General features: G+C 44.8%; 2 protein-coding genes across 2 annotated transcripts; one reads left to right on the forward strand and one right to left on the reverse strand.

Moving 5' to 3' along the window:
• The first annotated feature begins 3,842 nt into the window (after nucleotides 1–3,842).
• Nucleotides 3,843–24,530, forward strand: MPHOSPH6 (M-phase phosphoprotein 6). The gene is made up of 5 exons (XM_080829390.1): nucleotides 3,843–3,942; nucleotides 9,243–9,355; nucleotides 19,032–19,122; nucleotides 23,308–23,402; nucleotides 23,820–24,530. The coding sequence occupies exons 1-5, from the start codon at nucleotides 3,892–3,894 to the stop codon at nucleotides 23,953–23,955; spliced, it is 486 nt and encodes a 161-aa protein (XP_080685516.1). The 5' UTR covers nucleotides 3,843–3,891; the 3' UTR covers nucleotides 23,956–24,530.
• A 24,487-nt stretch (nucleotides 24,531–49,017) lies between these two features.
• HSD17B2 (hydroxysteroid 17-beta dehydrogenase 2) lies at nucleotides 49,018–121,688 on the reverse strand. The gene is made up of 5 exons (XM_080828431.1): nucleotides 121,137–121,688; nucleotides 78,422–78,634; nucleotides 71,624–71,809; nucleotides 51,891–52,028; nucleotides 49,018–49,456 (listed from the first exon to the last, which is right to left on the reverse strand). The coding sequence occupies exons 1-5, from the start codon at nucleotides 121,405–121,407 to the stop codon at nucleotides 49,113–49,115; spliced, it is 1,152 nt and encodes a 383-aa protein (XP_080684557.1). The 5' UTR covers nucleotides 121,408–121,688; the 3' UTR covers nucleotides 49,018–49,112.
• Between the last annotated feature and the right edge of the window lie 208 nt (nucleotides 121,689–121,896).

Below are 121,896 nucleotides of genomic sequence, written 5' to 3' on the forward strand. Positions count from 1 at the left end.
CTCACTGCCAAGCAGATGCGGGGCTCAATCCCAGGATCCAGGGATCGTGACCTGAGCCGAAGGCAGAGGCTTTAACCCACTGAGCCACCCAGGTGCCCCTGTACCATGTATTTTACACATATAGCTCACCTCACCTTGGAGTCTAAATTTTCAAAGGTTAAAGTGAAATGCAGTCCTTCCAAAACTAAAATGTGTATAATGAGAAAATATTTTATACTGCTCGTTCTTAAATTTTTTTTTAAAGATTTTATTTATTTATTTGTCAGAGGGAGAGAGGGAGAGTGAGCGAGCAAGCACAGGCAGAGGCAGAGAGAGAAGCAGGCTCCCTGCCAAGCAAGGAGCCCGATGTGGGACTCGATCCCAGGACGCTGGGTCATGACCTGAGCCGAAGGCAGCCGCCCAACCAACTGAGCCACCCAGGCGTCCCTGCTCGTTTTTAAATTTAACTAAAATTAAATATTCAGTCACAATAGCCACATTTCGAGTGCTCAGCATCTATATGTAACTAGGATTACTGTATTGGGCTGCACAGCATTAGACAAGATCTGCTACAAGAGTGAAGGGACTCAGGGGACCTTTTCTTGATATAACTGGAAGAACTGAAAAGTTTTTCACACTTCCAACAAATTCCATTATGAACAGATTCAGAATCGTGTGGAGACCTACAGAAGTATCTCTTCCCCCAAGACTTTGTAAATGAAGTCTTGACTTTGTAAATAAAACAGGTCAACACATTGAGCGTGAGACTTATTCTCTGTATTCTATAATTTAGTAGCATAGAGCATTCAAGTTTTCTTTCTAGTCAGGTGGTTTAATCCAAAGTTAAAATTACATTATTACTCTTAAGTCACTTCTCATTTATTACATTTTGATGGGTGGGAAGAGTCTTTGGTGACTAGTTTTAATTACAAGTAATTTCATCGTCAAATAAAAATGTAGAAGTTTGAGGGTCATGTTGAAGAAATTTGACCTTTATCTCTCGGACAGTAAGTTAATATAAATTTTGGAGTTGGAGAGTGACATGAGGAAGCCAATGTTTCAAAAAATGAATCCGAATCCAGTCTGAGAGTAGACTGGTAATGAGAGAACCATGTGGCGCTCCTAGCATCCTTAGCTGATGTACGTATGCTCTTATTTCTGCCAGGAACTGTTTTCCTCTTAAGTTGCTCATCCTTGTGCTCATCCTTCAAGATCTAGTTCATAGTCAGGCACTGTTTCCTGGACGCAGAGAGCAAACTGGATCACTTCTTCACATCTGCTCCCACAGAATGTCTTTCAAAATTCTAAATAGAAGTCAAATTCAGAGATAAAAAATAGAATGGTAGTTACAGAGGAGGAGGAAATGCGGAATTACTGTTTAGTAGGTAAAAAATTTCAGTTTTGTAGGTTGAAATGTTAGAAGGTGGAGCAGAGACAATGAAGTATCCCCCACCTTGAGAAGGCACTTTGAGACTGGAAAATGAAGCAGGTCACTCCACACAGTTTACAAAGAGTTTTATTCAGGGTAACTTACTGACAACGGGGATTGGGCAAAGAACAATTCACAGCAGCTGCACAGTTATTCTCTGAAAAATCCAGACCTTAATGTACAGATTTTATAAAGGTAAGAGACATGCAAAAGGACACTGTACTGAGATCAAAGGGCTCGCACACACCTGACAGCTAAACTCTAGTTTAATCTTATGGCAACACCTGTGTCAAGAAGGGGAAACGACATTATCTCTAACAAAGTCATGGGAGGACAAAACAAGCCTCTCCTCATCCGAGCTTTTGTTGGCATTTCCAAGGTATGTATATTCATCTCCAGGGGTCCTGGAACATATAACCCCAAGAGAGGCCACTAAGGAAACATGGACAAGATGGAGTCAGAATTGTCAGAACTCCTACAAATGCGTCCCGTGTATGCACGGGAGTGATGGTAGCACAAAACTAAGACTGATTGGAAGGCTATTTCCCAGGCTAAATCGTCCCCTTTCAGATCTCAACTACAATGTCATACTTTTAAGAGTCCTTCCATTTTCCAGGCCAGAAAGGTTTAGGTGCCTTTGCTATATCCTCTCATGAACCCCATACTTTTCTTACAGGATTCTTATTACTATAATTGCTATCTATCCCTAATTACGTGGTATGCTGGCTCACTCAGGCTACCATAACGAGACAGTACAGACTGGGTGGCTTAAACAAAACTTTATTTTCACTGTTCTGGAGGCAGTAAGTTCAAGCTCAGGGTGTCAGCAGAACTGATTTCTTCTGAGGCCATTCTCGTTGTGTGCAGATGGCCACCTTCTATGTCCTCGCAGTGTTCCCTCTGGATGCATGCAACCCCGGGGTCTCTTTGTGTGTCCAATTTCTTCTTCTTATAGAGACACCAGCAGACTGGAAGAGGACCTACACTAAGGGCCTTGTTTCAACTTAATCCCTTCTTTAAGGGCCCTACCTGCAAATACAGTCACATTCCACAACAAAACTCTGATGAATTTTGGAGGGACACGATTCAACCCAAACATGATTACCTCTATTGTCCCCACTTGGAAAATGATGACACCTCTTGTCTTGTTCTCATTCCAGGGCCTTTCCGTTGCTACCCCTTCTTCTCAGAACACGTCTCCAACTCTTCGTGGAAGAGGTTTTTCTCAACTTTTAAGCCTTAGTGAGCGCTACTGTGGGGACAAGAGCCAGCCTGGACCACCTTACCCAAAGTAACCCTACAAGTCACTCTATCACATCATCACTTTTCTTCTTCCATGGCACTTGCCAGTAAGGTCAGCTGCAGGAAAGGGAGGTAGCGCGTCTTTAGGCTGGGCTGTAGCCCACTGCCTCACACTCAGCTATGAATGAGCTTCGCCAACCACTTACCGTATCTCAGTGACTGTATGGACTCCACTGGGAAAACCTGCCAGGCCAGGGCCATGGTCTGGTTTGGTTTTGTGTGTGTGTGTTTTTCCACCAAGTTATCTGACTCTGGGCTCTCACACTTACCAGCTGTGCAAACGCAGGTTAAGTGCCTTAACCTCCCTCCCAAGGCCTCAGGGTCCCTAAGGACACGATGACAACACCACGGTGTCCCGAGCTGTAAGGAGGCGTAGGTAAAACCACGCAGGCGAGGCAGCCAGCGCCAAGAACACGCGTGGGGCGTCCGGCCCGGGGCTTTCCTGCGAACCGTGGGGACCTCGTCTTCGGGTGGGCCGCGCAGCACCGAGGCTCCTGCCCTCCTGGTCCTTTGGGACGCGTGGCCGCCCGTTCTCCGCCGGAGAGTCCGTCCCGGGCTGTTCCACCGAGCGCTCACGCACAGACGCGAGGGTGACTCCAGCAGGGTCTTCCGTGGCATTTCCGGAGCCCGGACTGCCCGGGTCCGCACCCGCCGCCCTCCCTCCGACCCCCAGGCCAGCGGAGCAGCCTTCCCCAGCGTCAGTGTCCTCCGCGTGAGAGGAACGGTTACGCGGGCCGTGGTGCGGGGCCCGGGAAGCCCGCCGTCCGCGACGGAAACGCGTGACAGACGCAGTCCAGCCGGGACGGTGGGGCGAGCGTCTCAGAGGTCTCAGCGGCTCGACCCGGCCGGCGACGCGCGACGACACTCGCCACCGGCCGCTCCCGGGGGCCAGAACTTGGGCCTCCTCCCACTGAGGCGACTTTAGACGTTTCCCTCCCCACGTCAAGTCGCTCTCACCCCTGCGTGGGCGGCCGTGTCCTTACCCCGAGCTCCTCCGTGAGGCGAGCGCTCCGGCGACGTGCGGAGATCCAGGGACGCGCGAAAGCACCAGAGACGGGGCGGGGTTAGGGGGACACGGGGCGGGGCGACGTGAGTTGCGTGTGACGACGCCATGACGCACGCAGCCGTGCGCGTGCGCAGCGGGGGCTGGTAGTGGTGCGTGGCTCGGAGCGGGAGCCAATATGGCGGCCGAGCGCAAGACGAAATTGTCCAAGAACCTGCTGCGCATGAAGGTGCGGGGACACCAGAGAGGCGGGCCGGGCAGCAAGGGTATCTGGGTTTCAGGACCTGGCCGGGGCCTTGGCGGCAGACGCGCGGGGGCACCAGGGAAGCCACGGAGGGCCTCCAGCTCGGACATTCATTCATTCACTTAGCGCTTGCTCTGCCTCGGGCACTGGGAACTGGGTTATAAATCCGGCAGATTCCCTCATAAACCCTGCGGTGGGATAGGCAAGAGAGCCACGTAAGCAAGCAGGATGCCGTAGCACCGAGTGCGGTGGTGCTCGGAGCGCCGTAGCCCCGGGAACTTACTTGGCTCCTGCGGGAAGTGGCCCAGAAGTAGAGATTGAAGGATGGGTGGGAGGGTGGGCGCAGCCGAGTCTGAGACCAAAACTCAGGAAACCCTTGAGTTTCTTGGATTTTGGAAATCTTAGGATTTCCAAGAACTAAAGATAATTCACTGTGTCTGGAAGGCAGGTAGCAAAAAAGTGGAAAAGTAGCCAGTGGCCACAACATGCGAGGGATTTTAAACCAGATTAAGGATTTTTTTTTTCTTTATCTTGTGAACACGGGGAAGTGATTGATCACGGGTAACAGCGTCTTAGCTGTCCTTCTTAATTTTCGAAGTTAACTTTAACTCCCCCGGAGAATCCATTGGTGAAAGAAAGACCTGACAAGGGACGAAATTGCAGTCAGAAAGACCAAACTAGAAGTTCTGATGATCTGATCGCAAGGTCGGTGGGAATAGAATTAGAACAGTTACGGTGAATGTCATCGACTTTAAGCAAAATTGATATTTAGATTCGAAATTGAATCAATTTAACAAATAATTTCAAAGTGGGGAAACAAAAAAAAAAAGAAGACAAGGGTAGATTAAAAAAAAGTATACAGGAGTTAAAACAGTGGAAACAACCAGGCCTTTAAAACTTGAATAATAATAATAATAATAGCAAACATTTACAGTTTCTGCTGTGTGCCAGACAGCTGTTCTAAGTGCTTTGCATATATCAGCACTGATATCCGCCTGATGACTGTGAGGTAGATAAGTTATTACTCCACTCTTGAAGCTGAAGCACTGAAACAGGCAAGAAGGTAACTTGCCCAAAGTTGCACAATCTAACCAGTAGTGTAGACAGAACCAAACTCAGGCAGTCTGACTCCAAAGCCCCGCCCCTTAACTGCTGTTGTGTACTGCTTGTCACTAAAACACTATAGCACAGTGTTAGAGATCATGTTTAGAGAGGAATTTCCAGAAAAAAAGGAAGCAAGGCATAATGTTTGGAAAGACTGGAGAGCAAATGTTGCGTGTGCCAGATTGGGAGTTGAGCTAGGGTGTAACTAGGGATGAACAGGGTGAGTGAGGGAGGGTAAGTCATTTAACTTGAAGTTTCTAAAGTACTTCTTTCATACATATTAGCAAAATTTGAATTTTTACCAAACAGAGTCTTCTTTTGACTCACGGTTTGTAATCAGAGAAGTAGAGTGGATTGGCGAAGCAGGCACATCAGATGAAGATGTGCTGACTGATTACCTAGGACTCAGACCAAAGATCTGACTCAAGAGTTAAGAAAGAAGAAGTTACCTTAAAAAAAGTATCAGCCCCTACCCCAGTGGGGGGAAGACTCAACAGGACTTTGAAAGCAAAGAAGAGGGGTGAAAAATTACACAGTTTTTCTAGTTGGGTTAGCAGCTTCAGTCATGGATGAGAAAGAACTTATTGGTGGGATAGCAGGAGTTAACATATATACAGACAGAGGGAAGTGTCCTGTGAGCATGAATGGAGCGGCTGCATTAGGTTGCCGTATCCCGCGTAGCTGTTCAGCCAGAGCTCAGTATGGAGCAAGAGTGAAAGAGCTGAGGATTTAATACTGATACATTTGTTTTCACGAGTACCCGAAATCCTCTGACATGGTCACCTGTTGCGGTCTGGACGGTGATCCTGCTGGGAAGCAGAAAGTGAAGGATGTAGGTGGCATTTCTGCCGGTGTGATGAAATGATTGCAGAGAGGGCGTATTTGTGCTTATAGCTCTTTGGGGCTCTTAAGACAGGAGTTGGTAAACTTTCTCTGTAAGGGGGACAGATAACAAATACTTCAGGCTGGTGGGCCAAACAGTCACCGTTGCACCTACTCAACTCTGTCATTGTACCTCAGAACCAAATGAGCATATCTTTGTTCCAATAAAACTTTATTGACCATAATTGATGTCCAGCCTAAGGACTGTAATTTGTGAAACCTGCTGTAGGCCCTCACTTGTGAGTAAAGCCAAATCCCTGAGCTTTAAGAGAGAGTTCTTAAACGCTATAGAGTCAGGAGAATTGGATTGCTACCTAAGTTTGGAGTCGCTTGATTCATATTCACAGGGTGTTCTAGCCTTTCTGTGTGTAAAGAATACACACGCATGTGCGCACACATATACACATATATGGCTATTTTGTATGCCGTAGGTAATATCTACTTGACTAAAAATAGGAGATAAAAAGGCATGTGGGTAGGATTGGTGAGTTGTGTCTCCAAGACTATAAGTTACGAAATGAGGCATCTGGGTTTAAAGAGAACCATCCAAGAATGAGAGTCTGGGAGAATAAGACCTTAGGTCTGGATTTACATTCAGAGAACCTGTATTTTTTTTTATTTATTTTTTTAAGATTTTTTATTTATTTGTTATTTGACAGAGAGAAAGAGAGAGAATGCACAAGCAGGGGGAGCAGCAGAGCGAGAGGGAGAAGCAGGCTCTCCCCTAAGCAGGGAGCCTGACGCTGGCTGACCTGAGCTGAAGGCAGATGCTTAACCAACTGAGCCACCCAGGTGCCCTCAGAGAACCTTTATTGAACTTTCGTATACTGCCTGCAGCCTGACTGCTAGTAATAAAAGATGGACAAGAGACGTGACCTGCTATTTCAGAATCTCTGTCTTTTGGGAGACACAGAAGCAGCATACTGAATAATAAGCCAGTGCTTATAAGACTCTTAGATGCAGGGAAAGATGTTCTTTTATGGAAACGGGTCTGTGAAGAGCTTGACCAAGCAACAGTCAGGGAAGACCCAAAGGACATGTGCTCTGGGCCTTTACAAGTGGATATTTTGCCACATAGAAAACGGAAACATGTTGAGTAGCAGAGGCAGAAGGATTGGGAAGTACAGGATGTGCATTCCAGAAACTGCCAGTTCTTTCCTGGGTGAGGATAGAGACACAGGTAAAAGGGTGAAGACTACAAAAGACTTTAGGTAGAGTGCAAACATTTTCTTTACATTTATTTAAAATAATGATGGATTTATAGGAAGTTGCAAAAATGTACAGGACGATCCTATGTACCCTTTACTCCCTCTCTTTTATCACTAGAGTAGGGTGCAAAGCCAGGAAATCCACAGAGCCACCATTTTATGTCACCATTTTACTCGTGTGTGTGTGTGTGTGTGTGTGTGTGTGCGCGCGTGTGTGTGATCTTTCCATACAGCTTATCATGTACAAATTTACGTAACTACCACCACATTCAAGATATGAAACTGTTCCATCACCATGGGGTTCCCTCAGCCTCTCCATTTGTAGCCACACCAAGTCTTTTCTGCTGTCCTTAACCTCTGGGAAATCTGTTCTCCATTCCTATAATTTTGTTATTTTAAAGATGTTCTTAAATGGAATTGTACAATATGTAACCTTTTGAGACTGGCTTTTTTTTTCACTCAGCATAATTCACTTGAGCTCCATCTAAGTTGTTGAGTATCAATAGCTCTTTCCTTTATTTATTTATTTATTTTTAAAATTTATTTACTTTTTTTGCTGACTAGTATTCCATGCTCTGGAACTATCATAGGACTTAACCTGCTGAAGAGTATTTTGGTTGTTTTCCATGTTTGGCTATTAACAAATAGAGCTGCTGTGAATATTCCTGTATGAGTTTCTGAGTGAACATAAGTTTTCATTTCTCGGAGATAGATGCCCAAGAGGATGATTGCTGGGTTGTATGGTAACTGCATATTTAGTTGGATAAAAAACTGTCAAGCTGTTTTCTACAGAGGTTGTGCCATTTTATATTCCCACCAGCAATATATGAGTGATCCCATCTCACCAGTTCCTCATCAGAGCTGGATATTATCACTGTATTTTGTTTGCAGTTTTTTTCAAGTTTCGTCATTCCGTTTCATCCTCGTTGGTAAAGCCCTTGTGCCGAAAAATGCTTGTGTTTTTGGAAGGGTTGGAATGGAGGGAGAAGTAGTGTAGAGCTTGGACAAGGGAAAGAAAGAGGGATAAATGGAAACTAGTGGAATTCTAGACTTAACTTCCGTAGGCTCCTAGATGTTTTCTGAATTTATTTTTTCCCTTATTAATACTTTATCATTTTGCTGTGTTCACTGGTCCCCTGAGGAAATACTGTTTCTGGAGGGAAGAGGCTAGCAGCTGGACTGCTCATTTTCTACTGGCCGATTTCGAATTGAGCTTCTGCACATTTTAGAATAAAGAGCAGCCTTGGAGGTGGTCTGCCTTTCAGGGGACAAATATTCACGAAGAGCAGGCTTATGGATACAGCTTTGCTTTGGTCTGTGTTTACAGACCCCTTACTACATATCATTCATCATGCCGAAACTGAGGAAGCGGGTCACCTAGACAAAGCCCCTGCCCTCAAGGTCTTCAGAAGAGACAGACGCTCAAAACATTAAGGTGCAGTGAGGCTGCTTAAAGATGTCGTAGGAAGGATCTAGGAGAAAAATGCCAATTTGGCTTGCAGGTGTCAGAGATGGAGGAGCTTTTCCCATGTATCAGAAGAGCTAGGAGCTGTCCAGGTAGAGGAGCATGAGAAAAGGCATTCCAGACCAAGACCAGCAGGTGCAGAGACCAGCAGGCTCCGGCGGGTCATCCAGGGATTCGGAAAGTATTGAGTCTCTGCCCCCTCTTTCTGCTCCTCTCACTTTCCAGCTCTACCTGCCTGGCCTGTCTGTGTCTTTTGTCTTAGCCCTTCCCCATAGTTTACTGTGTAAAACTGAAATATTGATGCGCTACCAACTGAATGCAGTTTTTTACTGTTTGTTTTTATTAAAATAGACGAACTAAAGTACGGGAAAGATCTTTCCGAAGTCTTCTGAAGGCAGGCCACATTACTTCTTTGTGTGCTCTAGGGGGCTTCCCTGCTAGTCTGGTGTGACATTGTCGAAGGCAGAGCTAAGCTGCCTTGGTCCTGGGGGCTCCACCCTCCCCCCTGAGATGGTATTCCTGGAGAAATGAGGGAAAGCATGTGGAGGAATAAAGTTATTTGAGTTTTTCTCAACTCTACGTTGAGTAAACTAGCTGCTGACACTGATTCGGTTTTGTTTTGACAGTTCATGCAAAGGGGCCTAGACTCGGAGACCAAGAAACAACTAGAAGAGGAAGAAAAGAAAATCATTAGCGAAGAGCATTGGTATTTGGATTTGCCAGAGCTTAAAGAAAAAGAGTAAGTTAATTGGAAATTATATTAATGATGCTTTGGGTCTTCAGAGGGAAATCCCTGTAAATGGGATTCATTCCAGTGGCACAAATCTTGTAAAATGGTATCTGTTCAGTTTCTTGAATTAGCTTTGCAAATAGTTCTCTAAAATTATTAATCTGTATAAGTTCTACTTGGATTGACACATTTTTACTGGCCATCATTTACAACACTCTTCTTTTTTTTCTATTGAATAAAGGAATCTAGCCGCTCGTCTCTGGTAATAACTGGGGAGCGTTTTATGAGAATCTGGGTGTGCTCCCTGTCACATTAAGTTGGAGGATTAAGTTGGAAGGTGTGTACTTTAGGCCTCTCCAGTTTTGTTTGAATAATAGAGTTCTTTGTTAGGCTCAGGTTCTTAAAACCAAGTTAAGAGTTTGGGGTGTGTTTCTTCTCTTTTTCTTTGTTTCTTTCTTTCTTTTTTTTTTTAATTTTTACTCCTTTTAATACCAATCCTCTTAGCTGATGAGTCTATAGCATGTGCCAAGAACTGAGTTCAGCAGTTTAAATCTCTTAATTATTTAATCCTCAGAGCAGACTTAGGAACTGGCTACTGTCATTCCAACCATTTTATACCTGAGGAATCTGAAGCTTGAGAGAGTAGCTTGCCCAGAGTCAGCCACCTGGTCATGCCTAATGCTGGGATACCATACTAGACCATTCCTCTTCCACCTTTAAGCGTGGTTGGCACTCCAGAATAATTTTGCATAAAGAAGTGGTAGATTCATATCATCCATTGATTTTTATCTAAATTCTTCTTAAAGCTATCCTTTCTCTTTGGTACTTTTCTCGCCTTAGTGAGCTCTGTGGTATTTAAACTTTGTGGTATTATTTAAACTTTGTCACATGATGGAAGATACTATTTATTCAGGCACATTCATGTTTTTTCTTTCTGTACCTAATTTTTTTTGTTGTTTTTAACATGTTGTATTCCCTTGTTCATTCGGCTGACCTTCTCTGGGTCTTTTCTGGAAGGAAAGTACTTTGTTTTCTCTGCTTGCTTTTCTCTGCTGCTTCCCAGAGGAAGCAAGATGGCCATGAGGAAGGGGAAGACAATGCCAGAGACGGTGTGGATTTGGGGGGCAGGTGGTGTAGGAAGGGACCATTACTGGTAAGGACCTATAATTTTATTTTATCCCTTGATTGAACTTGCACATAGTATTCCAGACTTTTTTTTTTTTTCTTTTTTTACTTATTGAGAGGCAGGATGGTTTCTATCCTGTTTTCAGTATTTTTCCCCGAACATAACATATTCCCAGAAAAATGACCTTTAGATTCCTTTCCTAGGAGGCAGCTGTCTCCAGCCTTTTGGGCTGCTATACAAAATACCACAGACTTGGTAGCTTATAAAGAACAGAGGGACATCTGGGTGGCTCAGTTGGTTAAGCCTCTACCTTTGGTTCAGGTTATGGTCCCAGGGTCCTGCGATCGAATCCCCCATCAGGCTCCTTTCTCCGCGGGGAGACTGCTTCTCTCTCTGCCTGCCACTCCCCCTCCTTGTGTGTGCGCTCTCTTTCTCTCTCTCTGACAAATAAAAATGAATAATAGCTGTTTTTAAAAAAAAAGAACAGAGATTTATTTCTCACAATTCTGGAGGTTGGAAATCCAAAATCAGGGGACTGCGGTGGTTGTGCTTTGGTGATGGCTGTCTCCCTGGTTCATAGCCGGCACCTTCTCACTGTGTCCTCACCCAGTGAAAGGGGCTAGGGGTTTCTTTTCTTTTCTTTTTCTTTTTTATTTAAATAAATAAGTGTATTTATTATTTGAGAGAGAGAGCAGGGTGGGGGGGGATGTTAGGGGCAGAGGGGGAGAGTCTGAGCAGAGTCCATGCTAAGCATGGAGCTGACTCAGGGCTCGATCTCCGTGATGCCAAGATCACAGCCTGAGGCAAAACCAGGAGTCAAAGGCTTAACCGGCCGTGGCACCCAGATGCCCGAGGTCTAGGGGATTCTGTGGCGGCTCCTTTGCAAGGTGCTACGCCCATTTAGGAGGGCCCCACCCTCATGACTTCAGCCACTTCCCAAAGGCCTCATCTCCTGATACGATCATCTCGGGGGGTTAATACTTCAACGTACATATCTTGTAGGGGATACAAGCAGTCAGCCCCTAGCAGTGAATAATAAACCTTTGCCACCATTCAGTGCCTGTTCGTGTATAGATGTGTATATTAGGTAAGTTGTTGGCAGGAGAAGATGACCCTGCCAGATTGGGTGATTTGAGAGTATGACAGAGTAGGGCGCAGGGAAGCCGCCCGGGATGGTGCGTACCCCGTAGCTTGTGTATTTTCCACTCCAGGCCCAGACGATCGAGGGAAGGGAGGGGTGACTGAATCAGAAGACGTCTTACAAGAGCTGCTACCTTCATAAGAGGGCACAGCCAGCCTGAGGTAATCCCACAGGAAGGAAACCTGGTTCCAGACTGCAAAGGACCCCTTCCATGTATAACATTCAAATCAGCCCCACGTTGTGCCCCCTACTCAGTGGGGAGCCTTCTTCCTCTCTGTCTGCTGCTCCCCCTGCTTGTGTTTCCTCTCTTCCTCCCTCCCTCTCTCTCTCTCTCTTGTTCTGTTTCAAATAAATAAAATCTTAAAAAAAAAAAAAAAAGGAAAGATAACTGTTTCTCAAGACCAAAAAATGTTAACGTGAAGAATGGCTTTATCTTACATTTCTGTGCATCTTTTAATGTCTGGCATTAACAGAAGTTGGGTTCATTCCTGGGTAGAGTCTCTCAAATCCTGCACTCAGCCTGCTGTAGTCTCTTGTTGAGGCATGTAAAGAAAATCCACCCTGGGGCGCCTGGGTGGCTCAGCGGGTTAAAGCCTCTGCCTTCGGCTCAGGTCATGATCTCAGGGTCCTGAGATCGAGCCCCGCATCGGGCTCTCTGCTCAGCGGGGAGCCTGCTTCTCCCTCTCCCTCTGCCTACCTCTCTGCCTGCTTGTGATCTCTCTCTGTCAAATAAATAAATAAAATATTTTTTTAAAAATCCACCCTTATATAGGGAATGTAATTGAAAGGGGACGAGTATTATAATAACCTTTTCAGGTAATTTTTTTTACACTACTCCAAAACCCAGTAACTAGTAGTTTCTTTAACTGCAGTGTGGAATCTTACAGTGTCAGTACATTTTTCATAATCATCAGTCTACCTTGCATTTGGAATAAATTTTTTATCCATGCATCATTTCATAACATCATGCATTTCTCATTTGGAAAATATTAGTTCAGTGAGTTGTATAGATTTTCTAAATGTTAACTCATTTCCTTATAGGATATCAAAACCATATTCATTAATACAACCGGGGGTTTCATCAGAAAAATCTCCTCTAAGTATTGAGAGGCTCTCAAGTCCAAGATGACATGCACAAGCTATTCAGAATTCTCATTTTTGCTCGAAAGCTTGAATTTTGTAACTGGCAACAAGCACTGTCAGTTGTTCCTTTGAAGTGACAAGTTCATTTGATTCATTTTCAGAAAAACGTCTGCCAAGTACCCAAGTCTGAATAACCATAGTTATAGCGTTCCATGAAAAAAGTGGCTAGTTCAGCTCAGAACTCAATCACACAAGTGCATTTCCTCAAGGTGGTCATCGTGCCTCACTGTGCAGAAGCACTTACCATTTTGCATGCGGAATATTTTTGAGAAGTGTAATCAGGGGCCAAGATTAATGAAAATTAGTAGTTTTTTTCCTGCTTCATCAAAAGCATTCTTACTGGCTTCTTTCCCTTTTTTTAGACTTTGAAAACCAGCAGTGACTACTAGCATAGTATGGTGTCCCTACTTTCATTCATGCCGAGATAACTCTTACTGACGATTGCTTTTGCACCCACCCTGTAACTGTCAGCACATTGAAGAAGTCATCACCTTAGTGGCACCATGAAAATACCTTTGACTTCCTACCAGTGTTCCCTTTTGCCACTCCTTCCCGGTCATGGAGGCCTCCTCACTCTTTCTCAGATGGGCCCCTTCCACTCCCTTCTGAGGGTGTTTAACTGGTCCCACACCTCTTCTTCCCCAGGCCTCATGTTGTGTTCCTCGTTGCCTCTGATCTGGGCTGATCAGATGTCATCTACCCAAGAAGCCTGTCCAGACCACTTTTCATACAGCAACCAAAGACAAATTCTTTAGACATAAAGAATTTGAATGAATTGAATAGATCCTGTTTTCATTTTGTAGCGGAACTAACTCAGAGTTCACTCCCTGCCGAGTTACAGATAAGGACTACACCCGTAGAGTGGTCACACAAAGGAAACTTTTTGCAGCAAATAAAGAGATCGTGGAGAATAACTTTCAAGGACATGATTCTCCCAAGTGAGGGTGAGTGGGTTTCTTTTATTTAGGGTTAGAATGAATATTCAGAAAGGGGGGCTTTGTCATCACGTGTAAAGGCAGACATGAGGTCGTCTGAGCATACTTAAAAAACATGCCTACGAAGGAAAAAAAAAAAAAACGCCTGCGTAAATGTATCCTGTGATGTTAATGAAGCTTGTGCTCCTCTGAGGGTGGAGGCTAACTTTACTCCGAATCCACTGTAACGGTCCCTCCAGGGGAAGGGGCTGCTGGGAGTGCTCTGAGAGCTAGTATGAAGTGGATGGGGCGGGGTCGTGGGCTCTTGATGCAAGGTATTGCTTGCTTTTTCTTTTTCTTCTTTCTTTTTCTTTTTTTTTTTTTTTTTAAGATTTTGCTTATTTAGGGACACCTGGGTGGCTCAGTGGGTTAAAGCCTCTGCCTTCGGCTCGGGTCATGATCCCAGGGTCCTGGAATCGAGCCCCACATGGGGCTCTCTGCTCAGGGGGAGCCTGCTTCCTCTCTCTGCCTGCCTCTCTGCCTACTTGTGATCTGTATCTGTCAAATGAATAAATAAAATCTTTAAAAAAATATTTTGCTTATTTATTTGACAGAGAGAGGGAACACAAGCAGGGGGAGTAGGAGTGGGAGAAGCAGGCTCCCCGCTGAACAGGGAGCCCCATGTGGGACGGATCCCACCACCCCAGGACCATGACCCGAGTTGAAGGCAGATGCCTAAGGACTGAGCTACCCAGGTGCCCCTTGCCTACTTTTGAAATCGCACAGGGGGAATCTTAGCAGGGATTAATGGTCTCTGATTTGGTTAGGCTATTTCCTGGCCTGGCAGAGTGTTAGCTTTTGCTTTCTCTTTGTTCCTTTAAAATCTTTAGCTACTGAAGTTTTTGCATTTCTTTGTGATTCTGACCTCCTAGGAAGTTGTGCTGGAAGTGTGCTTGAGCAAGTAAAGGCAGAGAGAGTTCCCTGAAAATAGCTGGGGGCCTAAAATGACTTCTCTGGTGTCAGGCTATGTGTTGTCCTTCTTTTTTGGGGGGGGACCCCTAACTCTTTCCCCTTATGGTTTCTCTTCGGTAAAAGTGGAATTGCTGGGTCAGAAGGTTGGCCCAGAGCTAACTCTATGAGAAACGTTCCGACTTGCTTCCACAGTGATTGCACAGTCTTATTACAGACCCACTAAGGAAGTAGAGTAATTCTCATCTTCCATGTCCTTCCCGCGTTTGGTGTTACCTTTTAAATTTTATCTATTCTGTCATTCTAGTGGTATCTCATTATGATTTTTTTAAAAAGACTTTATTTCTTATTTGAGAGAGAGAGAGAGAGAGCGAGCCAGAGAGGGAACACAAGCAGAGGCAGTGGGAGAGGGAGAAACAGGCTTCCTGCAGAGCAGGGAGCCTGATGTGGGACTTGATCCCAGGACCCTGGGATCATGACCTGAGCCGAAGGCAGACGCTTAAGGACTGAGCCACCCAGGCGCCCCTCCTTATGACTTTTAATTTGCATTTTCCTGGTGACTAATAATGTTAAAGAACTCTTATGTGCTTATTGGCATTTCCGTATCTCCCTTTGTGAAGTCCCTATTCAAATCTGTTGCCTGTTTTTTAAAAAAGAGATGCTTCCTTTTTCTTCTAGCGTCTTATATTGCATAATTATCCATCCCTCTATACATCTGTCAATCCATTTTATTTTTAGTTTATTTCAGAGTAAGTTGCAGATATGCTTATCATTAATTAGAATTCAGTGTTTGTAGGGTTTTGTTTTGTTTCTTGCGATAAAACTTACATGCTTCTATACAGATAAGAGTTCTTTATATTCTGAACACAGGTCCTTTAACAGATATATGTATTATGAATATGTTCTCCGAGTTTGTGGCCTGCCTATTTCTTTCTTTCTTTTTTTTTTTTTAATATTTTATTTGTCAGAGAGGGAGGGAGAGAGAGAGAGTGCACAAGCAGGGGGAGAAGCAGGCTCCCCACTGAGCAAGGAGCCCAATGCTGTGATCCCAGGATGCTGGCATCATGACCTGAGCCAAAGGCAGACGCTTCTTTTATTTATTTATTTTTTTTTTTAAGATTTTATTTATTAGAGGGTACCTGCCTGGCTTAGTCAGTTAAGGTCTGCCTTCAGCTCAGGTCATGATCCCAGTGTCCTGTGATCTAACCCTGTGTTGAGCCCAGCTCAGCAGGGAGCCAGCTTCTCTCTCTTTTCCCCACTCAGACTCTCTCTTGCTATCTCTTTTGCTATCTCTGTTTCTCTCTCTCAAAAGAAATAAATAGTTCTTTTTTTTTTTTTTTTTTAAATTCACCAGTGGGGAGCCTGGGTGGCTCAGTCGTTAAGTGGCTGCTTTCGGCTTGGGTCATGATCCCGGGATCCTGGGATGGAGCCCTACATTGGGCTCCCTGCTCAGTGGGAAGCCTGCTTCTCCCTCTCCCACTGCCCCGCTTGTGTTCCTTCTCTCGCTGTGTCTCCTCTGTGTCAAATAAATAAATAAAGTCTTTAAATAAATAAATATATAGATATATAGACAGATAGATATAGGTATATATTTTTAAAAATTCACCAGTGAAGCTATCTGGATCTAGAGTTTTCTCTGTAGAAAGATTCTTAATAATGAATTCAGTTTCTTTAATAGATAAAAGGACTGTTCTGATTTTTCTCTTCAGATATTGTTTTTTCTGTTGTTAACATTTCTATTTGGTGAGTTTTCATAGTTTCCATATTTTAATTCAGGTTCTCTATTTGTGTCTTCATTACATTCCTGTGTTTCTTTAAATCCTTGAACGTATTTGTAATAACTGTTTTTGTGTTTAGGGCTCCTGGCTGGCTCAGTTAAGCATCCAACTCTTGATTTCAACTCAGGTCATGATCTTAGGCTTGGGAAATCAAGCCCCACTGGGCTTGGAGCCTGCTTAAGTTTCTCTATTTTTCCCTCTCCCCCTCTCTGCCTCTGTCCCACCCCACCCCATCTAAAAAAATAATAATAAGAGTTTTAAAGTCCTTTTCTATTAATGCCATCATCTTTTCTATTGATTTGTTTTTCCTCTGTGTATGGATTACATTTTCCTGCTACCTTACATGACCAGCAACTTTTTACTGTGTGTTTCACATTATGTATTACATCGTTCAGTGCCGGGATTTTGTTGTCTTCCTTAATGAAGTGTTGAATTTTCCCTTAGGCAGGTCATTAACATGCCAGTCAGCTTGGTCACTATTTTGTGTAGGTTTGACAGCCTGGACTTCTGTGAGATCCCCCCTCCTCCTGAGGTGTGAGCTTTCTGCTCCGCGTCACACGGTTCAGCATGGTTGCTCCATTCTGGATAGACACAACCCGGACATTCCCCTCCTTTGTGCAAGGTCTTGTATTTGTTCAACATACAGTTTTAGAGTAAATTTTCTTTCTCAGGTATGGTATGCTGGAAAATGGTCCCCCAATAATATCCAGGTCCTTGTCGCTGGAACCTGTGTTAGTTTATATGGCAAACTATATATAGTTTATATATAGTTTATATCGACTTTGCTGGTGTAATTAAGTTAAAGATCTTTAGATGGGGAGATTATTCTGGATTGTCTGGGTGGACCCTAAATACCATCACATAGATCTTTCTAAAAGGGAGATAGAAGAGAAGGCAGTGTGACCATGGAGGCAGTGGTTGTGGTAATGCAGTCACAAGTCCAGGACTCCTAGCTGTCTGCGAAAGCAAGGAGTGAATTCTCTCCTTCAGCCTCTGGAGGGAGCGCGGCCCTGCCAACACCTTGATTTTGGTCCAGTGACACTGACTATAGACTTCCAGAATTGAGAGTATAATTTTTTTTTACTTTACCCACCAATTTTGTGGTAATTTCTTACAGCAGCCCTAGGAAGCTAATGCACCAGGTAATTGTTCTCTGGAAATTGTTTTCCCCTAACACTGTTGCACTTGCCCTGCACGCGGACAACCTAGTGCTCGGCCAGACATTCAAGGGGACCGTGTATGCAGGCCCCAGAATGTCTTTAGGTATCTCCCTCTCTCTGGTATCGTGACCCATGTACTTCTGCCCCCTGGACAGCCCCGAACTTCAGTGTGTGTGTCTCTTCAGCTCAGTGAGACTGGGCGCGGTTTGGGCCCCCACTCCCTGCTCCACGGTCTCAAAGTCGCTTCCAGGCAGAAGGCGGGTGTTCATTGCCTTCAGTCAGAAAGCTTACTTTGGTTCTTTTCTTTCAGGCACCACAGCTCTGTGCTTTGACGTGTTCATTGTTTCCTGCTGAGTCCTACTTTATCGTTGGCGTAGGTAGGAGGCCAGTTGGGTTCCAGCTGCTTTCTTACGGCCACGAGTGAAATAAATGCGTCCTTCTTTTTCGCTGTACAATACAAATCTTTCATGTATCATTCGGCACCGCTCTAGAATGGGGCCTCTCTGAGAGCAGAGACTCTTACTCGTGGCTGTCCCTCCAGCTTCTAGAACAATGCCTGGCACACAGTTTGGTTGAAAAAGTGTTGACTGAGTGAGTGAGTGAGTGAGTGAATCTTGACACAAGAAGTAGTGCCTGCTTTCTGCCACGAAGCCCTAAAGACCAGCGGTTTACTTCCCTCGTGTGCTCTATGGCCGCTAGTTCTACGGTCTCAGGCTATAGTCACATATGCTCACCCACGACTGGGATAATAAACGGGTGACTCAGAGGAGACTTCCTTTTAGAGACCGAAATGTCACAGCTGCATTCCCTTTCGGGGGCACCACGGGCCTCCCAGTGCCGTCTGCTGTCCAGAGCTTAGCCCCCCTCAGTGCAATGTCATTTTTACTAGGGTAGATTTTTTTTTCACGGTTTTGGTTTTGAGTCAGCGACCTAGCTACCCTAATTTCTGCCTGTTTTCCATTCCTGCTCATCCAGGCTGCTTGGTGATTCTGTGAGATACTGGTGTCCTTTCAGTAAACTCCCACTCGTCCCCAGCTAAGAGCTCCAGCTAATACACTCTCTTAAAGCTGCCTGGGACTCCAGTTTCAGAGTATTTAATAAGGGGGGGAGGGGCTGGGACATGTAATCATCAAGGAAATTGCTTCAGATTAGAAAAATCCAGATTTATTGTAAATAGCCTAGGTCTCTGCCTTGTGTACACATTTATGCAGATTAAATGTGTTATTTGGACGAAGCTGTGCCTGTAGGCTCCTGCTCTCGTCATCTAATGCCTTTGCTGGCCAAGATAATCCATTTTTATTTTGACCCCTATGTTCAAAGTCTTACCTTACTTTTACTCAGTTCCACTAAAGACCGTAAGTAAGATCGATTTTTCATTTGAAATGTTGACTTTTATTCGTGGTGCCTTGCTATAAGTAGACACGCTATTAATACAGGTTTATTTTCCCACTTAGGTGTTTCATAATAGAAGAGCAGAGTTTCTTGTTATGTGAAGATCTTCTCTATGGAAGAATGTCGTTCAGAGGATTTAATCCTGAGGTTGAGGTATTAAATATAATTGCTTCAAATTTTAAAATTTTCCAATTGAATTCTTTCTGCTAATAATTAGGTTTCAGTTTTTTCCCACCAGGTACCATTTCTTCTCATTATATACAAAATAACAAGTCTTGAAATACCGGTGGAGCTATTTAAAGAAATTGCAGCCCTTTGCAGCCTGGTTTTGTGGGAGAGTTAGGAGGTGATTTCATGGAGCAGCACACACTCCCAGACAGCGCCCTGCGAGTGCTAGAGTTTTAGCTCCGCTCTTTCACAGAGACGTCCGGCTTTTGTGCATGTGATGCTATTATGAAAAATTATTTTGTGGCACCTGTAAATGTATCTTTCCTAATGGAAAAATATTACTTAAAAATGGAGCAATTTGACTTTTTAATGGGCAGGTTTTAATCCAGGCTTGTAAATAGATTTTTACATCAAGCTCTTGGAAAGTTTGTTTGAAAAGTAAATATTCACCTTCTAAGCTATTGATTTGAATTCTCCCGGTTCAGGTTTGTAGAGAAGCACAGACCTTCGTTTAATATTTATTAGAATTCTGGTGTGTGTACTGGAAGCTATCCTATCAGGTACTCCACCAGTGAAATGGAGCCTTCTGATATAAAGCTTAGTTTGATAACTGACACTTGAAGCCAGGGTTTCTGAGCCCTGGCACCACTGACTTCTGGAGCCAGATAATTCTTTGAGGCTGGGGCTGCCCCGTGCATTTTTAGATGTTCAGCAGCATCCCTGGCCTCTGCCCACTGCATACCAGTAGCGTGCACATGCACACACACACACCCGTTGTGACAACTAGAAACGTATCCAGACATTGCCATAGGTCCCTTGGTGAGCAAAACTACCCCAGGCTGAAAACCACTTCTCTGAGGATGCCTGTAGAGAATCACAGTTTGTTTTTTGGTTTTTTTTTTATAATTTTTTAAATTTTTTATTAACATATAATGTATTATTAGTCCCAGGGGTACAGGTCTGTGAATTGTCAGGATTACACACTTCACAGCACTCACCAGAGCACATACCCTCCCCAGTGTCCATAACCCCACCACCCTCTCCCTACGCCCCTCCCCCCAGCAATTCTCAGTTTGTTTTGTGAGATTGAGTCTCTTATGGTTTGTCTCCCTCCCGATCCCATCGTATTTCATTTATTCTTTTCCTACCCCCAAACCCCCCATGTTGCATCTCCACTTCCTCATACTAGGGAGATCATATGATAGTTGTCTTTCTCCGACTGACTCACTTCGCTAAGCATAAGTTCCATCCACGTCATCGGAAATGGCAAGATTTCATTTCTTTTGATGGCTGCATAGTATTCCATTGTGTATATATACCACATCTTCTTTATCCATTCATCTGTTGATGGACATCTGGGTTCTTTCCATACTTTGGCTATTGTGGACATTGCTGCTATAAACATTTGGGTGCACGTGCCCCTTCCAATCACTACATTTGTATCTTTACAGTAAATACCCAGTAGTGCAATTGCTGGGTTATAGGGTAGCTCTGTTTTCAACTTTTTTTTTTTTTTCAAAGATTTTACTTATTTATTTGAGAGAGAGAGCATGAGAAGGGGGAGAGTCAGAGGGAGAAGCAGACTCCCCGCTGAGCAGGAAGCGCGATGTGGGACTTGATCCCGGGACTCCAGAATCATGACCTGAGCTGAAGGCAGTCTCCTAAACTGAGCCACCTAGGCGTCCCTATTTTCAACTTTTTGAGGAACCTCCACGCTGTTTTCCAGAGTGGTTGCACCAGCTTGCATTCCCACCAACAGTGTAGGGGGGTTCCCCTTTCTCTCCATCCTCACCAACATCTGTCATTTCCTGACTTGTCAATTTTAGCCATTCTGACTGGTGTGAGGTGGTATCTCATTGTGGTTTTGATTTGTATTTCCCTGATGCCGAGTGATGTGGAGCACTTTTTCATGTATCTGTTGGCCATCTGGATGTCTTCTTTGCAGAAATGTCTGTTCATGTCCTCTGCCCATCTCTTGATTGGATTATTTGTTCTTTGGGTGTTGAGTTTGCTAAGCTCTTTATAGATTTTGGATACTAGCCCTTTATCTGATATGTCATTTGCAAATATCTTCTCCCAGAGAATCACAGTTTTAACCAATTAATTGCCAGAGTTTATTTAAAGATTATAGGTTTTCTCCCCCCCCTTTTGTGAGGGTATATGATAATTAAGGTGTTCTATTTACACAAGTCAGCACTAAAAGTGTTTGTTTATAATGGGTATTTTCCTTGGCTTAGCCTGCTTAAAGCTTTGGATTAGGAAGAGAAAGAAGGCAGTGGGCTGAAGGGAGAGTCAGGGGGAAGCAAAGATGATGAGTGTGTGATGCCCAGAGACTAGGGTTGGGGTAGGCAAGCCCTCCAGGGTATGTCTCCTATCGGGGGAAAAGGATTCTGATGTGGGAGGCTATTAAGATGGCTTCCGTGACTTCTCCTCTGTAACGCTGAATACTGAATACATTCTCTCTGGGGAAAGGTTTTGAACTGTTTGACTTGCAGATCTGAGCTGTCACAAAACATGAGAAGGGTTAGGTATATATACACCTGGTTTTGAAAAGATACCAACTTGAGGGGCACCTGGGTGGCTCAGTGGATTAAGCCTCTGCCTTCGGCTCAGGTCATGATCTCAGGGTCCTGGGATGGAGCCCCTCATCAGGCGCTCTGCTCAGCGGGGAGCCTACTCCCCCCACCCCCCGGCCTGCCTCTCTGCCTACTTGTGATCTCTTTCTCTGTGTCAAATAAATAAATAAAAATCTTTAAAAGAAATAAAAAAATAATAAAAATTTTAAAAAGAAAGAAAAGATACCAGGTTGAGAGCACTTACTTCATTATAAGGAGGATGTACTTAGAACACATTTTTATAAAAGTCTTCCTTTTTTAAAGATTTACTTATTTGAGAGAGAGAGAGGAGGGGGCAGAGGGAGAGGGAGAGAAAGAATCTGGAGCAGCTCCCCACTGAGCACAGAGCCCAACACGGGGCTCTGTCCCAGCACCCTGAGACCATGACCTGAGCCAAAATCAAGAGTCAGATACTTCACTGCCTGAGCCACCCAGGAGCCCCAAGAACATGTTTTTAATATTGTATGTATCTCTAGTGACCTCCAGCGTGGAGTTTATTTGCTCAGTAAAGACTTAGTCTGTTCCTGAGGTTCACCAGCCTCCGGAGCTCTGGAAATGCAGCAGGAAACCGAATTCTGTGCCCTCACAAAGCTCGTATTCCCAGAATTGTTTTCTCTTCAGCCCTTTAAATGTTGGAAAAGCTCATGGAAACTGGTTTCTCCGCTGCTTTCCCTACCTCATCCTGCCTTTGCTAAAAAAGAAGGCATTGTACATTAAAAAAAAGATATTTGTCAGGGGGTAACGATCAAGAAAAGGTTAATAATGTGAAAAAAAGAAATGGAGGTGAGACTGCGGCACGTGGACATCATGTAGAATGCTTTATCCGCCCTCGTGTTCTGGAATGAGGTCGGTCCTCCCCATCATGTCAGAGCCAACCTCCCAGTCCTTCTGTCCAGTAATTTGCCACGGCCCCATGGCTACCACCAGAAACTGCAGTTAGTATCATCTTGAGTGTAGTTTTCTTCCATTTGGCTCAAAGGTGGGAAGTTTGGAGGACATTTGAAAGTTTGCTTTTTTCTTTCCCCACTCACTAAAAAGTGTGTTAGGAGTGTGCCTGCTTTAGTTGTAAGTAACCAGTGAGATGTACGATCTCAAATACAATTTAAATTCATTAATAGGAGGTCCAATCTTGTGGGGCTTTGTCTTATTATTTTTTCCATTCACAGCTGACATCAGTTAGCACATTGTGGAGGAAAGTATTACAGAGAACCCTTTGATGGGCGCCTGGGTGGCTCAGTGGGTTAAGCCTCTGCCTTCGGTTCATGTCATGATCTCAGGGTCCTGGGATCGAGTCCCGCATCGGGCTCTCTGCTCGGCGGGGAACCTGCTTCCTTCTCTCTCTCTCTCTGCCTGCCTCTCTGCCTACTTGTGATCTCTGTCTGTCAAATAAATAAATAAAATCTTTTTTAAAAAAAATGAAAAAAAAAAGAACCCCTTCATAAATTTTGGTTACTCCTGTACATTGTGACTTCTGTTTCTCTACCTTCAAATACATCCAATACCGGTTTCTTTCATAAGCCTGTTCCAGCCCTGAAAGCGTTGTTATATTTTTCAGAAATTAATGCTCCAGATGAACGCTAAGAACAAGGTGGAAGAAGTTGAAGATGAAGCAGTGGAGCTCGATGTGTCAGATGAAGAAATGGCCAGAAGGTAATGGTCACCTCAGAACCGCATTATAATCTGGGCCCAGCGTCCACTGGCTCTCCCATGGGCACTTCCACAGTCTTCCGTGGAGAGCCCCACTGGGAAGCCGGCTTTCTGCTTTCTGCACACTTGGCTGGGGTGGAGGGGTTCATACCTTTCAGAGGCGGGCAGTTGAGGGCTCCTGTCCGGTGCTGCTTCTAAAGATTTTAAGATATCTCACTTTATTTAGGAGAGTGCAAAAACAAAACAGTGAGGAATTTAATCATTCAGAGAAAAGTTCTGAAGTGTTCAGTCCGTTACTTTTAATCATCATTTTGCTTTTTCTTATTCGATGTTGTTTGGTTTGATATTCTCGACAAGACTTGACTCCTCCCTTGTTTTTTGTTTGTTTAATTAAACTTGTGCCGTTTACCATCTTAACAGATATGAGACCTTGGTGGGGACAATTGGAAAAAAATTTGCCAAAAAAAGAGACCGTGCCAGTTATGAAGAAGATGAAAATGGACACATAAAACCAACAGTTAAAGTAAAGAAGATGTTTCTAAAGCCCCAGGATTAAAGTAGATGCTTTGAGACAGAGCTCAGAGAAGCTTCGTGAGAGTTATCATGTTTTGGAACTCATTCTGATGGCTTCTGTATAATTATTAATATTATAATGTTTATTTGTAAAGAAGCAGACAATTTTGGAAAGATGCCATTTTTGAAACACATGTGGTGGATGTTATACATCCTTTGCTTAATGGTGTTCCTCAAGACGGGATTTTAGCCTCGATCTTCCAATGTACAGAGGTATGTGGTTGCTTCCTAAAGATCTTTTTGACCACAGATTTTTTTTTTAATAGAGCTTTCTAGTCACTGACCTTGAATTGACATACATAAATTAAACCAGTGTTTAAGTTACCCTTATGTTTATATTTTACTTTAAATTATTAATCATACCAAACCAATTTATCCATATATTTTGGAATCAAATGTCATGAGGACTTATCATATGTAAATTCATCAAGAGCAAACGTACCACTCCAGCCCGAAGTACTGGCATACTGCCAGGTCATTGTTAGTTTATGGAATTGTGGGGTTTTGTTTAAGGCTTTTATTAATAAAAATTGTTCTGTAATAAATAAGTTTTCGTGTACTTTTTCTCTTTTCTTATGCTTTCAAATAATAGTTTTAGTCTAATTCGGTATTGGAACTTTTATCCAAATGCTAACTTTAAAAAGCCAGTCATTAATTGAGAATATGGTAATGTGTTAAATTGAACCATAAGATATTGGGTTTTGTGGGTTAAAAACAATCATCAGTTTCTTAGTTTAATCACTGTGAAAGTCATTAACCCATATAAATGTACCCTGTTTAGTTCTGTTTGGACAAAGAAATCATTTGCACAGAGAACTCACCACTTTCCAAACCAGCAGCTTGCTTGTATAACCTAGAGTTTCTTTCTATATTTTGCTGCTTTTCCTTGGAGCCCTGTGTTTTTACCAGCCCCAGGAAAGAAAATGCACTGGGTTTTAGGATACTCATTCTGAAGTAGGAGTGCCCAGATTTGCTGGTACAAAGTCACACTGTTTTCCCTAAGGCATATTTAATCTGAATATTTCCTGCTAGTGTCTCTTCCATCAGCATTGTATGGATGAGGAAAAACCTCTGCCTGCCCATGAGTAGCAGGGGTAGCCCTGTATTGTTGCAAAAGTGCGGCAGGATTGAACAAGACCGTTTAGATAATAGAAAGGGTAATCTGCAAATACTGGCAGACTGCGATGTACGATGACTTCTCTCCCACTCACAGCAGGCTCTCACACCCACATCCCCCTCTGACCTCTACCCTAATCATTGTTCCCGATGATTGGTCACTTCTTTGCGTGTAACGTCTGTGTCAAGTGGATTCTGTCCTCAAACCTGACACCTCTCTGCTCCTGCCTCTCATTCTTTTAACTTCATGAGGATGGCCACAAGTAAAAATGGAGAACAACATGGGAACAGGTCTGCAGTTTAGCCCACAGACCTGCATTCCACGGTATCCGGATCCTAGATTCAGTGGTATCAGAAGACCGGAACTCCATCAAGAGCAGGAAACACAAACCCATACCTGGCCATGGGAGACCCTATCTGGCACTTAATGTAGAAGAGAGCAGACAATGGTTGGACCAAGATGTTACCTGGAGGAAAACAAAGCAACGTGGAAGCAGATCTGGTAAATATTCTCCAAATGAATCACCACTGTGACAGCCCTGCAGAGGGGATCTGCCCTTCAGTGTGAGCCAAGGGCCAGCAGCAGTTCTGACACTTGTTTGTTTAGTGAACACAGAGTTCTTATACTTGGCCAGGCACTGTGTTATGGGCAGGGGTTATAGAGTATCATCTCTGCTTTACACGTGAGGAAACCGAGCTACAGAGAACTTCGGTAAGTTACCCAATGCCACACAGCTTTTAAGTGCTAGACCCAGGGTTCAAATCCAGATCTGACAAAGCCCATGCTGTCTCTACTGATGTCGCCCTGTAGAGGAAAGCAGAAGAATAGAATTGGGAAATAGGCAGAACATAGCCTGGCCCCAAAATAAGACCATCCTTTTTTTAAACAATCTTTCAGAATCCTACAGTACTACCTATACATAGTATTGTTGTACATTTTAAATTATTTCCTTTTTTATAATCGTTTTATAGATGGTATGAATTAAATTCACATTAACCATCAGTGTTCAACACTAAAGATTAATTTTTTTAAATAGGGTATTCTCAATATTAGCCATCCAATATTAAGAAAGAATGTACATATGAATCTATGGTAGCAAGAAAAAATTGAAAAAGCAACTATTGAATGAGTGCTCACTTGAGATACAACCATATATAATCACATACTCATTTAGATCCTTCTATAAAATATTATGTAATTTGAAAGCAGGAACCATGCCTCACTCTGTCTGGTTCCAACCCCACATTCCTCATGCAGAGATTTATTAAAAATAGGTGTTTTCATAGATAATGAATTGAATAAAAATGGTCTCTTATTTACCCAACCTCACATAAACATTTTTAGTGACTCTTCTGAGAATCCGCCTAACATATTGGACTCCTCAAAGATTTTGCAAGATGATTCTATCTGCAGGCATACATTCACAAACTCAAAAATCTTCAAGCCTCAAGAGCAATGAAGTAGAATACACTATTTTCTGCAGATAGATCTTGAATATAAAACCCTTAGTTTGTGATTAACTACTTGCTCCCTTCTTTAATCCAGGTACCAAATTCTACTCACTTCTGTCAAACGTTAAGATACAAAGCATCCAAGGCCAGTTCTTCCCAGAAATGAACTCCAGGAGTCGTCCCATCTGATAAGATCTGGCTGGGGAACTTGGCAGGCAGCACCTTAAAAGGGACAAAGGCTGCTTCTGGCTGCCTCTGGTAAAATACAAGACAGAGATAAAGGACAGAAGGAGCCATTTCGTTATGTAGCACAGTTTAGAGAAATGTTGAGAGCCAGGCTGGTCTTCCCTACCAACCAAAGGGTTCTCAAAATTAGGAACTGTTAAGAGATCAAATCTGGAGTGTTCCCAATAAAATTGAGCCTTGGGTTAAATTTTGAAGTAAGCCCTCAAAGTCCAGATACAGCTGTAAAACCATTTTCTGGTTTTGAGATGTCTAGAGATATCAGGACGGTGTGTCTCCTAGACCTTCTTTGTTACAAGAGAGATTCCAAGAATCTTAAGTTCAATTAAGAAATCACTAAGTTTGGGGGTAGTTTGTCTTGTAGCAGTGTATAACAAATAGCAGTTTTAAAACATTCGCCCCTCTTAGGTGCACCAGCGCAGCATCTCAGCGTTTATGTGCACTTCTCCGGCGGCTAGAGAGTTCGAGAAGCTTTTCTTGAATACCTGTGATTCGCCTCACTGTCCCACCCGGCCCCTGCCCTTGTAAATTGGATGACCAAATTTGAAAGGAGGAAAAAAGTTTCTCCCAGTTAGCCAGGAGAAATCCATCAAATGGGATAAGTTACAATGTAGATGTTGCTGGAGAGAAATGTCAAGGGAAGAAAATCATGCCAGAATGTTAGGTTGCTGGCTGGCCCATCCCTACTCAGGACTGTGGTAATATCAGAGCTGCCTTCAGAAGAATTTCTTAACAGGTTATGGCCTGGATCCCCTGGATTCTGGAAAGTCGACATCTGGGTTTCTAGAAATGACAGTGCAAATGGTCAAGTGTACAATGCTGAGGTTGCTCCTATTTTCTCTACCAAAAGTGGCAGAAGCACCTGAAGGCTTCCAGCAGGAATCGAGCTGGTCCCACTGGGTGAGGAGCCTCAGTGGAAAAAGAATGTTGGAACATGTATCCCCATGTTGAGGCAGAAACGGGGGGGTGAGAGCAGAGGGCTTCAAAACACCCTCCAGCACTCATGAATTGTTGGCAATTTTCAAATGAGAAATTAAGTATTTCCAAACTTTATACCTGAGAGCAGAAGAGCAAAACTAAGAAATGCCTGAAGTGTCCTGAGCTTGCATCTCACAAATGAAGAGATCACAGAAAACAAGGTCATTAAGTAGACATCAGTGATTTCAAAGGCGGGAAGAAGTACTAATTAGGAAGCTACGAATAGCTTTCTCATGAATATGAATCATGCAAACCAAAAGCTTATTGGCTTTAAATACTTAAGAGTGTTAGAATTAGGGGTGCCTGGCTGACTCAGCCAGCAGAGCATGTAACTCCTGATTTCGGGGTTGTGAGTTCGAGCGCCGTGTCAAGTTTGGTGATTACCTAAAAATAAGTAAATAGATAAGTAGATAAATAAATAAGAATTAGTATTGTCTTATTCCAGAAACTCCAACTCATGTTAAACCAACTCTGAGTATAAAAATTCTAATATAAACTCACTCTTCATTTCCTCAATGAAGGATAAATGTTCTTTCGTTCTTAAGAAAGGAAGGGAGGAGGGGCGCCTGGGTGGCTCAGTGGGTTAAGCCTCTGCATTCGGCTCAGGTCATGATCCCAGGGTTCTGGGATCAAGCCCCGAGTTAGGCTCTCTGCTCAGTGGGGAGCCTGCTTCCCCCTCTCTCTCTGCCTGCCTCTCTGCCTACTTGTGATCTCTGTCAAATAAATAAATAAAATCTTTAAAAAAAAAAAAAAAAGAAGAAGAAGGAAGGAAGGGAGGAGGAAAACTGGAAAGCCCTTTCTTTGCTGAACTTCCCCGAGAAGGGACCTAGGAAGAGATGAGCTTCAAGGTGAAGAATCTGAAAGTAACTCCTTTCCAAGTTGGGAGCACCGCATCTTCCCTGATCTTTTGTTTCAACACTCCATCAACCGCTAAGACAAATCCTTTTCAGTGAGCTCAGAGGCCCAGGAGCTCCCCCGTCTTCAGTCACCTGTAGTCAGTCGCAGTGCAGAAGCAGATGACCCTCCTTGTGGGGAGCCCAGTGCCACACCACAGGTGCCACTCTTCACTACATCTCATCGTGTAGGCGTGTCGTCTCGCACCATCACAAGGAGGGTAAGTATAGCCCAAGGCCAGAAGGCAAAGGAAAGAGTCACTACCAGCAGGAGTGACTCTCATGGACTAGCCCACAAGATTCTAAGGTTGCTGCTGAAGACTGGGGAAAGACAGGAGTATGAATGGTACTCCAGGAACTCACGGGACTCCCCCTGGTGCCTCCACATCTAGGGAGAACGATAAACGGACTGGACACACCATTACCTCTCAAGGCCATGGTAACCAAAGGTTGGCAGTCTTCAGAGCTGAAGCTCTGAGTCACCTCACTGGACAAGCAAGCTAGACCACCCGCAGCGGACGAGCGAGAGGGGCCTCTAGAACCAGTGGTGGAAGACGGAAATAATGCAGCAGGGACTGTAATTTGTCTCACTAATCCTCCGACGGTGAGTTTTTCTTTTTCACGCTGGGCACTCACGTGGAGCACAAGCAGGTCCGGTTGGTGTACGGCGCGCACTGGAGAAGATCCTCTTGGCGCCTGGCCCGTCTCCTTTACATCCCCACTTCCCCGTGCTCCAGCCAACGGGATCCACTTTGTGGAGCTTCTCCAGAGTTGTGGGAAAATGCTCTTCCAGCTTCTGCCTGGACACAGCACGCCGCACGCGCCAGAGACTGCTGCTTCTGGAAGAAGCCTCCACCAGTCACTGGTCGGACTTGGTATCAAAACACCCCGCCACCGCTCAGGAGCGAGCACCTGGAGGTATGTGTTCAGCATCGTTTTGGAGATTTTTCCCAGTGGTTGAGCCCCAGTCGCCCTCAGTGCAGACCTGTTTGATCGGACAGCTCAATGGCCGTTCTGCTTTCTCTTCGCTCCCCGCAAGGGTTTCCTGTACCTCCAAAATAAACTGCTTATCCTTGAATCCTCATCCAAGGGTCTGCTTCTGGGGAGCTCAAATGAAGACAGCGGCTCTGAACCAGGCATGTAAACAAGGCTGGCAGGCAGACGGGCGACCGGTAGATGGCTGTAGATACGTCTATATATTGTGACTGGCTGATATTTCTTTAAGTTTCTTTAATTTTTTTTTTTACAATTTTATTTACTTATTTGGGAGAAAGTGAGAGAGAGCACAAGAGCAGGGTGAGGGGCAGAGGGAGAAGCAGACTCCCCACTGAGCAAGGGAGCCCGATGCAGGGCTTGATCCCAAGACCCTGGGATCACGGCCTGAGCCAAAGGCAGATGCTTAATGGACTGAGCCACCCAGGCGCCCTTCCTTAAGTTTCTTTTGATCTGTATGCTCCCTACTCCATGGACCCCCCCTCTTTTCCTTGCAATACATTTGTGGAATATTTACTTGACAAATTTTAATTTAACAAAACTTGGTCAAATCTAATGCAAATTACCTTTTTTTTGCTTCCTGTGAGTCATGCAATTTATAACCCAGGGAAAAGCCAGTGCTTTGACATGATTCCTTCTTTTTTTGCAGACTAATGCTGGGAACTCTATTTATATTGTGGAAGGCATTCTCAAAATGTAAATGCTTGGAGGCTGTGGAAGCAGACATATGTATATGAAATTAAAATCAAGGGCTCGGAGAAGCTGGGTAAGTAAAGTGAAGGAGAAAGCCAGCAGCAAAGGCCAAATTAATATTTAATTCTGGGAATTGATCATGTTTGAATTGAAAATGTTTCTATGGCTTCCCATTACACTGAAAATAAACACCCGTCCTGCATAATTTGGACCTGCCTTTGGATCTCCCCTCATGAGTTCCTCTCCTTACACCACTAGTAGGTTTACGCATATGCTGTTTTCTCTGCCTGGGTGGTGCCTGTTCCCAAATGTAAACCAGCTACTCCCCAAGTTTAAAAACACAGATCAAACCTAGAAACAAGAGGTGAAATACTCCAGAGGCCAGCAGGGGAACTTAGCCTCAGTAATAAGCAGAAATCAAAACTGTAGGGGTGTCTGGGTGGCTCAGTGTGTTAAAGCCTCTGCCTTCGGCTCAGGTCATGATCCCAGGGTCCTGGAATCGAGTCCCACATCAGGCTCTCTGCTCAGCAGGGTGCCTGCTTCCCTTCCTCTCTCTCTGCCTGCCTCTTTGCCTACTTGTGATCTCTGTCAATTAAATAAATAAAATCTTTAAAAAAAAAAATCAAAACTGTGTGGCCCAAGTGCAAAATGGTATAGCCACCTTGGAAAACAGTTTGGCACCTTCTTACAAAATTAAACTTACTCTGTATTGTATTAGTATCATATGGTGACAGATGGTAGCTACGCTTGTGGTGGGCACAGCATAACATAGAGAGATGTTGAATCAATAAGTTATACACCTGAAACTGATGTAATACTTTGTCAGTATATTACAAAAAATTTTTTAATATTTTATTTATTTATTTGAGAGAGAGACCGAGATAGTGACAGAGATAGCCAGAGAGAGTGCTAGCAAGGAGGAGCTTGAGAAGTAGGCTCCCAGCCGAGCAAGGAGCATGATGTGGAGTTCATTCCCAGGAGCCTGGGATCATGACCTGAGCCGAAGGCAGAAGCTCAACCAACTGAGCCCCCTCAGGTGCCCTGAAAAAATTTTTTAAAGAAAAAAAAATTTTTAAAAAAAAAGAAAAAAATTTTTTTTTAAATTTAAAAAATTTTTTTAAAGATTAAACATACCCTTGCCATATGATCCAGCAATCCCACTCCTTGGTATTTTCAGGGAGGTTAAATTATCTTAAGATCCTCATCTCATTCAAGAAAAGACTAGAAATACAAATTTATGTGAACATTATTTTTCAAATAGAGTGTTAAGTATACATGATAAAATTTTGAGTAACCACTAAAGGAATTGAAATAGAATATCACCAACTTACAAAGAAGAGGTAAAAAAGAAAAAAAAATTTATCCAATAAAAGACGTAGAAAAATAAGAAATTATGACTACATGTCAGTGCTACAGGATAGATCAACAGATCAGTGGTATAGAAGAGAATCCAGGAATAGACCCCTATCTGTATGGTCAGTAACTTTTTTACAAAGGCGTCAGAGGAATTCGGCAGGGAAGGTAAAGTCTTTTCAACAAATGGTGTAGGACCAACAGGGTAGCCATGGGGACAAAAGTGAATCGTGATTCCTACCCTCACCAGTGTGGGCTACACAGGTGCATTCATTTCTCAAAATTCACTGAACCGTCTACTTGAGGTGTGTGTATATGTATGTATGTGTGTGTTTATCACACAAAACAATATTCAATTTTAAAAATCTGTTAGAAATGATGATGTCTAATTCCTCCTCAACATTTGTTCTCACCCCAAATGTTCCGTCCTCAGAGGGGTTTTCCACAACCGCTCTAGACCTCCGGCACCTTCAGCATTCTGGATTGTTCTAGATTGTTCTAACTCCAACTTGGAAGTGGTAAAATGGGATGCAGCCACGATTCCTCCTCCCCCTGCTCTATAGCCCTCCCCCACCCCTCATGCTCACTCACTCTTCTACCCATTTTGAGGCTCTTCTCCAGTATGTTCCCACCATTCCCTCCAAGGCCCTTCAGCACCCTGGCACCCATTCTTTCCTTGTCTTCCCATCCCAGTCTCCTCGTCCTCTTTCACCGGAAGAGCCTGCTGGGCTCTATTTTGCAAGATGTTGAGGATGGCAAGGCAAGAAGTAAGAGCAACCACTCCTGGTCATTAGTTTGGCCTTTAGAACCCCAAATTTGCTTGCCCTGCCTTCCGGGTGCCTTATTGGAGTCTGTGCCGTTATTCCTTACCTGATGAATCACCGCTCAGCATCCAGAATCATCTTTGCTACCTCTGGAGCCGAAGGCCTTGCAGGGAGGTAGAGTCAAAGCTGATGGCTACATTTTCTTCTCCAGTAGCAACTGCTCATCCTCTTGAGTCTGGCGCTAACTGGAGCATCCCAGGATGCATTCGAAGGAAGAGATGATGGGAACTATCCTTGGAGACCATAAAGCTGGGCAAGGCTGACACACAGGCTTCTGCAGCTTGTGCATTTCCCAGTATACCCTGCTTACGCAGTAACAGGGCCCTGCTATCCAGCCTTCAGCCCCCTTACTAAGCTATGGATCTTTGGGACTGTGTCTATCTGCCAGACAATGTTAAATTGTTTGCTAACTTGTAAAAGGCTCCATAGAGGCTAGTATCCACCCTGAAACTTAGCCTGGGGAAGACAGGAAGGGACATTGGCTTTGGCTGGTTGCAGGGTCCTGAGGTCCCAGAAGGCGATGGCAAAGTTTTACAGGCTTCTCCGGGTAGATCTGAAAGAAGGCAGCCTAAAGGCATGAGCCGGTATTCAGTGAGGCCTAGTATCTCATGTTTAGCAACAGTATAAAATCAGTCACAGACCCTGTGCCCAAGTTCCATCATCCACTCACCTTTAGCCAAAGATGCTCTCACCCGTCCTTGGTCCTCTGTCTCCAGGATTGTGTCGTGGTGTTTCACAACCAATTCCTGGATGAAACGGATTCTGCAGCTTGTCACCTCAGGCTAGAACACAGGCTGCTCCCTGTGATCCAGGGCTTGTAGACCTGGGTGCTCTGCCCCTACTTTGGGATTGGCTTTAAGATCAGAAAGGATGAATACCCAACCTTTGTAGCAACATGGACGGGACTGGAAGAGATTACGCTGAGTGAAATAAGTCAAGCAGAGAGAGTCAATTATCCTGTGGTTTCACTTATTTGTGGAGCATGACAAATAACACGGAGGACATGGGGAGATGGAGAGGAGAAGGGAGTTGGGGGAAATCGGAGGGGGAGGCAAGCCATGGGAGACTGTGGACTCTGAGAAACAAACCGAGGGTTTTAGAGGGGAGGGGATGGGAGTTTGGGGGAACCAGGTGGTGGGTATTAGGGAGGGCACGGATTGCATGGAGCACTGGGTGTGGTGCAAAAACAATGAATACTGTTACGCTGAAAATTTAAAAAAAAAAAAAAATCCAGCTTTGCAGCATCACGTGTCCCCAGCAGGTCCCAGATGGGTACTGGAGTTATTTCTCAAGAGTCTAGGAGCAGGAGACTTCTGAGTTAGAATGACTTGAGTAGCCTAAGATGTCAGGCAGTTACTCAGGGGAGAGCGGTTGCCTTCTCACACCTGGGGCCCCTGTCAACAGATTGATTTATGGGCTTCTTTTCGGAAGAGCCGGTGGTGGTTGGCTTGGTGGTTGGAGCCCTGGTAGCAAGCGGTTAAAATCTAGAACCCTTTGTAATATATGTCTGGAACGCCCTGGGCACTCATACTTTAATATTACCAATCACACATTCACATCAAGCAACTATTTATTGAGTTGCTGCTTGTTTGTCTTCCCCATCATACTGTCATTTCCCAGGACAGCAGGGTTCCATCTGACTTATTCCCAGATGTGTCCTCATTGCCGAGGACCACGCCTGACACAGGTAGGAGCTCAGGAAAAACTTGCGTGGGAGAAGGAGTTGCTAATGCAGTGGGTGAGAGATGAAAGAGAAAAACTAGGGTTTGATGCTGAATCAGGACACCCTCCTGCTAACAGTATGGGTTGGGAGGACAAAGCAGACTGGGCAGATCAGAGGAGGCAGAGGAGCCTAGAGTCACAGAGCCAAAGCTCTGGGCTCCAGTTGAGGTGTGTGGGATAGATGATGTTTGAAATGCTTTTCCCTTAGAGTTTACTTTGGTATTAGCATAGTTACACTGAGTTACTTCTGATTAGTATGTGCAAGTATTTTTTTTTTTTTAATCTTCTTGCCTTCAGTCTTAGGATGTTTCTCCTATCAATGCTGTCTTATTTTCAATGTCTTTGTGGACACTGACCCTCAGACGTCTGAGGAAAGTCTTGATACAATCCTGTCTATCACACAGTGAGTTCGGGGCAGACAGGGGCTGTCTCCTTTATTTTGGATCCACTCCTGCCTCCGACAGCGGCTCACTCAGTGTTTTTGCTTCAGAGTCTACCAGAGTGGAGCTGCCTCCCATCTGTCAGCAAGGCTGGAATTTCATTGTTGGTTAACAATGAAGTAAAAAGTCACGGGACACCAAGACAGAGAGATGAGCCACATCTTCCCCTTTTCCTGGTCTGCGTACAAATCAGGATGCGAGGTATCAACTCCTCCGCTTCTGGTCTCTGCCTCCTCGTGCTTTTCTTCAATTGTCCATTCATAGCTGTCCTTAGAGAGAAATGTTCTGTCCCCTTTTATTATTTCACTCGGGACAGAAATAAAATAGCCGGGGCGCCTGAGTGGCTCAGTGGGTTAAAGCCACTGCCTTCAGCTCAGGTCATGAATCCAGGGTCCTGGGATCGAGCCCCGCATCGGGCTCTCCGCTCCGCAGGGAGCCTGCTTCCTCCTCTCTCTCTGCCTACCTGTGGTCTCTGTCTGTCAAATAAATAAATAAAATCTTAAAAAAAAAAAAAGAAAGAAAGAAAGAAAATACCCAAATGAACTGAATTACTGTTCTTTTTTTGCCTTATTTGAAACACGGGTGAACCAACTTTTTCCCAATTCTGCATAGAAATACAAATGTCAAGTGTAATTTTCAAGCAGGAAATTTTGACAGTTTAAAGTGCATAATTATTATAAGAAGGCATAATTATAAGAAAGAACATTTCAACGAAGGACACGGATGCACTGCTTACGTCTTCTGTCTTATTACAGATGGACAAGCCTTTACTGGAAGAGCTGCACGGGCCCTGCTACAGCTCCCTTAGGAGACACATTACAAAATAGTATCAGAAGGTCTCATGACCGTGCTGGGGGAGACACTCTCTGACAGCTTCCCGTGGGCTTCAGTGAAACGTGACACACCACAGGTGACAATGGATGATTGTTTCTCCTCCTGGGTCCTAATCTTCCCGTTTCTCTTGGTTACAGCAGGCCCATTTACTAGACGGATGGACCATACGCCCCTGTAAGGTCACTAGTGGCACCCACCATGACTAAAAACAAATTCCCCATCCACTGCCACATTCCTCATGCATTAACATACAACTCTACACTCGATGCAGCCCAAACAACGCATCAACATGTAATAAGGAGCCCTGAAGCCATGGAGCTTTTCTATGAAATCCTGACTTTGGACCTGTCTCGGATGGAAAAAAAAAAAAAAAGTAGCACCCTTTGACGTCAAATTTTCTTTGCCCTTTCACCTTCTTTCAATGAGGGATTTTTTTTTTTTAAGATTTTATTTTTATTTATTTGACAGAGAGAGAGAGAGAGAGAGAGATCACAAGTAGGCAGAGAGGCTGGCAGAGAGAGCAGGGCAAGCAGGCTCCCCACTGAGCAGACAGCCCGACGCGGGCCTTGATCCCAGGACCCTGAGATCATGACCTGAGCCGAAGACAGAGGCTTAACCCACTGAGCCACCCAGGCGCCCTGAGGGATGGTTTTTATTTAGGTCTTTCTTCGTGGCTAAGCCAGAGAGGCTTTGCTGATTCTCTGGTTCTCCACTGGCCCTCTCATTAATGAATTAAGTAAAACCTTGGTAAGTGTTCACTGGGTACTTGTATGAAATTTTTAATATCTTCTGAAAATATTCTTTGCCACGGTGGAAGGAGGAGTGCGGGTGTCACGGAAGTCCCGAGTCCTGCCTTTCTGGCCTGGAGTCGGAGGAGGAGAGGAATTTGAGGTAGGTACCTATACAGGCTTGCATTCTCCAGCTTATCCTGGGCTCTCCATCTGCAGGGAAGCCCACTCTGCAGGTAGAGAGGACCATACGTATTATCAGTATCCTGCTCAGGCTACCTGGTTACCTAGTGATAAGAGATACTTTGTTGGTATCTTTCAACATCAGATTTTAGTGACCCAATGAAACCCTATCAGTGTTATGTCAGGAAGCAGTATATCACCCCAAGCCCAAGCCCACTCTGCAAATCATTATCCCTTCATTCCTTCACACAATGCTCATGTTCTAGCTCCCCACCCATCATTAGTATAGCACCCTATAATTAGCAATATGGAGTAATAGTAACTAATACTCATGGTGGGCCTACTCTTTCCCAGGTAGACTCTAAATACTTAATAGGGTATAAATTATTTAATACTATAGCCACTCTGTGAGAGAGGTACCATTGATAATCACCCTCTCCATGTACACATCAAGGTATGGAAGCACTAGAAAAATCAAGTAACTTCTCCAATATCTTATGGCTCATCAAGGCAGAACTGAGGTTGGAACCCCAGAGGAATTTGTGCTCTTAACCACTGCACGACAGTTCCTTTCACAAATTAGAAGTTGAACAAACTTGGCTTAAATAGCTCAGTCCTTGGGATGAAGAAAAATTCTGGAAATGGAGAGACGTGTTGACTGTACAACATTATGAATATATTGAATACCGCTGAATTATACATTTAAAAATTGTTAAAATGACAAATTTTATATTGTGTACATTTATTTATAAAGATTTTATTTATTTATATTAGAGAGAGAATGCACTCGAGCAGTGGGGAGGTAGAGAGGGAAGGCGAGGGAGAAGGAAGGAACCCCAAGCAGATTCCCTGCTGAGCACAGAGCCTGACACAGGGCTTGATTTTAGGACCCCGAGGTCATGACCCAAGCTGAAACCAAGAGTCAGACACACAACAGACTGAGCCACCCAGGTGCCCCTACATTGTATATATTTTACCACAATTAAAAAAAAAAAAACAACTCAATTCTACTACATAATAGCTTTGGAGCATGACTTTTTTTTTTTAAGATTTTATTTATTTATTTGACAGAGAGAGAGATCACAAGTAGGCAGAGAGGCAGGCAGAGAAAGAGGAGGAAGCAGGCTCCCCGCTGAGCAGAGAGCCTGATGCAGGACTCAATCCCAGGACCCTGAGATCACAACCCGAGCCAAAAGCAAAGGCTTAACCCACTGAGCCACCCAGGCACCCCTGAAGTGTGACTTTAGGCAAGGTCCCCCTTAAGCCTAGTTTCTTATCTAAAAACTGGAGATGGTAACAGTACAGATGTCATAGGGTTATTGTAAGGATTAAATGGTTCCTGGCACATAGCAAGTCATGAATGACTGTTAGCTTAAAAAAGAGAGAAGACAGTAGGGATTCTTATCAGGAAGAGTAAAAGGTGTGACTTCATTGTTTGTCCATGAAAGATGCCCCTGTGCTTTTGTGGGAAGAGCATTGGCCAGTTGGCACTGAATATCCCCATTGGGATCAGAATGTTCCTAAAGTCCTGGCTGTAAACACACAGCGTGATACTGGCCTTCCCGGCATCTGGCCTCTACCTAGAAAGAACCCACCAGTGTGACCTGAGTCTCTGGTAAAAGCATCCCAGGGAAAGGGGAACTAAACAACTACCATTACTCCATTTATGGAGCCCGCATTAGATGCCAGGCACTGGCTAAATCCTTTGCATAATTATTCTATTTAATCATCACAACGACTGCATGAGATTAACATTACCACTGTCCCTACGTTTGGAGTAAAAAGAGAAAAATAACCTAAGAATCAGAGAAGTTCAACAGCTTGCTGAAGGCCATCCGGTTATCGAAGAGCGGACTCCAGCTTTGAACCCAAGCCCACGTGTTCTAGTCAGCTCAGGCTGCTCTAACAAACTCCACAGACTGAGTGACTTCAATGACACACATTTATTTCTCATAGTTCTGGAGTCTGAGATGGACACGACCAAGGTGCTGGCAGATCCGGTGACTGGAGAAAGTCTGCTTGCTGGTTTGGAGATGGCTATCTTCTCGTTGTATCCTCACATGGTAAGAGAGAAAGGCAAGCTCTCTCCTTTCTCTTCCTCTAAAGGGCACTGGATCCCATCCCAAGGGCTCCACCCTGATGATATAATTACCTCCCAGAGCTCTACCTAATACTGTCACGCTGGGAGTTAGTGTTTCAACACCGGAATTTTGAGGGGACACATACTGCCCATAACCCCGTGCAACTCCAAAATGCCCACAGCATTCCGCCTGGCCACTCAGACACCAAGAACGTGACCTATTTGAAGCGACATTAACTAGTATTCCAAACATGGAACAAAAACCAATCATGGTGCGGGAGGAGGAGAGAGTGGTCCTTTGACCTCAAAGCAAAGAGAGACTAGTAGAGCCATCAGCCCTTTGTATGAGCCTCCCTGGAAAAGGGCTTCCTCCAAAATCCTCTTCCTTTCGTCTCTCCCAACCTGCCCCTTACAACACAGCCCAAAGACGTTTCTCAGTAGAAACCAAAAAGAAGCGATGGGAATCCAGGACCTGCCTGGAGCCCCTTCCCACTGCAATTGTGCCAGTGGGAGAGAGCCCTAGACAGAGCAGGAGAGGAGGAGGGGGCTACTGGCATGGTATACAGGGAAAATACACGTCATCCCTATTTGTAAAGGGTGCATTCTTCTTGGTGCCATTCACCCTGAGGACCCATGAAAATGTGGAGCTGTGTATTGGGAGTGAGTCTTCGAAACACTGCGTTAGAGAGGAAGAGGCAGAGGAGGACCTAAATTAGAATGCTTATGGTTACAAGCAACAGAATCCCAGTTCCCTCTTTTAACAAAATTTATTTATTTATTTATTTATTTATTTATTTTGCATCATCAAGGGAAGGTTGAAGGATCAGACTTGAAAAATTGATTAACAGGACCAAATGTCTCCAAAGGGTTAAGCAAAAGGAAACACAACCATCGTTGTGGGAGACTGCCACCGTCACTCTTCATATGCCTCAATTGACATTCCATGTCCTAGGAAGGTCATAACATTCGTTCATTATACCCAAATCCTCGAGGCTGAGATATGGGTAGAGGCAGCCTTTAGATCTTCAGGCTGCTGTAGTTTGAGGAAAAGCATTGCTTTCCACCAAGATCTTACATGTGGGGAATGGCTTCCAAATAGGAAGGCAAGTAGATGCTGGACAGCGTCTTTCCTCCCACAACCCCCGCAGAAAAAAAGTCCAGCATTACAATGGCAATGACATGTATTGGCCTAGACCTCTTACGATTTTTCAAACCAGTTTTGTTATTTACCATGGGTATTCAAGATGAAAGTGTGAATTTTGAGTTTATCAATGAAATCTTTTGGTGCAAATATGTGAGTCTTACCTAGAAATCATACCCAGACCAAAGACGAGTATGTTTCAAGTCAGGACCTACTCTCTATGGAATTATTTTTAAATAGTCAGGAGAGAGAAGACAAGACAATGCCAAAGAGAGAGGTTACATTCTATCTATCAGTGGATCAATGCCTAGTATGAAAATAGGAAATAGGAGGAAGCACAGAAAGTAGATCTAAATAGGTAAAATTTGCGGGTGATTACCAGGTCACCAGAACACCCTGAACATGAATGGAATATCCTGACAGTAAAATAATTTAGGACAAAAGCCTTGAGTTTGCTTATGAATCTTCCAACTGGAATTCTCACTTTAGTCATCTTTACATTTACATCTTTACATTACATTTTGTAATATGGTAAATAAGTTTTATGATAAACCAGGACAGAATGTCCTGGGTGATAACCTAGCCACAATGTACCTTACCCTGTTATCCTAGGCAAATATCATTCCTGTAGTTTGGGACTGCCAGTGATCTGCTGAAATATTTGGTTTGCACCATGAGGCTTGGCAAGGAGTTTGTTTCACTTGACTCCAGAGGGACTGTGCTCACAGACTGTGTGGATAAAACCTCAAAAGAAATTTTAATAGAAAAATTGCTTTTCTATGGGAGAGGGCCACTAAGTGGTAATACCCACTCTAACTCCTGTCTTATTTTCTTTGGTTTCATCCATTTCTTCCTCCCTTAGGACACTGTAGCCATGCTTATTTTCTTTGTCAAGCATTATTTTCCTTGTTCCTCACTGAGCTCTTCCCTAGAGTATGTATTTGTCAGGAATTAATTCTGTTGCATAAGACAGAAAGCCAACCTGAAATAGTTAAAAGGAAGTGTTTGGGCTCATCCAATTTGGAAATCAATCTGAATGGTGGACCTGTAGGTGTAGCTAAATCAGGGAATTCAAACTATGTTATCAGACCCTGGTTTTTCATCCTGATTCTGCTCCATTTTTCTCTATCCTGGCTTCATAGTTGGTGGGCTTTTGGTGGACTCTAGCAGGTTCCCCTTTTTCCCATAGCCTTAGCAATTCTTCCACCATTGGGAGCCATGACTGGCTCTTCTTGGGTCAGGAGCCTATCCTTGAACCAACCTCTGGAGCCAAGGTTATAAGTTGATTGGCCAGCCTGGGTCACATGACTACCCTAAGGTGGGAAGGTGGGATCTCTTGAATGACAAAATCCCCTAAAAAGGAATATTGGTAGCAGGCAGAAGAGTATGCAAATTCAGACTACAAACATATTGAGATCTCTCTACTTTTAGCCTTCAAATTAGTTTCCAATCTTTCGTCCTTCCTTTTGATTTTTATTTCTTTTTTTAAAATTTTTTATTAACATATAATGTATTATTAGCCCCAGGGGTACAGGTCTGTGAATTGTTAGGCTTACACACTTCACAGCACTCACCATAGCACACACCCTCCCCAATGTCCATAACCCAACCACCCTCTCCCTACCCCCCTCCCCCTGGCAACCCTCAGTTTATTTTGTGAGATTAAGAGTCTCTTATGGTTTGTCTCCCTCCTGATCCCACCTTGTTTCATTTTTTTCCTTACCTCCCCCCAAAACCCCCAATGTTGCCTCTCAAATTCCTCATTTCAGGGAGATCATATGAAAATTGTCTTTCTCTGATGGACGTATTTCGCTCAGCATAATAATACCCTCTAGTTCCATCCACGTCGTTGCAAACGGCAAGACTTCATTTCTTTTGATGGCTGCATAGTATTCCATTGTATATATCTACCACATCTTCTTTATCCGTTCATCTGTTGATGGACATCTAGGTTCTTTCCATAGTTTGGTTATTGTGGACATTGTTGCTATAAACATTCGGGTGCATATGCCCCTTCGGATCCCTACATTTGTATCTTTAGGGTAAATACCCAGTAGTGTGATTGCTGGGTCATAGGGTAGCCCTATTTTCAACTTTTTGAGGAACCTCCATGCTGTTTTCCAGAGTGCTTGCATCAGTTTGCATTCCTACCAACAGTATAGGAGGGTTCCCCTTTCTCCACATCCTTGCCAGCATCTGTCATTTCATGACTTGTTAATTTCAACCATTCTGACTGGTGTGAGGTGGTATCTCATTGTGGTTTTGATTTGTATTTCCCTGATGCCGAGTGATGTGGAGCACTTTTTCATGTGTCTGTTGGCCATCTGGATGTCTTCTTTGCAGAAATGTCTGTTCATGTCCTCTGCCCATCTCTTGATTGGATTATTTGTTCCTTGGGTGTGGAGTTTGCTAAGCTCTTTATAGATTTTGGATACTAGCCCTTTATCTGATATGTCGTTTGCAAATATCTTCTCCCATTCTTTCAGTTGTCTTTTGGTTTTGTTGACTGTTTCCTTTGCTGTGCAAAAGCTTTTGATCTTGATGAAATCCCAATAGTTCATTTTTGCCCTTGCTTCCCTTGCCTTTGGTGATGTTCCTAGGAAGAAGTTGCTGCGGCTGAGGTTGAAGAGGTTGCTGCCTGTGTTCTCCTCAAGGATTTTGATGGATTCCTTTCTCACATTGAGGTCTTTCATCCATTTTGAGTCTATTTTTGTGTGTGATGTAAGGAAATGCTCCAGTTTCATTCTTCTGCATGTGGCTGTCCCATTTTCCCAACACTATTTGTTGAAGATACTGTCTTTTTTCCATTGGACATTCTTTCCTGCTTTGTCAAAGATTAGTTGACCATAGAGTTAACGGTCTATTTCTGGGCTCTCCATTCATCCCATTGATCTATGTGTCTGTTTTTGTGCCAGTACCATACTGTCTTAATGATTACAGCTTTGTAATAGAGCTTGAAGTCCGGAATTGTGATGCCTCCAACTTTGGCTTTCTTTTTCAACATCCCTCTGGCTATTTGAGGTCTTTCATGGTTCCATATAAATTTTAGGATTATTTGTTCCATTTCTTTGAAAAAAATTGATGGTATTTTGATAGGGATTACATTAAACGTGTATATTGCTTTAGGTAGCATAGACATTTTCACAATATTTGTTCTTCTAATCCATGAGCATGAAAGATTTTTCCATTTCTTTGTGTCCTCCTCAATTTCCTTCATGAGTACTCTATAGTTTTCTGAATACAGACTCTTTGCTTCTTTGGTTAGGTTTATTCCTAGGTATCTTGTGTTTGGGGATGCAATTGTAAATGGGATTAACTCCTTAATTTCTCATTCTTCTGTCTTGTTGTTGGTGTATAGAAACACAACTGATTTCTGTGCATTGATTTTATATCCTGACACTTTACTGTACAAGTTCTAGCAGATTTGGAGCAGAGCCCTTTGGGTTTTCCACATAAAGGATCATATCATCTGCAAAGAGTAATAGTTTGACTTCTTCTTTGCCGATTCTGATGCCTTTAATTTCTTTTTGTTGTCTGATTGCTGAAGCTAGGACTTCTAGTACGATGTTGAATAGCAGTGGTGATAATGGACATCCCTGCCGTGTTCCTGACCTTAGCAGAAAAGCACTCAGTTTTTCTCCATTGAGAATGATATTCGCTATGGTTTTTCATAGATGACTTTGATGATATTGAGGTATGTACCCTCTATCTCTACACTTTGAAGAGTTTTGATCAAGAAAGGATGCTGTACTTTGTCAAATGCTTTTTCATCTTCTATTGAGAGTATCATATGGCTCTTGTTCTTTCTTTTATTAATGTATTGTATCACATTGATTGATTTGTGGATGTTGAACCAAACTTGCAGCCCTGGAATAAATCCCACTTGGTCATGGTGAATAATCCTTTTAATGTACTGTTGAATCCTGTCGGCTAGTATTTTGGTGAGAATTTTCACGTCTGTGTTCATCAAGGATATTGATCTGCAATTCTCTTTTTTGATGGGGTCTTTGTCTGTTTGGGGATCAAGGTAATGCTGGCCTCATAAAATGAGTTTGGCAGTTTTCCTTCCATTTCTATTTTTTTGGAACGGTTTCAGGAGAATAGGAATTAATTCTTCTTTAAACGTTTGGTAGCATTCTCCTGGGAAGCCCTCTGACCCTGGGCTCTTGTTTGTTGGGAGATTTTTGATGACTGCTTCATTCTCCTTACTGGTTATGGGTGTGTTCAGGTTTTCTATTTCTTCCTCATTCAGCTTTGGTAGTTTATACTCCAGGAATGCATCCATTTCTTCCAGATTGTCAAATTTGCTGGCATATAGTTGCTCATAATATGTTCTTATAACTGTTTGTATTTCTTTGGTGTTGGTTGTGATCTCTCCTCTTTCATTCATGATTTTGTTTATTTGGGTCCTTTCTCTTTTCTTTTTGATATGTCTGGCCAGGGGGTTATCAATCCTATTAATTCTTTCAAAGAACCAGCTCCTGGTTTCATTGATTTGTTCTACTGTTTTTTTTTTTTGTTTGTTTGTTTGTTTGTTTCTATTTCATTGATTTCTGCTCTGATCTTTACTATTTCTCTTCTCCTGTTGGGTTTAGGCTTTGTTTGCTGTTCTTTCTCCAGCTTCTTTAGGTGTAGGGTTAGGTTGTGTACTTGAGACGTTTCTTGTTTCTTGAGAAAGGCTTGTATCACTATATATTTTCCTCTCAGGACTGCCTTTGCTGTGTCCCACAGATTTTGAACAGTTGTGCTTTCATTATCATTTGTTTCCATGAATTTTTTCAATTCCTCTTTAATTTCCTGGTTGACCCATTCATTCTTTAGTAGATGCTCTTTAACCTCCATGTATATGAGTTCTTTCCAACTTTCCACTTGTGATTGAGTTCTAGCTTCAGAGAATTGTGGTCTGACAATATGCGGGAATGATCCCAACCTTTTGGTACTGGTTGAGACCTGATTTGTGATCCAGGATGTGATCTATTCTGGAAAATGTTCTATGTGCACTAGAGAAAAATGTGTATTCTGTTGTTTTGTGATGGAATGTTCTGAATATATCTGTGATGTCCATCTGGTCCAGTGTGTCATTTAAGGCCTTTATTTCCTTGTTGATCTTTTGCTTGGAGGATGGGAATGAAGATGGCGGCCTCCTAGTCTCTGGCCAGAGGAGCCAAGAGCTCAGGGCCCCACTGCTTAGTGCACCCTTGGAGAAAAGTGCTCAATCACTCACATCTCCCTGGACTCCAGCCGTGCTCTGAGCTCACCCGGCCTGTAACCAAGCAATTTCTGTCTCTGGCACACAGCCCTGTTTGGAGTCTCCAAACCCAGCAGATTCCTGCTGCTCTGCTCTTCCCGTGGCCCCGGAGCTGCCACTTGCAGGGTCCCTGTTCAAGGAGCAGTGGCTTGATTGTGCCTCAGATCACAGTTTAAGGTAATCCCGAGCTGAGAGCTCACTCCTCAGCTCCGTCTCTGTAGCTTCTTCCCCGCTCCAATACCTGCGAGCTCTGCTACACTCAGACACCCCCAACCTGTCCCTTTGAGGGCTCCACCCCCACTTAACCTCTGGAGCAATGTCCTTCAGTGGAGCCGACTTTTAAAAGTTCGGATTTTGTGCTCTGTTGCTCCACCACTTGCCAGGAGCCGGCCTCTCCCCCTACGGTCTATCTTCCCATCGCTTTGGATTCACTTCTCTGCACATCCTACCTTTCAGAAAGTGGTCGGTTTTCTGTTCCTAGAATTGCTGTTCTTCTTCTCTTCGATCTCCTGTTGGGTTTGTAGGTGTTCAGAATGGTTTGATGACTATCCAGCTGAACTCCTGCGACCTGATGTCATCTCGGTCTGCTACACTTCTGCCATCTTGGCTCCTCCCTGATTTTTATTTCATGATGTGGAATTCTGAGCTAGGAATTGAACTGAGACTCAGAAACACCCATCCAGTCCTGCCATGGTCATCCCCAAGCCTGAGATCCTGGAAGGAAATATTGGGTTCCAAGACAAATGGGTAGAGCAGGTGTCCTAACTCCTGAGTGGCCCACTTTGTGTGACCTGGACTGAGGAATTTCACTGGGCAAGAGGTGTCACCACTCCACAGAGCTGTATGCATGGAATTATTGTTCTTCAGAATTACACTATCCAGAAGAGCATTCCAAAACATGGTCTTTACCACCAGTATAATAAAACTGATGCAATTTAATGTTCCATTCAAATAATAGAGTAAGGTTGATTTGTAGGCATTTATCAGCCCCTTATGTAATAAGGAAATCCCATTTTCCCTGGATGTTTTCCAGATTCCTCCCTCTTACCCTATGTGTATTGTAAAGATCGCCCACTTTCCTGTTCCAGCATTGAGAAAATATAGAAAAGGAAGAGATAAAGAGGAGTGGGTGAGGTTTTGTATGCAATTTGAGTGTGATGCTGTGGGACCAGGTATTACCAGTACCTTGTATACTGCCCTTGAGCAGAAGAGCAGGACTGGGAGGATGAAATATTTTTACCAAGAGTTCTGTTGTTGAAGCGCCTGTTTGTTCATCATGCTGGTCAAATTGTGGGCATATTGAAGGCTTCCCTCTGCCATTAACTGTTTCTGGTTTCTTATGGTAAACCAGGGACAACAGTACTGAGCAGATATGGTCAGGGCATGGAGGTGCTTTGTATGTAATACTTGTCTTTCTTGTTTTCTGAGAAACTGTAGGTATTGTGCTAAAAATGAAATATGTTTGGGGGCACCTGGCTGGCTCAGTGGGTACAATATGTCACTCTTGATCTTGGGGTTGTGAGTTCAAGCCCCATGTCAGGCAAGGGGCTTACCTTCTAAAAAAAGAAAGAAAAGACGTATGTTTGAATGCTTATTGATCCTTTCAGGTAACAATGTCTGCTGGTTTAAAAGAGGGTCTTCCCAATGAACATGCAGTGGAATGCAAGACTCTACGCCCCTCCTTCTTTTGTCCTCAGAATCTGGGTTCCTGAGGGCTGGTGTATTTGCCCAGCACCAAGGATACAACACTGTCTTTTACTCCCTGGCCTCCTTTGGATTTCTCTTCCTCACTTCAGCCCCAGCCCAAGGCTGTCCACCAAGTGGCCTCTGCTGCCGCAGACCTCCACCTGCCCCCAAGGACACCTTGACACTTCATTCTTAGCTCTTTTCCCTGTTGTCTCAGGAGGTGCAGTGACTTTTCCAGACCTCCCCACTCCCACCCAGACCCAAGGGACTCGAGATAGGAGTGGTGGGAAGAGGTTTTCAGTCTTTCTCTGGCTAAATAGACCAACTTATGGTATAATTCCCTCCCGGGTAACCCCAAGACAGTGTGGAAGCCCTCGTAGGGGGAGCCATTTAGGAGCTTCTCTGATCCAGGACTCTCAGACTCTCTGGGTCTGTATCCAACACTTTCTCCCCATACTTCATGGAGTTTTCATCAGAACAGAAAGTGGCCCCCACACTAGGTTTCTAAGGGCTGGTGTATTTGCCCAGCACTACTCCACCTGATGTCTCCAGCTCCCTCCCAGTGCCTTCAAAGAGCTCCCCCCCCCCCTGCCAGAGCAGGGGTTCTCAAACAGGGGTGTGCATCACCTGGAGGGTTCAGTACAATACAAGCGGCTAGGCCTATGCCCAGAATTTCTGATTCAGGGGATGTGGTCAGTAGAATACAGGTCCCTAGTAATGATCATGGTACATGAATCCCCAGAACCTGTGACTATGTGACCTTGTATGGCAAAAGGTACTTTACAGATGCAATTAAGTTAAAGATCTTGAGATAAAGGAGATTTTTCTGGATTATGTGTAGGTCCAGTGCCGTCACAAGGGTCCTTATAAAAAAAGGAAGCAGAGTCAGAGGAGAGGAGATCACAGAAGCAGAGGTTGAAGTGATGCAGCCACAAGGAAAGGAATACAGGAGGCCTTTGGAAGCAGGAAAAAAAAAAAAAAAACAGATGAATTCTCCCCTAGGGCCCCTAGAAAGAACGCAGTCCCACCACCAACTTGATTTGAGCCCACTTCAGAATTCCGACTTCCAGAACTGTGAAATAATAAATGCATTTTTTTAAACTTCTAAGTTTTTCATAATTTGTTACAGGAGCCATAGGAACCTAAAATACAATTGCGTTGGCTCCTGAGAATCTGCATTTCTAATCAGGTGTTGCTGATGCTGTGGTGTAGGGATCACTTTGAGAACCACTGACTTACAGCAAAACACATAATCCTCAGTCCTCCTCCAAATTCTGGTCACACAAACCTTTTGCTCTCTCAAGATCTGAAGTATGCAGATGAAAGCTTTGACCTTGACAACTCTTATCTCCAAAAAGTATCTATTTTGGAAATCAGTGGTTAAACCCTGAATTTTTTTTTTCTTTTCTTTCTCTTCTGCCACAAAGCAATGATGGAGAACTAGAGAACTACCAGCATTTGGCATGACTAGCCATTAAAACTTTATCATATTAATAATTTCACAGCTATTTATCTCACCACCTTATTATTTATTATTTGGTCAGGGGGGGACCACAGAACATCATCAGTTTATTTTTCTTCTAAAATCTCCAGAAGGTTGGAAAATAGAAAAAGAAAATACACATCCTAGAAAGGAAATGGGACAGAGAGGTTTGCAGTGTCTGGACCTCATCTTCCCTCATGTCAAGCTGCTGTTTTTTTCTAATTCCTTTTATGTGCCCTGTTCATGAGCTCCTCTCCTTTTCCTCCCACAGGTGAACTTGACCCCACCTCTCTTGGTACCTGGCCTCGATCCCTTTGGCTGGCTTCTCCAGGTAATGGTGCTGGCTTTTCCATCCTGGGATGTTCAGATGCAGGTGATAGAGATGGTTACTGTGGACACCAAACCAGCCACTCATATGCCCTGGGTCTGCCAAAAGGCCTGCGGGGCCCTGCTTGAGGTGGGAGACCCCATCCTACCATCTCCAGGGCTCCAGGTAGAGGAAGGGAGAGGAAGTACACAGAACACTGATAACATACAGGAATCACTACCTTGTATACAAGGTATACAAGTTCAGCAGTCTATCAGTTCCCAGTGGGAAAAACCATTTGACTGGGGTCCTAGTTCCTCCTCTTTTTTTCCCTTCCCTACCTCATTTTTCCCATCATCTCTTTCTCTTCCTCTTCTTCTGGCAGGCAGCAGAGTACAACCTGGGTTTCCATTCTAACCGCCTTTTGCTAGCAACAATGAACTAGCTACTTACCGTCTCTGATCTTTAATTCCTTTACCTGTTAAGTAGGGGTGGAGATACCTACCTTGGTTCTCTAAGGAGAACTAGATGAGAGGATATCTGAAATGTATCTGTGCAGAGCAGGGTACTACCCTTCATGGTGGTCATCTCCAGCCACCAGCCTTCTCACCACTAAGTCCTATTCAACCAACAGAATTCACAGGGAATGCAAGGTAGGAAACCACAACTTTAATGGGAAGTTCAAGTTGCCCTTTTGTTCCAAGACTAACACTTCCCACATATTTGCCCATGTGCCTTATTTTTCAGTTAGGCCTTCTTAGCGCCGTGGGCATGCCCCCTCCAAGGTTACACAGTTTTTTGCTAAAATAATCAAATACGCCAGTAGGACTAAAGGAAACCAAGCAGAGCAAGGAATAAGCCATTGCCCCCGGTGCATAAAAGGCAAAGGGGCTCTTAGCAGACACAGCATGTTGGATGTCCAGGAGCACAGGGGACATATCTGCATCGGCCTTCATGTCGATGAGCTTAAGATAGTTGCGTTGCTGAAGGATATAGTCCTGGCCATAGTCCTCCTGCACATCAGAGGTAAGGTGGTCCAGGATGTCCTTCTCATGCTTGCTCCACACTTCACTGGTGCCTGTGATATCTGTGATATGAGAAGAAGGGGGGCTCAGATACTGGGAAGGCCAGATTGGGCATGTCTGACCCCTACCAGGGAAGCAGGCCCTTGTGAATTGGCTTCTGTCGGGAAAGATGGGAGTTCCCAAACACCTTTTTTTTAAAATGTGCTTTAAATGGTATTTAATATATTTTTTTGACATGCATGCAGAAACGTTCACACATGACTGGGTTTCCACAAACTGAATAGCCCAGGCAACCAGCAGCAGAACGAGAAGGCAAACCAACCGTGACTCACAGGCCCCTTCCCAGGAGCCACTGTCCCAGTTAACAGAATAGAGCAGTTTTGCCTGGATTTGGACATTATGTAAATGGAATCATACAGTACACTGTGAGAGTCCTCTGTGTACTGTGTGCTCATTCCCTTCATTACAGTTTCCATTGTGGAAATGTGCCATAAATTATCTGTCCACTAGACTGTGAGGGGTCTTTGGGTTGTTTCCAATTTGGGATTCTTACAAATATTGCTGCCACAAACATTCTATGACATCCATGTTCGTGATTATCATATACAATATAAAATGTAACATATACAATATGATGTATATAAACCATACATGCACGTATAGGTGTACCCATGTATCCATCTATATATAATTTTTAATCTAGAACTGGCACCTACTTCCATGTATAAAATTAAATATACAATGCTGACTACCATCTTAGCTATCTAATAAAGATAATTTTAAACAATATATAATAAGTACACCTTTAAATATACATTTAAATTTTAACATATAAGTTATATGTGATTAAATATTTAAGCATTTAATGTAGAAGCAATGGTTGCTCGTCATGTATAATTTAATTATATCTATATTTACCTTAAAACATAGTAGCAATGCCTATAAATAAATAAAGTAAATAAGGGCATGTATATGTTTTTAAAATTAATCTCCTCTCAGGTAATTTACAGTTTTGTGGGTCCTTCTATATTCCCTCCTTGTTCATACAAACATATACACACGTAGAAAGCTTTGGTTTAATTTTATATTACCAGGAACAAACAGAAACCAAAAAGGATCATATTATACATGTTTTCCAAAGATTTGATTGTTTGCTTGGTAATAAATCACAGACCTGCCTCTGATGGTCAGTGGCTACAGATTTAAACCAGAGCATCAGAAGTTCCCATTGAACAGCTTTTAGGCAAACAATTCTCTATCACAGGATTTTGCAGTCCTTCCTAAGTTTCAGCATTTCGGGGATGCTGCTGTAAATACCCTTGCACAACACATCCTTTTGTACTTCACTGTTGTTAGGTGTGCAACAGCCCCAATGTGATTAGCTAGTCAAAAGGTACCTGCATTTTGGATTTCAACGCCTACTGCCAGGCTACTTTTCAGAAAGTTGGCAGTACCCCAGGCTCCGTCCGGCAAAGTGTGTGATTGCTCTGGGGCTGCTGTGGGATGAGCTTTGGTTTACTAGCTTGGGTGACTCAAGGATATCAGGTCTGCGGGGGAGCTTGGTTGTGAAATGTAAACCAGTGACATCCAATTATACTCCACAGAAATGCAAACAGGTTTCAATTTCTCAGTTCTTTCCATGAAAGCAGAAGACCACATTAAAGAAATGGTTACCCTGACAATTACTCTAAAGACTTCTGGGTCTTGAACATGTTGTGTGAACTGTCATGCCTCCAGCTAACTCTCCCCCCAGTCTCTGCTTTCCCAGGCTGAGGGATTCCTTTCCTCTCCATTTCCTCCCTCTCTAAACACCTCATGGACTTTCTAACCACTTCTGTAGGTACTCTGTGCAGAGTCCCCAAGCTCTCTTTCTTGGTGACAAAGCCACCAGATTTTTGTCAACCTTCATCTGCCACTTTTGACACCCACAAACCCACGCCCTGCTACTTTGGGGCCACACACGACGAAATTCTCAGGGTGACCTGGATCTAAATCTCATCTCTGACTCGTACCACCTCTGTGGCTCTTAACTTCTCTGAGCCTCAGTTTTCTTCCTACCCCGCCTTCCCACTCCTGGCTGGGATGTGTGTGACATTCCTCCAGGAAGATCCCAACTCTCTTAATGTTAATGCCTTACTAGAAGGAAAAACAACCTGAAGTTGATATTGGCAAGACCTCCAGTATCTTGGAGGTCCTCTTTAACATAGGAAAATCCTTATGACACCTCCCTTTTCCTTACCTCCCCCAACTCCCGAGTATACTGTCAGTCACCCCTCACAAACCCCGTGCAGCAGCTCTTTCTGTCCACGGGTCCTGTCCTTGTGCTTTAATAAAAACACTGTTTTTGCCCCAGAGACAGCTTAAGAATTCTTTCTTGGCCATCGGCTCCAGACCCCACCCCACCAAATTTCATCTATATTCCAAAACCACATCCAAAGGACCTTCAGCACCCCTTTCAGGGTGAACACTGAGGGGCTCTTGGGCTTAGACACCTACTGGTTCTGAAGCCTCCAGGCTGGATGACAGAGACTTTAACTCCCCATTTGGAAAGCTCTTGTCTCATGACTGCTGAGAACATGGTCAGAGCCGCCTTGGATGCACTATAGGCTGCCAGCTTTTCCATTGGGACCCCTCCTATGGGAATAATGAGAGAGAAAAAAAAATTAGGTCTGATGTTTTCATTCGTTCATCCACTGAGTGGGTTTTGGGGGGTTTTTTTGGTTGGTTTGTTTGTTTTGTCTTTAGATTGTATTTATTTATTTGACAGAGAGCGTGAGGACACAAGCAGGGGGGATGGCAGGCTGAGGGAGAGGGAGAAGCAGGCTCCCTGCCAAGCCAGGAGCCTGATAAGGGGCTTGATCCCAGGACCCTGGGATCATGATCTGAGCCGAAGGCAGACACTTAACCGACCGAGCCACTTAGGTGCCCCAATCCACTAAGTGTTTAAACAGGACCTACTGCATGCCAGGAACTGGTATCAGTGGTGACTAAGGCAGGCAAAGGGCAGGCAAGGGCCCTCTGCACCCAGGTTAGTGCCTATGTGCCGTGGGTCACAACCATGGTCTGGTGACCCTTGCTTCTGCCTTCCATGGCAGCTCCATCACAGCTGGTCTAATGACAAACCAAGGTCAATCTAAGCTAAATGTGAATCGGGTGAGATAAAGAGGGTCTGCCCCAGCCTCTGATCTTCCGGTTTGGCCAACCACGATTCTAAGCTTCTGGGTGGACATATCTGGAGGAAGGGGCACCGGTCAGCCAATTCCAGCATCCGTAGTTGAACAGATTGGCTCAAATACTTGTCAAAACAAGGAGTAAGGCACACCGTAGGGAACCGTGGGGGCATCTCTGTGTGAGGGAGTAGGAAAGGGCTTATTCTAGGAGGGCTAGCTGGGGCTGGGAGTGGGGGTGCTCTTTATCCGCACCTGGACCACACTTAGCTTAGAAGTCAGGAGAAGCTGAAGGAAACTAATACGATGTTACATGTCAGCTCTATCCCGGAAAAACTTGTTGGGGGGGCATGGGTAGAGCATAGGCATTGAAGAAGAGAGACCTAGAATAATTCAGTTATCACCCTTATTTTTAAATGATTATAAAAATATTGGTTGGGCTTATATAATGTTGTTTGGGGAAATGCTCATCCTTACCTCCCTGTTTTTGTAGGAAGATTATCAATTCACGGTTCTGTCTTTCTCATTGAAAGGGGCAGACTGGCCCATCACAGTGCTCCATTTCCTGGAGCAGCAGATCGGGTTGGGGCTGAACGTGTGACCTCAGTTGAGCCAGAGTCCTGATGATGGTGGAAGGGAGATGATTTTATGGCTTATTCCTGGCTATGTAAGTATGATAATGGTGGAAAACCGGAACTCCCAGGGGTCATTTCTGCTACCACATTGGAGAAGGTAAGCCGAGGAAAGTGGAGGAGAAAGAAAGGCAGAGCAGAAATTGTAAGTAGGGGTTTGCGAAGGGAAACAGGAGTGGAGGTGGGGGGAGAGCTATGATGATCCTATCTTAAGACTTAGTTCCAGTCGGGGCTCCTGGGTGGCTCAGTCCTTAAGCATCTGCCTTCAGCTCAGGTCATGATCCTGGGATCCCGGGATCCTGGGATTGAGCCCCACATGGGGCTCCCTGCTTGGCGGGGAGCCTGCTTCTCCTCTCCCTCTCCCATAGGTTGTGTTCCCTCTCCCGCTGTGTCCCTGTCAAATAAATAAAATCTCTAAAAAAAAGAAAAAGACTTAGTCCCAGTCAGTCGGTGATCTAATAAATTCCTTTTCTGTCTTCTGTTTCAGTTATCTTGAGGTTTGACCCAGTCACTTAAGAGTCCTCGGGCTTCACTGATGAAATTTCAATATACCCTCTGGCATAAAACATTAAATTGGGGGGAGTAGGGGAGAACCCAAAACCAACCAACCAACCAACCATTAAACTCTGTTTCCTGTATTGCCTGTAATAACCAGCTGAGTCTTTTTTAAGTGGCCTCCGCATCCAGCATGGCGCCCAACTCAGCACCTTGAACTCACACCCCTGAGATCAAGAGCTTGACCCTTAATTGACTGAGCCACCCAAGCACCCCAGCTGATTCTCTTTAAAGGTTTAGTTTCACAAAGCGTTAAGAGTTCCAAACCCAACTCTTTCCTTTTCCTGGTGAGAAAGACCCAAGAAGTTGAAGCAGCTTATTCTAATTTTCAGCCTCGTTTGCAGAACCCCGCCGTTCTCACTTCTCCACGATCTCACCGATGAGGGGAGCTTGGCTGGCTGCCATGTCAGTTAGCAGAAGTCCATGGTGAAGAGCTCATTTTGGAGCCAACGCTGCCTGGGTTCAAGTCCCAGAAGAGTGCCTGGCAGAGTCAGCCCCCCTGTAAGAGCCTTCTCACGCTAGGGCTACTTAAGGTTTTCAGATAGCCTTTCTCAGTAGCCCAAACGGCTCCATAGGTTTGGTGTTTCTTAGAGAACTGAGTGCACCTGTTTCAGACTCTCCCAACGGTACTTGATGGATTTCTAGGACCCACCCTAGATCTACTCAATCCGCATTTGCAATTTAAACCAATCCAAGCAATTCTTTGGAATTCTAAGCCTTGAGCTATTACATTAGGACTTGGGTCACATATTTCTGAACGTGTGCTTGCATAGTGACCTACAGCGTTATGGATGATACGACAGGTGGTAAGAATTGGTCATATTCCAAATTATCAATCTAAACAGAAAACATGCTTTGGACCAAACAGTTAAGACACATTTGTCTTTTGTATGATCTCGAACCCTGTGCAACTGCCATTATTAGACCATTTCCGACCTACAGAATGGCCATTCTGTAAGGTTCAACCTCATAGATTCAACCTTGCTGTTAACATTTCCTAGTAATGTCCAAGATTCCTGGGGGCATGAGATGAAGGAAGTGCAGACGTCCACGTCTCGCTGACCACGAGCCTCACAGGGTCTCAGAGCATGCTCCCTTCCTGGCCTTCTGCACTCCCTCATTGCCTGTCCTGTTAGATGTATAATTTCCGCTTTTGCCCCATTCAGGTTAAAATTCTATTGCCAGAAGGCAGCAAGGGACGAGGTTGCCAAGAACTTGGTAAGTTTCTTTCTATTTCTAGGGGAAAACTTGACTTCCAAAATAGAGGGCTTATCTATGGGGACATGGGAGAACTGGTAAGGATCGCACAACCCTGGGTAAATGTTTGGGCTATAGCTTTAATGACCATCCAGAGTACTGATGTAATTCCAAGAAGTTCTGTGTCCTGACTGTGTTAGTAGTTAAAGGAACCACACACATAAGTGATCGCAGATACAACCGACGAAATCTGAGAAGTTTTGTGCACGGCAGCAATGTCTGTCACGTGGTTCTTTAAATTTAAATTCCATTCCAAGAAGGCTAAGTCTTGGAAATTTACATACTCTTCCACTAGCTGACATTAAATAAAACCAGAATGCTCAGAGAGACGAATGTACACTTCGTGCTTATTTTTAAATTTTGTTTTTTAATTCCAGACCCGAGATATATAACTCTGTAGGTACAGTAGAATCACCTTGGGGAGATGAAAACACACACACACACACACACACACACACACACACACACAAACTAATACCCAGGCCCTACCCTAGAGCGATGAAATAAAAAAATTCTGGCAGTGGAACCCAAACATCAGTATTTAAATAAAACTCTGTAGTTGGTTTTAGTGTGAGGACAGTGTTCAGAGTGTTGGGAGTCAGTGGTTCTCAACTTGGGTGAGTATCAGAATCACCTGGGGAGCTAATGAAGCACCCAGAGGTCAGGATCCTTCAAGGAGGAATGAGCCTGGGCTTTTGTGGCGTACCCACATTCCCCCCGGGTAAACCTGATTTACTCCTGTGACCCCAAATTTTGCGACCATCTATTGCAGCTAATTGTTTTAGAGCAATAGTTTTCATACTTAGTAGCTAGTCAGAACTGCCTGGGGAGCTTTAACAAAAAAAAATCTATTCCTCCCCAACATTCCCACATGATTTAATTGGTCTGTGGTTCATCATAGGCACAGGAATGTTTAAAAAGCTCCCCCAGGTGATTCTAATGTGCAGACAGGGCTGTTAAACCCTTCTAGAGAACATTTCTGAAAATTTTCCGTGTATTTCTATCCTCTGGACATGTAAATGCTAATACCAGCTTGAGATCTGAAAAAAACCTCATCATTTTTTTGGCTGTAGAAGGCGCATGTGATCCCAGAGGTTGGATAGAGAGCTGGCAGTGTTTACCCTTGATTTAAATCTCGCAGATGTTGGGGACGTGGGGGAAGATGTGTTTTGGGAACTGGAATGAAAGAAACTTCCTAATGTTATGCTGGAAGAAGGGGAGTTTTTTTGAGCTGTATAGGCCTGGATCAAAATATACTCCTTTCAAATCAGTTGAGTGAAAGCCAGTCTCAAAAGGTTGCATACTGTATGGTTTCATTTATAGAACATTCTTGAGATAACATTTTAGAGACAGGGAACAGAGTCGTGGTTGTCGGGGCTGGGAATGGGGTGAGGGAGTGGCTGTGGTTATAAAGGGTTATCTTGGAGGATCCCTCTGATGGGACCATTCTGTGTCCTGACTGTGTTAGTAGTTACAGGAACCTCACACATAAGTGACCGCAGGTATAACTGGTGAAATCTGAGAAATTCTGCGTGCGGCAGCAATGTCTGTTACGTGGCTCTTTAAATTTAAAGTTAATTTAATTAATATATACTGTATTATAGTTTCAGGGGTAGAATTATTAGTTTCAGAGGTAGAATTTAGTGATGCATCGGTTGTAGACAACAGCCAGTGCTCATTCCATCACGTGGTGGGCATCTTTACTGCCCATTACCCTATTACCCCATCCCCCCAGCCACCTCTCCTCCCGCAACCCTGTTTGTTTCCTAGAGTTAAGAGTCTTACGGTTTGTCTCCTTCTCTGCTTTTGTCTCATTTTTTTTTCCTTTCCTTCCCCTATGTTCATCTGTTTTGTTTCTTAAATTCCACACGAGGGAAATCATATGGTCTTTGTCTTTCTCTGATTGACTTATTTCGTTTAGCATAATACCCTCTAGTTCTATCCATGCTGTTGCAAATGGCAAGATTTCATTCTTTTGGATGACTGAGTAATATTACACACACGCGCGCACACACCCCCCACATGTTCTTTATCCACTCCTCTGTTGATGGAAATCTGGGATCTTTCTCTGCTTGGGCTCTTGTGGACGTTACTGCTACAAACACTGGGATTCAAAGTGTCCCTTTGAATCACCATGTTTGCATCATTTGGATAAATATCTAGTAGTGCAATTGCTGGGTCATAGGATAGTTCAATGTTTAACTTTTTGAGGAAACTATTGTTTTCCAGAGTGGCTGCACCACATTGCATGGTTTTGATACTCTATGATTATGCAAGATGTTATTAGGGGAGGTGGGGTGAAGGGTAAACAGGACTTCCTTGTACATATCCTTGCGACTTCCTGTGAATCTATCATTATTTCCAAATAAAGTTAAAATATATATATATATACTCCCTTTTAAGACAGGCTTAACAAGGGAGAATTGCTTAGCTCCCATGTAGGTCTTTGGCTGAACAAAGGTCCATGAAGTCTCCTAAAATTTTGGTAAAAATTTGGTAAAAATTTTTACCAAAAAAATTTTTTTTTTGGTAAGAAACAAACAAACTGAAAATAGAAGTTTTTCAGATTTGGCATTGGAGGTCAAAAAGGAAGGCCTGGCTTATTTGAAATCTTAAAGGATGAGAAATCCTCCCGGACAAACTAGAGCTTTAGAAACTTCGGCCAGGACTGCAACCACATTTACAGTGACAGTGTACTTCCTTCCTGATGAGGGAGCAGAAGGCAGGCTGAGGACAAAACACGAGCTGACACCCCACAAACCCCACCCCACCCCCACTCCTGGCTGGGATACGTGGGATATTCCTCCAGGAAGTTCCCAACTCTCTTAATGTTAATGCCTTGCTAGAAGGAAAAACAACCTGAAATTGACAATGGCCAGACCCCTAGTATCTTGGAGGTCCTGTTTAGCATATGAAAATCCTTATGACACCTCCCTTTTCCTTACCTCCCCCAACTCCCAAGCATAGAATCAGCCACCCCTCACAACATCTGCCCATGGGTCCTGTCCCCGTGCTTTAATAAAACCACCTTTTTGCACCAAAGACTTGTCTCAGAATTCTTTCTTGGCCATCCACTCAGGACTTCCCCCCACCCAATCTCACCTATATTCCAACACTATATCATTTCTCACTCCATCCCATGCGTACCTCCATCACAGATGCGGCTAATGTAAAAACAGAACTTTGCCCTTAGTACAGTACTTGCTTAGGACATATCAAAATTGAATGTTAGGTTCCCCCACAACAGACTCAAAGTAGCCAATTCTAAATAAATACTTGGGGTGATTTACTTACCCAGTCAAGAATGGGACTTATTTTAACCAACCACGGACAGACCTATGGACTCTTTCTGATGTGGGAAACAAAAGCAGAGGAAATACAGATAAAATTAAACGTCCTTATAAATTGCAGTGAGTTCACAAATGCTTGAGGCAGGAGGAGTATAAGTTTCTTCCAGGAAACGCCTGACTGTCTTAATGTTAAGCCTTGCTAGAGGGAAAAAACAACTTTAACTTGACACTGGCAAGGCCTCCAGTACCTTCTTCAGCATATGAAAATCCTTCTGGAACTTCCCTTTGTCTTTACTTCCCCCAACCCCAAAATATATAATCAGTTGTCCTCACAATCCTGAGATGGTAGGTCTTTCTGCTCTTGGGTCCAGTCCCCCTGTTTTACTAAAAACCACCTTTTTGCCCTGAAGACATCTCAAAAATTCTTTCTTGGCTGTCCATCCAGACCCCAACGCTACTCCAAATTACATCATTTCCACCCTTCCTATCTACAGACTTTCTATGCTTATTTAGGGGAGCCACCCCTCTTCCAGAAGGTTCCACATTCCCCCATCTAGTTTGTTTGTCTTGGGAAATATTCAGTGACTTTGTTCCCTGGCAAGTGAATAAACCCGGGATTCATGGTGTTGATACCGTTGATGTAGTGTAGACCCTCTCTCTCTCCTGAGTGTGCTCAGACATGGACTTTTCCTGACTCTCTGGGCGTGGCGTAAGCAGTAAGTTAGTAACATATACTAAGGTTCTACCAGCCAAATGGCCTTGATGTCCTCTGAGATAACACAGGACCTCAAAAACTCTTCAGCACAGTCTGATCAATACTTACATGGAGACGGTATATGGGTACATAGGAATTATGGGGGTCAAAGGTTTTGCAAGTGAATACCCTAGCAAGACAGCAGGGGCCAGAAATATTGCAACCTTCCACCCTGAGGCTGTGCCATACTGTGATTGAGATTAAGATCTATATTTGGTCTTTCCCCCCATTTCTAGCACAGAGCTCCTAAAACCCTTGGAATTTCCTAACCGTGACCACAGAGAACTTTCAGTCCTTCCCCAAACCCCCGGCTCCTGGGAGGGGAGAGGGACTGGAGATTGAGATCAATCACCAATGGCCAAAAGATTTAATTACTAGTGCCTATGTAATGAAGCCTCCATAAACACCCGAAAGGAAGAGGTTTGGAGAGCTTCCAGGCTGGTGAACATGCGGATTCAGAGAGCATGGATGTTCCCTGGCCTTTCCCTGTGCCTTGTCCTATGTATCTCTTCATCTGGCTGGTGATTTGTAGCCTTTAATATTCTTTGTAATAGACTGGTAATCTAGGAAGGGAGCAGGTTTCCCGAGTTCTATGAGCCGCTCTCACAAATTAATTGAACCCAAGGAGAAGGTCACTGGAACCTTCATTCTACAGCTGGTGGGTCCAGAAGCAGTGGTGACAGACTGGTATCTGAAGTGGGGGTGGGGCAGTGTCTTGTAGGACTGAGCCCTGAACCTGTAGGACCTGATGTTATTTCCAGGTAGGTGGTGTCAGAACTGAGTTGAATTATAGGACTTCACAGTGGCAGTTGGGTATAGGACACATTGATAAGGTGGCAGAAAGAAAAACCATAGGCCCAAAATGGAGTCACTTATGCTAGGCCACATCACCCAATGATGAAGCCTTAATACCTAGCCTAATTACAGTTTGAACCTTCTCCAGAAATTTGGTCTTAACTGGGTCGGTCGGGAGTTTTCTGCTCAACAACAATGAGGTAATCTGTCTCCATTTCCCCCACCACCACCCCAGAAGGAAAATGAAGTCTTTTTTTTTTTTAAAGAAATGTTTTTTGGGTTTTTTTTTTATTTCATTTATTTATTTGACAGAGATCACAAGTAGGCAGAGGCAGGCAGAGGGAGAGGGGGAAGCAGGCTCCCCGCTGAGCAGAGAGCCCGATGCAGGGCTGGATCTCGGGACCCTGAGATCATGACCTGAGCCGAAGGCAGAGGCTTAGCCCACTGAGCCACCCAGGTGCCCCGGAAGATGAAGTCTTGATAAGACCCTCTGCTCTTCCCTCTCAGGGAAAGTGAATTTATCTGAAACAATCCTTTCTTTTGCTAATAATCTCCATGCCCCACCCTCCTTCCTATAAAAACCTTCCGTTTTGTACAGTTCCTCAGAGCTCCCCTTTGCTTGCTGGACGGGGTGCTGCCGGACTCATGAATCAGTTAATAAAGCCAATTAGGTCTTCGAAATTTGCTCAGTTGAATTTTTGTTCTTTAATTAAAGGGGTACCAAAGTCCCAAGCCCACAGCAGCTGTCTCATTCTCTAAGAACTTCCTAAAGCAGAATTTGGATGACCTCATTTTAGGAAAATGTAAATGAGGGCTCCCAGCCGGTTTCTCCCTCCTTCAAGGTCATCTAGAGTCAACTCCCGTAACAAGGTCCATTCCCTTATTGAGCTTTTCCAAGCTGAAAATACATACCAAGCCTATGGCCCCAAGAGAGGCAGGTTTGTTAATCTCCTTTAGGCATGGTAGGCAGAAATTTGAGACTGATAGTATTTGGTTGTTCCTTGTAATCCGATAGTCCCTGGGGATGTGACAAACCATTTGAATATCAAAGTCAAAGTTTGGGACCTTGTTACTCAAAGTTGGAAGCCAGGAGCAGCCCAGAAGCTGTTAGAAGTGCAAATCCTCTGGTCCCACTCCCAGAGCTATTGAATCAGAAATCTGGGAGTGAGCACAAATTTTTTTCTTATTGTGCTAAAATACAGATGACATAAAATCCACCATATAACCTTTTTTTTTTTTAAAGATTTTATTTATTTATTTGACAGACAGAGATCACAAGTAGGCAGAGAAGCCTGAGCCACCCAGGCACCCCCACCATATAACCTTTTTAAGGTATACAATTCAGTGGCACTCAGTATATTCACAATACCATGCGGGACATCTGGGTGGCTCAGTGGGTTAAGCCTCTGCCTTTGGCTCAGGTCATGATCTCAGGGTCCTGGGATCAAGCCCCACATCGGGCTCTCTGCATGGCGGGGAGCCTGCTTCCCCCCCTCTCTCTGCCTGCTGCTCTGCCTACTTGTGATCTCTCTCTGTCCAATAAATAAGTAAAAATCTTGAAAATATATATATATATATATATATATATATATATATATATATTCACAACACCATGCAACCATCACTTGTATCTAGCTCTATTTTCATTGCTGCAAAAGAAAACCCTATAAGCATTAGGGACACAGTTGGTTAAGCATCTGGCTCTTGGTTTCAGCTCAGGTCATGATATCAGGGTCCTGATCTCAGGGTCGTGAGAGCAAGCCTTGGGACAAGGCTGAGTCAAGCCCCCAGTTCAGCCCCACAACAGGCTACGCTCAGCACTGAATCTGCTTAAGTTTCTGCCTCCCTCTCCCTCTGCCCTTCCCTGCCATACTCAACCACTGGCTTGCTCCCTCTCAAATAAATAATCTTGAGAGGCAGGAAGGGAGGGAGAGGAGGGAGAGAGAGTGGGTTGGAGAGGAAGAAAAGAAAGGAAGAAAACCATAGCCACGAAGGAAGGGAGGAAAAGGAGGGGGAAAGCGTGGGTTGGAGCCACTAAGCAGCCCCTTCTTATTCCCTCTCCTCCTGCCCCCGATAAATACTAATTTTCTCTCCATCTCTCTGGACTGGCCTCTTTTGGACACTTCATACAAATAGGATCATCCAATACATGGCTTTTTGTGTCTGGTTTCTGTCACTTACCATAATCTTTTCAAGGTTCATTCATTTCTCTACCACGTATCAGGGCTTCATTCATTTTTATGAATTTGTAATATCCCACTGTATGGATATATGACATTTTGCTTATCATTTCATTAGTTGATGAACATTTGGGTTGTTTCCACCTCCGTTATGAATAAGGAATGCTATAAACATCCGTGTTCAGGTTTTTGTTTGAACACCTGTTTTCTGTTCTCTTGAGTGTATGTAGGTGTCAGATTGCTGGGTCATATGGTAATTCTGTGTTTAAGTTGTTAAGGAACCGCCAAGTGTTTCCATAGAGCCTGGGTCATTTTACGCTCCCACCAGCAACTCATGAGTGTTCCAGTGTCTGCACGCCCTTGCCACAAGTGTTGTTTCCTGGGTTTTGTTCCATTTTGGTTTTTGTAGCCATCCCAGTGGATATGAAATGGTATCTCGCTGTTTTGATTGCCTTCAGTTGTTTTTAAGAAGCCCTCCTGGTGATTCTAATGCATCTGAAATTTGAAAAAGTTGTCCAGGGACCAGTAGTATCGACTCAGAAACTAGTTGTAGAAATGCGAAGTCTTACACCAATTAAGTCTCCTCAGTCGAATTCTGCATTCTAATAAGATCCCCAGGTGATCCCACACACCTTGGTGTTTGAGAAGCACGGGTAAAGGAAACATCCCTAAGTTGTTAACACTCCCTAATCATCATTTCAATTTGCGGGAGTTGGGGTCTGTTTTTAATGCCCTGTTTATCTAGTATATTCTTGTTGGACAGTCTGGAAAAACGAGAGGAACACAGAACTTGGAGTGAAACAGGCAAACCCAGTTTCCACCACTGAATCTATCGCTCATGGGCTGGGCGACCCCAGGCTAGTGTGCTTGATCTAGAAAAGGAACTAATATCTGCATCCCACCCCCATTAGAGTTCAATGACTTTAGCCATGTGCGAGCATCTAAGACAACTCAGCACAGAGAAGTTCACTCAGTCTGGTTCTACCTCCTTGCCTTGCCCTATGCTAGCCCTGGGGATTCCGTGAGAGTTTTAGGGAAGCAAATCTCAGCTTTGGCCTCCTGTCACATCAGTGAGGCACGGAACGACCAGCTAAATGATTTGCCAGATGATTTCCTTAAGGCACGAAGTTCAGGATCGATCCCACAGTCAACTTCCCGGGACTAAGTAGGACCTCACTGAAGGCTGGAACTGTGAATTCTGTGGGATCGCTATAATTTATAGACTTGTAAGAATCTCTTGGGCCACTCACTTGTGGTGTAAAGTAATTTTAATGCATTTTCAATAGCTTGATGGGGGCTGCTGGGCAACTATTTCTGTCTCTAGGTAGAGACGTTTCATTACTAGGGTACTTCCTATACACCAGTAGCTGTATTTCTAAGCACTCAGAAACCAAAATGCATTTATATCTCCTGTAAAGGGGTGCCTGGGTGGCTCAGTTGTTATGCGTCTGCCTGCAGTTCAGGTCATGATCATCCCGGGATCGAGCCCCGCATCGGGCTCCCTGCTGAGCAGAGAGCCTGCTTCTCCCTCTCCCTCTGCCTGCCACTCTGCCTACTTGTGCTCTTTTTCTCTAGCAAATAAATTTTAAAAATCTTTTAAAAATAAATAAATGAAATAAATCTCCAGCCAAGACCAGAGGTTCTCAGCTAAGAGTGATTTTGCACGCGTGTGCGTGCGCGCACGCGCGCGCACACACACACACACCCCTCCCTCAAGGAGACTTGGGGCAACATCTGAAGATTCGTCACCACCGGGGATGGGCCTTCTCGCGTCCACTGGGTGGAGAACACAGTCACTGCTCAACCTCCCGAGTGTATCAGGCATCCCCGCATGGAAAGACTTCGCCGCTCCCCAAATATCAATACTACCGGGGCTGAGAAACTGCGGCCCTAGACTCAAAGGCCACATCAGCCTGTCACGGACAGATGATAAAATGGACTCTTGGAGAAGTGCGGTGACCTGTCTGCAGCCACCCAGCTACTAACAGAACAGGATTCAAACCACCACCGGCTCACAACCCCTGAGGCCAGAGTTGTTTTCTCCTGTTTGTTTTCAGCCCTTCTCATTCAAGCACAGCTTGCAACTGTTTACTCTGCAGCTGAAGAGGAAAACTGGCCAGAAAGGGGTTTTAGACCGCTCAGACAGAGATTTTTCCACTGCCCTTTGTACAATCAATCAGAGCCACCTCCCAATTCCTCCCAGACTTGCTTAAATATCTATCCAGTTGCCTGGCAGGGATTTGGGTTAAAGAGCTATTCCGTTTCTGTGAGACAGATGTTCCGCACACTGACAGGGTTAAGATTCTCCCAGAGCAGGTGTGGACCGAGGGGACCAGTGGGCGTTATCTGCCCAGGGGCGCGTGGGGGCCAGGGAGCCGCAGGATGGAAGGTAACTCAGTGTCGCCGGCAGGAGCGGCGCCAGGATGTGGCAGGCTAGAAAGCCACAGGCACACAAACGGCCAGCGTCTCCCCAGAAAAGCCCCTCAAGCCTGCTGCCTGTCAGGTGTGAGGCTCCTGTCATGTCTGTGTCATTGCACGGGGTGTCACCACAGCCCTAAGAAGCAGTGGTTCTTCCGCCCATCGTCCTTTGAGGACACGTCCCCCCGGGGCTCAGGACCTTGGTCTGCGTCACTCCGCTGCCAGTGGTAAAGACAGTTTCAAAACCTGGCCCGTCTGTCTCCACGCCGCGTGGCTGGCTTCCTCTCCTCTTTGAAATCTGATGCTACCTGCACAGCTGCGTGTTGTCTCTCTCACTCTGCCTGCTCCTTGTTCCTTTCTTCAGGGATGGGAGATGCGGGAAGGAAGGGTGTATTTATAATGTGGTTGACCCTTCTGGGTGTCTCCTAGAAAAGAATTTAAAGGAGATGTGTTTCGTCCCTGCCCCGATCCTAGAACTTGCCATCCGCAGGACCAGATTTAGGGGGAGGCTCTGTGACCTTACCCCCTCCCGGGAATGGGAGTGAGGCTGGAGCGAGCGTCCAGCAGTGGGGCTAGGAGGAGGAGGAAGATGGTGGGGGTGATACCTTTGGGAGAAGACCCGTTGAGGCTCTTGGCCTTGTGGTTGGCACGGTGGTAACACCTGCCCCAGCGGAATCTGCAAAGGAGGCTGAGGCTTAATAAGTAAGAACATGAGGCCAAAGTCCGAATTCCAGGTCTAGCTGCAGGGCCACTCACATAACTCTTCTGTGCCTCGGTTTTCACAGCTGCAAAATGGGGGTACCAATACTATGCAGGGTTTTGGGGATCATCTATCTGGTAATATCCAACAAATGCCTGAAGCCCAAGGAATGTTTCGTAACTATTATTAATATTTATTAGATATCCACTACAGGCCAGAGACTGGGTTCTGAGTATTTTAACATCAGTTCCAATGGTCACGATGGTCCTGTGAGTAGGTTCAGTCTTTATCCTCATTAATGCTCTCTGAGAAGATTAAAAAAAAAATCTAAGTGCAAAGAGCTTCACCTGACACCCAAGGTCCCAGAAAGTGATAGTAATGGCTAACTCTTAGGTAGAATTTTCCGTGCGCTCACAAACACTGGCACGTGAATGTTCGTTGCCACGTTACTCACAATAGCGAAGAAGTAGAAACAACCCCATGCCCGTCCATTGATGAATGCGTAAACAGAACGTGGCCTGTCCACGCGGTGGGAAACTGCCCAGTTCTAGAAAGGAATGGAGTTGTGATATATTCTTACAAGATGGATGGGCCTTAAAAAGATGAAGGAGGGGGCGCCTGGGTGGCTCAGTGGGTTAAGCCTCTGCCTTCGGCTCAGGTCACGATCTCAGGGTCCTGGGATCGAGCCCCGCATCGGGCTTTCTGCTCAGTGGGGAGCCTCTCTCTGCCTACTTGTGATCTCTGTCTGTCCAATAAATAAATAAAATCTTTTTAAAAATAAAATAAAATGAGTTTTGTGGGGCAGTAGCTCTTTCTGCCCATAGTCCTAAATAAAATCACCTTTTTGCACTGAATAAATAAATAAATAAATAAATATATAATGAGTTTGTGGTATAGGATATAACCCTTTCTTCGATCTTTGCAAAAAATCTTTTTCTCATTTAAATTTTAGTTGGCTACCATACTGTGCAATCTGGGTTTCAGGAGTAGAATTCCATGATTCATCACTTCCATACAAAACCCAGAACTCATCACGGTAAGTGCCCTCCTTAATACCCAACACCCATCCAGCCCACTCCCCACGCCCACCTCCCTCCATCAACCCTCAGTTTGTTTTCTATTTTTAAGCGTCTCTTATGGCTTGTTTCTGTCTCCCTTTTTCCACCCTCCGTCCCATATCTTCATCTGTTTTTTAAATTCCACATATGAGTGAAACATATGGTATTTGTCTTCCTCTGACTTACTCATTTCAGTCAGCATAATACGCTCTAGCGCTATCCGTATCATTGCAAATGGCAAGATTTCATATTTTGATGGCTACGTTATAGTCCATTGTCTACATATACCACGTCTTCTTTATCCATTCATCAGTTAATGGACAGTTGGGGTCTTTCCATAGTTTGGCTACTGTTGGTAATTCTGCTATAAACATCGGGGTGCGTACATCCCTTCGAATCTTTATTTTTGTATCCTTTGGGTAAATACTTAGTAATGCCATTGCTGGATTGTAGGGTAGTCCTGTTTTTAACTTTTGAAGGAACTTCCGTACTGTTTCCACAGTGGCTGCACCAGCTTGCATTCCCACCAACAGTGCAGGAGGGGTCCCCTTTCTCCGCATCCTCGCCAACACCTGTTGTTTCTCGTGTTGTTGATTTCAGCCGTTCTGACAGGTGCCCAAAGTCTTTAATAAAATCGATGCCGAAGATCTGAGCCAATCTGACGATGGCTTTGCTTTTGGGGGAGTGCAAGAAAGTGCTAAGTGTGGATTCCACACACTAACAAGGGTGAGGAGAAGAAGCTGTCCATCAGACCCTGGGTTGCATAAGTGTGTTAAGGTTTCAAGAAAGTAAAATGCTTGCGATAGGAAATTAGGTGCGTATGGTAAGTTATTCATCAGATTTCATCAAAGTTTGGTCAAGACCCAGATTAGGATTGTAAAGCATGTACTTATCGCTGCAGCAGAAGTTGGTGTATTGGTGCCAAAGCTGAATCACAGTTTGCCAGTTCTTCAGGCAGGTCTACTGTAATATCGGAATTGAACACGTTGGCAAAATAAAGTTGAAATTTTTTAAAAAACATTAATTTTTAAATTTATCTTAAAATATTTATTTATTTATATTTATTTTATATTATTATATATTATATATGTTATCTGTGATATATGATATATTAATTTCATTTATTTATTTATTTATTTATTAAAAATAACTGTCCCAGCCCTACTAGGAAGGATGTCTGTCTGGGAGTTCAAGCTGCCAAAAGATATCCTCCAGGAGTGCTCGGAAGGCTGGGGGCACAATGAGTTTTGACATGGATAGCCCGTGCTGGGTATTAGAAAGGAAGGTCATCCCTACAGTCTCCCCCTCCACCACCATCTCCCCACCCCCACTACTGTGGGGAAGGCAGGGAAGAGGGGTAGATATACCTCCATCTACCTTTAAAGAAACTGGGATGGGCCGGAATGTATTACTTTCCTACTGATGTTATGGCAAATCACAACAAACTTAGTGGCTTAAACGATAGAAATGTATTATCTTATGGTTCTGAAGGTCAGAGGTTTCACTGGGCTAAAATCAAGGTGTCATTAGGACTGTGTTCTTTCTGGGCCCTCCAAGTGGAAATCAGTTCCTCTGACTTTTTCTGCTTCTGTAAGTTGCCTGCATTCCTTGGGTCTGGGTCTGTTCCCCGGTGTTCCAATCTCTCATTGACTCTGACGCTCTTGCCTCCATTTGTAAGGACTCTTGTATTGGAACCATCTAGATACAGCAGGATAATCTTTCCATTTCTAGCTCCTTAACTCGATCATACCGGCAAGGCCCCCTTTGCCAGGTAAAGTCACATATTCCAGGTTTCAGGAATTAGGACGTGCATGGATCTGAGGAACCACTATACTGTCTAGCAAATTGGTTACCTACCTACTCCCACCAGCCTGAGACACTTTATCTGGGATTATTTGTTATGCGGCAATGGATAACTGGAACGGAATGGCCAATTTCAGCTCAGCGTCTCCTGCTGATGCAAACTTCCATGATCGATTACCCCACTGAAATTCTTGTCATGCGGAGGGTGGTATGGGTACCAGGCTCAAGACAACCTGATGGGTCAGGGCTACCACAAGCTCTTTTAGAGGAAACTTAGTAGTGACTGATTGCCTACCTCTCTTTCTCCATGACTCCTACTTCAAAATGAGAAAAATACCAGGGATGAATTCCCAGACAAGCATGTTTCCCAAAATCGCCATTGTATCAAATTTGCCAAGAGATCTATCAAGTTGGCATTCAATTGGACGCTAATTTCTATGGATCGGTTGCTTATATACTGTCGTTCACACATGCTTTGACCTTCCCTGATCCTGTGTTACACTCCAGCTCCTTATGCCCTTCTCAAAATCCTTTCCATTGTTCCGCAAAATTTTTGTCAGCCAAGTGCTAGGGATTCCCTTACTTTGTTCTCTGCTGAATTCCTCTGCTCCTCATCACTGAAGCAAACTGCAAGCACCATTTAAGAGTTTTGCTCCTATCTTTTTACAAACACCTGCTCTGTCAGGTGCACATGCTTCCCATCTGTCCCAACTTCTTGCTGCTGGTTTAACAACCTTATAACATACCTTAGGTGGCTTCCGAGTCCTACAAATGAACTTACTCCCGGAGTTTCTTTGGGTCATAAGCGTTTAAAACTGGGTATGATAAAGGAGGACTGCATACATCTTGGTGACGGACTGGGTGGGAGAAAGGAGAAAAAGGCAGAGGGAGAAACAAATCTAAGAAGGCTCAAAGCTCTGCAATTCAACAGCCGAGGAGGAGAACTGAAAGAAGGGGGAGCCGGCTTTGACGTGCGGATGACAGCTCCGGCTTCAGACATGCCGACTGGCTGATGATGGTGAGATGGAGGAATGGAAGTAGTAAGGCTGGATGTAAAGAATCTGCACGTCCACGGTGAGAATAAGAGGGAAGGTATGTGATTTATTTTAACACTCCTGTTTCCCTCCAGTAGAAATATATGAGAAGCGTACTGAGTCTTGGCTCAGGAAGTTTTAGAGGGGCACCTGGGTGGCTCAGTTGGCTAAGCATCCAACTCTTGATTTTGGCTCAGATCATGATGTTGGGTCCTGGGATGGGGCCCTGCAGTGGGCTTCATGCTCAGCGGGGAGTCCCCTTGGGATTCTCTTTTTCCTTTTCCTCTGCCCCTCCCCCACTCACACAAGCAGGCAAAGAAAAAGAAAAAAGGAAAAGCTTTAGAAGCCAAGTTGAAGATGTATGAACGGGCATCCTCTGCACCATAAATTTTTCACTCCTTCACTCCTTTATCCATGTTTCATTAATTCTCACACTTGCATTTCTTCATTTCTTCGTTGAGTTTCGCGTATGCCAGACACCAGGCCCATAGCAGATAGTGTGCATATTAGGTGATAACTCAAGTAAAATCTTCTGAATGAGCTGCTCCAAGTTGAGAACAAAGAGAGAAAACAGAAAAACCAGGCCTCCTGGGTGGCTCAGTCAGTTCATCCTCTGCCTTTGGCTCAGGTCACGATCCTGGAGACCTGGGATCAAGACCCACATCAGGCTCCCTGCTCAGCAAGAAGCCTGCCTCTCCCTACCCCCCCCCCATGTAGCTCCCCTGTTTGTGCGCGCTCTCTCTCTCTCTCTCTCTGTTGAATAAATAAATAAAATCTTTTAAAAAGAGAGAGAAAAACTTTCTTGTCCTTGTGTCAAGAAGCAGGCAATGATCAGTTATTTCAGTAAATATTTGTTGAATGAGTGAGGCAAGGAACATGGGAGACTTTTTCAGAAGCACCAGTCTGTGCCAGGGCACTGAGAAAGGTGAGGTATTCACAGAGGTAAAAATCTGAAGGTGGAGTTCAGAAGAAAGATAAGGGTGAGATTTTGCCAATGTGTTCTTCCAGAATTTGTTTGCTTGTGCAGGTGGCAAGAAATTGGAAATACCTCAGGGTCCTCATACAAGTTAAAACACAATACTCATCGCTCTTAACCCCCTTCGACTTCTCTATCCTCATTCTCCTTCCCTTCCTCCCTCCCTCGTTTCCTTCCCTTCCTCCCTCCTCTTCAGGCCAACCAACAACTTAGCGACACACACTCACACAGCAGCTAAGTTCAAGGAAGTTCCTGAGTGAAAGCCGGGAAAGGGAACATGGCAGATCATGATAATTGCCCTTAACACAAAGAATATCCCCTCAAAAAACAATGAAACAAAATAAAACAACTATCAGATGCCTCATTAAAAAAAAAAGAAAGAAAAGGGGCGCCTGGGTGGCTCAGTGGGTTGGGCCTCTGCCTTCAGCTCGGGTCATCTCAGGGTCCTGGGATCAAGCCCCGCATTGGGCTCCCTACTCAGCGGAGAGCCTGCTTCCCTCCGCTCTCTCTCTGCCTACTCATGATCTCTCTCTGTCAAAAATAAAATAAATAAAAATTAAAAAATAAAAAAGAAAGAAAGAAAGAAAAGGGGCGCCTGAGTGGCTCAGTAGGTTAAGCGTCTGCCTTCGGCTCAGGTTCTGATCTCTGGGTCCCAGGATCGAGTCCCGCATTGGGTTCTCTGCTCAGCGGGGAGCCTGCTTCCCCCACTCTCTCTCTGCCTGCTTGTGATGTCTCTCTGTCAAATAAATAAATAGAATCTTTAAAAAAGAAAAAGAAAGAAAGAAAGAAAGAAAGAAAGAAAGAAAGAAAGAAAGAAAGAAAAGAAAATACTCTTCAGAAACAACTGATGAAACAGAGAAGACCAGGGTTCCTCTATTCAACGGCAGAATCCTGGAGTCCACGCCCCACCCCTTCGGGTTCCCTTTCACCCATGCAGCGTCCTGAAACACAACTCCATGGACATTTCCAAACCTGAGTCGGGATCTGAGGAACCCCAGCTGGAAAATAAAACCTGTCCTAGAAGAAAGGATGTGATACGGCTTACCTGGGCATTGTCTATGGAAGGCAGATTGTTAAACCCTGGACTCAAGGTGTTGACTCTCTGTTCTTTGAAATGGAAAAAGATGAGTCAATCTGGTATCACACATGACCCAACTGCCTTGAGATTGCAAAATGATGGGAAGGATCTTAGGGAAAGCTCTAGTGGGCAACCAGCCAAGACACGGAGCTCTGGTGGTGCCAACAGTGCAGACATTTACCTACCCATCTCACAGAGTGTGCCCAGTTCAGAGAGGGTTGAAAACAGATTACCGGTAACTCTAGGAGGGATTTCCTGTCCAAATCTAGGAAGCTTATGTGCTATGAAGATATGTAAAACCCTAAATCCCCAGCAATGAATAGATGAGTTAAGAGGTAAGAGTTTGTACATGAAAGGATCTGAAAGGCAAGGTTTTATTGTATCAAGATCAACGGTAAACAGACAATTTGACTAAGCTTGACCCAGCCCTGCAGGAGCGTGTCCTGCTTTCTTGTTTGGCCCACGAAGAATGCGACGAGCCTCGTCTTGCACAACAGGCATCGCACAACCTTGTGGGAAAAGGCCAACTCACCTGCCATGCTACTGATGTTCACCAGCCTGCCCTTGGATTTCCTTAGGAGAGGCAAAAATGCCTTCGTGACCTCCACAGCCCCGAAGAAGTTCACAGCCATGCATTTTTTGTACCCGGTCATGGGAATGAGCTCGCCGTCGGCTGGCAAGCCGAGGATGCCAGCATTGTTGACCAGAGCCCACAGTCCTGAGGACAGAAAGGAATGACTTTGACGTCTGGTGATGCTGAAGAATAGGAGGACTTTTAACACTTGACACTCTGGAGTCTCAAGGGCCCCTTTGAGATTTAGGATCTAGGCAGACCACTCAAACTCTTGGACCTTAATCTCCTTGGATACCTAAAACTACTTACTCTGAGGCAATGTGTGGAGAGTAAATTTGAAATATTAAGTGATGGGTTTGGGGAGGTATTTTCTTTTCCTTAAAGCACTTTCCTAGATACAGCCAGATATTTGCAGTATCTGGGGCCGGAGGACCCAGCAAGGGGGAGAGTAATAAGAGCCTGTGTCCTGTTTCTCCCTCAAAGGACCGTGCAGAGGCGGTCTAATATCTTGAGGCCATGCAGGATGATATACGAGCCTTATCCCTAGGCTAGAAAAGATCCCCTAATCCAGGAAAACTAGAGAGGCTCCAAGAACTAAGGAGATGGCAGAGTCCCTGAGCCCTAGTCCTTGCCCCAACCAGCCTAATCCTGTTGATTGGATCAGAATCACCAGAAAGTCTTGTTCAAGTGGATGGCTGGGCCCCACCTCCAGAGGCAATCATTTAGGGTGTCTGGGATGGAGCCTGAGAATCTACATTTCTACCAGGTTCCCAGGTGACACTGTTGCTGCAGTTCTGGACCATACCTGGAGAGCCTCCGTCCACAAGAAGTGGTTTCCAACCTTGACTGCATGTTAGAATCACCTGGGGGGCTTTTTAATGCCTCACCCCAACACCCCAATGCCCAGCCACATCCCAACCCATTAGATCAGCAATCCTGGGGTAGGGGAGAGAAGGGACCTTGGCATGGAATTTAAAAATTCCCCGAGTGTGGGACACCGGGGTGGCGTCATTAAGTGTCTGCCTTCGGCTCAGGTCATGATTCAGCGTCCTGGGATGAGTCCCACAACGGGCTCCCTGCTCAGCAGGGAGGCTCCTTCTCCCTCTCTAGCTTCCCCTGCTTGTGTTCGCACCCTCGCTGTCTCTCTCTGTCAAATAAATAAATAAAGTCTTTAAGAACAAAAAATTCCCCAGTTGGTTCCAATGTACAAGCAAGCTTGGGAACCATGGCCCTAACAGGCAGGGAAAGGGGTCATTCAAGAACTCCAGATCTTTTTCAGGGGGCAGGATCTGTAGCAGAGGGGAGGGACCTGGGTCCTCTTTACCCAATGGAGGTGACAGAATCTGGGGTATGTTTAGCTGGGCAGATCTGAAGCAGATTCCCTGAGATCCCTGAGCCTCCACATGGTTTAGAATCATGATTCTCAAGATGTGGTTCAGAACCAGCAGCATCAGTGGGAACTTAGAAATGCAAATTCCGGGGGCACCTAGGCAGCTCAGTCAATGAAACATCCGCCTCTTGGTTTCGGCTCAGGTCGTGAGCTCAGGGTTGTGAGATGGAACCCCGATTTGGGCTCCGTCCTGGTCGTGGAGCCTGCTTAAGGCGCCGGGGTGACTCAGTGGGTTAAAGCCTCTGTCTTCGGCTCAGGTCATGATCTCAGGGTCCTGGGATCGAGCCCCACATCAGGCTCTCTGCTCAGCGGGGAGCCTGCTTCCCCCTCTCTCTCTGCCTGCCTCTCTGCCTACTTGTGATCTCTCTCTCTGTCAAATAAATAAATAAATAATCTTTAAAAAAAAGAAGAAGAAGAAGAAGAAGAAGAAGAAGATTCTCTCTCTCCCGCTCCGTCTGCCCCTTCCCCTCCCTCTTGCGGGTATGCACTCTCTCTCTCTTTCTGTCTCTTTATCGAAAAAAAGGAAAAGGCACATTCTAGAACCCCACTTCAGACCTGTCAGATCAGAAGCTGGTGATCCGAAATTGCTGTTGAAGCTCAGTGTCTGTCACAGAACATGTCCGCTCCAGTGTGAGAGCCTGCGGCATGGACCGAAGCCAGAGGAGCCTCGGTGCTAACAGACACACGAACGGCAGGAGGTCCAGCCCCTGATGGCCTCAAGGAGGTGGGTGGCAGCCAGACTGCACAAGGACTGGACAGAGCACCGGGCATCCCTGCAGGCACCAGCCGGAAGCACTGATGATCGAAGATGAAATGTCCCGTCCCCAGGACCTCAGAGGCTACCCCTGGGGAAGTGAGATGAGGCTCAAACTGAAAGACGCTCGTCGTGTGGCAGAAGGACGGCCCAAAATAGAAACAGAGCTGAGCTGTGGAAACTAAAACTGCACTTCTCACGCACCTGAGCCGGGGGGCCGACCCTGACACGCGGTAATGACTGGGAGCACTAGGTGAGAGAATGGCGAGCTGCTAGGAAGAGCTCAACAGCTCTCGGGACGATGGTGATGGGTGCAGAGGAGGCCTGGGCCGGCCCCTCCGAGGGATGGTTTTAATTCCCTCGGCCTGATGCGCACCTCTGACAGGCAGCATGCAGGCAGCAGCCTGAGGGTGCGCTAGAATGGGGGTGAGAAACTTGTTCTAGGAAAGGCCAAGAGTGAATATTTTAGTTGTAAGCACTCCTGTTTCCACTCTGCCGCCAGCTGTCATCTGTACGTGAAGGAAAATGGGAGCGGGACTCCAGTAAAACCTGATTTATGGACACTGACGTTTGAATTCCACCTAATTTGCACTTGCCAAAATAATATTCTCCTTCTGACTGTTTTAAGCATTTAAAAATGTAAAAACCAAGGCGCCTGGGTGGCTCAGTGGGTTGAGCATCAGATTCTTGATTTCCGCTTTAGGGTGGACATCTCAGGGTCTTGAGATCGAGCCCCGCCGTAGGCTTCCCAGGGCGTGGAGCCTGCTTAGAACTCACTCTCTCTCTCACGCTCTCTCTCTCTCTCCCTCTCCCTTTGGCCCTCCTCCCTAGTCCCCACCACCCGCGGGCATGCTCGCTCTCTCTCAAATAATATTAATAATAAGCAAAAATAAAAATGTAACGTGAGAGAGCTTGGTGATGATGGAAGAGTTCTGTGTTTTGATTGTGGTGTTTTTGCACAAAGCTACACACACACACACACACACACACACACACACACATACAAATTCTAAATAAGCCCCATGGATTATACCAATGCCAGTTTCCTGGTTTTGATATCATACCGTAGTTAGGCAAGAAGTTAACATTGAGGGAGACTTGGCAAAGCAGGCACAGGAACTCTCTGTACATTTATTTACAACTTCCTGTGAATTGACAGTTCTTTCCAAATAAAATGTTAAAATAATAATAATAATAAAACAGGTCCATAGTTTGCCAACCCCTGCCCACAGAATTTTAAGCTGGCCAATAAGTTCATTATACCTGTGGGGACTTATTAAGTTTAAAAATAATATTAATGAGTTATTAAAAATATGTAAATACTTACATAATAATGTGTGGGGCTTAGAGACACAGGGCAGGGCTAACCTTCTTACAGGACACGGTGAGGTTTTGTCATTCATCTACAAGTCCCAAAGCGTACTTCAGGAAACCTCCTTCTTGGTGATTTTTAAACTCCCCTGTTTAACAGCTTCCTTTTCTCTTAGACTTGAGAGGTTGAGGTTGAGACAACCTCAAGGAAAACAGGTAGAAGGTGTATTGGCAATTCTGTCTCGGAAGAGGATTGCTCTCAGGGTGCCTGGGTGCCTCAGTTGGTTAGGCAACTGCCTTCAGCTCGGGTCATGATCCTGGAATCCCGGGATCGAGTCCCACATCTGGCTCCCTGCTGAGCAGGGAGTCTGCTTCTCCCTTTGACCTCTCCCCTCTCATGTTCTCTCTCTCAAATAAATACGTAAAATCTTAAAAAAAAAAAAAAAAGAAGAAGAAAAAAAGAAGAAGAAGAAGAAGAAGAAGAAGAAGAGGATTGCTCTCCAGAATTCTGACCACAAAACAGCATGAACTCACTCACTGGAAAGTATACTCACCACACCCCTTCATCCCTAGACGCTAGCATGGTATTTCCATATCTAGAACCCATTGTTTTATCACGCAATATGGAATATGGTTAATACTGCGCCTCTGGGCCTCACTAGAGAGGTCTGTATCAAATAGCTCCTGAGTTAGACACCAGGAAGTCACATTTATAAGAGGGATAAGCATCAAGCCAACATGGGAGAACGCAGAGCCAAGAAGCAGAGATGATGACAGATGACATTGCTTAAGGATCCAGACATGCCTGAAGCCAACAGGTCTTTTCAGTTAAGCATATTCATTCCTTTATACATTAGCAGTTTCAAATTGGGTTACGCTGCTGGCACCTGGGAGAATCCTAATGGGAACATGGATCTCGTTCTCAAGGAAACAAGTGGTGAGGCGTGGGAGATGGCCAGATGGTTATAATAATGCAGCAGTACAGGTGTGTGCAGGACATAACAAGTGAGTGTCCAGAAGAGGAGGTAAATGGTGTAACCTGGGTCACCAGGAAGGTCATGGAAGGGATGTTATGTTTGCGCCAGGTCTCCCGTGGGAGTAGAGTCTGCAGCTAGACAAAGTCAAGAGTCTTAGAAAAAGGGAGTAGAGGCAAGAGGGAAATTTGGGTAAGAGGACGTGAATCTGCAAAGTTATGGTACATTTAGCACATTCTATTCTGGAAACCCATCAGAATTTACTGAGGGGACCGTCAGGTATTGCAAATTAAGGGTTTGGCCAGAGCCATTATCCTGAAAGCCTTAAAATCCTTGTGAATATGTTCAGATTTTATTTGATACCAGACAGAGAACCACTGAACCATTCAGTGAGACAAAGCAAAATAACTACCACAGGCCTGGCTCATAGGAGGAACCCAAGACATAGAGGATCTGTATGCCCAAGGGTTTTTAGGAGGTGGGTGACATTGTAAGGTACACGTTGTAAAGATTACTGCCCATTCGGAAAGTTAATGGGAGAGGAAAGTTATTGAGGGGCCCCAGGTGGAAAGTGAGGGCCTGCGCTAGGTCACGGCAGCCTGGTGATGACAGAAAGGGACCGGGATGATAAAAATCTAGGAGCTAGAACTGAAGGACTTGGGAACCATAGGATTCAGGAACTGAGGGTAAACTGCAGGTCTCAGTGCCCACCCCCCAAACCCGGCTGCTGGCATAATTGATGGACTAGATGGCGTTACCAGCATCTGAGCTGTGGGGTGTGCCAGCGTTAAAGCTCATTTGCAGACCAGCAATAAGGGAAAACGTCATGAGGTCAGGCTTTGACAAAGTGAGGTGGGATGCCCGGCAGACAATTTTATACACATTTAAGTCCAGATGTTGAGAAGAGGGCTCAGTGGGTATGATTTGGAAGAGACTGGTGTATGTCTCACTGTTTCTCCATTCTAACAGAACATTAGCACCACCTGGGGAACTTTCGAATATACTGAGACCTGGCCCCCCAGTAGGATTCTCTTTACAGCTGACGTTCCTAGCAAAAGGAGAGCAACAGTAGCAGCCCCCTGATTGCAGGGTCAGCTGAGCCCTTGCAGGTAGACACTGATTTAATTGGTTGGGAGAGGGTACCAGGCTGGGTGGGCACCATGCGTGTGCCCGCTGTGTAGCCACATAGGGCCCCGTGCTTCTGAAAGGCCTCAGGCCTGTTTGAATTCTCTGCTAGCATCTCCTTAAAGTCTTCATCTTTTTTTTTAAACAAGGTGCCCCACATAATTTTCAGCTGGGTCCTCCAAGTTACATATGCCATCTTGGGCCCAGGCATGGGTATTTTCAGACATTCCCTGGTTGATTCTAATGTGCAGCTGGGTTGAGAGTCCTAGCACAGAGAGACACCACCTTAGCCCAGATAATGTGGGGTGGGTAGTTTGGGGACGGAGCCCTTGGAAACATTCACATTTATGGGAGGAATGGAGGAAAGGGTTCAGGAGAAGCAGAAAAATGATCAGAGAACTAGGGAGGCGGGGTGGGTGCTGGAGACCCCAAGGTTAAGACAAGGGAAGGTAATGAACACATTTAAATGTCGCTGAGAGATAAAGAGCTCGGTGTTCAGGAAGATACTCGTTAGCTCGGCCAGACCAGTTAGTCAACGTGGGATTGAAGGTGAAGATGGGTGATGGGGTTCCAACGAGCTTGACCACAAAGGAAGGGGAAAGAAAAGGGCCGTGGCTAAAGGAAGACAGTGATTATTAAACTTTTATTTTCTTAAGTCTGTTCCTTGGTGGTTTTTTTTGTTTGTTTGTTTTTTAGATTTTATTCATTTATTTGATAGAGAGAGAGATCACAAGGAGACAGAGAGGCAGGTGGGGGTGGGGAACAGGCTCCCTGCTGAGCAGAGAGCCCGATGTGGGGCCCGATCCCAGGACCCTGAGATCATGACCTGAGCTGAAGGCAGAGGCCCAACCCACTGAGCCACCCAGGTTCCCCTGTTCCTTGTTAATGTTAGTGGGAGATGTGGGTATGGGAGGTGTGGGCAGGAGGGTAAGTAATGGGAGAGTGACCGAGCAGATGTTGGATGAATGGGTTCAAGAATTCTTCAAGTTCTGTGAGGATGGACCATTGCTGACTTACTCATACCATTTTTATATCTGTAAGAGGCCCTGGCATGTGACAGGTGCCCAGTACAGGAGTTCTCAACGTGTGGTGGGCAGCCAGAATGGACTAAAGGGCAGCGGTAAGGAGAGGCTCGAAGCAGTGTTGGTCATTTGTGAGGAGGGTGGGGGGCAGTTGAGGGCATGGACAGATAAAGGCAGTACCTCTGTTCTGCACCTTTTCCACCACTTTGCTGTGGGCATCTTTTATCTGCTGCGGGTCGGTGATGTCCATCTGGAGCACAGAGAGGCGCTTGGAGCAGATTCTTCGCAAGTCCTCTGCTCCTGATCCCTTTTCATCCAGAACTCCCACAAATACTGTGAAGCCAAGTTCATCCAGGTATTTGGACAGAGCATGGCCAATTCCGGAATCGCCACCTGCAAAGGGGTTAAGGCAATAAAGAGTGGGTTCAAGGCCAAGTGGCAGGAGAAATGACTTAATAATACACTGCGTACTATGTATGATTCTCCATGTTTTCTGGAGAGAGTGGGACTTGAGGAAGTTTCTTTATCTCCTATGTGGGAAAATGGGCAGAGAAGCCAAAACAGACACATTTCTCTGTATAAAAAGAAGAAAAATGAGGTAGAATCTGGAGTGGGGCATAAGTGGAAGGGGAATTGCTGGTGGAGGGATGGTCTAGGAGTGGTTGTTGGTCAAAGAACTAAGGAGGAGGGAGAACTGTGACATTTGCTGGAGGTTTCTCTATTGATCTCTGTTGCATCCTATTTGATGTAACCTCCATCACTCCATAAAATCACCAGTGACTCATTCATTACAAATCAGTATTTCAGAGTTGGTTTGGGGCTTTAGAAATCTAACAAAATGTCCTGCTTCAGAGTGGACACAAGTCAACAAGAGGCTTCCCAGTTCCTTCTACGTTGTGGAAGATGGTGGCTCATAGTCACCTGCACTTATCAGCTCCTCAGAACTTTTTCCCTCATGGTGACCCTCTCCCAAACCATTGAAAAGAAATCCCAACCTTGGAAAGAAGCTTGCAACAGAAACCAGAGAGAAAGCCCTAAATGCATTGCTTTGCATAAATAAGTGGATGGCATAATATGTAAAATACGTCTCAGAATTTGAGATGGGAGTTTACCCAACCCAGTCTGCAGAACATTTAGACCCTGGAAAAATTATTTTATGCCCACAGGTGTAAAAAGTAGATATCAGAAATTCTGAATGAAGGCAACATAGACCTGAAAGTCACCCATTGAGCATTGGAAGAATAAACATGTAACAGTTAATATGTCCCCAAAGCTCTAAAGATGAGAAATCATCTTCACATTGACTATGTTGTGTCGTCTTTCCTGTAAACCTTGAGGGGTCTCTCTTATCAGAAGTCAGGGGCTATAGTCAGGCATCTACCTAAGAATTGGAATATATAGGAAATCAGAGCACACTGACAGTCAACTCAAGGGTCAGTATGGAAGCGTTACTGTCCCTAAGAAGAGGATGACCTTCTTAGGCAAAAGGACAAACTCAACATCAAAAAATCAAGCAATCTGATTTTAAAATGGCAGAGGCACTGAACAGACATATTCCCAAAGAAGACATACGGATGGCCAACAGACACGAGAAGATGCTCAACATCACTCATCACCAGGGAAATGCAAGTCAAAACCATAATGAGATACCACCTTCCACCAGTTAAAATGGCGAAAATCAAAATGACAAGAAATAACAAGGGTTGATGCGGAAGTGGAGAAAAAGGAACACTCACACACTGTTGATGGGAATGCCGGTTGGTGCAGCCACGGTGGAAACAATAGGTTCCTCAAGGGGTTAAAGATAAAAATGCCATATGATGTAATAACTCCGCTCTTGGGTATTTATCCAAAGAAAATGAAAACACTAATTTGAAAAGATACATGCATTCCTATGTTTGTTGCAGCATTGTTTAAAATGGCCAAGAAATGGAAGCAACCTGAATGTCCATCAGTAGGTGAACAGATAAGGAAAATATGTTACACACACAGAATAATACGACACAGTCATAAAAAAGAATGAGATCCTGCCATTTGAAACCACGTGTATGGACCTGGAGGGTTTTTTGCAAAGTGAAAAAAGTCAGACTAAGAAAGATACCAATACCAAATGATTCTACTCATAAGTGAACGCTAAAAAAACAAACAAACAAACAAACTGGAAAAAACAACAAAAAACAGAATCAGACCTGTAAATATAGAGAACAAACTTAGGGTTGTGGGGGGGGGGTGGTTTGAACAAAATGGCCAAGACAGACTTCTAGTTAGGAAATGAATGCATCATGGGAATAAACCACAGCATAAAGAATGCAGTCAGTGGGGCGCCTGGGTGGCTCAGTGGGTTAAAGCCTCTGCCTTCGGCTCAGGTCATGATCCTGGGGTCCTGGGATCAAGCCCCACATCGGGCTCTCTGCTCAGCGGGGAGCCCGCTTCCCTCTCTCTCTGTCTCTGCCTGCCTCTCTGCCTACTTGTGACCTCTGTCTGTCAAATAAATAAATAAATAAGTCTTAAAAAAAAAAAAAGAATGCAGTCAGTGATATTTGTTATAGGACAAACGGGAGCTACATTTGTAGTGAACATAATTTAATGCATGAACTTGTCAAATCACTAAGTTGTGCACCGGAAACCAAGGTAACATTGTGTGACCCATACTCAAATAGTAAATAAATAAACAAATAAGAAGACTAAAGGATAGAGAAACAAGCATTCACACACAGTGCTGATAAATGTTAAGGACTAAAATCTATGACTGTTTTCAATGTGTAAATCTTTTGCCCCAAAGAGTCTCACGATCTGTCCCAGAGAACAAACACATATATTCAGAGACACATACATGATGTTTTCTCTACAGCACTGGGTATAAGAGCAAAAGAAGGGACTGACCTGAATGTTCATGAATAGGAAAGTGATGACATAAATTACGGTCCCTAAAATGGGGATATAACATAGCACTTCAAAAAAGTTGGGGTAGAACTACATAAACTAGCCTATATTTTGCTCCATGATATTTTGTTAAGCAAAATGAGTCATGGTATAGCACTCATTACATAGAATCCAACGTATGCCCTCCAAAGAGGGAGGGAGCTAATTCTCTACGTGTCTGTGCATGGAAACATACAAGAAGGAATTTGGAAGGAAAGACACCAAAATGCTAACAGTGGACGCCCTTAGCAGTAGAGGCACGATGGAGGGGCCTGATTTAAATGTCTTCCATTTTGCTATAAGAAAGCACTTATCTTTATTGTATAATTTCTCTTCTTTTATTTTAAAGATTTATTTATTTGAGAGAGAGAGCGCGTGAACACTCGAGTGAGGGGGAAGGGCAGAGGGAGAGAGAGAATCCTGAAGCAGACTCCCTATTGAGTGGGGAGCCCCAGGGCCCCAGGTGGGGCTTGATCCCAGAACGCTGAGATCATGACCTGAGCTGAAATCAGGAGTGGGCCGCTGAACCGACTGAGCCACCCAAGCATCCCTAAATTCTCTTCTTTTAAAGGTCATTCCAATTAGAATGGAGATGGGCCAGCCCCATAAGGGTAGAATATGGTACAACAGAGAAGACATTTTGGCTCGTGCGTGCAAACACTGCCCAGGAGAGAGTGTCAGCCTTAGCAAAAAGTGTGGGTGCTTCTGCTCCTTGGGCACCCCTACTATGACATGAAGGGATCTAGTTGTCATAATTGATTGCATTTAACTTTTTAAGAATTATAGTTGCAGTCTTCCTTAGTTTCAGGTGTACGACATAGTGATTCCACATCTCTATCCATTCTGCTGTGTTCACCACAAGCGTAGCCAGCATGTGTCACCACACAGCACTATTACAATACCACCGACTGTATTCCCTCTGCTGTCCCTTTCATCCCCATGTATATTATTCATGTATATTCATCCCCTTATTCATTGTATAACTGGAAGCCTGTACCTCCCACCCCCTCCCACTCCCCTTCCCCCATTTTGCCCATTCCCCAACCCCCTCCCCTCTGGAGGCTGCCACTCTGTTCTCTGTATTTATAGATCTGTTTCTGGTAGTTAATATGTTTGCTTGTTTTGTTTTCTAGATTCCACATAGAAGTAAGATCATATGGTATTTTTCTTTCTCTGTCTGATTTATTTCACTTAGCCTAATACCCTCTAGGTCCATCCACATTGTTGCAAATGGCAAGCTATCTCTCTTTTTTATGGCTGCATAATATTCCAGCATGTACGTGTGTGTGTGTGTGTGTGTGTGTGTGTGTGTGTGTGTATACCACATCTTCTTTATCCATTCATCTATCAATGGACACTTGGGTTGCTTCCACGTATTGGCTATTGTAAATAATGCTGATTGTTTTTAACTTTTGCTCTGTCTCCTTCCTGCTTGTATACCCATGTGCATTTATGCTCAGGAAAAGGCCTCTGTGTATACATGTTTCACCACCTGGGCCTGGCCAGAGGAAGAGACAGTAGCATTTGGAACACACACACACATACACACACACACACACACACACACACACACACACATATCTGGGCCACGTGACAATCTCTGCCTCGGTGTAAATTAGCATATTAGAATTACGGTTCTTCTAACATATAATAATATATGTGTAGGACAGGTTTGTGAGCCCAGTGAATGTGGCTTTGCCCTGTAGAAATAGACTTACAGTAGGACAAATCCAACTTCTGAGTCTACAGCAGGGAGACCAGATCCTGGACAATAGCGAGTTCATGAGATAGTGGGTACAGTGTGTGCAACCCTTCTCTGGAAGCCCCATATGGCACTGGTGATCAGTAATGTCTTCCCAAATTATTCTCCAAATGTCAACAGTCAAGATTACCTTTCCCATTTTACATATGGGAGAGCACTGTCACGGAGTCAGTAGGAATGGACATGGACTGTTTGCCAGAGCCTAAAACCAAGTCCATGCTTCTTCATCATCCTGGACCAGCCACATTCTCCTTTATCTGTTTAGCTAGAGAGGGGAGCTATGGGGAAGCCAACTCCAGAATGGTCCTCTTCTGGCCCAGCAAGTAAGGGTGCGATTAACCTTAAAAATAACTAACTTAGGGGTGCCTGGGTGGTTCAGTGGGTTAAAGCCTCTGCCTTCGGCTCAGGTCATGATCCCAGGGTTCTGGGATCGAGCCCCACATCAGGCTCTCTGCTCCGCAGGGAGCCTGCTTCCTCCTCTCTCTCTCTTTCTGCCTGCCTCTCTGCCTACTTGTGATCTCTGTCTGTCAAATAAATAAATAAAATCTTTAAAATAAATAAATAAATAACTTAGAACCCGGTCGAAGAGCAGATCTGGAGCTGGGTTGTGCATGCTGTGCTGGGTGAGGCCAGGCGTCCAAGGAGGACCCCTCCCACTTGTAAAGCACCACACCCTGGGCTTCTGCTTCCTGTTGGCACAGCTGGATATATTGAGATTAAAGCTGGGTTAAAGCTCCCCATTTCCCTGAGAGGTTTGTGTCCTCTCAGGTGCCAGCACATCCCCTCTCTGCACAGAGAATCATTCTGCAGGGCAGAGGTGAATGCTGTGGCCCTCGGTTCCATGCGGCAAATAAACTCAGCCGGGGACGTACAGAGGAAGGTGAGACAATGTCAGCCACCCAAATGTCTATCAATTGACGATTGGATAAACAAAATGTGGTAAACAGTAAAATATTTTTCAGACATAGAAGGGAGTAAAGCTGTGATACACACTACATCAAGGATGAATCTTGAAAACTTCCTGCTAAGTGAGAGAAGGAGACACAATGATCCCGACCCCATGGTCTCTGAGCAGAGAACAGTCTGGAAGATATTTTTAAAGGTAGTGCCTTTGACCAGCTTCATGAATCCAGGACCTAACTCTCTCTGGAGAAAGGTCCTAGGAAGAACCTGGCATATGGTAGATACGGGCAAATCACAGATGCGTTGTTGGTTGCGTTCCAGGCCAACACAGTAAAGCAAAGCACAATAAAGAAGTCAAATGAATGTTGTGGTTTCCCAGTGCATATGAAAGTTATATACATACTATTCTGTAGTCTATTAAATGTACAGAAGTATAATGTCTAAAAAGAAACCCAATGTACATGCCTTAATTCAAAAATAACTTAATGGGGTCGCCTGGCTGGTTCAGTCAGTAGAGCATGCGACTCTTGATCCCAGGGTTGTGATTTCAATCCCCACACTGGGTGTGGAGCCTGCTTAAAATAAATTAATTCATTTAAAAAAGACTTTATTGATAAAGAATGATAACCATCATCTGGGCTTTCAGCAAGTCATAATCTTTTCGCCGGCGGAGGGTCTTGCCTGGAAGCTGATGGCCGCTGACCAAGCGGGATGGTGGTTGCTGTTGCAATTCCTTAAAATAAGATAACAGTAAAGCTTTCTACATCGATTGACTCTTCCTTTTCAGAACAATTTCTCTGTTTCACGTGTCGTTATCTCATAGCCTTTTTTTTTTAAGATTTTATTTATTTATTTGAAAGAGAGACAGTGAGAGAGAGCATGAGCGAGGAGAAGGTCAGAGAGAGAAGCAGACCCCCCGTGGAGCTGGGAGCCCGATGCGGGACTCGATCCCGGGACTCCGGGGTCATGACCTGATCCGAAAGCAGTCGTCCAACCAACTGAGCCACCCAGGTGTCCCGCGTTATCTCATAGCATTTTACCCACAATAGAACTTCTTTCAAAATCAGAGTCAGTCTTCTCCAACCCTGCTGATGTATCAACTCAGCTTATGTACTATTCTGAATCCTCTGTTGGCATTTCAGCAATCTTCAGAAAGTCTTCACCCAGACTAGAAACCACTTTCACAACGAACCAGTTTCTCTGCTCATCCATAAGTAGCAACTCCTCACCGACTGAGAGTTTTGTCATGAGATTACAGCGATGCGGTCCCATCTTCGGGCTCCACTTCTGATTCTGGTTCTTCTGCTCTTTCCACCATATCTGCCATGACTTTCTCCCCTGAAGTCTTGAACCGCTCCAAGTCATGCCTAAGGGTTGGAATCGACTTCTTCTAAACTCCCATTAATGTTGATAATATTGACCTCTTCCCCTGAATCATGAATGCTCTGAATGGCATCTAGAATGGTGAATCCTCATTCAAAATGGATGGAGAGATAAAGAGTTTCCAAGACCCGCAAGGCTTAAAAGAGTATGCGGCCACCAAGCCCACACTGCAGGAAATATTAAGGGGGGTTCTATAAAAGAGGAAAAATCCTAAGAATATCATTGAATAGAATGGTGAATCCTTTCTGGGAGGTTTTCAATTGACTTTGCCCAGATCCATCAGAGGAATCACTAAAGACATCTTTAGCCTTACAAAATGTATTTTTTAAAAGATCTTATTTATTTATTTATTTATTTATTTATTTATTAGAGAGAGATCACAAGCAGGGGCAAAGATAGAGGGAGAAGCAGACTCCCTGCTGAGCAGGCTGCAGAATGGATGTTGTGTTAGCGGGCATGAAAACAATATTAATGTCCCTGTCCGCCTCCATCAGAGCTCTTGGGTGACTGGGTGCACTGCCAATGAGCAGTCATATTTTGAAAGGAACTTTTTTTTTTCCTGAGCGGTAAGTCTCAACACTGGGCTCAAAGTGTTCAGTAAACTGTGTTGGAAGCAGATGCGTTATCATCCACGCTTTGTTGTCCCATTTATAGATCACAGGCAGGGCAGGTGTAGCGTAATTCTGAAGGGCTCAAGGATTTTCTGAATGGTAAATGAGCCCCGGCTTTATCTTCAGGTCACCAGCGGCATCAGCCTGATACGAGAGTCAGCCTGGGGCGCCTGGGTGGCTCAGTCAGTGAAGCCGCTGCCATCGGCTCAGGTCATGATCCCAGGGCAGGGTCCTGGGGTCTAGCCCTGCATCAGGCTCCTTGCTTGGCAGGGAGCCTGCTTCTCCCTCTCCCTCTGCCTGCCACTCGACCTACTTGTGCTCTCTCTCTGTCAAATAAATAAATAAAACCTTAAAAAAAAAAAAAAAAAGAAAGAAACAGGGCACCTGGGTGGCTCAGTGGGTTAAAGCCTCTGCCTTCGGCTCAGGTCATGATCCCAGGGTCCTGAGATCGAGCCCCACATCGGGCTCTCTGCTCGGCAGGGAGCCTGCTTCCCCCTCTCTCTCTGCCTGCCTCTCTGCCTCCTTGTGATCTCTGTCAAATAAATGAATAAAATCTTTTAAAAAAAGAAAGAAAGAAAGAAAAGAAAGGAAGGAAGGAAGGAAGAGAGAGCCTGTTCTTGGCAGCTTTGAAGCCAGGCATTGACTTCTCCTCTCTAGCTATGACGGCCTGTTGTGGGAGCGACAATGTGTTGCTCTGTGTGGCCGCCTTCCTCGTCTCAGCTCCCTCTCTGAAGAACTCTGCGGCTTCTGCTTCAACCCTTGCTGCTTGCCCGCACACTTTCAGGTTCTAAAGACAGCTTCTTCCCTTAAACCTCCTCAACGAAACCCTGCAGCTCCAGACTCTCCCCCTGTGGCTTCCTCACTCCTCTCAGGCTTCGCAGAATTGAAGCGAGTTAGGCCTTCGCTCTGGAGTAGGCTTTGGCTTAAGGGAATGCCGTGGCTGGTTTGATCTTCTGTCCAGATGCCTGGAACTCTCTCCCTATCAGCAATAAGCCTGTTGTCCTTTCTGAATAGTGGTGTGTTCACCGGAGGAGCGCTTTTAATTTCCTTCTAGAACTTTCCTTTTGCCTTCATAAGTTGGCTGACTGGTGCAAGAGGTCTGGCTCCAGCTTATCTCAGCTTTCGATGTGCCTTTTTCATCGAGCTTAATCATTTCTAGCTTTTGACTGACAGTGAGAGATGGGGGACTATTCCTTTCACTTGAACACTGAGAGGTCATTGTAGGATTACCAACTGGTCTCATTTCAGTGCTGTTGAGTTTCAGGGAACAGGGAGGCCTGAGGACAGGGGGAGAGATCTGGGAGCAGACATTTAATGGAGCAGTCAGGACACAAACACCCTTTATCAATTAAGTTCGTCATCTTATATGAGCTCACTTCGTGGCACCCAAACCAATTACGACAGTAACATCAAATATCACCGATCACAGATCACCATAACAAATAAAATCGTAATGAAAAAGTTGGAAATATTGTGAGAATTACCAAAATGGGACATACAGACATGACGAGAGCAGATGCTGTTGGAAAAAAGGCGCCAAGAGACTTGCTCGATGCCACAAACCACAAACCTTGAGTTTGTAAAAATCCCATTATCTGCAAAACACGCTAAAGCAAAGCTCACTAAGAGGAGGTGTGTCTGTACTAGATGCAAACTGTGTGATGACATGCTGCTCTCTGCCAGGCCCTGGGATCCTGGAACACAGCAGACAGGAATGTCCCGAGCAAAGAGGTCACCTTTCCCATGTGACTTAGGTAAGACTCACGGATACACGCTTGTTTACGAATGATAAGGCCAGACCCAAGCCTTCCAAACTTCCATTCATGGCTTCATAAGTGACCAACCGAACTGCCTGTTGCCAATGATTCACTGGAACAAAACACTAGTTAAACTAAACTTTGGTACCGATTCTCTGCTCTCCCAGCACCTGGCCAGCCCTCAGCCTGAGCCAGCAGACAGCTGGTCCTGAGAACAAGCTGGTCTCAGAGGGCAGCATTCTCTCTTCTGTTGTCCTGTCAAGGCACTCCTGTCCATCCCAGTTCCCCTCACCTGGTTCTGTGGAGACACGTTTACTTCCTCCTATGAAAGCAACATTCTTTTTTCGCCTAACTCATGAGATACATGCCGACCTTTGGTCAGAGTGTTTCCCATACTGCGACAATTCCCTCCCCCACAATGACACTTTCAAATAAAGTCTCTCCTTACTAAATCTGCATTTATTTGTATTTGATGGTGACTTAATAAAGCCAACGTTCATAGGAGGCCACCTGCTTGTCCTTACCTGTAAGGAAGCATAGCGTAGAGGCTTGGGGGAGAGCCTGGGTCCCACCATCCCTACCTGCGCAACCCTGGACACTTTATTTAGCCTCTCTGTGTCTCAGCTTCCTCATCTATAAAATGGGCTTCATGATGGTACCTATATCAGTTAATATTTGTGATGTGCTTAGCAGTGCCTGTTCCAAGTAATTATTATCTAGATCTTTTTTTTTTTTTTAATGAAACTCATCCTTCCTGATTTTCAGGCCTTTACATGCACAAATTGATAGATGGGGAATGTGTTTCTACCAAGAATCAACTAAACATCTTGGGTAAGACCCAGGCTGCCTCAACCTGCCTCTTCCAGGTTTGAGCCTTGGGGAATGTTCCATGGAGTTCTATAGAGCCTCCACTTCCCCATATGGGAAGTGGGCTTGTGACAGTAAGTTCCCCCCCAGGCTGATGTTGTGATGTCACACACAGAGGATGTCTTACACAAGACCCAGTGCGTTGTCAGTGACTGTTATCAGTAGTGTGGCTGGGACCTGGATATCTCCTGTGATTTACAGTGTTAAAGATGTCTTAGTCCTGGTGTATTAAGGGTGCGGGCCTGTGCAGGTGTTAGAGGACCTTGGGAAAATATATGTCTGGGGAGCTGCTCCCTGTTGAGATAGGATAACCCTTGTGTACTCTGGAAACCCAAAGATAAGGCTGGGGCCTTCCCTGTTTACCGAGTTCCAGCCAGCCTTCCCCATACAACTCATTAAATCCTCCCAACCACTCTGAAAGGGACGTCCTTTCACGGTCACCAGTAACCAAGCAGGAAACTGAGACACGAAAGGGTTAAGCCATTCAGCTGGGACATGGCCGAGTGAGGTTGGAACCAAGTCAGGGTTCAGGATATAAACACTGGGGATGTTTTCTCAGAGTGAAATGTGACTTCTAATAGCGGAATGCACAAACACAAATGGAAAATCTGCTAGGTATGGATAAGAAGACTTGGTCTGAATATGTGTTTTGCTTGCACAGGGTATTTTGTAGAAATCTAAACTCACAGCTAAAATCAGGTGATTTCACCTGGGAATCCAGGTCGGTGATTTCTCATGGTTCACCGGGAGGTGGGCCAACTCCAGGCCTGCATTCCAACAAGGAGCCCATGAGTTCAAGCTGAGGATCCCGATGGCTGCTGCCTTCCATGGGCCATACGCTCAGAGCAGGGCTCCATGGTGGGCACTGGGCCACTGCCAGCATTCCTCACTAATGATACCGACCCCACCCCTGCAGGCTTTTGAGCCCAAGACCCCTGATGTACTTTGTCCCACCTACAAAGATCACCTGGGTCAAGAGCTATTTATCTTAAAACCTGCAGAAAACTAAGGAGGAAAGGACTTTCTTCTCCCTGAAGACTTCAGCAATCCATCAGATTGCCACTCTCAAGTTGACACTGCCTGTTCCCTATAAAATAGATCAGGGTATGATAAAATGGTAGATAAATAAAATAAGACTCGAGTGCTCTTAGACTTCCCTGAGGGCCATTGAAGGCTCAGCTCCAAATCCAAGAAGAGCAAATACTTGACAATTGTACCGCCAACACCCACCTCCTTTGCCCGTTGCATTCTCAAAGGTTAGTAACGGTTGGGTGGTGAGGCTCTGGGAAAAGTCCATTTTTTACTGCAAGTAAATGCGTTTTTCCTGGAATATAACCTTTATGAATGAACACTATTATTATTCCTATCTTAAGGTAGGTAACTGAGATGCCAAAAGGTTACAGCTGGGTTATGCCAGAATTGTCGTCTTTCTTTCTTTCTTTCTTTCTTTCTGGATTTTATTTATTTATTTGAGAGAGAGAGTGAGCGAGAGTGAGAGAGGGAGGGGGAGAGGGAAAAGTAGACTCCTCACTGAGCAGGGAGTCCGACATGGGACTCAATCCCGGGACTCTAGGATCATGACCTGAGCCAAAGGCAGATGCCCCACCAACTGAGCCATCCAGGTGCTCCCAGATTTGTCTTTCGAACCCAGATTTGCTCTTTCTAAAGCCATGTTATTTTACTACTATGAGTTGTTGTCTCCTTGAACACCTCGGGCAGGATGAGGGGTGGGGAAGAAGATGCACAAAGTGGGGACACCGGTGATGAGAGCTGTCTGCCAGAGAAGGATCCCCATCATTGGTGCCAGCTCCCTTCATCATCCGTGCAGCAGCACAAACTACTGACAGCTGCTCTTCCAGGAAGAGAAAATGCAATGATTTGTTCTCAGTGGTGCATGAAGGAGCAGCTCCTAGCATGGTTGAAAATAAGAAACCAATCCAAATAACTCCGCTGGGTTTGAGCAAGAGGTTGTATTCTCGGACTACAGTCCAGTCCTAACCCCTCTCCTGGACTTCACTGGCTCCACCCCAGTCCATCGCCAACTGCTTCACCTTCTGGAATTCCTTATTCAAACTATTTGAACTCGCTTCCCTCTTCTTGCAGTTACCCAACACCAATGCCTTCTCTCCCGATCCTCACTGCCATTTGGTACCCTTGCCTTCCATCCTAAGATTTTGACAACTGTCTCCATATCTCCCTTTGTGCCTCTCGTGACAAAAAAAAAAAAAAAAAAAAGCCAGGTCAGCTCAGCTCAGCCTACCATCAGATCACTACCAAGTTGGGAATATACTTTCTCAGATGTGGCAGAGGATGACATCATAGTTGTCCCAAATTTCATATTACATCTGTTGAGATTATACCAGTTAAGAAACAGTGGACATCCCGGAAACTGATGCTGATGGGGATGATGTGATCAGAATTTCTGAAATCCTTGGCCAAGACCAGAAGCCATTAGAAAGAGGTAGCTTAAGTATCTGGATGAGGGTGGGTAACTCCCTGTAGACAGTACTAGGGGACGCAGCCAAGACTTCTCAGTCCCATTTCCTCTAAGGGTGTCTTTGCAGAGGTTTGGAGAGTACTTTTTTTTTTTTTAATCCCTACTTCGTGCCCACTTCCTCATGAAGAAAGGAAATAGGAAGAAAACTTTCCAACAGGTGGTACCCATGATCCTAAGAAAGGTGGTATGCTGACTTTCCCCAAATGCCACTTTGAAGTTTGGACATGTCTTCCTGTCTCTCTACACATTTATTAATGTGTACATACATCATTCATTCAGCGATCACTGTGTTAGGTCCTAGAGACACCACCATAAAAGAGAGACATCTCCCCACCTTCAGGGAGCTTACTGCCTGGGAGACAGAGCTTCTCAATCCTGAGTCCCACTAGAGTCCCTGGAACACTAAAAAAAAGGTCAGTGTCCAAGCCCCATGTGCACACAGTCTTGTTTGTTTACTCTGGGATGGGGTGAAGTACTGGCAATTGTTTCTAAAGCTCTCCAGATGATTCCAGTGTGCAGTCAGGGTTGAGGAACGCTGATCTGAGGCAGAGATCTCAACCGGTGGTGATTTCAGTCCCCTGGATATTAGGCAATATTGGGGGGCATTTTTGTTTGTTGCAACTCTGAGGGTGTTTTTGACATCCAGTGGGTAGATGCTAAGAATGTTTCTTGACCTACTGTAATGCACAGGGAAGTCCCCACCACAGAGAACCATCCTGCCCCAAGTAACAGTGCTGCCGAGGCTGAGATACACTGACCTAGGAGGAAGACAGATGTTCCGTAAATCATTACAACACAGAGTGATAAATGTTATATATAGAAAGTTCTAGGAACTATGGGCCAAATAGCTTCTATTTAAAGGGAACTCCAAGTCCCTTCTTTAGTAAACATTCCACTGGAAAAGAATACAGGCAAGAAAGAGAAGGAGCGAGATCACGTCCAGCAGGCAGGGACTGTCTTGCGATGTCTTGTTCACTGTTCTATGCCCTGTGCCTAAAACAATGCTGGATGCGCCATAGCTGCTCAGTAAATATTTGCCGAATGACTAAAGGCCCATCTGATTAAATGGAGGCATCAGGCACTGTCACCTTCTTCGTCACCTTGCTGTGTGTGGGTTTCCTGGACTCATTGTTCCCCTTCTACAGCCTGCTAGCCTCTGCCTGCCACTTCTGTCCGTGAGCTTACCTTTCCTCTGCTTCACAGCCCCAGACATTTCAACTGATTGTAGGATACAATTCAAGTTCCTACGTCCAGCATCAAAGACTGCATGATCTGATTCTAATCTACATTCCCAAGTTCATCTCCTCCACCCTTCCATGTGCATGTCAGGTGTCCCAGAGAACCACACCTGGAATGTTCTTTGTCCTTCCTTATCCACATTCTGATGACATGACTTTCTGCCTGGAATGCTCATGTTTTTACCATTTCCTGCCATTTTAATTTTTTTTAAACTATTCCCTACCAAAAATATAGAGAATTGTATAACGGATTACGTACCTGCCTTCCATCAACAAGAATTATCAATACTTTGTTTTATCTATTTCCTTCCCACACACTTTTTCTCTCTTTCCTGCATTTTAAAGCAAATCCCCCCCCTTAATATGTTATCCACAAACCTGTGAATATGTCAGTATACACGAAGATCAGACACAGAATATTCAAACCCAACCATATGGTCATTATCAGCCTACCAAAGTGAGCAATTCTTCTCTAATGTTATCTAATATCCAGGGCGTATTCAAATTTCCCTGTTTATTTCAAAAAATTTTTTTCAAGTTGGTTTCGTTCAAGGTTTGAACAAGTTCCACACATCACACTTGGTTTTCACATCTCCTAAGTCTCATCTATTCTACAAAATTCTATTCCCTCTTCCCATGCCATTTATTTGTTGAAGAAACCATGGTGTTTGTCCTTTAGAATATCGCACATCCTAAATTTGGTGAATTGCTTCCTTGTGCTGTCAGATAATTTGCTCCTCTGTCCTCTGTGTTTCTGGTAATGTTGGAGCTAGAGTCTTAGTTCGATTTGGGTTCATATCCCTTCCCCGCCTAGGACTGCCTTATAGGCGATTTTGGAGTGTTTCCTGTTCCATCACCAGCAGGTGCAAGGATGAGTCATGTCTCGCTTTTCATAATAATGATTGATCAGCGAATTCAGGCACTGTCAACCCAACCATATAATTCAAAGTTCCCCATAGACCTTTCACACAAGACTGCGCCTACATTAATGACAGTAATGACTGTTGCCTCCGTTCACATTTCATTCAAGATTAAAAAAAAAAAAAACAATGATTTTTCTACGTCTGTCATTTCTTTTGCATTTGTTAGCTAAAATTGTGAAGACTGACACAAATTTTAAATTGCATTCATTAGCCTTATTACTATTATTGCGATTTCTTATTATTTTGAACTGTCATATGTATATCAAGAATAAGGCAAATGAAGTATTATGTTAATTATTAGGAACCAAGATGTTTGGCATCGAAGGAGTTCAGTAAAAGTCTTGTCATCTTAAATTTGAATTGAGGGGCGCCTGGGTGGCTCAGTTGGTTAAGCGTCCACCTTCAGCTCAGGTCATGATCCCAGGGTCCTGGGACCGAGCCCCATATTGGGCTCCCTGATCAGCGCAGAGACTGCTTCTCCTCTCCTTCTGTCCCTCCCCGCCCCCCACCCCTGCTCAGCTCTCTCTCGCTCTTGCTTGCTCTCTCTCAAATAAATAAATAAAATCTTAACATTTGAATTGAGAGTCTCGGGACAAATTCATGATTGATTTTGCCCTTTCTAAACATCACATAGTCTTTAGTTCTGTCCCCTCAAAAGGCTTTGAAGCAATAGCAATCCCCCAAATTCATATTTTAAAACCCTAGTCCCAGTGTGTTGGTGTTAGGAGTTGGGGCCTCTGAGAGGTGATTAGGTCAGCAGGTTGGAGCCTGCGAATGGGATTAGTGCTCGTGCCAGGAGAGGCCAGAGAGCAAGCCTGCTGTCTTGCCACCGGGGTGGGATGGGGGGCAGGATATGAGGCGTATCAGCAGCCTGCACCCTGGAAAGCACCCTTCCCTGAACCTGACCATGCTGGCACCAGAACTGTGAGAAATACATTTCTCTTTTTATATATGGTATTTTATTACAGCAACCTGAGCTAAGACACTTAAGCTGCCAAAGGTTTAACAATAGCTCCCCAAATTTCTCAATATTTAACAATTGCCTCTCCAGCACACCACTGGAAGCACACAGCAGCTTGAGAAAAACCCAGAGTTCGTTATCAGGAACCTAGAAAAGAGGTACCTCAGAGAGGTAAAAGAATATCAACTTCTTTTTCTTAGCTGCTCAGGTCAGAGGTATCCATACTAAATTCTTTCCTACCTCAGGACCTTCACACATACAATACTTCTTTACCTCCCTCTCTCTCTCTCTCTCTCTTTTGTTTTTGTTTTTGTTTTTTGGCCTGGGCTCACTCTCACCCTTCAGGCCTTAGCTTAATGCCCTTACCTCAGAGAGACCTTCCTGACTATTGCATTTAAAGTAGACGTCCCCGGGGTACCTGGGGGGGCTCAGTTGGTTAAGCAGCTGACTCTCGGTTTCAGCTCAGGTCCTGGTCTCAGGGTCACAAGATCGAGCCCTGTGCCGGACACAGGGTTCACACCATGGGGTTCTGCTTCTCTCTGTCTCCCTCTGTCCATCCCCCATTCCTCTCTCAAATAAAGCAATAAAACTCTTTAAAAAAATAAAGCAGATGGATGTGGTGGACGGTCCTGAGATGTACCACCCAGATACCCATCAAGAAGGACTCATGCCAGATGCTGGGACTGCTGTCAGCAGACCGCCTTCAGGAGTCAGCTCCCCCACAGGGGTTGTCTCAGCCAGCAAGAGCCACCCTCCCCGATGTGGTCCATACCCCATAACGGATCACTGTAAGAGCCTAAGCCAAGGCCTGGCCACTTTAACCCAACCTGAATGGAGAAATCCCAAGGAACTGACCATCCTGCTTCCTTCTCCCCAGGACACTCCTTGGGAAACACCTTGCACGCTCAACTCGGCCACAGCGTCTGTTTCCCGGGGGACCCACCCGATACCATTCCCCATCCCAAGTCTCACACCACATTATTCTTTATCGCAGCCTTTTCACTGGTTCCTTCAGTTCAAAAGTGACTGTATTTGTTGATTGACTTGCTTTTTAGAAAATTCTCTTTGTGGATGGGCACCGGGGTGGCACAGTCAGTGAAGCGTCTGACTCCTGATTTTGGCTCAGGTCATAACCCGAGCATCTGGAGATGGAACCCTGCGCTCAGCGGGGAGTCTGCTTGAGATTCTCTCTCCCCCTCCTTCTGCCCCTCTCCCCTCCAAAATAAATAAATAAGTCTTTGAAAAAAAAAATTCCCTTAGTAGAATATAAAGTGACGATTTATGCACAGGAACTGTTTGTTCTTATGTCCCTATGCTATCACAGTAGTCGATGTGTAATAGGTATTCAAGGACTTTCTTTAAAACAAATGCTCCCCGTATAACCAGCGATGCACTGATGGGCCTCACAAAGACACCCCCTTCCCCAGCTCAGATCCTTTTTTAGTGACCATTTATCCATTCAGTTTTTGACATTACACCTAACTTATTAAAGGCTCCTCAAGTTTTATATTAAAAAATGAAATTAGAGTACACAAATGACTCTAATTCAGCATTCTACTGAGATCTGGTTGAAAATCTGCTTTGCCCCTAGGGCATATAGGAACCAATAAAGAGCTGGTGTGGCAATGGGTAGAGTAGATTGGCCCTAATGAATTTTGCGCCATCTAAGGGAACCAGGTCTCAAAGGTTTGAGGGCCTATATTTATTTATCATCAGGGTGCCTGGGTGGCTCAGAGGGTTAAGCGCCCACCTCTTGTTATCAGCTCAGGTCTTATCTCAGGGTCATAAGTTCAACACCTGCCCTGGGCTCCATGCTGGGGGTAGAGCCTACTAAAACAAACAAACAAACAAACAAACAAAAAACAACTGTTATTTCATTTCATGCCTCAGATCTCAAGGTAAAGTGGCTCCTTTTAAAAAATAGACGTTAATTTTGAAGGGCCTCACTGGATCAGTGGGTGGAATGTGACTCTCGATCTCAGGGCTGTAGGTTTGAGCTCCATGTTAGGGGTAGAGAATACTTAAATAAAATCTTTAAAATAAATAAATAAATAAATATAGATTTTAATTTTTTAGAACAGTTTTAGATTTACAGAAAAATTGGGAAGATCAGTATGTGACATGTTCTACAGGCCATGAACCGATATGGATACCTTACCAGGAACTACATCCCAAATTTATTCAGATTTCCTAACTTTTTACTTAATGTCCTTTTTCTGTTCCAGGACATTCCAATATCGTGTCAGGTCTCCTTGGGTTCCTCTTGGCGGTGGTGGTTTCTCAGCGTTTTTATGTTTTGGGTATCTTTGATGGTTTTAAAGAGTACTGGTCAGGTGTATTATAAGACACTCCTCTCCTGGAATTTGTCTGATGTTTTTCTTCTGACTAGATTGTGGTTATGGGTTTGGGCAAGGAGATCACAGAGATAAAGTGCCATTCATCATATTACATGAAGAGTACGTACTATCAGCATGACTTATGACTTTCATGTTACCCTTGATCTCCTGGGTGAAGCAGTGTTGTTGGCAGGTTTCTCTACTATAAAGTTGCTCTCTTCCCCGTCCTGTACTGTGCTGTTGGGAAGGAAGTCTCTGTGCATAGCTCTCACTGAAAGAGTGAGGAGCTATCGTCCCTTCTTTTAGAATGAAGTATTTGGAATTATTAGGAACTTTTCCACATGGAGATTTGTCTTTTCTCATTTATTCATTTATTCCATTATTTACTTATGTCATTATGGACTCATGAATATTCATTTTATATTTTGGGTGATAATCCAATACTATTTTATTGCTCATTAATTTTTTAAAAATTTTATTTATTTGCAAGAGAGAGCGTGAGTGAGAGAGAGAGAGAGAGCGTGCATGAGCACAGGGGAGGGGCAGAGGAAGAGGGAGAACCAAGCTCCCCGCTGAGCAGAAAGCCCAACGCAGGGCTCCATCCCAGGACCCCGGGACCATGACCTGAGCCGAAGGCAGACGCTTAACCAACTGAGCCACCCAGGCGCCCCCTTTTATTGCTCATATTGTTCCAGCTTTGGCCTTCTGGAGTTCTTTCGGTTTGCTCCTGTCAAAGTATATATTTTTATTCCTCTTTTAAAGGTAAGGAAACCGAGCTTCAAAAAATGTAATGTTTCCCCCATCACTCAGCTAACAAGAGCAGACATACAGTGAGAATCTTAAGATTCTACGGCATGCGTTTTTGGTTTTGTTCTCATTTTGGTTTCCCTATTTATCATGTTTTATCTGAATATAGTCCACATTTATAAATCAGTAACTAGTGTGTATTTTACCTGATGGAGTTATTTAAGGCAATAACAGTTTTGAGACTATCAATGCTCTGTGTACATTAGGGGGAAAGTGTCATAGCTACTTTTTGACTTTTATAGTGTACACCTTGATGAATTTTCACAGAGTGAATCCACTCATGCAACCAACACCCTGGTCAGGACCCAGATCATTACCAGCTCACCGAAAACCTCCCTGTGCCTCCTTCCAGTCATCTCCCATGGCCAAGGTTGCCACTATTCTGACTTCTAACAGCACAGATCAGTTGTGCCTGATTTTTGCCTTCTATAAAGGGAATCGTGCATTCGTCATTTTAGAGGCTGGCTTCTTCTGCTCATTCTCCTGTTTTTGTGTGTTTTGTTAATGGAATTTTTTCTTAAGGTTCCAGCCATGTATTTCACAAGAAGGGTTACAAACAAAGTTATACTGGTAGAAACACGTTAAGCAACTACATAAAAAAAAATTCCACACTGTCACATAAAAATAAATTTACTTAAGAGCAACATAACACAAAGAAGGGGAAACTGCCTAGAGATATAGTTAAATTGCCCCATTATCCTGAGGTGGCTTAGTTCCTCCTCCCTGCCATTATCTACAGTATCATCTGCAAAGGGCTGCCTTAATAATGTCTCCCTGGGTCTTGTTCACAGGAAAGGTGTTTCCTGAGTGACAGGATGACATTCTTGCCAACATATAGCCCAAATCTCATCCAGCTGCTTCTATCATGTAATGGTGCAAGACACTACCCGCCAAGTTTGACTAAAGTACTGTGCAGAAACCCGAAAGCTCCCTGATTTCGAGTTCTCTGTTTTCTGTCTCAATAACAATCACCACCATGGACCCATTGACATGGTTCCTGGGTCCAACAGGGGTGGCAACCCCTTGATGCCTCTGCCACCATGATGCCACCATGGACATTGTTAAATCGAAGCAATCTCTCCCCCAGAAGCTACTCGTCCCAACACTCCTAACCAAGCAGAGACGGCACAAGAGAGAAAACCCAGGTGTCCCCTTCACCCCCTCACCCCCCCCCCACAAATCATTATGTGACTTTCTAGTTGGATCCAGGTTTTCATTGCATTGTTTTCCAGTCGGACTCAGGCGTCTAATCCCTACTCCATCCCTATCACATCTCTCCCCTCTTCAGGAAACCACTCTGGCTCCTACTTGTGTGATAGGTAATAGAGGAAATTCCCCACCTGGATTTCAACAGCTGGATTTGCTCACACCCAACCAAGCCCAACTTCCAGACCTGCTTCGATTCTAGTTCAGCTGGTTTCTTCCCCATCTCAGCGATATCCTGCCTTTTCCATCCTGTGTGACATTTCTAATGGTCATACATCCAGGCATTAATTCATTCTTTCGAACTTGTCACATTCTTTCAGTATATTCATTGAGTACCTCCTACGCGTCACACACTCTTTCAGATCACGGGGGGACAGCCGTGCATACAACCAGCCGAGTCCCTGTTCCTGTGGAGCTGATGTTGTAGAGGAAGATGCGATGCATTCAACATACAAGCAGGTGCATAGGGTGTTGAGTGGTGATGAGTGCTGGGAAGCAGAATGGGAACTGGGGAGGAAAATGTCATGTTCTTTATGGAAGTCAGAGAAAGGAGCCTAAGCAGGGAATAATTGAACAGATGTCCCAGGGAAGGCTGCTCCAGGCACAAGGAAAGGGCAAGGAAAAAGGCTCTCCGACATAGCGTTGGATGAGGAACAAGGAAGCCGTTGGCCAGAGGTGCGTAAGTCAAAAGAGAAGAGTAGAAGGTAAATCAGAGCAATAGTTCAGAGCTAGTTCATGTGGGGCCTTTAAGCCAAGGGCTCTCACAGGTGTGAGTCCGAATGACCTCTAAAGGCCCCACCTCCAAATGCCATCTCACTGGGGGTTAGGGCTTCAAGAGTTGAATTTTGTGGAACACAATTCAGTCTATAGCATCGTCCTCACAAAATTCACAATCCAATGTGGGATAGAGGCAGTAGTACAAGCACGATGTGAAAAAGAAAATCATGAATTGTGGTAAGAGCCACAAGGAACTATGGAAAGGAAAACTAGTGTTGTGAAGTGTTGGGGAGGAGGTCAGTCATGGGGAGCAACTTCCATAAGGAAGGGACATACAAACAAATCATCAAAAGTTCAGTACCATGAAAAATACCTCATTAAGAACTTTTATACTGATTATGTGTTGAAATAATATTTTGGATATATTGTGTTATATAATATAGACTATTAAAATTCATATTACCCATTTCTTCTTTACTCTTTAAAATGTGACTACTAGAAAATTTTAAATTAAATAAATTTAAAATTTAAGTTAAATTTAAATTATGTGGCTTGCATTGTGTTCCTTTTGGAGAGCATTGCCATGTACTATTCCCTTGCTGCTAAAGACACCGTTGTGGTAGGAAAGAGTGATTTCCCCGAAGAGGCAAGGTAGGGTGGGAATGGTGACCAATATGGCAGGGGAGGTTGGGAAGTCAAGTTGGCAGAATTACTGACCTTTTAAGAATGGGTAGTCTGCTCATAATTACAGGTTTCTTTCGGGGGTGATGAAAATTTGGAATTAGACAGTGGTGATGGTTCATAACCTTATAAATATACTAAAAACACTGAACTGTACACTTTACAGTGTACAGTTCTAAAGGGTGAATTTCATGGTATGTGAATTATAGCTCAATAAAAAATAAAATATAAAAAAGAATAGGACAGTCAAATATCTACAGCATCTGCTGTCACAGAAGACCCTTGAATTTTCAGGAAGGTTCTACTTTCAGGTGATGTGTGTGTGTGTGTGTGTGTGTGTGTGTGTGTGTTAGGATAATTAAGAAAAAAGGACTCTTACACGTTTGGGCTGAAAGCAGGGGAAGAACCAGAAATCATCTTCACATCAGAGTCTGAAGTGACTTAGAGGAAAATGAGCTTGGGAATTTGCAAGCATGTTGTGTGGGCACCAGAGGACCTCTCACAGGGTACACGACAGGGACTCAAGCAGACAACATACAGAGACTAACGGGGCAGAGGGACTTTCCCTGATATCTGAGTCACTTTTATTATCAGGAACAACTGTCTAATTAAATCAAAATGCAAACTTCTTTCTATGATTATATGTTCTAGGTTAGAAACTCCCTTGGGTAATGCAAAAGGAATACTCTGCCCTTTGGGCACTCTCCGTATCTAGCAGCAACCTGAGGTAAGCTTCCTCCCCAGGGGCAACAGCACACGTGGTCAAGAGTTCTCTGTGCACAGCCTCAGGGTTGATTCAGAACATCTTCAGAAGCCAGCTCCAACCGAGGAGTCTTACTCGTTAAGTCACTGAGCTCTCTGTGCCCCACGTTGGGCTTGGTACTAGGGTTCGCATGATGACCCAGAGGGACCCAGTCCTTGCCTTCAAGGGTCTGCAGGAACTCAGAGATTATGGCAGGCACTTTGAACTTTTCCCAACCCTGTTAAATTTCTTACTGGTTATACTGGTATTTTTCTGAGTTGGCAATCTCTGTCATTGTGTTTGTTTGTTTTAACTCAGCAGAATGAAAAAATGGTAATGATTTCAATGACCTCTTACCTCCTCTGTAGACTGCACAGAAAGGGTGTGTTCATATTCACCTGTGGACTATGTGTCTCTTCCAAATCTCCCCTACTATTGATATTTTTTGGTTTGCCTTCTTTTCTCTACAGTCCAGGTACATAACTCCCTAATTCTGCTGGCTTCTGTACCTCTGCTATTAGGAAAATGAGTTCTTAGAAAGACCATTTAATCAAGGAATGATGATAATGTAGCACGGAAGTAACACAGAGAACTGGAAGTCATAGCCAAGGTCTGTCATTTAGTAAAATGCTTATTTAATGAGGAAATAACAGGAGAATGAACTTTTCTTAGAAGTGTAGTGGACATCTGTTGCTTTTCCTGATGCATCAGTCAGGATCCCTAGAGCAAGGACACAGCATAGTGGGTGATTGCAAGAAAATTCAGTAAAGGGTGTATGAGGGGTTTGAGTACCCCCTGGCACATGAAGAAGTCAGGATACATTTTCCTAGGCCTGACAGAGCGAGGGAGGGATTACTGGAAAGGGAGTTGTTGGAATTTAGAAAGGGTAAAAAGTGACCTTCAGGCAAGGGATTTGAGCAGTCCACAGTGACCCTGCAGGGAGGGTGCCAGGGGGAATAATCTGATTTCACATTTCACATTTCTTCCTACAACTTCTGTCCCTTGCTCTCCATTGGCTGAAGCTGAACTCTGGAACTGAGAGCCGAGAGGGGAAGATGAATGGGGAAGGGAGGGTACAGTAGGGATTCACCCCAAACCAGTACATCTGCTCATCTCCCATCCCCTCTTCTGGTAATGGAACCTTGCACTGGTTTGGGAGAATGTTATAAGTTAATTGTGCCCCCCCCCCCATTCCCAAAAGATATGTTCATATCATAATCTCTACTACCTCAGAATGTGACCCTATTTGGGAATAGGATAGTTACAGATGGACTCCACTAAGATGAGGTCGTAGTGAAGCCAGGTGGGTCCTTAATCCTGTGTGGCTGGTGTTCTTGTAAGAAGAGGGACATCTGGATGCGGCCACCGAGGGAAGAAGGCCATACGAAGATGGAGGCAGATATTGAAGTAATGTGGCCACAATCCAGGGATCACTGGGCGGGCCACCAGAAGTTGGAAGAAGCAAGGAAGTAGCCTCTTCTAGAGGTTTCAGATAGAAAGAAGCCCTGCCTGACACCTTGATTTTGGAGTTCTAGCTTCAGAACTCTATGACAATGTGAAACAACTGTTCTGTTGTTTGTGGGCCTTTGCTGAGCAGCCTTAGGGGCTACCCCTTCTCTCCCACATATGGTCTTGTCTCTACCACACTGGACAACCCTGCCCAGGCTGGGGGAAAGGATGCTTTTCCCCCGGAATATGGATTTAGAGGAAGAAAATAGGGAGATGGAAAGACCTAGATTCAGGTCTCAGCATTACCTAGTGGAAGTGGAATGAGCCAGTCTCAAGGGAAATGCACACCCCTGGGGCTAACCTCCTCTAGAGGTTTTCTGAGCAGCTAGGACATCTCAAAGGGATGCCGCCTGAGAGAGCCAGTGCTGCGAGCAAGCTGGAACTCATTGTCAGCTCTGCTCTGGGAGAGTTGTCATTGTCATTGTCAACCCTGCAACGAGAGCTCTTTGCTAGAACCATTTTGAAGGTATGAAGCTGAGCTTTTCTGACCAAAGCCTAGAGAAGGAGTAAATAGAGAGGTAAGAAGACCCTGGCCTAGCTTTCTAGTTTCTGCAGGAAGCCAGAATGCCCACCTGAACATAGACCACAACAAAGAGGGCCGTGGCCTCCTCAGCACCACGACCCACCAAGGAGGGACTTGGGATTGGACATTTGCCCCAGGGATGAACCATGTAAGAATCATCTCTGCAGTCTGGCCATGGTGCTGTTATTAAAGCACAGATACAACTTGACTCCTGGTTCTGCTCTGCAGAGTTCATTGGCTGAGCACCTACAGTATGCTTGGGCACCGTGGGAATGGTGTTGATTCCCATCTTCGGTGATGGTGAGCTCGGATGGAGACCTGCCCCAGCAGCCAAGGGCATGTGAGAAAGCATCAGAATCACCTAGGATCTGAGCGAGAGCAGGAAGGACTACACAGCTGATCAGATGCTCAAGGATAGCACTCCCATCCCTCAGACGACTATACTGAAGCTCTGAGAGGTTGAGTAAGCTGTCCCAGATCACACAGCCAGGAAGCCAGAATGCAATGGCTCCAAAGTCCATGGTCTTTCTGCCATGCTAGATCATCCTCTACCCTGGGGGGTGAAGCACTTGCATGCCCAGCAGTACCAGCTTGCTCATTCATGCATGCATCTGTTCAGTGAATGTTTATTGAGTATGTGCTGTATGCATCTGTGTTAGATGCTGGTAGTACAGAACTGGGTTAAATAGTCAAGGCAGTCTAGTGGGGAGAGTGCAGACACAGACACTTCCTGGAGAAATAACTGTATATTTCACTTCAAGTTGAGAAGAGTGCTATGAAAGTCACAAGTAAAACATGGAGATTGAGAATTCCAGCTGGAGAATAAAGCCTGGACACCAGGGAACACCTCCTCCAGAAGGCAGTATTTCAAGCAGCAGCGTTTCAACTGGTCAGCAGTTTTGCCCACATGGGACGTTTGGCAATGTCTGGAGACATTTCGGTTGGCTAGTGAGATACTACTAGCATGGAGTGAGTAGAGGTTGTGGATGTTTCTAAACATTCTACAATGCACAGGAAAGCCCCAAAGGATTTTCTGGCCTAAAATGTCAGTGATGCCAAGACTGAGAAGCCCTGATTTAACATGAAAACGAAGAAGCCAGCCCTGTAAAGGGCATCTCCACCTGAGCATTCCGAGGGAAACGAACAGCAAAGGCTATTAATTCCCAGGTAAAGCTTGGTGTTTCAAGTTAGTGAGTACGGGAGAGGGGAGTGAGATGAGAGAGGCCTCGGGTCTTGGGCAGAAGTTTGGGTTTTTACTCTGTACAGTCGAAAGCCTTTGATGGCTTTTAAATCAGAGTGGGGTGCTCTGTCTAGTCTGTAGAGAAGGGGTTGGAGAGGCAAGAGTGGACTCTCAAAGGCCAGGGTAGCCCAGGAAGAAATGACAGCAGATCTGAGTAGAGGCTTTGGAAAAGGAGAGCAGTGGGTTTATCAAGGTGGGTGTGGTGCATAAACAATGAATTCTATTACGCTGAAAAGAAATTAAAAAAAAAAAAAAAGATGTGTCCTCAAAGTACCAGTTACAGTGCCGGGAATGAACTAGATATGGAGAGATAAGGAGAAACAGGGATTAATAGTGACTCTCGGAGATTCTGCTCTCTGCAGGGTGCCAGGTAGAGTGGCTCACCTACACGAAGTAGGAGGGGGTCCCAGATCAAGATCTCAGTTTGAGACACAAAAATTCCGAGAGACACTCAGTGGAATTGGCTACACAGGTGATAGAGAGAGGAATTGCTCATAGAACGCTTTGAGCTGTGGCTCATTCCCAACGTGGGGTTTCTGCTTTAGCTTCCCCAGGGGTAGGGGTGCTTTATAAACCACCAGGGCTCAAATACACACCTTAGATCAGGTAAACCTGGGCTCCAGGACCTGGTGCTCAAACATTAGTATGCTTTAAAGGTGCTTCTAATGCACAGTGATGGTTGACATCCAGCAGACTCCCAAGATGGAAATGTTCTCTCTGTGCATGGCAGCCCACAGTGGGCTGAGACGCCTCACCTTTGTGCATCACCCAAGAAACACTCTCTATTTTGTGTCTATTTAAAATTCTATCTCTGATGCTTCAGTGGTTGGCTGAATTCTATCTGTCAAAACAACGAACTGTTCATAGTCTTGGGTATTCTTGTGTTACCTGTGTTCCAGACCCTTTGTTCTGTGACTCTCTTGTTTACAGCGATGTCAGTCTCCTGGTGCAGCCCCAGGGCTGTTCATCTTTTCCATCCCTTTGAGGATAGAATATATGCAGTCTCTGTTGTGAACTTTCTTTCCAAGTAAGTCCCGGGCACCCTCTGCCACTGTGTACTCAAAGCAGAAGGAAATACATTCAGATCTGGTCTTTTCTGCAAACTCCGGTCCAGTCCCCATTTCCTTTTATTATTACTGGGTGCCCATCATGGAACTTGTTCTGTACCTGGCACTTGGGGATCCCGTGATCAATGAGAATGAAATGGCCCCTGATCTAGGGAACTCACCCTCTACGGGGTGTCAGCTCAGCAGCATTGACACCTGAGATCAAATAGTTCTTTGTGGTAGGCTGACCTGTGCACTGAACGCTGTAGATAACAGCGTTGCTGGCTTCCACCAGCTAGATCCCAACAGCACGTTCCCATGCCTCCCGAAAATATCTTCAGACAACGCCCATATGTCCCCTGAGAAGCAACATTTCTCTCAGTCAAGAACTGTTTTAGGAGAAAGGAGATTTTTTTTTTAAACCAGCAAAAATGGATTTATTCAAGAATAGCAAGGAATAGCAGAGAAGGGCAATCTGGGACAAGCAAGCTACAGCAAAGCCAAAGGCAAGTCCCTCGGAGGAAGAAGATATTAAGCAAACGCTCATAAAGGTTGGTAAAGGTGATGAAAGGGACATCAACAGGAGACATCTAATTTAACTTGATAGAGATAAGAGCTCAACATGGAGACTACCTGTTCCAGCCCAGGAAATAGATGATATTATTTCCACCATGATGCTTTCTCTGATTGCTTATTGTCTTTTGTCTCCTCCAGCCTACTAAGTAGCAGTCACTGATTATGTCCTATGCAGCCAGGTGCCATATTAAGCATTTGGCACGCCTTATTTCACTTTATTCTCATCACTACCCTATAACCGTAATGGGCACCACAAACTACTTAAGATTCGCTGTGTAAGTAAATTGCCTTTTTAACCAATTGTTTTGCATATTCATCTTGTAAACTAACTAGAATAAAAGCTGAAACACAGGGGCGCCTGGGTGGCTCCGTGGGTTGAACCTCTGCCTTCAGCTCAGGTCATGATCCCAGTGTTCTGGGATCGAGCCCCGCATCGGTTCTCTGCTCAGTGGAGAGCCTGCTTCCTCCTCTCTCTCTGCCTGCCGCTCTGCCTACTTGTCATCTCCGTCTGTCAAATAAATAAATAAAATCTTTTAAAAAAATAAATAAATAAAAGCTGAAACACTCATGGCTTCTATTTTTTCTTTATCCCTTCGACAACAGCCTCCTGCTTCATCAATTACCACAATCCCTTTGGCACTGCCATTGCCTTCTTCACTGAGTCCTTCCTTTGGGCCCTCCAAAGTCACAACCCCCAAATTCTTCCATCTCTCACATTTTTTTCTTTTGATCTTACCATGCCCTAAAGGTACTCTCCCATCCTGCTTCTTGCTTTTTCCACCAGTGTTGTTAAGACTCCAGAGTTGCCCACTAACACCATCTCCTCACCATCTTTGCAGTGGAGCTCCTTCTCACACCCTCTACTGAAGCAATCGGTAATTCTCCAATCAGTAATTCCCAGGGCCCTGAAGCCAGAGATATCCTGTCATCCCATTCAATCTCTCCTCCATATTGAATGTTGTTTATCACTCTTTTCTTTGGAAATCTTCTCTTCCTTGGAATCCTACACTATTGCAGGTCTACCTTCTACCTCTGATCCTGTAGACTTGGGTGGACTCCATTGCCCAGTTCCTCTACTCCTAAGCTCTATCTATATTTTTCTCTCACATGTCACTTTAGCTTCCAGGGCTTCATTTACCCCATCTATGTGGAAGATTAAGCCACTTGTATCTCCAGCCTTGGGCTCATTCTTGCATTTAGCCTCCTTTTCCCAAATCCATCTGGACACCTCCAGCTGGATACAACCATGGCATCTCAAATTTAACATGTCTCCAACAAAAGGCTTTATCTTTTCTTCAAAGTCAGAGTCTTCCCCCTCAGTCTCTCAAAATCTGTTGTTTCTTAGTTGTAAGAATCATTCTCAGACCCTCAGAATTATTCTCTACATTCATTTGTTCATGAATTCATTCCTTGAGCCTATTGTAGGCACCATACTTTACACATTGCTGTCCTCATGGAGTCCACAATCCATCCAGCAAGACAGATGGGCAAAAGGAACTACAAATGGCTCTGATGAATATTACAGGAGGGAAAGTCCTGTGTGTGGTGGATCTTTTCACTTCTACTCTACCTAAATCCAATGAGCTAGCAAGTCCTCTGATTCTTCTACCATGAAGTCCCTTAATTCACTGCCTGTTCTCCAAACCCATGGCCTCTGCCCCAGCCTCCTGGGTGATCTTCTCTCCTCTCACTCTGCCCACTTCTCTGAACACTCACATGCTGCACTGCCTTGTACTGTCCTGGTTTCTTTTTATCTCCCCCACTACACTACAAGTTTATTCAATGTAATGAATGCATGCCATTTGTCGCTGTATTCCTAGTACCTGGCACAGAGCACTCAGAGATTATTCATGAAATAATGAAGGAATGGATTCCAATCCCCCCTTCCACACTACCAAAAACATCATAAAACTCAACAATACACAAGGTAGGTTTGGAGCAACAACCTCAAGGTAGCCAAGTGACAGCCCCTGGGCACAGCTGGGAATATTTGGAAAACAGGGACTGACTCCATGAGAAATGAGAAGGCATCTTGCATGGGGCACCCATGGCTTCTCATTGGACACATAATAGCCCTGCTCGTGGAGGGCAGATACAGGGAAGTCCCTGGTCGTTCAGTCCTCAGGGTTCTCTGGAGCTACCAAGGCAAGCACTGCTGGGTAACAGAGTTCTCCTTTTATTGCTGAAAGTCAGCTTTACCATAGGACCCTGGGTCTGAATGTGGAAGCCAAAGATGCTTGGGGTGGCTTAGCAGAAATATTTGGCAGTCATTGCCCCTCTCCCTCAGGGGGCCCACCTGCCATTTCCTTGTCTGCATTGTATGTGGGTTCCTTGAATTCTAGCATGGCTCCTTACTTATTTTATGTTATATGATCTTAGTTATCTCTTGAAAGCCTCAATTTCTTCATCTCTGAATGGGATGAGTAATAGAAATTATCTCATCGATCCCTTGATCATGGTTGTTCTAGAATATGTATATTGGGCATGTTGTCACTATTCATTCTACTTTTTGTATATTTAAAGCTTTTCATGTTTAAATGATCTGATAAGGTGTCTGTGAGAATTAAATGAAATTAGGCGTGGAAATTCTAATCACAGGGCCTGACATATAGAAGCCTCCAATAAAAGGTAGCTCTTTGTAGTACAGTAAAACCATTACCTATGCCGTTCAAAGTCTTTCAGTGCTATTTACAACAAACACACCCCTATTTACCGGTGTGTTTGTTGTATGTCTTACTCCAGTAGAATGAAGTTTCATGAGGGCAGAGACTTCATTTATCTATACTTTCTCTTGTATCTCAAATGCACGCAGTAGACAATCAACAAGTGGTTAGTAAGACATGAACTGTGTCAGCCCCTGTGAGAAGGGCAACTGTAGGGCCCATCTCTGTTGCTATTGCTACAGGCCCTCAGTCATTCCAATTCTATAAATAAAGCATTTATTATGATCCAGACTGCAGCAGCAAAGAAAGACCCGGATCCTGATGTTCTGGTGGTTGGCTATGGCTTTGAAGGAAAAGATTCAAATAACAACAAATTTCAGATTGTCAAGAACAGACTGGGTCTGGAATGGGGCTGGAACAGTTCCATAAAAACAGCCAAAGAGCTGGACAAGCACCGTGGAGTTACCACAGCAGCCAGCTCTCCACTGTGTGAGGCGATGGACCATGTTACTGCATGACTTGAGGTCAGCATATCTGGAGCAATTTTGTCTTGAAACTGGCCAAACCCTTATTGTGTAAGACAAGACATTTGAATCATTGAGGATCCAAGTGGTGACTTGAATTCTGTAACATTTCTATAAGGGTCAAACAGCACCACTACTCTCATTACAGTTTTAAATAGGTTTATAATATTAAAGACTCATTACTTAATTCCATGACTTTTGAACTGTCATTTTTTTCAAAGGATGTATAAAACCTTAGCTTTTAAATTAAATTCTAACACAATATGTGATAAATAAATAAATAAATAAAACGTGAACTGAGAAAACAAACAGCTGTGTCTCCCACCACAGGTCAGATCAGTTACACAACCTCATCCCTTAACACCGCCACCACCACCCCCACCATGACCTGGACACAGAGGTAGACTCAGAAGGAAAGGTGGCTGCTAAACATTTTGCCCAAAGCAAGATCCTTATAACTCAGTGCCCTCAACAAACTCTCTCTCCAATAGAAAAACTGAAAAGACAACTCAGAGTAAAGGGTCAAGACTGAGAGGAATCAAGGGAGAAAATTCAAGAGACCAGAATGGTTACACAGGGAACACTCAGATGAGGCCAGAGTTTAGCAAGGCAAGAGCTTCAGGTACACACAGCACAGAACAAAGGGTCTCAATACAGGAGAAGCCCTACACTCACCTGTAAGAACACATCTGTAGACAAAACTCAGATTAAGTGTTCCTGGGTGGCCCTGTCAGTTCAGCGTCTGCCTTCGGCTCAGGTCATGATCTTGGGGTCCTGGGATTGAGCCCTGAGTTGGGTTCGCTGCTCAGCAGAGAGAATGCTTTGCCCTCTGCCTCTGTCCCTCCCCCTGCTTGTGCTCGCTCTCTCAAATAAATAAAGGAAATCTTCAAAACAAACAAACAAACAAAAAAAAACAAACCGCCCAGATTAGAGTGGCCTGCAGAAGCCAGTTTACCACAGAAAGAGGATGAGGTAGTCAATGAAAGTTCATAATACAAATGGACAAAAGGGGCAGGACACCAATGAATGAGGCCAGGGAGCTGGCATTCATGATTAGTACAGGAGGCAAAACTACCAAACTCCTCTTTTGTTTGTGTCTCCTTTGCCAAGATTATTAGATAGGACAAGATGAGGAAAAGGGAAAAATCATTATATTTCATGAAGCATCTACTATGTGCCACACAGCATACATATATCATAATCTTATTTAATCCATAGAACAGGTACCAGTCATGATTCCTGCTTTACATATGAGGACAGTTAACCCCAGAAAGTGAAGCAAGGTGTTCAAGGACCCAGAGCCAGTGAGTAATCTCATACTTTCATTTAGGTACTGTGCATGTTAAGAGTGAAGCTTTGTGTATGTGAGAAAAAGGGAGAGAGAGAACGAGTGGGGGAGGGGCAGAGGGAAAGAATCTGAAGCAGACCCCCTGTAGAGCACTGTGCCTGACACAGGGCTCCATCTCATGACCCAGGCAATCACTACCTGAGGTGAAACCAAGAGTCAGACATCTAACCAACTGAGCCACCCAGGTGCCCCTGTGTATATGTTTCTCTTGGGGGGCATGGAGGGCTTGGGGAGAGGAGGTTGTGGGCCAACAGCTCACTGCTGACCCCATTTAAGTTTGTGGTCAGTCACATCTCCCTGGACCTCTGTCATACAAGCTGCAGTTTTAAGACGGCATCCTCCATCCAGAGAGCTGGTTTTCAGAGCCTAATAGAAGGGGGACCACTTCTTTCCCACTTCCTATGTTTCCTTCAATATGGAGGAATATCTGTTAGTGTGACACTCCTGGGGGCTCTCTGTCTCCTATTCTCTCCTCCCCTGAAGAGGTGGGGCAAGGGGTCTGCTGAGTTCGAAGGAACAGGACAAGAATGTTTCAGTCGACACAAAGCTCTGTCTCTCTAGAAGAAGAGCCAAAGGACAATTCAGAGCAATTCACAAACTCACCATCTTGGAGCCCTCAGGACTGAGAATTGAATCAGAGGACCCAAGAGGCCAGAGTTTCACATAGAAGCTTTCTGGTTTTCTTCGGGATCTCCCAGCTGGCAAAATGCCTGTGCTCTTGGGCCGGGATGGCATAGCCGTTCAACCCAAGATCATCTCTATGGGTGAGGCTTGAGACTTTTCAACCCTGTCTTGAGGGGATGCACCATGAGCGCCACACATCCAAGACACCTTCTGCAATGCTTCTTTGGGGAATAAAGCTAAGGACTCTGTCTCCCCCTGCCTTGCTTCCCTATCTCAATCAGTTCAGAACTCTGCTGGGGGAAAAGGGGTGTTATGGATTGACTCCATCAAACAAAGCAACAACATCCGATGAACTTCACATTTATTCTGATTTCATTTCACCCCATGAGGTCCAGTCTTGTTTGCCTAGCTCATACCAGGATGCACATGGTGTTAAGTCTGAGTCAACATCTCAAAGGAAGGACAAGCAACTGGAAATGGTTCAAAGAAGACTGAGTAGAATAATGGAAGTTCTGGAAACCCAGCCATGGGGGGAATGGTGAAAGGAATGAGAAGATTTAGTTCAAAGCAGATTTGGCCATGATATGATAGAGTCTTTGCCTCTTTCAAGGGCTCTCATGCAAAAGAGTGCTTTAGTGTGTGACTAAATTGTGTGTGACTTCCAAGAGTAGATTGTGTGACTTCCAAGGGTAGAACTCAGTGCATTGATGAATGTCCCAAGGAGGCATATTGTGGCTCATTAGAAGGAAGATATTTACAACTACTAGTATTGTGTAAGAGTGGAATGATTTTCCTGAGGAAATAGTGAGCTTTCCATCACCAGGGCTATTCAAACAACCCCACTGGATGAAGGGGATGATCCTGAAAAGAGCACTGGGAGATGATTGGTTGTGTAAACCCCACAATGGCAGAGTGAGATGTTATCCCCCTCACCACTTCCCAGCCCAATATCACAACTGACCTATAATAAGGGGAGTGGGCCAGGGGAGACCCCTGGCTTGTGCCCAAACCCTACCTAGGCAATAGGATGCAGTGAAACCCCAACCCCTACACTTTTGCCCTAAATGACTTTCCCTTAAGATGATTTATTGGTTTACTATCTGTGTGTGAACACATACTTCCTGTGGCTTACTGTAAAGTTTCTCTCAACTCTAAGTGAGAAAAGGTGTGGGTGTTGGAAGGACAATTTGAGGGAGTGATTTCCTCTGTCTCATATCCCAGGGCCTATTGCAATCACGCTTACTCTTTCTTCTCTTTCCAGAGTTAGGGGCTCTTTCAGCTCTTGTCCTCTGACTATCTGATCAGCTCCCTCAGGCAGCCCTGTTTGGCTCAGGATGAGAATTACCATGAACAGATGGTCCTTAATGTGTGTTATTTTGTTCCATGCTGTCAGTAATCCCAGGGAGATCAGTCTTATGATTAGCTCCATTTTACAGATAAGGAATGGAAGTTCAGAGAGGTTAACCCACTTGTCCTATGTCGGAAAGCCGGTGAGTGGCAGGGCAGGAGTTGGTAGCCAGATTGGTCACTGTCTTAAGTGTGTGGTCTTAACCAGTTTACCTTCCTTCCCACCCCAAATGACAGTGACCAGACCTTCAATTAGGTGCACATATGTTATGTCTCTGTTTTGAGAAAAGAATGTAATTTTGGTTTTGTTTCTAATTGCATTTTTTTTTAAAGGAGAGGGACAGATAGGGGAGGGGCAGAAGGAGATGGAGAGAGAGAATATTAAGGAGGCTCCATAGCCAATCTGAAGTCCAACGTGGGGCTCGCTCTCATGTCCCTTAAGATCATGACCTGAGCTAAAATCAAGAGTCAGATGCTTAAACCGACTGAGCCACCCAGCTACCCCTCTAATCACTTTCTTCATGATGCATGGATTTGGTTTGACTCTGTAGGCCTCAGGACTTCAGTAAACACAAGTCTTTAGAAAATAGGATTCAATGAAACCCGGTCCCTTTCCATTGTTTCATTGACCTGTCAGAGGCTTTGACTTATAAAAGTGGAATTTGGGTTCTATGCAGTCTCAGACCATGTTGCGCACTGCCTTGAATTAAAATGCCCCTGGCCCAGGACCTTGACTCCTCTGCACACAAAGGGCATTCAACACAAAGTTCCTAATGGCTCCTGTTCTTGAACTTTAGAATTGTGTCTCAGTGGACACATTTCTTTCCAGTGTCTGTTTATGGCATGAAATTAATGGGAGTTGGTATTTCTGGGCACAGAGGAAGGATGTCACGATGGGGAGGAGTCAGGCAGTGCCACAGTTTTACCTGTAGCAAATCCTGTGTTTGAGAAGAGACAGCACTTTGTGATGACAGGTGGGATAGAAGTCCCAGGGGTCACTGGATCATCTAAGCTGGGCAGGTTCCCCCACTCCACTCCATCACAGCTCTCTGCTGACTTGGCCCCCAACTTGTCCTCTTCGGGACCTGATTTACTGACTTCCCTCATTCCAGATCATCTGCTTATGTCTATTTGGTTCAGTACAACAGAACTATCTGAACCTTCTACCCAATAACCCGATGCCAATGGCCGTGCCTCAGAACCTTTTCCCACACCGATGTCCTAACACATACGTACTGACACCCTATGATATAATCTAATTCTGGACTCAGCCTAGCATAGAACACCAAAGTCAAGAAGGTGGGGGATGGGGCAAAGGAATAGCACCTAGAAAGGATTCATCTTTAGGAGTATCAATAAGGAATTCCACAACCTGCAGGGTAATTAAGGTTGGGATGCTGACATAAATTGACAAGGCAGTTATGGCCTTGAGGATATAGACAAAGATAATCTTGTCATTTTTTGAGATAAGAACTTGTTTGCACCTGAAAAAACTCAGGTTTTACCTCCCTGGCAACTCTTGACCTGTGTCTTAAAGGTAGTAATTTTTTTTTTCAAGTACAGTGGCTTGGATAGCTTACAACCTTTTGGAAGGTTAAGAGATATCCAGAACTATCCTGGAAATTTGGAGAGTAGAGAGGTAGTGTATGATATGACCTCTACTGTCAAGGACATTTGCACACAAAACATCCAGACTTTATAGGGAAATAGAAGGATTTTAATGGGGACGTGTGGACTGAGTAGTTTCACATTTTAAAGAAGTGTTATTCTGGCTACAGGATGAGGATGGAGAATGAGGGGCAGTGATAATGACCAAGACACTATTACAAGAGTCCACTTGAGAAGCTCTGAACACAGGGAGTCGCAATGGAAGGAAAAAGAAGGGGGGGATTCAAAAGGCAGAGAAAGATGACTGAGTTATGAATAAAGTCCAGTTGGATGAGGTAGAAAGAGAGGAAAGAGTCAAGGAGAACTCCCCGGTTTCTGATTTGGGTGGATTGATGGAAAGATTCGAAGGTGGCTGTGAATTCTCTGACTCCGGCAGATAGGTGGACGGTGATGTGAATTCAACAGAGTAGGGAGTATTGAGCTAATGGCAGGATTTCAGGGACAGTTAATGAGTGCAGTCAGGGACAGGTGGACTCTTGTACATTTCGGGAGAGATAGGAAAGAGTGAGCCATGTGTTGCAGAGTGCAGGAGACAAGTCTGGGCAGGACACAGAGATTGATCATCACCCGAATACAGGTGGCGGGGAGAGTCAGACATGAAAACTGCAAGAGAATATAATGTGTAAGTAAGTAGAGAGAATTGGGGAGTGTAGGGATTGCTGGCACATAAGGGGCTAGACCAAGAAAAATGAGCTCATGAAGAAATCATCAGTAAGGGACAAGAAGAACCTATAGGAAATGGCAACATGAGGATGGGAAAACAGGGATGGGAAAGAGGCAGAATAGACAGAATTGCGAGAAAGATGAGAACCAAAAAAGTTAAGAAAAGGAAAAGGATTAAGGGAGCGCATGATAAGTTTGCTTTAGAACATGCTGGATTTAAAGTTTTGGGTTTTTTTTAAATATTTTATTTATTTGACAGACAGAAATCACAACTAGGCAGAGAGGCAGGCAGAGAGAGAGGAGGAAGCAGGCTCCCCGCTGAGCAGAGAGCCCGATGCGAGGCTCGATCCCAGGACACCGGGATCATGACCTGAGCCGAAGGCAGAGGCTTTAACCCACTGAGCCACCCAGGCGCCCCTGGATTTAAAGTTTTAGCTTCACATCCTGCAAACATGAGCCAGGAGGTCAAAAGTGTCAGGTGCACAAACCACTGAGTCACCAGGCCTCACAAAGAGACTGTTGAGAGCACAGGAGCAGGAGGGAGCTCCATGGTAGAGAGCGTAGTGGGTTAAGATGGACAGAGAGAGCCATTGGGGCCATCTTATGGGAGAGGCAGGAAGAAGAACTTAGAAGAGTCAAGGGATAGAGGAGTGGGGGAGGCACGTGGAAATGCAGCATCCTGGAAGGCAAAGGAGGCCATGTCAAGAAGGAAAGCACGGTCGGCAGCACTGGTGTGGAAGTCAAGTTCCAGCGAGTAGGACACCCGTGGCACTTAGGAAAGCAGTTTCTGCAGCCTGGTCGGGGCCAGAGGATGTTCTATGTGCACCATATCCTGGGTAAGCAGGAGCATGCTTAGAACAAAGTCATCACAAAGTTCTGTCCAGAACAAGCCAATAGTTAAGTTACCGTAGAACAATGGGGCCTTAAGAGCTCTGCCACTGTCCTTTCTACACAGATGACCCTAGCAGAAAGAATGAGCAGAGTTAAGGATCGAAGCTCGTGGGCAGATTGGGGCAGTGCCATTGTATCCAGCCAATGACCACAGAGAGGGAAGGACATTATACCATCTTGGTTTGTTCACTTACAACTCATTCACTCATTAACATTGCATTAGTTCTCCTGGACGCAGAGACTGAGAAGAAGGAAAGGGTCATGAAAGAGACCTGACCTGTGCCTTCAAACAGCTTACAATACATGGGGGTGAGGGAGGGACTTTCATTCCCCTGATCGAAACAATCCATCCAGAATGCCCAATAAAATCACATTCCAACTTTTACAACATTACCTTGGTTAGCAATACCTTTTTACGCTTCTTTGTAGAGGGCTAAAGTAAAGCTTAAAGTGAATGACAGGGGCACCTGGGTGGCTCAGTGGGTTAAGCCTCTGCCTTCGGCTCAGGTCATGATCTCGGGGTCCTGGGATCGAGCCCTGCGTCGGGCTCTCTGCTCGGTGGAGAGCCTGCTTCCCCCTCTCTCTCTGCCTGCTGCTCTGCCTACTTGTGATCTCTCTCTCTCTGTGTCCAATAAATAAATAAAAAATCTTAAAAAAAAAAAAAGGCTTAAAGTGAATGATAAAGCAGGATATGTGATCGTATAAAAAAAATTCCATAGGCTCACTGGATTACAGGCTCATGGCGGACTGTATTGGTTTCTTACTATAGACTTCAAAGAGCTCTTCCCTCATGGCTTCAACCATTACTAAGTGGCCCGTGTTTCTCCAGGCTCCTTCTCTAAACCTCACCAAGGCCTCGTTTTGTATTTCCAACTGCCAGTGACTTTCCACCTGCATTGCCCTCTCCCCGCCCTCAAAATCAAACCTGAAGTCAGATTCACCATTGTGGCATTTCTGAAATCATCACCCTTTTCAAACAGCCCCATCCCGCCATGGTCCCTTCATTTTATCTTGTCATCTGGATCTCTTGCATCCAATCAATTGCCAGGTTCGACATCAAGCAGAGTCTTGTACGCAGAATAGATCTTTAACATTTACTTGCTGATCGAACGCACACATTTTATATCCTAGACCCCACGACCAGTTGGTAACACAGGTAATGACAGTGGTTCAGATCTGGGTGGGTGGCAGGTGGGTCTGATCTTAGTAGCTCAGTAACTTTGGACACATAGTGCCCTTGCTCCCAAGATGTAAGGGATTAGGGTTGTGAGAATCGAATATAAAATGTAAAACTCTGAGCACGGAAATGTTATTTCTTAGTCCCATGCCCCACTGTCAATATTTAGCCATCTTAGTAACCTCACGTTAGATCGAAAGGAGCCCAAGAGGATGCCGACAGTATTGAGTTTTAGAACCACAATTGGAAAAAAAAAAAAAAAAAGAACCACAATTGGACTATTTAATAAGTCCCAGAAGGGATAACCATCCACCTAGGACTTTTGTTTGGAGCCTAAGATAAGGACTTCTGCATAACACAGATCCTTCTTCCAGCCCTCATTGTACACTGTTTTGAAAATTCCAATTAAAAATGACCCAACGCAACAAGTTTTAATGAATGCTAGTTGTACTGTGTCGTAGCTGCTTTAACCAAAGAGCCTGGAAGACCTTTCTATTTTCCCTGTAGAAAGCTGCTTTTTAATACCTAACGAGGTCCCCTTTGGGTCAAGCTTTCCCCAGCCTCCGACCCAGGAGCCTCGCCCACCCCTGGGCTCCAGGCACTTGGGAATCCTTCTGGAGGCCTCTCTGTGCCCCACCGCACAGCCATGCTTACATCTCTCCCAGCAGACTGTAAAGCCCTCGCGTGTGGGCCCTGCACCCAACAGATGCTGAACGGAGGTGGCTGGGAAAGACCGAGGGGCCGGGATGAAAAGCCCAAGGGCAGGAAATCGGTTACCTTTGTGTTTTCCACCTATCTCAAAGGTTGGGCTGAGAAGGAATATGCACCACCTCAGAGGAGGAAGAGAAACCCAGTGGTCAAAGATCAAGGGACACTGGGAACTTTGATCCCCTGACTTGACAATATAGAAATTGCATGGGCTTTACTTTTCTTCCCCCACTGCTTCTAGACAGTACACCACACATCCCCAGCACTCAATAAATAGTTGTTGCATGAATAAATGGATGTTTCTTCTCTCCATTTCTTTTTCAGACTTCTTTTTTCTTTGTTCTACCCAACCCTGCCCTTCAACCTTTCCCCTCCCTACCTGATGCACAAAAATCACCTCCTCCTCCCCCCTCTCTCTCTTCCCTCCTTCCCTCTTTCCCTCTCCCTCTGTCTCATCCACCGAAAGTCATCTATAAGACAGAGAGTGTGCATACTGTCATTTCTAGTCTACGGAGGAGAAAACAGAAATTCAAAAGCCCAAAGCTGGGTACCAACGGTCACACAGCTGCTAAGAGTTATGTAACAGGTAATGTCGTCCCGCTCCAGACCCTTTGACCATTCTGTGTGCTCTAATCCTTGGAGTTCTCCACTCAGCAGCCAGCACCTGTGACTTTGTCCCAGGACTGCCCAGGACACCAGAGCTCACTTTGCCAGTGAACATGGAAAGCCACAAGTGCCAGGAGTTAAAGCGTCCCCACCTCACCACCCCCGACAGCTCTTAACTAATGACTGACAGGTGTGAGGGCGTTGGGACTAGAGCTTCCTGGCCCCCAGTGGGGACAGCTCTCGTGTGTTCATGTGTGACCCTAACTGCCTCCAGATCCACCCAGGCGATTAAGCCAACATGACCCTCAGCCAGGTCCCCTGGAGGGTGAACCCTGGCTTGGCTTCCTCCCTGTCCCTGTCCATCTTCTCTATCCCCAGACCAGTGTTGCTTGGAAACCTTCCTAATAAATCCTTTACACACGCATCCTCATCTCAAGCCCTGCTTCTGGAGAACGTAGCCTAAGTCAAGCTAAATGCAGGATTCAAACCCAGGCCTGTCAGACTTCAACATTTTTCCCCCATTATGTTGCGCCTGAGATGCTGTTGCAAGCACATAGGCCTGCTCTACCCGAACTTCACTGCCATTTCAAAAACTGAATGGCCACTGCAGCCTTGAAGACACACATGATGTTTCAGAAGCTCTATGCTTGCCTATTTTTTTCTCACCATAATTACAGGTCTCCGAGACAAAAGACCTTCGAATATCTTAGCAAAATGACGTAAGGGACCCAAAGAAAAAAGTTACCGTTTTCCAACTTGTCTTTGTAATTATCTTACACTTGGGTCCGCAATTAAGTAGGCACTGAAATGGGCCCCATCCTTTTGACATGATCTCTTCTTAAAATGTTTTCATTATATAAGGACTAGAACCGCACTGGAGGAATTCTACGGGGAAAACAAATACAAGTGCTCAAACCCAGCCATTCACAACGTCCTTCCGCGTTTTCCTATCCCTCTAACATGGGAACAGTCTTATTCAAACACATAGAGCCCCGGGTCTTCCGTCAGCCCACTTTTCCATTTGGTGACACAGTCCTGTGGTTGTCATCTTTAAGGCCTGTCCGTTGTTACACCCAGAGGATAGACAGTAACTTATCACCATTTTTGTCGCTTATGATAGTTCATAATTGTAAGTGATGGCGCCGAACAACGTTGTGAACGTACCATGCTGTTTTGCGTCTACCCTTTTCCCATATTTCAGGTTATTTCTTTCAGAGAAGTTTCCAAATCTTGACTTCTCTGATAAAGGAATAAAACCTATGGCTTTGGATATACACCGTCACAGGTCTTCACACTAAAATGCGTACCCATTTATAACGTAAGCTGACCCGAAACAAAGATTACTATTCCCAGTCATGCTGCCTTATTTGTAATGAGTTCTGGTCTAACTAGATGGATTCATTTTAAATTTCTCCATTTAGCTCGAAGGTCTGGAAACCTCTAGAATCTCTAGAATGTTGCATTCCTCATGAAAATGACTAAGAAACGTAAAGGGGACATTGCCGTCACCCTTTAATGGATATCGCTCCTTTCTTAATTCTAAGCTGTCTAATTGCTAAACATTTCACGGAGGGATTAGTCACTGGGTTTGAGTTCCTAATTGAATCAGTCATTTTACACGCAACGAAACACAAGTCAGGACATTTCAATGACTGATGTCGGCTAGCTGACTTGGGTGTGTATTTTGTGCGTTTCTGCATGCCTACATCTTCAAAAACAGAGGATAAAGTACATTGACAAGAAAAATAAACAAGCATGAATTCTCATTTTTCTCAGTCACCTTGAAGTCTGTCCAAGTTCACTCCAAAGTTTGCTATTTTTACTTATTAGCCTGAGAAGTACTGCTCCCTGAAATAGATTTTCCAGGACTAGTTGGACCTCCAAGAGATCGTGTCCTGTTAGTGTCAAGCACAGATTTTTTTTTTAAACGTACTTAATTGTTCCATCTTCTTTCTGGCAAGTAGGAAAGTACAATAAATAAAAATCTGCAATTTTTCTGAAGACCATGGGTACCTAATACTACACACAGAACAGAGGCTTTTACACTGCTATTATAGCTTTCCACTCAGCCCCCCACAAGGATTCTAGTGAAGAGGTGCCTGGATAGCTCAGTGGGTTGAAGCCTCTGCCTTCAGCTCAGGTCATGATCTCAGGGTCCTGGGATCGAGCCCCACATCGGGCTCTCTGCTCAGCAGGAACTTGGTTCCCTTCCTCTCTCTCTGCCTGCCTCTCTGCCTCCTTGTGATCTCTGTCTATAAAATAAATAAACAAAATCTTTAAAAAAAAAAAAAAAAGATTTCTAGTGAAAAAGTGGAAAACCCACCCCATCTTCTAGTTGCATGATTCCAGACGATACTAGGTATCCTTCAGGTTAACATCCCACTGATCAACTGTATTTTCTACCTTTGAACTGTTTGGGTCGTTCCCGGCCCCCTCCCCCCAACACACACACATGCATTGGAGAAGCTTGTTTTCCGTAACATTCCAAATCTCTCACCTGTGTTTTATCTTAAGAGAGAATTGTATTATTGGGTTAACGTCAAAGGCAAAATGGACAGGTCACTCGATAGTCCATTTCTCAGTGAATCGAGGAGAGCCCGGTCTTGCTGCCATCCGCACGCCAGGTTTGCCTCCATCCCAACAGGGGCAGCGTGTGGGGTGATGACCCTGGGGCAAATGCTTTGGCAGCTTATGCCCCACCTTGGCATGCTGTTCTGCGTTAGGATAAAGGTGGGTAATCCTAATTACAGCCCGGTCCAAGCTCGAACTTCACAACCAAACAAACCAGTTTTACAATGCAGAGGAATTTAATTTGGCCTCACACTTGCAGTGGAGAAAGAAACACAAAGAAGAAAAAAACTGGTCACTGAGCTAACAGGCAACTGCCTTCCAGACACACTGCCAACCTGATTCAATTAAGAAACATTAGCGGTCTGATGACAGATTTGAAGACAAAAGGCACAGTTTCTTGACGGCAGCAGACTGCACAATTTCCAACCTGGGTAAGAGTCCCTTCGATATTTCAAAAACACAGCGGAGTCTAAGGAGAGGCTGACTTTGCCAGCTTTCTTGCACATCTAAGGAATAAGAGCCCAACCCCGTAGCACAGCCAAACACTAATCTCAGAGCTAAATTCCGTTTAAGCCTAAAGTAAACCGATGCGGCTTTCCTGGGTGCAAGAAAACACACGAAACTCCGGAGGTTTGCTGCTGTTTCTTTACCCTGAGAAACGAACAAAATCGCGGCTTAGGTGCCCTTGACCTTGTCCGTCCGTCTTCCCCCGGCCCCTCCCAGTTCATCTCGTGAAAAAAAGCAAACCAAAGCCCTGCGGCGAACGACACTTGGGGATGCGCTTTCATTTACTCCATGCCAAGTATTTTATCGTGAAACCTAATTTGAAAGAGTCCCGCCGCAGCAAAGCCAGCACCAGATTCCGCGCTGAGTGAGAGCGCCAGAGCCGTCCACTTACCTGTGATCAGCACCGCCTTTTGATCCACAGGTAGCAGCTCCTGACCAGACAGGTAAACGTACAGGAGGAAACAGGACAGGAGGCAGAGGATCAGGCTCCAGGACAGGGACAGTCCGAGCAGCAGGTAAGCCCCTCCCCAGAGGCCTGCCAGCCAGACCACCTTTCCGCCAGCCTGCCCCGGGCTCTTCCTGACATTGCAAAGAGCTTTGCCTCCCAGCGCGACAGTGACAGCCAGGCAGAGCCACACGGCCACCGAGAAGAAGGTGCTCATTCTCAGAGACGCGCTGCACCCTCACCTGCTCAGGACCAGCGAGACAAGTGGGCAAAGGCTGTCTGGAGGCAGCCTGGGTTATAGGAACAGAGGAGGTGAGAAGGGAGGGGGAGAAAGCGGCTCTGGCACACTTCGGATGAGCAGGGATTAAGCACACTCATGCCGGCTCGTTTTTTGGGTGGGTCATTGAAACCGGAGAGCAGTTTCATATAAATATCAGACTACTTCCTATTCAATAGCTCCCCCAACACCACCTGCACTCATAACACACACACAGACTCACCCACGGCAAAGCACACAGGTTATTTTTTCATGACCCCTGGCGAGATAACTAGTTGGGTAATAATTGACAGAATTCAATCCAAACAGTCATTAAAAAACCTTAGCTCACAGGAAACATCTTCTGCTTTAGGGGCCCAGGTGTTACTGTCAAGTTCTTTTTCCGGACTGGGAGTGGGGTCTGGGGAGGGGGGGCACGGGGATCGGGGG

Source organism: Martes martes (genome assembly GCF_963455335.1).
Source record: "Martes martes genome assembly, chromosome: 17".
NCBI lineage: Eukaryota > Metazoa > Chordata > Mammalia > Carnivora > Mustelidae > Martes > Martes martes.

Coding starts and splice junctions, on each gene's coding strand:
- HSD17B2 (XM_080828431.1), bottom strand. CDS start 121,407: ATGAGCACCTTCTTCTCGGTGGCCGTGTGGCTCTGCCTGGCTGTCACT. Junction 52,029..71,623: donor GAACATCAGTAGCATGGCAG/GTGAGTTGGCCT, acceptor TTATTCCCATAG/GAGGGGTCCCAATGGAAAAG. Junction 49,457..51,890: donor GCCTGGAGGCTTCAGAACCA/GTAGGTGTCTAA, acceptor CTCATATCACAG/ATATCACAGGCACCAGTGAA.
- MPHOSPH6 (XM_080829390.1), top strand. CDS start 3,892: ATGGCGGCCGAGCGCAAGACGAAATTGTCCAAGAACCTGCTGCGCATG. Junction 3,943..9,242: donor AGAACCTGCTGCGCATGAAG/GTGCGGGGACAC, acceptor TTGTTTTGACAG/TTCATGCAAAGGGGCCTAGA. Junction 9,356..19,031: donor CCAGAGCTTAAAGAAAAAGA/GTAAGTTAATTG, acceptor TTTCCCACTTAG/GTGTTTCATAATAGAAGAGC.